A 144,179-nucleotide genomic window follows, 5' to 3' on the forward strand; every position below is an offset into this window, starting at 1 on the left:
TATTTTCGTAATAATAAAAAGTAAATTTTTATATATATTAAAATATTAAAAAGATTTCTATATAAAGCTACAGATTTTAAACATTATTAATTAATTAGACGCGAAATTATTAATTATCTTATAAATATTTTCTATTGAAAACGTGTTTATTTCCATATCCTCTTATGAAAATGTCGAAAACGATATAAAATGCTTTTAAAAATATCTGATAAATAAATGAGCACTTATTTGTTTATTTATAATATATTTTATAATATATTTTATTGTATCCTATTTTATTATTACGCATTTTTTATTATGCATAAAAGTCAATAATGCGTTTTTCTTGTTGAATGCAACTTTCTTTCTGCTGGAGCATTAAAAAAAATTAATCAATCAAGGGGAAAAGTCAGCTACGTTTCTCATCTCCTTATACTGAGGCATTCTGATCGATGCATGTACCTAACATCGTCTTAGACAATCATGATGTTAGATGATATCGAATTAATCAATCACAACACGCGTCACTCGCTATTCAGGCATTGATAAATGTTTAAATAAAAGCAGTCACCAAAAGAACTGATTTAATATATTATTACTAGATAGAGAAAGTGAAAAAAACATTTCTATCATGAATAAATAATACTCATAGAGCATGAATTTTAATAAAATTTATCTGATTTCTATTGCATTTGTGCAAACAATACTAATCATATGTAGATCCGAGTTTAAATAATGCAAGCTCTGCTGAACAATCGTTAAGATTAATTAATATCTTTCTTTGTTTCTTATATAACATTTAATAGAGTATAATTATAATTTAATATAATAAATGCGTGTTTTTTTGTCACGTATTGCTAAAGGTTTTACATTAACTCCGATATTAATATACAATAACCAAAATACTATATACATTTTTACTGGCTATTGTCCATCGCTATTTTTTCCTTGCTAAAGCATTTTGCACACGCGTTAAATATATGAACCAAATATCATACAGCATCGAAATTGCTCTTATTAAAATAAATTATTAAACTAAAGCAACCCCCCGACTATACATATATCCCGGCATTTCCTTCTCGCTGCTTTTCTAAAGTCCAAGTATGCGTTGGTCTTAATAGTCCATTCGACCAAAGCGAGCGAACAGGTGGACGCGTGTTCGTGCGTCAGAGCAACTACGGAGAATCAAGCAAGATAGAGAGAGAGTTGGAAAGTAGGCCTTTGCCGCGCAGTCAGTTGTCGGCTACGTGTCCGAACGATTGGTTGGCACAATGCTGAATGTAATGGTGAGTTTTCGTGCATCCATCAACCGTATGACGTGTTCGCCGTCGTCGGAAACATCGTTGTGGGAGTCAACTGCCAATTTTTGTGCGCGAATCTTGTTGCACGTTGCACGTCTTGCTTAAATGTACTGCGTGATACTCCCACCACGTGTGTTGGCACGCGCGCGAGGCTGTCAAAACTGTGACTTGTGAATTGTCGATATGAGAATTTGAAATTAAGATAGATTGCGGAATGTAAATTAAATAAATGAACGTAAGAAAACTATGATTTAATTAAATGATAATTCAAAAAATGGAACCTTTACCGCGCGCGCGTTCACAGATATACGTATTTTAATTTTGTGTTTCCTTGAAAATTGTATTTTGTATTTCATTGCAGCGATATTGTCGATCGAAGCTTTAAAGTTTTATTATCTCGCAAACAGAAGCTTGTAATAACCACAAAGACAAATTACAAAATAAAAATTAGAAAACATTTTAAAGCAACGATGACATCATACAAATTTTATTTTATATATTTTAAACGTTGTTTAAGTAATTACCAAATTATTAATACTAGTCTATTAACGCTAGAGTTTTATAAATTCACTTACAGATTATTAGTCTTCTAAATTTCATAGAAATATATAATGTTCAAAGAGAGTGTAATGTCATTAAATACACAATTAATGCTTAAAATATAATAGTTCATATATACACAGCAAGAGTACACGTGTGCGGTAGTCACGTGTTCGATAGATCGCGGATATATATTATCTATAAATCAGTAAATCGAGAATACCACTATCTTTTATGGATGCCGGCAAACTGTTTCCAAGGCGCTGCGCGTCACCGGATCGTGAAAGTTGATTCCTTCTTCGACGATGTTTTTGCTGTACGCTCGTTAAACGCATTTTTTATCTCCACGTCCATAATCGTGATTGTTTCTCAAGCGCATCTCGTTGCGGGCTCGTTGCGGCAAAAATCCAATTTTCCGTTACGGTGCTTTCACCGCATTCGCGGCCGTCGTTCGTCGTGCTTTGAAAATCGCGCGCAATAACGATCGCAATTTCCCGTTACGCCTATCAGGCGTTACATACCGCAATTACGAGCGGAAGTTACGTAATGCGTCATCGCCGCATGCGACATTGCGGTCAAACAAGTGCAAATTTAAAAAATTCAACTGAATTTTCCCGCCATGCTACCGTCGCGACCGTCGCCGGTCAGGAAGATGAAAGTGACTTTCATTCTCGGGGGTCTTACCGTCCGCTCGCTCGCATCGCATGCCTGACATGGCATAATTACGCGTCGCGTTTGATTTTTATTGTGCGATGCAAGCAACATTGTCTCTTCCGTGAAATTCTCGCTTGCTAGGGAAGAATGACTCCGGAACGCGAGCGTTTCATTCATTATTGTTCTTGATTATGATCTCTATATTTTCGGCGAAAATCTTGCTATGTTTGCAAATCTGTAATTCTAAAGAAAATCTACTTAAAATTATAAAATTGCTTATCTATTTAATTTAAATCTATTTAATTTATTTAAAATTATAAAATTGCTTCGCGACAAAATTTTTCTTAGAGGTAAATATATAACAAATATATGGAAGATATAAAAATATATTATAAAATATAAAAAGTAAGTAAATAAAGTGTTGGTTAACTTTGTGAAAGTACTGATAAACTTTAATGCACATTATGAATTAAAAAATGCCTAAGGAGATAAATGTCATAAAATCTAAATTATAGAGCTCCGTTTACATTTTCTGCTTCATCAATCACTTCGTTAATCGAATGCAAACCAACTCATTCGAATCCAACTCATACAGATATATCCTAGAATTTAACGTCTCTGATCTACGTAATTCTGCCCTTCGATCATTTATGTTGCTCTTTAATTCTTCCCTCTTTCATTAAAAGTTATAATTATGTCGTTAAGAGTTTACAGAAAACTCAGTCTCAGTCTGAGTCTTGAAAACTTTTCGTACATGAGCACATTTGCAAATGGAGGGAATTTGCCATTACATACATTCGAGCACAAGATGAACTGTATATGCATCGCGATGTACACATTACGAAAGGATCACAGCTACAAAACTCAGCCAAGCGTGCTCTTTGACATCAGTGATACAATCAAGGCTCCTTTTGCAACATTTGCTCATGAATATGAAATATACTGACATACATCTTCGACTCGTGTTCTTTGGCTTAATTGTGCAATATCGTTATTGCATCGCATGCGCGTTATTAGAATAAACGCATTGCATCTAGATTAGGTCAGCAAACGTGTGATTTCCTGACGAGACGATCATTTCGCACAATCAACTAGAGCATCTCATGTCTACGTTGTAATTTAGATCTAGCTGAACAAGAAAGCTAGACAAGAACGCGCGTTATTGTTGCGAGTGATCACTAGATCAGCTATATCGGTATACATATATTAGAGAAGTCATTCATACCACATACTTAATTGAGAGACAGCTGAAGGATTTGAAGTTTTGTAATACATACCTATCTTGTTATTTCTTTTATATATAATAATGCACTCTTTGTGCCATATTTAACAATTATTTAATAATTTCTTTTTAAACTTATCTGAACTAAAATATTCTTTTCATTTAAATTAATCGCTATTATTTTGTCACGTACACCAATGATGGTCAACCTAGAATTTTAATATCGTATTTATCTTTTTGATGCCGCTCGTCTCAATTTGAATAATTATCATTTCTATAGATTACGCTTTTCTGCGCGCTGACCATCCTCAGTCTGAATCACTGCCATGAACTGCCGTCAAAGATTGAAGTCGAGACCTCGATCAACCGAACGGTCGACGAAGTTGAGAAGCTGATGCGTCAGAACACGACGTTACCGCATCTCAGTAGAAACGAGATCGTTGATATCCTCTTCAACATCACGTCCAAAGACGTCGAAGCGTATCAGAATAAAGAGATGATGGAGGAGGCGAGGAAGATCTATCAAAGGGCGCTGATGGTCGTTTTGCCCTACAACGAGGAGGACGCGAAAGGAAACATCAGCGATCTGTATGCAAAGCCTCCGATAGTCCAAATAATCACTGATCCTTCTTCCAGTCCGGATCTCAAGGCGTGGAGAAACAAGAAGTTAGAGCCGTACACGCAGGAAACAGAACGCGAGAAGGAACCCCTCGGGAATCTCGTGGTAACGCACGCTTCCGAGAAGACCACGAAGACGCGCTACAAGAATCACAAGGAAACGTACTCAGAATTAGAAACGAAGATGCCATTGAAAGAGATAGCGAAGTTGGACTCAGCGCCCACAAAGTTTAGCTTTAATCTGGAGAATCTGCAGAAACAGTCGACCACCGAGGAACCAGAAACTACCAGACGACCAGTATATCAAAGACCATCGTCTTACTCCGTCAAGAATAAAAATGTCTCTGCAATATACAGCACGAGTACGACAACAGATCGAACGACAACGACGAGTTCCAAGGACACTTCGACGATTGGCTTAAAAAAACTGCGAACTTCCGCGTCCCCACCTTTAAACCATAACGGTAACGTCTTATCTATCGACCAGTGGCGTTATAATGCACCGACGAGTGCAACGCAAAATCCCACTACATCGCCCAAAACTGCGGATTCGCCTTCTCCTACAGTTTCCAAGAGGTTACCGTACCTTTCGATTATCAAGATGCCAAAGGATGTTATAGCTCCGACGGTGATCAGTAAAACTAAGGACGCTTCGCGGATCGTGAAAGTAACGTCTGGAAAAATGCAAGTGGCAAACACCGAGCAATCAGTTTCCATCTATGTGACCCCAACGTCCTCCTCCTTCTCCTCTTCTTCCTCTTCTTCTCCTTCTACTCCATCTCCTTCTGAAAAGCCTAAATACAGCTCGACTTACAACTTGAACTCTGGAGGATTCCGCACGATCACAACAACCACCATGCGTCCGGAAGTGATGGATCTACTCGCTTCCATTGGGCTTCGACCGGAAAATGCCACAAACGTGGAGGAGGTCTTCAAGAAGAGCAAGGTGGACCTGGAGATCAGTTCCCGGATTCCCGACAGTGGCGGCGTTAGCCATTCGACTTCCGGTCTGACGACCGCCGATTTACCATCAGTGACCGCTCAAAACGCCTTTGGGAATGTTCCGGAGATTGGAAAGGGGATGAGCAATCTAACGCCCGATGTGCGGTTGCTGTTCCAGCGGTTCGGTCTACAGACATCCGGCAACACGGTAGCTGCTTCTACAACCTCCACATCCGCGCCGCGATCGACCACGAACACGTACACCAACTTCAAACCTCTTCCAACATCGAAGATCAAAGATCGAGATATGAAGGAGTTCCTGGCACAGTTTGGGCTCGGTATCAATGAGGGCGTCAGACAAAAGAAATCCATGCCGGCGTCGACGGAACGTCCGTCCTTGATCGAGGCTGTTCCAAGTAACATGAGACGGATCCTCGAAAACATCGGTCTGATCTCGCGCACTACACCAAGAACAACGACGACAACGACGACGACAACGACGAAGACGCCAACGACGATAACGGCGCCGAAGACGGAGAACGTGAAACCGACGGAATTGACCAGTTCCATGTTTCACGTCTTCAAGCCGCACGAGGTCCGCGTGAAAGACGAGCGACAGAGGAAGAAGATCAACGAGCTCCTGGACACAATCCGACTGGTGCAGGAAGGCAAGGCAAACGCGACGGATGTGCGAAGGGTGGCCAACGAACTGCTCGCGACCACGAAGACCCTAAGGGAGGGGCCGGATCCGTTGAGTCTGGAGGAGATTATCAGGATTTACAACGAGGACGTAAAGAACGAGGTGAAGAGGGAGCAGAGTTCGCCGGAAACCACTCCGACCATCACCGACAGTGACCCGGATGTTGCCACGAACTCCACGTCGATGCTTACTGGTATAAAGAAATTCATGACATCCGTTTTGGGCACTTCGGAATTGTGGGTTGGCAGGATCATTCACAGTCTGGCAAGGATCAGGCGCATGCTAACCAATATGGGGAAATGAGAATGAGGCGGTCGCCTTCCGATTAAGACCGGAAACTTATTCTTTGGAACATCCTATTACTAAACACTCATTCTACTGTTCTCTCGTTCTCTCTCTCTCCTTCTCTCTTTCTACATATACGTATGTCTCTTTTTCTCAGCATGAATTCTCTGTGGGCTACATCTCTTCCCGCTTCTACTTCGATGTTTGCTTTGTATCTCATCTTTGAGAATCTGAGGTTTTCAAATCCGAAGCGAATAGAGATCTAAATTATAAAGGAGATCGATCGATTGGTACAACATCAAAAATGCATAGATATTAAAAAATGATACAGATGTTTTGATTATTTATCGTAGATGTATTGTTTACAGTAAAATCGGGACGTCATGGGCGATGTGAAATGGATGAATGATTTTGCATAGTCAAAGTTTATTAATTATTATATCGACTGATCAAATCGTTTCATTTTATCATTTATACTGACCAAACTGACCGAAGGATCTGTACAGTCACGGTGAACTTGGGATACACCGTATTTGCAATGATGCAATAAACTTTGATAATTGACCACATATTTTCTCAATGACGCGTAACCAGGACGTAAATTACACAGCTTTAAACGAGCCTTTTACGTGCTCCATTTTTATTAGATAGCAACGTACGATAGTAATAATAATAATAATAATAAAGCAAAAAGATCAGTGAAGTAAATATTAATTTACACATTAATGTAAAATAGTAAATTGAAAGATCTAATATTAATAATGATTATCCGTGAACGCGATCTAAGTCACGAGCTGTGAGCTCTCACGCCCTGTAGGTAGTTTCTAAAACCGCTGCAGAGATTAATGCAAAAAGGTAGTAAATTCCGCGTCGGCATTTATGCTGAGAACGATCTTCGAGGCGGTTCTTTTTGTACGCAGACTTTTTCTACGCGCATACATTACCATCGGTCAGATGTACAACTTTCATCCCACGTTCCTAAAGCCCCCCAACAGCAATGCGCGTCGTAATGCTGCATGAGAATGCCGGACTTACGTGCGTGGCCGCGCATGCGAACCGGTTCGCGGGCCAAGCGATCTCATCGGCGCCGATCGCGAATCGTGAATGAGACGAATCGTAACACGAAATAAACGAAATTTGTAATCTACTTTTTACAGACGCGCGAGCACGGTTCCTTCCGCCACCGTGCAATTACGCCGCGATAAATTACAATGTTACGTTTCACTCTTCGTGGCCTACTAACGCGTTATCCGCAACTTTTAGCCCCTTATTAACTCTCGAGCTATTACTTAAAACTGATACGTTCCCACCGTCATTATAGTCATTATCGTTATTGTCCTATCATTATTTTACGCTTGATGGTGAAATTTATTATCTTGATTGAAACTTACTCCTTGATGCTTTCCATAAGTGCGCAATGCGCTTTATCAATAATTATTGAATTATTATTAATTCACTCAGCTTCGTCAAAGTTCAATTTCTCGCAATGTCCGATTTCTTTCCTGACATTGGGATTTACGTCATCGTCTTCTAGATTTACCGTAATTTTCGACATTCTTTTCAATCGACAAATTTCCCCGCGTCGCACAAAACGGATTTGCTCGCGCGAGTGCGAGAAATCGCACAGATCGAGCAGCGATTCACCAGGAATCTTGTCGCAGAATCTATAGATGCTTCCTCGACGACGACCTCGACGACGACCACGACGGCCTCAGACTCCGCGAAGGACAGTTCGGACTTGTTTGGTACACTGACGCCGACGTCGTCGACGACCGCGGCTACGAATCTCGTGGCGTTGGAGGAGTCCTTCGGTGGTATCACCAGCGAGCCAGACCCCGTTGTGCCAACCAAGCGAAAAAACGGCCTGTACTTCCTAGTGGACTGGAACACCTTCCTGGAGGTCGGCGAGGAGAACAACGAGAAGGTGAATCTGAGGTTCCAGCCGAAAGTCGGCGACAGATCGAGATTTCTACCAGTCACTGTGCCGTAATCTCTCTATGAAAATTTATCCATTTCATAATATTATAATAAGACAGCGTGTCTTATATAAACGCTATTTCATGCACAAGAACCATAATATCCACGGTCGATTGGTTTAAAAAACTCTAAACTATTTAACATGATTTACTATATTGTCTATGTCACTATATGATTTCATGTTTAGTATAATTTCTCCAATAAAGAGAGAAAGAGAGGATATATGCACATGAAAATTGGAGAAAAGGAGAGGGAGAGAAAAAGAGAGAAAGAAAGAGAGATTTTAATATTTAATATACTTTACATTATTAAAAAGGAATATTAAGAATTACATGTATATATTGACACTGTTTTAATTTTCGCAATTTTCTCTTAAAAGTTTTTTAGTAAATGTTAAGATTAGGAACGACTTCATCGATTTCAATGACCATGACATGTATTATCAAGGACATGGCTCTGATTAACTGCAAACAATTTTAACTGTCGCTCATTGTATATTATAAAATTATGAACAAAAGATAGTAAGTATTTAAGTATTAAGTATTTAAAGATAATAAGATCGCCTCTAATCTTAACATTTATCCTTTTCTTAGTTAAATCACATTATTAATTGTTTAGATATAGCATTTCTGGCAGTTTGAATCGTTCAGCGATTTAGTTCGATTCTTACAAGTTAATCGATTATAGGACGAATGTACGTTGCACGAATGCATGAATGCTATAATTTTTAGAAAGTATGGCATCACTATAATAGGTTTATGCATGCTACTTGAGTTCTTTGTATAGGCGACATACATAAAGATCTTTCTATCGAGGAAATGTTAAGTCCAAAGTAAGATTGATTTTGTTGCAAGAAATGTTTAAGCTATTTACATATTATAATAGCAGAGGAAACTCAGTGAACAAAGAATGTTAAAGAACATAAGTAAATAAGATGCAAAAGGAATACAATTGTTACTTAATAATTTTATTTAATTTAAAGACAATTAAATACATTTAAGATTTTTATTGAAAATGTATATGAAGTCTAGAATGTATTAATATATGGAGAGATAATTGTGTTAATATGCTCTGTATAATAAAATTTAATATTTATACAAAGGAAAATAAAAATTCTTTCTTTTATATGGCTGCAAATTACTATTGATAATAATTACATCTGTAACACGTTACATTTTTTAAAAATATTAATTATTAATGATATTACTATATGTAAAGAAATTCCGATAAATAATATTGATATGTTTCATTCTCTGAATTGGAATGGTTGATCGTCACACTTACGATGAATGCTCAATTCGATCTCAACATTGGCTTAAATGAAAATCAAAATATTGTGAGTCGTAATACGTGATATTCACGAGTCGCGTCGTTCGTGGGAATCTGATAGCTAAACTCTCAGTCCGTATCCGAAATGTTACCGAATAAAGATCTCGTTGTGCGTTTCGTTCTTCTGTGGATCTTCATAAGTGACGCAAAATGCCAGAGTCTCGAGAAAATGTCGAAGACATTGGACGAAATGCTCGCCGATACAAGATCATTTCGGCGGCCACGGGATTACGAAGATACATCGTTAGTTTGGCAGGAGTATGAATTTGGCACCGGAGCTGGAAATCGAGAAGGTAATGACTGAGTGCTTTATTAAGTCACCATTAATCAATAAATGATTAGCTAAATTAATTATTAATAATCAAGCATTAATCAACTAGTTAAATCAGGTGGTTATTAGCATAAGAATTAGTGTATAACTTGCAGAAATTCTATAATAAATAAAAAGACATTTATTTAAATATGATTAAGAACTGTAAAAGATTTGTGTGTGTGTGACCAAAACAATTATTAAGCTTCTGTCTGTAGGAGATCAATCATGATTTATAAATTACTATCGTGTGCAAAAAACATAATTATGTTAAATACGTTTAAAATATGAAATCATGAAATTATATGCAAATAAAGCTGCAATTGTCCATTCACGATGAACTTTATTACTTACGTAAAAAATAATAAAAAACATTTCTTCCATTTTCAGAGGTTGTCGTGACCAATATTTCAACCCATGATTTCCTTAATATGCCCAATGCCGCTAATCAGCAATTTTTGCAAACAAAGGCTGCGTACTATTTTATTTACACAGAAAATTGGAACCTGCATATCTACGAGATTCATTGGGATGATTTAGGAATGATAAAGTTCCAATTTGTCACGAGTATAATGGCCACGGGACGCATATTACAATTTAAAGTTCTCGAGTTGAGCGCCGAGGAAATGGGGAACGACAATGGCATACGAAATCTATTGGCAGTTATAGTTATTGAAAACCACTACAACAAGGCTCTGCACTGGTATAGAATATTTGGGAATACGCATTTATTATATCTAAAGTGGCATGGAGTAAGGCGCTTTCAGGACATGGAATTCATCCAAAGAGAGAGTCAACATATGATATTGTTACTCGATGATATTGTTACTTCGGATTCGACAAAATCGTGGATCGATATTTACTTCTTCAAAGTGGACCCTGATAGGCACAGCATTGATATATGGTAAATATGGATTTGTTATTGAATTGCTATGTGTTTTATGCCTCCCCTTTCACATTTTTCTTTATTTTTTAATTTTTTACGTGATGCCTTGTTTAAATTGCAAAAATTGTAGAATTTTACAGAATTTCATGTGTTTCTTAATTAAAAAGTAATATTAATTGTTGTAACAACAGAAGCAAAAATTATTTGAATTAAATGATTATTAAATTACATATTTTTTGTCTAGATTTTAATGTTTTCTTCTGACGCAGGTTTTGCGAGAATCTGCAAGTTCCAAAGATAGTTGACATCCAAGTCTGCCCAATTTACGGGAGCATCATATTGGGTCTTCATCAACAATATGGCCATATCGACGTGTACAAATTTGAGGACGGACCTAGGTTGTGTCATCTCGAGAAGCACGATACTATCAACAATCTCAATCCCAACAATCTCACGAACTTCGTCTGCTTCGGGAGCGGTTACATCGAGTATTTGGCGATCAGCGGGCGGCAACCACGTTTGCTTCATAGTTTCGAGAACGAGTTTCAGATCAATACTGATCTGCGCCTGGGTAAGACAATTGATCCTTCTTGAACTCAAAAAATTGAGTTGTGCAATGAGGAAACAATGTCGGATTTTTCCGATAAAAATCCGAACCGGTTCGCGTAAGCAAGCTTCTCTAAACGTGCATGCAACGCTTTTACTGATGTCATCAGTATGTCATCAGTGTCTTTGTTGGTTCTTGTTACGAGATTGAATTGTTGTGCGTTGGTCATGTATTCTGGATCGATCCTTCGATTTTGCAAGTGGGAAGTATGGAAAATCAGAACATCTACCAGACAAAAATTGGAGATTATTTATTATTTATTCGGAAAGTCCGAAAAACTTTTATGTTAATTTTTAAGTACAAATTATATGCTATTAAGAATTAATACAAAGTGTTGCGTTTGAATTTTGCTAAAAAAATTCGCACAAATTTTTCGGTCGATTCGATATTTCACAAAGTGTCCTTTTGTACAAACGAGTGTATTCTTCGTTTCACAGAAGTCGCTCACGAAATTTCCTGGATCACCGCCCTGCCGTTGGACACGTATCGGGACGAGTCACTGCTGCTGATGCAGTTGACGAATCAGACGGTGGTCGCATTGACTTGGCAAGGTTCGAGATTCAAGCCAATCCCGTTACCCAATCAAATCCTGAACAACTTCGATCTGTCGAAAGTTATCATAATCCCGAAAATCGGATTTCTGTATAATGACGTGTACGTGCGTATAGAAACGACTTTGAAGGGATCGGCGCATCCTATACACGAAAAGACGGAGAGCATGTTGAAGACGCAGGCTTTGTTGGAGGTGCGTTTGAGTCGATTTATTACGCATAATATTTTTTATAATATTTATTTTATAATATTATTATATTTTACGAAGCTTTTTATAGATAAATGTTACACAAAATATTCATCAATTTATATGCGATATATTAAAATAAATAAACGTGTAGAATATTTTATCTTACGTATATTTTTTTATGAATACACTAATATACTTTATCTAATTTTTGTTTAATGCATTTATGATGTATTTAATGTGTTTAATCTCTGTAATATTTTATATAGTCTCTAATCTGATCTGATATAATTTTCTTAAAGTTGTTATCAAAGTATTTTACAATTTTATAACTCCTTTATACAATCATATATATTATAACTGAAATTTGAGTATAGTTACAATTGAATTTGACCTTCAGTTTGGATTTTGGTTCCACTTTAGGACCTAAAAATGAGAAACTCAAAATCGAAAACCAAATCAATTTTAAAGATAGATTTTTCATATTTAAAATGCAATATTGTACATTTTGCAAAATGTATTATACTATTTCTAGGAAGTCTTCCAAAAGCAGGAAGCCATTTTCGACGAGACCGAAGCGCGACTGAATCAGAGCCATTTAATCCCCACGACGACAGGCTCCTGGAATCTTTCAGAGGTGATCGTTTCGAACGCCACGTTCGACAAGGATGTGGATTACGGCCGTGTCAGGATAGGTTCGGTCGATCTGGGCGTGGAAGACATCACGGCGAATGTGACGTTAAGCTTGGAGAAATTGAAGGAACTCGAAGCGAAGCTTGATCGAGTCTTACCGAGTGTGTCGGACGCGTCGAACATCACCTTACCACCGGATGTCGAGTTGATCGGAGATTTTCTAGTGAATGGCACCCTCTATGCGAAGAAAGTCACCGCTGCTGCGATGAACGACGCGGCGGCGTCGATCACACTCGCGGACGACATCGTGAACAGCGCCGGCGATATCGTCATCCACGGCCGGAAGGCCTTCCCATCCATCGACATCGATCCATCGAATTTCACGGTGTTCTCTTTGAACGGCGTCCCCCTGGAAAAGATCATGTTTGATGCTTCTCTAAGGGATTACAAGGATGTGGACTTTAAGATGTTGAAGCGATTGGAGATTCATGGTCACCTGAACTTCTCCGAGATAAATAACATTAATTGGCAGGATCTGATGCAGAGCATAGTGTGGAAAGACAGGCGGACGGTCATTTTGGGAGAGACAACTGTGGATGAGGTAACGTGAGCGATATAATCGGCTACAGAAGAGGGTATTCAGTAAATTGCAATGGACTGATAAAAAGTTTGAAGTTTTATTGTATCTTCATTTAAAGAAGATATAATAATGTCAAAATGATGTATATTTATCTTGCAACTAAAAATTTATTTTACATCTTTTATGCGGATAATTAAATAATGTAATTATAATGTTAAGTAATGTAATTATTTAGACAATATAAATATAATACATGTTACATATAAAATACTAAATAATAATCATAATAATAAATGGAAACCAAAATTTATTTATGACATCTTTAATTCATATTAAGGTTTAATTTAAACGATTTAAATTTAGACTACTTTTGCATTTCTTTGTGAATAATTATAGATTGTAGTACAATTTATTGGATGCTCTGTTTGGCGGAATCTGCATATTTTATATTTTTTATATTTATCTTTCAAAAATTTCGTTTATAATAATCTTCTGTCTTTTCTAGATTGTCGCTGAGGACAAGAGCAGCGTTGTAAATTTGAATCATTTGCCATATCCACGAGATTACGTCGTAGAAGATTTTATTAATAACAGATTTGAAACTAACGTTACGGGTGCAAAATACTTCGACAATCTGTCTGTAAAAGATTTGGTGAACGTCAGCACGATAAATGACATCGACATCTCGGACTTCATCATACTTAGCAGACATGAAGTCGTTAATGAAGGAATCACTTTTGAGGATTTAGAAGTCGACGGAACTTTTTTGGTACGATTTGTCTCGACATTTTCGTATTTGAAATGAAAAAGTTCTAGCCGTTAAAAATATTTTCTTTTTCCGAGCAGTTCTGAGTTGTTGATATCATTATTTTTTATATTGCCTAGAGTTCTCTGCTATTGAAAATACCGTATACTCAGAAATGAAAATGTTCTAGCCCTTAGAAATTTTTTCTTTTTCCGAGCAGTTCTGAGTTGTTGATATCATTATTTTTTATATTGCCTAGAGTTCTCTGCTATTGAAAATACCGTATAGTTAGAAATAAAAAAGTTCTAGCCCTTAGAAATTTTTTCTTTTTCCAAGCAGTTCTGAGTTGTTGATATCATTATTTTTTATATTGCCTAGAGTTCTCTGCTATTGAAAATACCGTAAACTCAGAAATGAAAAAGATCTAGCCGTTAGAAATTGTTTCTTTTTCCAAGCAGTTCTGAGTTGTTGATATCATTATTTTTTATATTGCCTAGAGTTCTCTGCTATTGAAAATACCGTAAACTCAGAAATGAAAAAGTTCTAGCCCTTAGAAATTTTTTCTTTTTCCGAGCAGTTCTGAGTTGTTGATATCATTATTTTTTATATTGCCTAGAGTTCTCTGCTATTGAAAATACCGTATACTCAGAAATGAAAATGTTCTAGCCCTTAGAAATTTTTTCTTTTTCCGAGCAGTTCTGAGTTGTTGATATAATTATTTTTTATATTGCCTAGAGTTCTCTGCCATTGAAAATACCGTAAACTCAGAAATGAAAAAGATCTAGCCGTTAGAAATTGTTTCTTTTTCCGAGCAGTTCTGAGTTGTTGATATCATTATTTTTTATATTGCCTAGAGTTCTCTACCATTGAAAATACCGTAAACTCAGAAATGACTCAGACGCTACCGCGTTGCTTGATGTTGTATTAACATAATATTATATTATAATTTTAGCTTGACGGAAATATAACAGGCATCGATTTAAACAGGATAGAAGGTTTGCTTAACGAAACCAATAACATATCTTCGAATGTAATTTTCGAAAATCTTAATGTTACGGGAAACATTGTATTCGAAGATTCGATTAATACCAAGACATGGTCAGACTTTGATGATATTTTGCTGAAAAGTGAGAAAAGTGCGGTAATTACTGGAAACAAAGAGTTCTTGAATAATGTTAATATAAAATCTAACATAACGATCAAATTTGAAGAAATCAATGGTCACGCGATCTCGGAATTTGTGACATTAAACAGTGATCAACAGTTTCCTCGTAAGTACATTACCTAAATCAATTACTTGAATATTGTTATAATAAAAATTATTTAAATATTTTTCAAACTTATTTGGCATTGCGAACATATCAACTCCATTTATTTCAGACTTGAAGAAGATATCAGCAAACGTCACTTTCGGCAATGTAACTCTTGGCGCCATGCAAAAATTAAAGGATTACATAACTCGCGAAAACTCTGCTGCCTCCAATTGCCTTAACACGATTGTGGTACTCAACAGTAGTATCCCGCCTCTTGTCGACAACTTGTACTTCAATACGCTAACGCACAACATTTCGCGGGCTGCCTTCCTCGAAAAACTGAATCAATTCCTCGAAAATGTATATTGCGAGAATTTGTCACTCGCGGAATTAAGGGCCGATGAGATCTTGCCCAGTGTGGTCAACGGGATCAATTACACCGATCTGGTCCAACGCACGTTGACGAAATCCACGAAGCAGACTCTGACGGGCGACTTGATAGTCGACAATTTGGAAACTGAAGTCTTGGACGCGGAAATGATGAATGAGATGCCGTTGGACGACTTGCATCGAATATTGATGCGTACGATGTCGTTTCACGACAACGCTTCCGACGTGGATTCGCCAATCGAGATAGGATCGTTACGAGTGTTGGGAAGGATCAGTGCCTCTTTGATCAACGACATTTACGTCCATGACATTTACGAGGACAGCATGGGGACCGTGATTTTCCGTGGAGATGTGTCGATCGAGGATCTCACGGTGGCTGGCTTCGTGAACGGTTTAAATCTGTCGCAAATCGCCGACGACGCCGTTCGAAAAACCGACAGAAATGTCACGTTTGCAGGACACAAAGTATTTGAAAACTTCACGTGCGAATATCTAGACGCGCGATTTGTAAACGACCATTTTGTGGGTGATATTCTGAATGCCGATCAGGAGCAGACGTTGAAAGGACCAGTTACTGTGACCGGTATGTATAATATTTGCAGAAATATTCACGTTTTTTATATTTTCAGTAGTTTGTAATATCTCAATTCTCTATATTTTACACACTTTGGCCGCAGGCGTTTTAATCTTTTATTTTAATCTTGATATTTTTATTTTTAAAGCCACATGCTTCTATAATACCATACTCAACATAAGAACTGTTTACAAATGCAACAAATTAAAAATGACAAAATTTAGAATTACAGGTATTTAACAAGTATAATATTGTAAATATTACTTTGTATCGTACTAATTCACTGTGGAGACAATTCCACACAACACGAGATCGCTTATTTAGTAGATACTGCAAATAAGATTCGGATTCGATTCCACATAAATATTACAATATATTACATAAATTCATAATTGTAATATATCAAATATTACAATTATGAATTTATAAGATAGTTTCGTGTTACAAGATGATTTTGTGTCATATACTTTGAAAATTTGTATTCCCAGCATATTGGCGACATTTTGTGATATAAGTTGCGAAGTGCAAATTTGCAAAATGAGATTATTTTATACATACGTTAATAATAGATACGATATGTTTTTAATATTACTAAAGCTTCATCTCGGAACATTATGCAGTAGTTCAGTATTAAATAATTCCTCGTCACATAACTTATACGTGTATTATCTAATACACACATGCGTAAATAAATATATGTATTATTCAAGTAAATTTTCTATTTAATGTAAGTAAGGTTGTCTTTATCAACTCTTCCATTGGGTAAACGCGGTGTGATGTCATTGATGAAAATTGTATGTAGCTTGATATTCTCGGGAAAGAACGGATATCCTTGCAGATGATCAATCAAAACTTTTTTCTAAAATATATAGTAACGATATGAATATTTCATAAACGGATATGTACGATCTTAGTAATTTTGCAGTGTATTATATATTATTATGTTAGCTCTGAAAACCTGAAATTCTGCCGATGGTTTAATATACAGCAATTTTAAGGTATTACTACTACTGAGTATATAGGCCTCTTTCACACGCGGATGTTTTTCAATTTTAGCCTCGACTTGTGTATTCGAAATGTACTGCTCTTCAAAGTACATAACATTATTGATCTTGTCGATGACGTAAATGGCACCATCCGTGTCGAAGTAGCCCCAATCCCCGGTGTAATACCACCCTACAGGATATTATATCATTCCACTCACTGTCTTCTTGTTAGCAATTTGCGTAACGGCTTTCGTAATTTCAAGGTAGTCGCAGTAACATAAGATTAATTATAATAAATGAGAACAACTGTAAAACATACCCTTAGCCATACGTTTGAGGTCCTTGGATTTAAGTAAACGTGGAAATTCTTTGTTTCTTTCGTAAAATATTTCGCCATTGCTTAAAGTTATGTTCGGATATTTGCACCAGATCTCACCGTATGATTTTGGACCCAACTTTTTCCTGGTGATCATATCGATAATCTTCACTTTCATCATTTGCCCTACGTAGCCGCTACACCCGTCTTTTCTGCAGTTTTTCTGGCAAGCTATTACGCCTGTCTGCACCATACCTGGAACAATTCGGACATCTCGGATCTTCTCGATACTGAATCGTTGCCGTCGATCGTTGATTATCACGCTATACGGGAGTGCACGTTTATGTACTTCAATGTGCGTACTATATACTTTAACGATGGAAACATGCGGTAACAACTTCATCAGCTTTGTATAAGCCTTGTGCCTGACCTCCGAATCACACACGATTTCCCTCAACATAGAGGTATCGTACGTTCTAACATCGATGTTGAAGAACATCTTGTTGCACATTGTGCTCTCAAGCAACACCCAGTTCACCTAAAACAGATCTACTTGATACCTTTCATTCGTTCTCGGGAGCGCTTGGGTGTTTCAGTAGTATGATTCTCTCACCTTGTATTTCTGTATGGTTTCGTACATGTTCTCCTCGCTGAAGTTCTTGGGCTTGATCACCGTCACATACTCGAGTATAGCGTGCACGATGAGGAACGGACCGTGCAGCGAACAGAAGGGTGCGTACCACAGACCGACATCATTCTTCTGCATTCTGGGTATCTGCCTGGTCGTCGGGTACGAGAACATTACGTGAGGAAACTCAATGTTGCCATAAGAGGTAGTTGCGCTGGGAGAGTACATCACCACCGCACTCTCCATTTCGTTTACGCTTAAGCACGAAAATTCGTCGACTTTATTCTCCTCGACGCTGCTTATGACGTTATGGACAAAGTAATAGTTTCGTACATTGGTGGAACCATAAAAAGTCCACGGGTGGCATTCGTCAATGGTCACGATGTACGTAGACAATTTTCTCACGCGATTTGCGAAGAACTCAAATTTCGGGGCGAAGATACTGTTAATGAAAATCATCTTCGGCTTTCTTTGCCGCAGGTGACTTAGAATTTGTACGCCTCCTGCATCTGTCCGAACATATAGATGTACATATATTATACGTATCTAGCACGTACATACATACGCGTACGCGCGTATATGGTGCATGTGTCTATACCATGAAGATATAAGTCGACCAGAAGTTTGGAACGAAAATTTGTGGCATACCTACCTCTTATAAAATCTTCATGCCATAAGTCCGCGATAGCTCCGATGTACAGACAAGCCAGGTACGGTATGTAGGCGTCTATATGATTGGTGACACATATTGTCACCACCTCGCGCTGCTTAATACCTATTTCCTGCATAAATATTGCGCATTTTATGCTGTTCTCTCTCATCTCCTGGAACGTAGTTATTTTTCCGGTCTTCTCATCCACCTGTGAGACGTGTATCATTACAAGCCAATAGAATCTAGCGAGATCGCGCACTTTTGCAGCTATTTGTTAATGAATGATTCGTTTTTAGAATTCCGTGCGAACGATGCGCGAAAACCATTTTGCCACTAGGGAAACATATTATATTACCTGACCAATGAACAATGGCGCACGTTCGAATGTAGCCAAAATATAGTTCCCGATATTTCCGGGTTTCAAATCTAACGTATTCGAAATACCTGTCAATTCTTTCTTTGTTATCTTGAACAGATTAAGCGCATCCTGAAAAGCCGCACGATTAGTGTTTTATTATTAGTTATTATTATTTATTATTAGACCATTATTAGTATTTTGGCATTCCCTTGACTTCTTCAGACAAATTTTATCGTATCTTATTATATACAGATCTCTTACCGGACAATGATGTAATCCCGGGGTCAAGACTTCTTCCTCAGACGACATTATTAATTATTAACTAACGTTACAAGCGTTCTTATATCTTAAAGTTAATACTGATAACACCGCTTATATTCGACCGTTGCTATTCTGAAACTGAGTTTTAACGTCTGTCGACACTTGTGTATCGACGTATAGAGTGACCTGACGGAAAGTAGACAGAAATATTTTGTTTTGACTGACAATGAGCGAGGATGATGAACAGAATCATAATAAACCGGATTGATGCTTCTACCTCTAACTTTCGTTAATCTCTATTATTTCCGAAAATTTATCTTTTCGCCTCGAAATTTTACAATTTGAGGTACTTGCCCGATATTCGGCAGTTTCGATCGAATCCTTTTTAACATCCAAGGAAATCGTGTGTATCGCGGGAAAAATGCTTTTTAATGTTATTTCGTATCGCGTGATCACAGCTGGAGCCGATAAGTCGTTCTTCAAATTCTTCAACAAAAAAAAGAGAGAAAATTTATATTGACTCCTTGACGATTCGTCTCATGTGCGCACGCGAATTGTGTATCGAACAGATGACAAATCATCTGCGTCGAAACCAGAATGAATACCGCGCTCTCGTATGCATTTGATATTTCATAATCAACAAGGCAGCTCACGATGATCGAACTTTTCCTCTTTATTTCGTTCTTTTATCACAAATGTATCCAAAATTTATAACATGTCTATTTCGTGAATAAACATGTTCGAGTTGCTGGTGATCTGAGAAATCACTCCGAGTGCAAAGAGTTAATATCTATATTTTCCAGTTAGATATTTCTTTTAATTTATATTAATAATTGTTCTTATTGTTATTATTAACAATTTTTTTTCTTCATCATCTTTTCTCTTTAAATATTTAACTTCTTAATATAACATTATTAATATTTTATTCCCAATTAAAATAAAATTTTAATTTTTGCGTGTGAATATATTATAATAGAAAAAATTGATCTGTTTTAAGGTTCTGTAACCGTTTTGAGAGAGTTCAATACAACTGGCAGGATCGGTAATTTATTCTTACATGACTTTACAAACAGATTCCGATCACTTGGAAATAACTCTTACATTCTTCACGGTGACTTTTACTTCACTGAGAACACCTCCATTGGAAATCTAGACGTGAATGGATCGATACAACAATCGATGTTCGAGGATTACCTGAAAACGACGATCTCCAATAATGATGCGAATATTACGATATTCGGAAGGAAATTATTTAATAATTCGGTTACGTTTAATCGTGCATTTATCATCGATGGCAGTTTGAACGATATAGACCTGCACAGGTTTCACGAGAGCGCTATTTACATCGACAAACCTCTTTCGATCAATTCCCACGTCGTTTTCAAGGAAGATGTTCATGTGCACAAGGATATTGTAGTAAAAACGAAATTACAATCAAACACTATTTGGGGAGTTGACATGAAACAGCTGCAAGAATCTGTTATCGCTCTTGATGAAGTTAGATATTTTCCAGGTAATTATTAATTATATTTATATTAAGTAATTATTAGTTATATTTATATTGGAGACGACCAAAAAGTGCACGGTATGTGGTTGTTAATTTTATAACATTTAGATAAATATTTCATATTTACTTAGACTTGTATATTTATTATCTTTATTACACGCGCGGAATAATTAAAAATTATTTTACAAATAACGCGTCTGATATAAAAAAGATAAATTACAATTTGCCATACAATTAATTGTAAAACGCCGCTCGGAATACGGGATATATGATAAATCAACCCGGTTAGTAAACCGTGCATCTACGTAACACGAGCATTTGCGTGATACAGCACACAGGATGTTGATCATTACATCGAACGCGATTTCGCCGCGTAATAAAGAATATCTTGTCTTTCAGCGCGGATGACACTCGACAACGTGACTTTCCGGGAAAGCGTAGAAGTCGAACAAGTCAATGACTTGCAAATGGATCTGCTGATTACGTTGCACACGAAGCAGTTTATACCAGTTGACAGGCTACGTTGTACTAATATTACCACTAGGAATCTCCAAATTTCGAGACGAATTAATACTTATACCTTGGACGACATTTATGGAAACACTTTTATGGTAAACATTTATTTTTTGTATTAGACTTAGAAAAATATTTTTTTTAATATATAATAAATAAAACAGTTCACACGTACGGTAAAGTAAAATATAAAATTTCTACAGAATACATACTAAAATTTTAACATAGTAGCATACAAAAAAGCTTCTGATAATATGAATTTATAATAATAAAAATTGTCCTTACAGATATATGGCAACCAGAATATTACGGGAAACATGACAATTCACGAAAATGTCTACGCGCAGCACGATTTCAACGCTCATCTCATCAACAACTTTAATCCTAAGCACATCATTTCTTTGATCAGCAACGATACTCTAACTGGTACCGATCAGACAACTATGCATCATACAGAGCGTGAATCGAGCTTTGACTATATTCTGACAATCGAGCAATCGATATAAATAATATTTGCAAAATTCCCTTAGGAAACTTTATATTCAAAAGTCCAGTAGTCCTTGATAAAAGCCTCAGGATTCTGGGTTCTCTAAACGGGGTAGATCCGATTACTTGGCACGGGACGGCAGTGAAGAGAACCGGCGAAACAAAACAGATTATATCCGGGAAATGGAGAGTGCACGGAAACGTCCATTTCGAAGGGGATATTAGCGGAAATGAGCTTCTAAATGGAGTTAACGTCATGGAGGTGTCAGCCGCTCTTGCAAAAGAACGTGCAACTATAAACGACATCATCGTAGAAACATATGTAAGAGAAATGTCATGGAGAGATATAATACATTTATATTATTTAAAATCATTTTTTTAATGTTCAACGCATTGGCAGCAGAACAAAGGAAGATTATTCAGTTTGTCTTTGCGATTAAATGAGCCGTTCATTTGCCAAATCGATTAACTTCACAAAAAGTAGAGAAATTGATAAAATAATATACATTCCTTTTTAAATTTCCTTTTAAAATTTAAATTCAAATAAAATTTAATTTAAATTTTAAATTGATTAATATTTACCTTTTTATATTTAAAATTAATTTCCTTAATAATGTATTTTAAATATAAAAAGTTAAGGATCAAGTGCTTTGGTACCAAAATTTTTAAAAATTCAAAAAGTAAAGTTAATCACTTTGGCCTCAACGGCTCAAATATATTTCTTTTACTAATTTCGTTCTGCGTCCGCAGATGGCAATCCACCAAAGCAGATTTAATAAATATGCCACCCGTTTACCTTTCAGGGGAATTTGACCGATGTGTGCACGTCGTATTTAGAACCGCTTATGTGCGATGCGGCGCATCAGATATACAAATTCGATAAGTTCGATTATTTGAAAGTGCTGAATTTCGAGGGCGACGTTCACGATATTCGAAAAGTCGAATTGGACAATTTGGATTACGTGTTGGTGAATTACGACACTTGCCGCGTGAAGCTTCTGCTGTACACTGAAGCTGGCTTCGAAGAGGTTGATGAAGTATCCGATTTTGGATTAATTGATCAATGGATCTTTTTCAACTCTAATAATTCTTTGTATTTGCTCACCATTGCCAATCACACCTGCAGCAACAGCCTAAGTGACATATGGAAGTTGGAGAATAATAAATTGACGGTGAGGTTGTAATAATTAAAGAATGAAAGCAATTTTATCTATTAATTATTAATTTAATTGCTATATTGATTATTAGATATTTTTTAATTATTATAATTATAATGTTTATTATTAAATTTGATCATACTTTTATATTAATATATTTTTATTTATTAAAATTTCATGATAATTAATTCTGATAATTATATTAAAGTTTTCTTTTTATATATAATTAAAGAAAAATTTATATAATTAAGATACGAATAACGCGATATTACCTTAGGCTCAATGCTTAGACTAATGCAGCTAATTTTAATTTCTCATCTTCTTTATTCTCACAGCACGTATTAGAAATTGTCAACATCTCCGGTTTTACCAGTTCACATCAAGACGCGTTTGTTAGGATGATACGCAGGGATCTCGAAAACGCTTCCGAAAACGTGCAGTTTGACATATTGGAGGCTCTCGTCTCGTACGAGAATAAGACATTGAATTTAATATCAGATAATAAAGCAGTTGCTATTGAATCTTTAATCTACGAAATGCAAGGAAGGTCACATCATATATATCAGAAAGATTGTATTGCTTGTGCTGCTCAATTGGTCTTTAAAGTAGGTATTTATGGCAGAGAAGAGTACCTTTACTACAATGAAAACATCAGCCAAGAATACATATACGTAAGTCGGAAAGAATTTCTATTCAGTCCTGTTCTTTCATTATTATTCAGCAGCAAACAGCAAATGTCAAGCCAGAAAACTAAGAATGTATAATAATAACCATGCAATAATTATGCATTATTAGTTTTCTGGCTTGACATTCGTCGTTTACTGTGGAATAATAGTATCGTAAAGAATAGATTATTCTTCTACATGACATGTGAATTTATGCTACTGAATAAGTAAAATAATTATAACGGTTATATTTATTATAAAAGTTAATCAATTTATTCGTATGTAGATTAATTTTGCATTTAACAAAATAACATCAAACATTTCAGGTTTGAAGTAATTTTTTATTTATTTTATTAAGCAATTTATTTTAATATTATTAAGCTATTTATTTATTTATTTTATTATTTATTTTATTAAGCAATTTTAAAAAGAATAAAGACATAAATTTTGCATCTAAAAGATCATTTTTTTACGATCTTTTCTTATGTAATACGTTAACATTGAAAACATAATTGTCTTTTTTTAATAACTTTTATACATATTCGATATAACATCAAGATATATTAATTTGACATCATTTTATCCAGTTGTACAAAACACAAAACAATGACAGCTCGCATGCGAAGATCTTGCAAACCATAAAAACATGTCGGCCGAAATCATTTTTAGTTCTTAATTTCAATGGATTAATAGAGACGCTGCTTATCATCGCGGAAAACAACGACACCATCCAAATTTACGAATATCGAGGTAAGTCCTTATAAAACTACAAAAAAAGTTAAGACAGTTAAATTGAAAAAGAAAAACATTTATTGTTACTAAGAAACATGACTATCACGTTTCGTTAAATTTCTTTCAAGGTATCGAGGGCTTCGTGCATAAGGATAGCATCAAAATGAAAATCGATAAGTTGTACAACTTTAAAATAAGGAAGTACACTAATCTCGACGAAAGACACTGCCTGGCTGTAATTCACGAAAATCGACTAACAATTTTGGAAGCAAAAATGCATGGCGAGAAGTTGGACTTGGAAACGAACACCTCAAAATTCTGTAATCCGATGTGCAAAACGTTAAAATGAAAGGAATACGTCACACGTGTGTAATATATGATACTTTACGCATTCCTAATCGTAGGAATTTATTTAAAATTGATATAAAGTGATGCACAATAGCACAAGCTAATATATATAAATTAAGTTTTTGTTGTTGTAATTGCATAATGATCGTTCTGTTATATTTATAATTATCTTACATATACAATATATATGATATTATTATCCGCAAATTGTATAATTCAATGGTTTCGCGAAACTCCAAATTAATATATAAGGAAAGTAAAATGGTTTTAATTATTAATATGTGGCATGTTGTAAACTTTAATATATCCACTCTCAAAATTATAAAAGAGATTTAAAAAATATTTAAATTAAATAATTTTCAGAATTGGATAGATCTAAAGCGTAGAATAAATTTGCGGACATAATAAATAAATATAATATAATGATCCTTGTCCGGGATTCGAACATGTTAATGCTTAATTATTAATTAAGTATCAAATCATTAGAAAATGTTTCTTTGATCGAGATTGGAATATTATTTATTACTTCATTATTTCAAATGTACATATATATATATATATATATAAATATATGTATTTGATGAAAAAATAAATAAAAGCAATAAAGGAAGTTTTGAGCGACACGCTCGTAGCTCGTTCGAATTTATCGCCGAACGTTGGCAAAATCGGGCGTTATCATAAAATTATCATTCGTAATGCGACGTGCGCGCGGAAACGTTCGGTAAAGAGGGACTTACCGCACCTGTAAGGAATGTGACCCGCGACCTCCTGACCTAGAGACACTATGTGTGACTTGCTCCAGGTAATGTAGGCTTAGGTTAATGCGCTTCGCGTCTTGGTCAAAATGGTGTCAGTTATCGTACACTGGTACACCCGCTCGGACATTCGCAGGAATTCGCGACTTTCGCGTCGCGATCTCAACGGAATGCGTTAATGAGATTATAGAACACACACGCATACAGTTTCATATAATTACGATGTAACGTGCAATTATGCGTAATTAACAGATGTTTACACATTTACAATTATTTATAATTAAAGTAAGAATTTTCTGGTTGTTTGTTATACAGCTTTTCCCGAGAGATAGCGTGATCTTGGTGCAACTTTCAAATCTTTTATTAAAAAATATTATATAAACATTCGACGAAATATATCAAATATTTTATTAGATTGTTAGAAAGTCGAGGTTGCATTAATAAATAGTTTAATCGCCATCATTATCAATAATTTGATATCATTGGATATCATGCTTTTTTACCAATATTGCTACGTAGTTCTAGATGAACATATGAAGATATAGCAGTCGATTAAATATGGCGATTGCTGGAATCGATCGCTTGAAGATATTTATTGTTCTCTCGGGAGGTTTTATTTTCACGATGGACCAAATATTTTCGATGGAATTGGAGTCAAGGGATTATGACAGCCAATCAAATAGATCGAAAAGTGTTTTGTGTGTGTGTGTGTGTATAAGCTTGGCCCTTTTGAAACACCCTGTATATCATGATATTTATCTATTGATATATATCTTAAATTCCAACGCTGTTTCATTTCTACTTTTATTTCTCGATCGGCAACGAGTGAAAGGCAAATATTGGCCGGAAATTGCTGCACAGCAAGTTCCGCGAACAATGTTTCCCGCAGCTCTAGAAAACTCGAAAGATCACGCAGTCACATAAGATCACATAAATTGTGATTGACCGTACTTATCGATCGAAACAATCGCGCGATCTCCTCCAATCATCTTCAACGTAGCCAAAATGATCAATACATCAATCACATCAATATCAACATCAATATCAACATTCCTCGATTATCCAGTTCAGATAAGAATTCTCAGATCTCTTTCGAGGATAGAAAACCAGATTGGCGGATAATTTGCAAATTCAAACGACGTCCTACGCCATTTTGCAGAGAATGGCTCTCAAAATTCTCGCGCACCGTCCGCCATTGCGCTTCGAACCGCGACCCTCGATATCTCGCGCGGTCCCGGTCTCGATTCGAGGAATCGATGCACGCTGGCGCGCGCGCGCACGATAAAGAGAGAAGAAGAACAAGAGAGAAGAGATCCAACGCGCGCGCCGTCGCCTTGACGACGACGACGACGTCGACGACGTCGACGTCGCTGCGACGTCGGCGCAGTGCGTCGTTCGGCGCAATAAACGGAGTTGTCGCCGCCGCCGCCGGGTCGACGGTGCCTCCGATGGCAGGCCAGTGTCCCGACTTTCCTCGGCTTTCGCGCTGCGCGTCCCGCCTCCGTCCCGACGCCGACGTCGCCGTCGTCATCGCGACCCCGTCCGATCGTTAACATCCGGCGGGCTTTGACATCCGCGAGGCCGCGAGACAGTCGCGACGGTTGAATCGATGCGCTAGCTTCCGGACGGCAACCGGAAGTTGTCGTAAACCCGCCCAGCTCGCCGACGACGACGCCGTCGTCGTCGCCGTCGGCCGACGTTGATAACCGGGTGATGGTGACCTGTTCTGATCGCGCGAGCACCGCGCGAGCGAGCGTGAGAGGCCAGCGGGACATGTGCCTTTTCGCCTCCTATTGATCGCCGCTGCCACAAGGGATCCCCACGTTTCGCGGCCCACGGGACACCCGGTAAGGCACCGCATCCCCTCGCACGATCGCACGAGATCGTTCGTCCCGCGGATAAAGTGCCTGCTGCCTTATCTGTGCGAGTGCGACGAGATAATTGCGAGTCTTATGCGAAAGCTTCTGGCGTGACATTGCTCATGCTTTCGGATGGGTTCTGCATAAAGGGAGGATCTTGCTCTTAATCTTGCGGGATATTTATCTGAACAAAGGTCATGCGGGGTTTGGGGGCGGATGGTTTGAAGATAAGATGTGTATGAGATATTACGGATTAAATGCGCTCTTGAAGAAAAGTTGTTTTTTATATTGTATTGTAAGATTTAATTAAATAATTCATGCATCACGGTTTTGGGGATTGCATTTTGAAGAATATTGTTGTATATCAAGAATGTTTAAATCGCAATTATCTCCATAATTAATGAGGCAGTGCATTGCATTCGATGGGACAATAATTGTATTAGCATTTATTTATTTGAAGATGAATGTGAGACGCGTCAAATATGTATATGTATCACGCAGGGCTGATGGTTCCAACCTCTTGGTAAGCTAACAGTTAAAACAAGTGTTTGTCTTTGCTTCTTTTGAAGAGAAAACAGGCAAATATGTGATTTAACTGTTAGTTAGCTTACCAGGAAGTTGGAACAACTGGCCCGTAATTATGGTCATTAGCATCGATAATTAATGAAACTATCTCTTGCTGCACTCTTTTTTTTCAAGTAGTATTATATAGAAATATCGGGATAGAAAGAAGATTATCGAAAAAGAGTATTATAATATTTTGTGCCTTTTGTGTGTTTATATGTTTTGATACAAGACACAAAATATTGTCGTAAATTTATCTCTGTGCATAAAAAAATCGGTTTACATATAAAAGATACACTGTATCTTATTAAACACAAACAGATGCAATGACAAGATCTCAAAACTTGATTTAGAAGAAAGCATTTTGTTATTCCTAACATGCGTTTCTTCAAACCGAACGTTTTTCTTCTGAGATGCTTTTTCATCTCATTTTCGTAATGGAATCTGCAGATAAAGGAGGAAACACGCGAGGCAAGTTTAAAAATTAACTCTCTCACGTAGAACTTTCTCTCATGCCGTGCAGCATACCAGTGTCGCGGGCTCTTCATTATTATTACCGTTCATACATGTGTCACACATACGAAGCACGTTAATCTCCAGCTAAACGATCAAAGCGGGAATTGCACAGCATGCGCATACAGTTTTAAACAAACCTTTTTCGAATAAACGTTTTACGGCTGATACGAGAAGCGAGGGTGAATGCGAATCGATCGACCGATCGACTTCAGAGAAACCGGCGAAACCGCCGCGCCGGGGGTGGTCCGAGTCGTTAACGAAGTTAAATAACACAGTAACCGTCATGCCGGGCGACCCGCAAAGGAATTCAGCGTTTGTTTCCCTTCCGCGTTTCTGCAGTCTGCCGATCCGCGGAGGAGCGAGAGATCGTGCAGAGCCACGGTGGACACTTAAATCAGCCAGAGGGCGATTGAAAGTCCGCCGCCGATCTCGGGCGCGGCAGGAAATTAGCTGTCCGCTAATCGAGAAGCGTCTCACTCTCCTGGAATCGATTAATCTTCCGATCGTCCATCCCGCGTCGCGCGACTGATAAAATGTGGCTTTAATTGGTTCCGCGCGACCTCGCTTTTGAAAATTCATTTATTCCGGCGGTGTCAACTTTACTTTCCGGTTCTATCGGCTATTAAAAGAGAAACGTGCAACTTGACCACTCTATATGAAAAATCGTGCAACAGAGTGCTTCATATTTCAAGTTGGGCAATCGATCCCTTCAGACAGAAGTTTTATAGTACCGACTTTATATTCTGGGTCTATCAGCTATCAAAATATACAACTTGGGCACTTTATGTGAAAATATAGTCCGTCTATATTATTATTAATTTCTAAAACAATTAATTTCTTATATTTATTTTAATTATCCATTACTGTTTATTCTCTAATTTCTGTATGATGTAACAACAAAAAGAATATATTATAAAATCATAAAATTTTACATTTTTTTTAAATAATTGTAATTGTATGCAGTGATATTTATAACTGTCTATTCAAAGGAGTTGTTTGTCTGTCGGAGTTGTTGAAATTTCACATTGGCATGTAGCGATATACAAGATGAACATGTTGCATTAACATGAGAGTTCAATAGCAATCCCAAGATACCGAAGCAATTATAAGAATAGGTGGACAAGATACGCAGTTCCTCCGGCACTTTCGCCTTTCCCCGGCTTGTCTGGCTTAAAAGGAAATCGTCGTCTTCATTACGACCTAACGGGATTGCGTGGTGCTTTTTGTAGCGTTTGCGCTATAATTGATATTGCGATAGTGTAATACTTTATAGTAAAATCGCATGCAAACAAAATACTCCAAAAAAATCAAACTTTTTTTACCTATTTTTTATATCATTATACGTAATTTACGCATTATGCATAATTGTGAAGAATTTTCCGTTAAGTTTCGTGTTACCTTACTGCATGTGATAAGAAAATATTTTCCCGTATTCTTAATTCTTAATATTCAATATTAATTAATTAGTATTAATATAATTTAACAAAAGCATATTTATGAAAATATATAACGACACTGTGTATATCTGTATATATCTATATAGAAATACATGACGTCCAAAAATTATTTTTTTGACCTTATATAAATGACAGTATTAATTTAAATTAATAATATCAATTTTATAACAATTGTTATAAAATCCAAGTTGCTATTCTCAAACAATATATTATTATTGATATGTTAAATAATCACACGCGTTCAAGAAGATTAATATTACAACGTAAACCCGTCACAAACGTTTATTATGTTATTGCGAATGCTGCAGATTTAAGACTGTAATTTGTAAACATAGTGATGTTAACAGCCATGTTAATAGATTTGCCGTTAATTTAGCGGAGGACAGCTGATCCCACACTTTCGAGAGCCAAAAGAAACTTTCCCATGTAGCACTTAGCATTCGGTACAGATACTCTTATAGCTCGCTGCAACTAAATGATAAACAGCACATTGCGAGAGGGCCCGCTGACATTTGAAAATGTCAGTGACTACCTACATGGGTTCTACACTCGTGTAGGCTCATGCCCGTTGCCATTATATGTGATACCGGACTATTGTCGTTCAACTGATGCGTGCACGACATGCGACTCGTCTCCGCCTTTTCTTAACTTCTCGCTGGAAGAATAATAACGAGTGACTTATAAGATATCGCAATAATGCTATTAATTCTTTTGCTTTGCATCTCCCATTTCTAACTATAGATTCTTGAGTCAAGTGTTGAATTAATTCTGTAGATCTTTTCTAACAGATATTCTTTTGCAAGGGCTCTTCTTCTTAAGGGGGGAGCCTGCTTTAGAACGTTGAAAATAAGGTATAATTTTACGAATTTTTTTTGGAGAAACTATACAGCGGATCATTATAAAACTTTGATGCATTCATTAGTACATGTTTAAAGATAAAAAAAATTATTTTTTGATTTGAATATATCGCCTGTAGAGGTCGTCCTGGAGGCATCTTAATGCAGCCGGCATTGTAAATTGGTGAGCATTCTCCTGCCTCCAAATTTCATCCAAACTGAAAAATTGAAATATTTTCTCGTTATTTATGAATTCCCATCGTCGATGAACCTTTAACATTCATAAAAACATTAAGTTAAACAATTATTTTTGCATGAAAAAGTTCAAACACTTTGCCTAAAAATCGTACTTTTGTGTTCTAAGCTCCACCATTTTGGCACTTTTCAACTTTTTTCTTCTCTCTTTGGTTCATCGACGATGGGAATTCATAAATAACGAGAAGATATTTCAATTTTTCAGTTTAGACGAAATTTGGAGGCAGGAGAATGCTCACCAATTTGCAATGCCGGCGACGGGGCTGCATTAAGATTTCTCCAGGGCGACCTCTACAGGCGATATATTCAAATAAAAAAATAATTTTTTTTATCTTTAAACATGTACTAATAAATGCATCAAAGTTTTATAATGATCCGCTGTATAGTTTCTCCAAAAACAATTCGTAAAATATACCTTATTTTCAGCGTTCTAAAGCAGGCTCCCCCCTTAATATAACTAGTCTTCTAACTTCGGTCTTTGTATAATTAATCTAACGATTAATACATAATTTAAAAATTTTGACGATATCGCGTTATTGATTACTACTAGTGAATCTGGCTTCCTGGAGTCGCGTTTTTTGTTACTCTGCTTCTAACGTTTCAGTTCGTCAGGGAAAGGAGCAACCTGATATCGAATTGCTCCCTTCTCTAACGAAGTAGACTGAAATGTTCACGAAACAAAGTGACAAAACAAAGTTCGAAGACAAAGTGACGAAGCGGCTTCAATCCGAGAGAGAGAGAGAGAGAGAGAGAGAGGAAAAACTAAATTCTATTATAATATAATTAATAATCACACTTTATTCAATAGAACTTGACATAAAAATAACACAAACGTAACACCTTTGATATTTCTGTAACAAATGTGATCGCGTAATGATCCTCTCTTTTTAAGATAAAACAATTCAATGTCTTACATTAAAAATAAAATAACGTTACCACCTATAATATAATAATAATAATAATAATAATAAAATAAATAAAATAAATAATAAAAATAACATACATTGACAGCCACACATATCGCAAGAGAGAATACATGGGAACATTTAACGAAACAGTTTAATAAACAGTTGCGGCAAGCGTACAAGCCAGAGGTAGTACATGCTTTTGCGCGTTAATTATACAACATCCTCAGTGTCTTCAGCCTCCGCGTGACATCTTATACGTGTAATAAATCTGCCATCGTTGCCACGGCCGTCCGAAAGCTCAGCCGGGCATCGACCCGGAGTGCAAGAAATCTCCCTTGTAGCTTGGGAAATGACCGGGTACCTTGGCAGGCATTAATGCACGGTATTTCAGCGCGCGGCCGCTAACTTGCGTCGCAGAAAGAACCGCCGTAGACAGGCAGTGCCAGCGGCAGAAGCGCGCGCTTTCTTGCACTCCGGTGTGTGCACTTATTACGATTTTTACCGCACTTTATGATCACGTGCGCGCGCGCGCCCGCGCAGCCGAATGTGCTATCAAACGCATACCTAACTGTACCGGGACATTCGACACGCGCGCGCGCACGCGCGTATACCGTGCGCGCGGAAATAGCGTAACACGCAAAACGACGATGAAGCGTGGACCATAATCGTTTTTTTTTCGCGCGCACCGCTGTTTCCAGAGACCGAATAAAGTGCGAGAAATAAGCGTGAAGATTACCGAACGCTTTGGGCTACATTATAACCCTTTAACAGCCAACGCGGTCTATTTCTGTTTGCGACAGAAATGCTTTAAGTTAAGACAGAAAATGAAGAAAAAATAAATTAAATAAACAAACAAAATAAATAATGTTTGCTTAACATTTGCGAATCTATTAGGTGTGCAAATTAATTCGGTCCTTTTTTTAAAGAAATTGACCCTTTATTTATTTTCTCTTTTTCAAGAAGGAATTCCCAAGTTGTCTGATAGATAGAGAAAAGTATTAGAAAATAATGGCGAATAATTCGAAAATTGACGTTTATTATTTTTTGTAATAAAGGTTCAATTTAAATTTGTAATGAAGGTTCAAGTTAAAATGTTTATTATTTTTTTTCAATAAAGATTCAATTTCTTCAATAAAAACACCGAATTAATTTGTACATCTAATAATTCCCCAAACCGTTTAAAGTGTTGTCGACGATGATAGTTTCATACTGCTGATACGAAAATTAGAAATAAACACGATCTGATTTTACAAAACATCCTCAATGTAATTATAGTTTCAATCATAATTTTAATTATGATCCTAACGGGTGTGTGTAAGGGAATAGAAGATGGTACAGCCATTACGCGTAATTAACTTGACTTAATTGCTGCTATCGTGTATTGCAGCTGCAACGTGTTGAACATCTTGCGTCTCCTACGCAAGGCATAGTTCTCTCATCTCGCGACGATGTGTATTCGTGATGAGGAGCTTTACAGCCGTCTTTATGGGAAGAAGCGCACGTTATACTGCGCGGACATTCCAAATATTTAGAAACCGCGTTTGTGCGGGATGCCGTATAAACTTTCCTCTGGAAACCTCGTGTATGCGTGTGTGTCTAAGCCCCTTCTTGCTCTTTAACGACTATTTTCGGCATCGCGAGATCGTGTACCGATTCGTCGCAAGGCCGAACTCGCGTTTTATCACGCCTTATCTTACAATTCGGACCACCCCTTCCTTTTCCAGGTAAAGACCTTTGTTTAATCTGATTTTGACATAACTACATAGGCAATAGTTGCATAATGTCTCGATATATAGATATAATTGTATATGTATTATACAATTCGTAAGCAGGAAATGTTATTTCAGTACGTTCTAAAGTCCTAATTTCCAGGAAATCGTATTTAAATTGGATTGATGGAAATATTTAAAATATTTGCAGTAAATAGTTAAATTAAATTATTTGTAAAATAGATAAAAAAAGATACAAGAATTAGTCATGTTTTAGTAGTGTAAGTGCTTTAGTAAAAGAAGTCACATACATAAAATGGTATACAAAAATATTATATTATATATAATAGTATTATATTTTCTTTTAATTTATAAACTCATTCAGTTCGAAATATGATAGATATAAATAACCAGAAAAAAGCAATCGAATGTATTTTTTTTCTTATTGTCAGACTAATGACCCAAAACGTATTAAAGTATTCACAATAAACACGATGTCTCAAATTGCCGGCAGACAGTAAGAAATGCAGGCAAGAAAAAAAGAATAATTCAAGCGAAGGGCATTTTAAGTCAAAGGAGACACCGTTTGGCTGGCCACCGAAGTGGCCGATCGAGAGAGAAAGCAGTCTTGTTTTTCCCACTCGGGAGTTCTCCGAGGTAGCTTACACGGCGTTCCGGAGCTGATCGTAATCCTCGACGCCGCGGTGTTCTTGCCGCTATGAGATAATGACGTGGCCGCGTGGACGCGGGACTGACGAGCGTCCAGTTATTTAACAGACGATGGCTTAACTATCTTCCGGCGAAGAGAAGCCGGGCGAGTTTTCTCGGGTGGGCCGCCGTTAGCCAGGAACAGGACGAGACAACTACCGGGGAGCGATAAAGCCCTGCCTTCTAATCAATGCCTGTCCGTCCGTCAGCCCGTGCGTACGTCCATCCGTTCGTTAGCGAAACGGCGCGATAAAATCGATAGTCCCGCATCCCAAACGAGAGCAAAGAGCGCGCCATGTGGACTATCGACCACAGCTGTCGGCTCCCCCGTGCGTGCGTGTGCACTGTGCGCCCTTAAAGCTCCCCTCACAGAGAGAGAAACATCTCGACGTCGCGGGGAGCGATTGGTACGGTCGTCGGGAGAGTGATGAAAGCGGAAAGGATCGCCCGCGGGGCGTTGCTCTTGAAGTTTTGTAATTTCCGCGCAAGCTCTCCCAAGTTTTTTAATTTTGTGTTAATTAATGGAAATAGTAGTAAATGCATTTTGAATACATTCCCCAATCGAAAAGCTAAGGACAATCACGACGTGCGATAGAGATTCATTTGTTTTTTATGACCATGAGTCAATTAAGGGGATGCTGGAGTTGCTAGTGAACTATTTTTTCACTATAGCGATGGTAATTGCAGTTTCGAAAATTCTCTTTATTGCGCTTGTGCAGAATAAAAAATCCTTTTCCACAAATGAAGTATAGATAGAAAAAAAGTCCGCTCTACAGGACTTTATATTCAAAATGGAAAAAAGTTAGAAAAGACAAATGCAAGTTTTTAACTTTTTTCCATTTTGAATATAAAGTCCTGTAGAGCGGACTTTCTTTCTATCTATACTTCATTTGTGGACAAGGATTTTTTATTCTGCACAAGCAATAAAGAGAATTTTCGAAACTGCAATTACCATCGCTATAGTGAAAAAATAGTTCACTAGCAACTCCAGGATCACCTTAAGTTTAATAAGTTTTTAATAGTTTTAATGGACACAGAATGCAATTAAATTATTTCTAGACACAATAGATATATTTTACGATAATGTACAATTACCATAATAATACACACAAGTTGGCCTTGATGCCTCATCAAAAGGTTAAGGTCGATGTAAATAGGAGGATCGTGATTCATTCATGCTGGATATCGATTGCAGCCCGTCGCGTGCCCGCAGCGCCCTATGACTCTTCCCCATAATGTCGTAATGTGTACGCCCTAAGGACAAATCTTAACGCGATGCACCTATAAGTGTTTCGCTTTCGTGTGAGTCAGAGAGCAGTAGACACGTCTGCACGTCAGAATATTGCATGCGCGCATACGAACGTGCGCGACTGAAAAATTTAGATGTTATAATCATAAAGACGGAACAATAACGTCATTTATTCCAAAAGAGTTGGCAGAACATTCCAAAGCGTATCCAGAAACAGATGCAACGTGAGAAGAATGCATGTGCATTCAGCGATATCGTGGGTTAGCGAGAAAGAAAAATAGAATGCAATGTAATGTTTGAGAATAAGAGATTTCGATGTTTCGTGTAATATGTATACATACATAAAATACATTTACAGAATAAGAATAAGAAGCCGAATAGGCGAATCAGGTTCCAAAATATAATTATTATTCTTGAACTTTATTTGGGATCTTAATCAAGAAAACTTTAAATGTTTTAATATTTGAAGAGAACTATATAATAATTGATATTTATAATATGTGAAAATATAATATTTGATATATAATATGATATTTGAAAAGAATACTAATATAAGATTCTCTTTTAGGTTTACTTGAAATGGTATTCTTAGTCCGAGTTAAAAAAGTATGGATAAATTATGTTTTATGTTTTTAATAAAAATATTCAAATATGTGTGTGTTCTCTTAATATTTAAAAACAATATATCTCAGAGCGAGAATCTCATACTCTAGTTTTGTTTGAAGTGAAACTCTTAAAACAGAGAAAACAGAACAGACAAATCATAGCTGATATTTCTAAATATAACCGAAGAATATTTTAATGCTCTCTTATTTAAAGATAAACAAACGTCTCCTTTTTCAGAGACGATGATAAAATTGCCTTTCACTTTAGATAAGTTTCCTTCCGAAATGACGTTCTTAATTTGGATCGGTGAAAATCACAAGTGCATAAAAAATTACAGCAACCACATAATTCGTCATCTCTTTTCTGGCTTGACGAATAATCATTATACGATCGCGTCGAGGAGAAAGGAAAGCACCGCGCGATCGAGGTAGATCACAGCTGTCGAGCACTACGCACGATCATCGCATCACGTTAGATACGTGACAGTAAAATGATTTGAGATGTGATTCGTTTCAGTGACATTTCATTCACGACGCAATTACTGGAGAAATTCACAGGATCGCGTTGGACAGCACCGATTTAGACTCATTGATACCGTTTGCCATGACTTACAATGCACGCGCATCTTACGGAGATTGAGAATGAAGATTGATTACGATCAACTAATCGTGCTCGCTCGTGGAATTGCCGCGGAAAGGCGGGACCGACTATTTCGCGCCAGTGTACTCGTAACGCGCGAGTATCATCGCGAGTCCGCAAATTACAGCGCCGCGAGGACGGCAGAATCGCCGCGCCAATTGACAGCAATTGGCAGCAATTAAGACGGCGAAACGAGATGGTCGTGATTTTGCGTCACGATTCTAACGCAGAACGACGACGGCGTCTGCGAAGTTTGTCTTGAAGTTTCGAGCAACTCGCGACGTCCGCGACGCGATCTTGAAACTTTCTCGTAACGGTACATGTATATAAATATGTTGACGTTTGATGCGTGTATATGTCTGAAAGATCCTTGATGAGGATGAGGAATAGACATTATTATTGTATGAACGAGGATATTCTTTCAGATGGAAAGTTGGTAACAATGATTTCTTATCACTGTTAAATTGTGCTAATTATGTGAAATTTTTAATCGCCCACGTTTATGATATTTAATAAGAACACATTATTGTTGATAATAACTTATAATAAACTGGGATCTTGTATCAATTATTTCCATTACTAATATCACTACTAATCATTACTAATACATGGAATCGTGCATCGCCCACATTTCCATAGAATCGTTATTATAAAAATTCTCTCGATTTTTTAAATTTAAATTTTTCTTGAAGAATTTTAAGAATTTTTATCTACAAAGAGTATAAAAGAGTATTTTGGCGATTTTAGTAAGCATATTTTTCAATCGAGTAAATTAACTTGCCAGCAATATCTCGTGTTCAAATCTTGTGGTTGAATGAAATTTAATAAGAGGACACTCGGACATTTCTGTAACGAGCATCATCGCGTAAACCAGTTTATACACTTTTTCTGTACACAATGTGCAATCGCGTACAGAACGGAGACGCTCAGCGGGCGGCACATATTTTAATAATGCGCTTTTGTTATGACTTAAAATTTATCCGTAACTAGACGCCACATATCGCTCCCTTGAATTGCACGTGCATTGTGTCACATTGTGATGTAAATCGACACGCGGAGTTAAAAGAGCGCAGGGTAAAAGCGTCGTCGTCGCGCGTTGTGTACATGTCGGATGTACATCGGAAATACAATGCTAATTCAATGCTTCACCACACCCCGTGTTGTAACTTAGCTGCGACTACAAGCGCATACAACGTACAGCGTCTTGTAATTAGAATTGTTTCACGGTTTATTAAGAGAGATTCAACGATAGGCGCGCCACTACGTGCCAAGAAGTCAATCGCTGCAATTTCAATAACGCAATCGCAAATTAGAACATTCTTAGAATATTTTCTAATCGTGCATCAAATAGCGTTTCTCGAAATTCAGTCTGAAGGTTTTATAAACGCTCGCAAATTTTTTGTGATCTTTTACTTTACATTTAATTTTATTATCAGGATTAATTGTGATGTTTGAATAATAAAAAAAATTTTAATTTAAAAAATGATTAGAAGATGTTAATACTATAAAATTTATAATTATAAAATTGTTCCACAAAGTAGAAAACCGAATAAAAATTGAAGAAAAACATAAATTTCCTATTCAAAATAAAAAATCAAAAGAGTTCTATGCAACAATATGAGTGTTTGCTTGAACTATAGTTAAAATATGAGAATAAATATATAAATTTTCATTCAAGAAATGCATCTGGGTTACAAATGACACTATATTTGGGCTACAAAAATATATATGAATTCCCTTCAATCCTTGCTCCAAAATATCATTCAATAGGAAGCTACAAATCAAACGAATCCAGGATAACAAAGGCGAATCCCAAGGCCTTTGCAAACATTATTAACAGAAATATGAATCTGCTGTATTAAATATACATCCAACCAGACTTCACAAGGTACAAAAAAAAAGAAATATAACCCATCTCCGAATAGGCAATGGGGTGGGTGACGACATGCATTGTGGTGGGGGATACTTGGACAGATGTTTAGCCACAGTGCGAGGGTCTAGCCTCCCCCCTCTGCCGTGTCGGGAACTACCCTTCGTCGACGATTACTGTGCACGAGCGCAGCATCGGCAGTACCGACGACAATGGTCCCGCTATCGCTTCCGACCCTTCTGAGCCGGGCTCAAAAGACCACGTGACACGTGCTCAGGAAGCAGAGGCAAGCGCGAGTGCGCATACGCATGTATACAATACGTGCGTGACGCAGGCAAAATTTCCTCGCTCGAGGACTTCGTTCCGTTTCGACTCGCCACGTGGGTCCGTGAAATGGTCGAGAAAAATCTGCGGAAACACGCGGAGCATCAGTTGCGATACTAGCATCCGCAAACGAACGTCCGCATCCGAACATGTAAACGTTCTGACCATTAATCGCGAATTGTTCGTCGAAAGTGATCGTTCAGTTCCGCCGCGCCACGTTGAGCGAGTAAGATGTGCAGTGATAAGTGTGCTTGGGATGGAAGGTAAATATTGGAATGGAAAAGGTGTTATACTGTGTTTGTGATGCGGAATGTGTTGGGGTCTTCACTGAGAACTCCTGAATCGAGTCTTACTCGATGAACATTGAGTTACTAACTTTTAATGAATGTCCTTAATTAAGGAATGCCATTGTTCATATGTAACAGGTGTCGATCAAATCAATGAATATTAGTACGAATAACGTCGTTGTCATATATCTAATTAAAGTATTAATGACATAAATTAATATTAATTTTTAGAGTAAATATTAAATAACTTTAACCAAAAGTCAAATAACTCTTCAATCCAGCTCGAGCACTATTAATCGTTTACGAAAAGTGTTTGGTCAAACTTTAGTGTGTTAAAAAGGAAAGTTGCACTGTGGAAAAGAAAGTGATTTAAAACGCGCGATCGCGTTTCTGACAATCTGGAGCACATGATGTTCGGCGGCTCAAAATCTGCAACTGGGGTTCGAGCATGGTTTAAAGTGACACATGGAGCAGGCGTAAATCTGATGTGTTGACGTAATTATAGCAAACGTGCAGTGCTAAGAGAATTTCTCGCATCGGGATCTGGATGCTGTCTGGCAAGAGGACGTTGCATCTCCCCGCGAGTTCGTCGAAGGGCGACGTTTGATGCGTAAGTGCGCGAACAGTTTAACGCGGCTATTTTCTAATATAAACGAATATTACGCGCTGGGCAGTCGGCAATTGTCAGACGGAAATAACCAATCCTTTCATCGCCGTCGTTGGATTTGCCATTAATGATACAGTTAACCATCATATTTTATCTTGTAATATCTAACTACGTTTATATGCCACGCACACATACATGATCAAAGAAAAGTACGATATAGATTTTAATTTCTATTTTTATAATCACCAACTAATTTTTATTGATTTAATTTTTATTTATTTTTATAATCACTAATTAATTTTATCAGCTATTTTATTAAAAGTTGGATGCCCGGAAGTTGTAATCATTACCGTTTCACGACTGCTATTAACTTTCTAGGTACTAAAACTTTTATAATTTGTTAACTTAATACATATTAACTATTAATTAGAACACACACATACACAAGTTTATGCTACACTTGAATCTTTTCTCTATCTACTACCATTACACGAGTTGTATAATTAGCGATTATATAACCATCATATTTCCTAATTGCAAAAGACGGCCTTCTGCGGACAGGCGCGTTTTTCGCGTCAAGGAATATTTACCATGGCGGAAACTTATTTCCGCGAGATGTGTAATTATCAGCGCGCACTAATAGCGCCAACGAGCGCGAGCTGCATAATGCAGCGCGTCGCTATCTGTTAATTAAAAAGAGCTTTCGTTTTCTAGACACCAAGCATACAATATATACTTTTCTGCTCCTTTCAACGCGATCATAAATTGGACAGACCAAACAACGATGTAATTGAAATTTCCCGTGATTCTGCTTCCTTTTTTGTCATACTTTCGACCGACCTCGATCTTGGAAAATCTTGAGTACAACCGCAGGCGGGCGCGCAAATGTCGCGAAGAACGAGACGGTCGCGAATCATGCAACGAATACTGAATGCTTGAACACTTGCCAAGACTCTCGTGCTGCTTTGTCGGAGGGAATAGAATCTGTTTGAGAAACTTGAAGGGTCTCCGGACTTCAGCTTGTAAACGAGAGAGCAAGCAGTTTTAAATTTACTAATTGTAAATACTTAAAATTATTATGAGAAATAAATACTTTTAAAATGGTAATTAGTAGTAATTAAATGGAAAGGCGTATATTTTGTAAATAAAATATTAAAAATATCTTATATGACTATTTGATCTTATTTGAGATTTGTATTATAATCATATTGGTGGTAAATGTAATATAATAAGTTAATAATTACGTTTATTCATAATTAGTGCAACTTTCTGACATCATTCTGGTAGAAAAAGTTTTTTTATGGTTAAGTGTACTTAGCGTCTTATGTTAGCTTTTTGGGAGAGGTAAAGTAATACTAATATTCTCGAAGCGATGGTGCAGAAGCGTAATCGTACACCGGATATCGGCCCTTGATACCGGGACGCTGTTAATTAAATCATCAGTCGAGGCGGATCAAGTGACAGGTGGGAGCTTCACGCGATCAATGATCGTTGACTTTTTCGAGATGCTCTTGACTCAATTTAGATTAAAAGATAAAAAGCGACTGTTTATGAATATAGATATATCATATTTTACGAAAACGTTTACATTTTTATTACTATCTGAACAGAATATTTATATAATTAATAAATAAATTAATTTTTTCATTTAATAAATAATCAAAGAATAAATATAATTTAAAATGTATAATGTAATTGTACTTGTTGTTGTGATATAATAACTATTGTATATAATATTTAAATAATAATAATGTAAATTAAAAAATAAGTATATTTTATACAAATTATTTTATGCATTTAACTACATAGAATTTCAAATACACTGAATTTCCTTGAAAGCTTGTTATTGCTCCATAACTGCATGAATTATTATGTCAGAGCTGCACTAAACAGGACGTATCCTATATATAAGGATTTGTGCTTACGATATCGACAATATCATAAATCAGTAACATTAACTGTGGTGCACGCAACATGCATGCAAATGGGACACGCCTAGTAATTACAGACGAGTGAACAAATAAAAATCGAAGCACCGGCTATTTTTCTATGGTGCAATGATTTTGGTGATCCCGCGAGTCCGAGCAGTCCTCTTATCGTAATCAATCTTCATGAAGTGTCATATGTCTGCTACGGAGTAATCACTATCAATTAAATCTAAATCGACCGTAATATGCCTAATCCTATAAATTTCTCCGACAGCATGTCATTAAAATGGACTACATTAAGTTTCATGATGCGTGTCAAGTATGAAACAGCGATCGAGTTAAATAAATTGTGTTTCACACGCGGCTAACTCTCAACCTCGGCGAGAAATTTTGCAGTTTGATAAATTTTAATCCGTTAAGGGACACAGTTATCATGAAGATTATTATAAAGATCTTTCGTAAAACTTGATTAATTTTATTTTTTATTCTTAAACATGAGTATAATATAATGTTATTTTTATCTATTATTTTTTCTTTTAATATTTATAGCATTGTTTATTATTATTTATAGCAGTTTTATTAAGTTTTACTAAAAATATTAAAACATATTCGTAGGTATAATACTTTATCGTCTTTTCGAACAAATGTTTATCCTCTAATTTGTCTTAATCTTTTCAATGTAATTTCAATCATCAATACTACCGAAATTTTAATGCAAAGAATAAAGAAAGAAAGAATGAATGATACAGATTTAATATTTTATAAAAAATTGATGATATGAGATATGTAGTAAAATACTGACTGTTATGAAACCGTTTTTAGCTTCAATAAAATCTATTTTTAAATTATTTCTACTCGCTAGGAAGTTTTTAAGTAATGCGGAAGGCTTAAGTTACATAAAATCTAATATATACGGCTGTGACTTTGAAAAGTTGATAAGAACAAATTTACGGTCGGCATAAATAGAGTAATCAAAGTATTAATCCGGTTAATGGCAATTGCGCCATCAGATTAGCTCTGGATGCATAATCTAAACAAGAAAAGTCTGCGGAAGATCTCTAGGCGTGGCACTAACGCGCTTTGCGGATTCGCATAAATCGCAAAAGAAAATGATAGGTTTAACATTTTATAAGAAACCTTATAAGAAAAAGATGCAGGGAGAATATACAATGAAATTCTAATTAAATCTAATTAAATCTGTCTTCCCAATAAAATTCACTTCGAAGGTATTTCTATCCGGTCAAAATTATTTTGAGAAGTGCGAAAGCATCAAATCACATAAGTCGCGACGCAAGTATGAATGTTCTGAAAACGTTGATAAGAACAAACTTACTTTGGCCAGCATAAATAGATAATTAGATAATATTATTCCAGCAATAATTATATGACACTATTATTATAACATTATGATACAATATTACGATATTACTATAACTACACATACCCAATAGCCAAATCTGTTGAAAATAGATTTCGTCAGAGCTGCTACAAATTCTGTTAGCAGAAACGCCACAAATTTGACGCTGGTTTTGTCTGTCCTGAACACCGTTAGCAAAATAGTAACAGAAATGCAACCCAATTAGTGGACATAATCTGATAGCAGATTGGCGGCAAAAGCTAAACAGATTTGCTAGCCATAATGTGTCTGTGAATCGCGGGCCTGGTAGTGAGTGGTAGTGTGAGCTCACGCACACTACCAGGCGCGCGACTCAGCGTATACGTGTACTTCTAAAGGACGGATGCTGCACTGAGAAAAATATCTAATCAAGTACCAAGTAACAAACGGATATGGTAATTATTTAGTTTAACGGAGCAACCTCGGATGACCTTGACCTTGACATATATTATAGAGGTCACCCTCCTGAGTGACCTTCAAAAGATTTTAGCCGTCGCTCATTGTTTAGTAAAAAGTTATTAACAAAAGAAGTTTAATGATTTTGCACGAATTTTCACCTGTTCACGCGAAGCAAGGACTTGAGTTTGACATATATTACAAAAGTCACCTTCCCGAATAACCCGCACTAGGTTTCACCCGTCGCTCGTTGTTTGTTAAAAAGTTATTAACAAAAAAGTTTAATGAATAGAGCATAATTTTACGATATCATATACGTTTACGAAAGAGTATATTTGATGGAATTTTACCTTTAAATCAGAAATAGGTTTGGGTTAGGTTATATTTTCCGAAACTGGAGCCCCGGACACATACGCTCGTTTTCAGCCCGCTTCGCGGGAGGGCGGGGGGGAGGGGCTTTGCCCCTCCCCCCGCTGGAGCCGGTGTTACAGATTTCACCGTATAGATTTTGATCACCTGGTACACGGCACGGATTCTGGCGGGCTGAAAAACGAGCGTATATGTGTCCGGGCTCCAGTTTCGGAAAATATAACCTAACCTAACCTAACCAGGCTAGATTAGATTAGGTTAGGTTAAATCACTTTCCTTCCTTCGGTCATATTCGTCGTTTATGTCTTTCAATATTCAAAATAACTACTATATTTTCGAAACTTCTTTTGTTAATAACTTTTTAATAAACAATGAGCGACGGCTAAAACCTTTTGAAAGTCACTCAGGAGGGTGACCGTGACAACATATGTCAAGGTCAAGGTCATTCGAGGTTGTTCCGTTAATCTAAATAATTACCACGGATATATCCGATTAAGGCCCGTTTCTACCAATGTCGCTTATCTTTAACTGTAGTTTAACTCACTCTTCGTCTCTTTCTAACTACCTGCCTTATATGCAAAGCGCTAATCGGGTCGATGGCATACGCATGAATTAACTGTTAAGTTACTCGATGCAGATGAAGAGGAAGAGTCCGCGGCAGACCTCTAGGTGTGGTTCGTACAAATGCGCTTCTTCGCGCTTCTTATTCGCGGTACTGGGTCAGTGGGACCGCCCGGCATTTCTGCCGCTCGTTGTGTATTGCATTAAGTAAGCCTCGATCGGATCCGATCCCAAGTATGCCGAGTTTTTCGGCGCTCTTGTTGCATTCTGGATTGTGTTCGGACCACTCGTTGCAGATTTCATGCATGAGAGCACACTCGCTGCTCTCTCGAGCGCGCCTGTTTTTTTTTCTTCTCCGCTTTTTGCACCGGCGACGATGGCGGGAGACGATAGATAGGCCGTCGAACGCGGCCGATTAGAGCGGACGTCGATGATAAGAGAGCGAACGGCCGCGAATTCGCCGCGATCACGCGAGTTAGCGATCGCCGTGTTATCCTCATTGGCGGACTCGCCCCGCGATATAGCGTTCCTCGCCCGCGGGAGCCGCCAATAGCCGGAGCTGGTTCGTTGCACCTACGCTCTTTCGGCATACTTCATACTTCGCCGATAAGGAGATTGCACGTGCGCGAGCGTGGTTGGTTCGATACGCAAACGCGCGGAAGAAACGAGTCTACACGCACACGATCGAGTTGCGCAATCCCTGATCTAGGCAATGGGAGAAGTGTTACGAGAGGCTGGTATCGTTGGTTCACTTTTGCGAGAAAAATTTTGATATCGATGATAAAACGGGTCTCGCAATCGCGATAGCGCCGAAGACCTCGCGCTCGCGGGAAGAACTTGTTAGAACGCGCGTTTGGTAGATAAATTGGTGGTAATCTATGAATGTCTGCCTTGATGTCAGTGGCATTCTTGCTATACATATAGATTTATTTTAAATAATTTTACCCCTTAAGTAGGCGCACTGACAAAATCGCACAAGTGGGCGTATTGTTATTTATTACTTATACAGTTTATTAACAAAAAATAAACATTTTTCTATACATATTGAGAAACTAATTAAAGTCAATCTTTTCTGACGTCTAGTTTCATGCGTCTAGTTAAGGGCTAAAACAATTTTTTATATTTTGACATCAATTATCTTACAATTCTCGAAAAGTGTAATGGATAAAAATTAGAGCAAGTATGAAAATTGTCGAAAGTGCGAAAATGTAAAAAGAAAATGTGGAAAATATGAATAATGTAGTGCGAATTTCATCGCACTACATTATTCATATTTTCCACATTTTCTTTTTACATTTTCGCACTTTCGACAATTTTCATACTTGCTCTAATTTTTATCCATTACACTTTTCGAGAATTGTAAGATAATTGATGTCAAAATATAAAAAATTGTTTTAGCCCTTAACTAGACGCATGAAACTAGACGTCAGAAAAGATTGACTTTAATTAGTTTCTCAATATGTATAGAAAAATGTTTATTTTTTGTTAATTTATAATAGATTTTTGTTAATTTATAATAGAAAGATACAAAAATAACATATAAGACTTGTCTGTTACGTGTGAAACGTATACACACGTCACATATCTTGACAAATTTTGAGGAAAACATATAGCCGATAAGATCGAACCGAATCGAACCGATAGATCGTTGTGAGGCGGCGCTGTTATTCATGACAAACGTCCGTCCATTTACGTGCCAGGAAGCCACAATTAGCCGCCTTCTTTATGCTCGGTCGCCTCCACTCCGCACCTAGCGAATTAAAATGCGTCTCCCATATCAGACCACAGCACCGTTAACACGTGTGTGCGTGCGGCACTGTCGGCCACTAAATTTATTCTAAACACACGTCGGGTCAGTGTGCCACGATTTGTGCCGAGCAGCAGGTGTACGCGAGGCGTGTCGATTTCTGAGAAGGTCGCTCATTCGTAGCACATTCGATAGATCTTTCTAGCCTTTTCTCGTGACATTAATGAACGTCGACTATCTAATGTGTTCTAAAAAAGGCATATATAGACAGTATTTCTGTCTGTCTTTTTAGGGAATCATAGAGATTTTAGATATCATAATTTGAGAATTTTTGAGCATGAAATTTTATGGCTTAATTTAATAACCGAAAAGGAAGGTATTTCTAAGACCGCGGTAAATAGAAAACTAAATTAAATTAGAAATTTGTAACTAAATGTTATTAAAATATGTAAGTTTTTTAATATATAAATATTATCAAATATATATGATATTTTTTAATAAAGATAATAATAGATAATTATTACATTTTTTAATATAGTACTTAATATGTTAAAACTCATGTTTGATATATAAATTTATATTAATATTGCTTAATATATAAATTATCTAGTTATTTACCGGAAAATGGCATGACTTATTGGATTTATAAACTACTTTATGTTCACTACGTACGGTGTAAAGTTGTCAGGATTTGTATGAAAATATTTTATTCTTTATACTTTCGTTAGAATCCACTTTAAACTTATGTTTGCATATAGAATCTAGTTCTATCATTACATATAATTATAATGGACTTTATACATATAATTTCAAGCTAATATTCAACGCTCTGCTGATCCGCTGATGATGATCACACCTGTTACTGAAACTGAAAAAGCCTCTCTTTAAAAGAGGAATAAAGGAAACCCGTGTCTAACAGCATATACTACACCCGTGTATTGCAAGCTCTGACAATTGCTGACATACTTGTTTGAGAACGCCAGTATTCATTCCGAACTCGTTGGATCTCGGATATGGCCGCAGTTAAGAAGCGCGAAAAATACGCCAAGAGCACGCGCGTAAAGCGTGAAGAGGCCTCCGAGGACGCTTGGATGCGTCGTGAAATTAGGAACCGGTACGCCACGGACGAACGAGAACGGAATGGCAAAATAATCCATGAATGAGCTTACGCAGCTGCGAGCGCATCCACGCTGAATACTAGACGAGCCGGCGTACCATAGTGTGGGTTCTATCTATAGCGGAGCTTACGTTAGAGAGTAGACGCAATGACACTTAACGGGACGTGTAATATGGACGACCGATACTCTAGAAACGACATGTGAATATTTAAATGGTTGACCCCAACGCGGGTATATAAATAGGAACGAGTTAGGCTCTTTAGAAAATTTATATTTTAGAAGTTGATAGGTATACGAATGTTGCTCTTATAAATAATGTAAAATAATATAAAACGACCTCAAGATTTGAAAACTTGTCAAGTAAAATTACATTTAAGTACATACATTTCCGTGAAAAGAAAATAGCAATTCTTAAATTATTTATTATAAAAATTGGTGACATTGAATATATGATATAAAAATTATACGAGTAGAATAAGTAATAAATGTAATTACATATATAATATGTGAATATAATAATTACACGATATGAATATAATAATATAATAATGCAGCCGTGAATGATGATACGCAAGTTGAATTGTTTAATCAATAATCATTAATAAACCATTAGTAAAGTATTAATTATTAATTATTTCGACAAAACCTAACATCTAACTCTTGCCAGAAATAAGACAATAGTCAACAATGTAAGGACAGCAACAATACAAAGACAGCGTTATCACAAACTACTTTCAGATCTCGTGACATTCATGGATTAATGAGATTCTTTAACAATAAGATTTTCAAGAAGGAACAAAAATCATACCGGTCGCGTTCCTTCTTGACAGACTGTAATTTACTGACAGAAAGTAATTTACCGTACTCAAACGTGAAAATGGAACAAAGTTACCCGGAGCGCCCGGAGAGCTTGCTGCACTTTCACGACCTGCGTCTTGCGTCCAGCTGTGCGATAATATCAATCTGTCTTAACGTTCCATCTACTCAGACACACGACAATGTTAAATCGTCCGCCGGCTACCACGCCGGACGTCGTCAGCGTACCAAAAGTCGAAAGCGAGACGGGGAGGATGATATCGGCCGCGGCGGAAAGGAGACGAAGATATCGCGTAACGGGTCTTCCTCAGTAGGTCGATACGTGCAGCAATAGTTGACACCGATTAGGACGATGTGGAAAATGCACTTATGTGTATTCGTCGCGTTCTTCCACGGCGCTGTTGTCCGTTGTCATTTTCCAATTTTCTAGTATTTCGCGCGTTGCAGGGATAGGCATGACAAACGGGCGGCGAGCTCGACGAGAAAATTGATCAAAGAGTTTTTATGCTTTTACAAGTGCATTTATCGTGACCAACGTCTCTTTAGTAAACTGTTTTGTTAATAATTTTTTTAATAAAGACGTCCTAAAAGCTTTCATGCATTTCATTTTTATAATAATTTTGTTGACTGCTATCAAAAACTTTAAGTTTTCGTCTGAGTAACATCTCTATATATTTACCCTTCAATTTCTAATTCTAATTATTAAATTAATTCATATATACTTCAATTAATTTAAAATTCCATTTAATTCTTTTTAATTAATTTGTCTTAACTGTAAAATCTCTGTCGCACGTAACAGCAGTCTAAAGAGATTAGAAAGTTTCACGTGTGTTTATACATTTACCCAGAAAATTTGAAGCATCCATTTTAAACTTTCATTTCGTTATTACTTGCGATGTTTTTTCATAAACATGCATGATACACAAGATTGAATTACATGCATTCCACACGCGATGTCGTAAGTAGTGTCCTGCGTTTTCACCGGGATTGACGAGGATCATCATCGCACGCCAATGGCGATGACACGATACGGACATTAAACTTGCAAATCATCGGTGAGACGACTATCACGAACAAGCAAATTCATGACAATCACTGTCAAACGAACGAATTATGGATAAGAATAGAGAATAAGCATTGCGCATCATTTAAATTCTTTCTCTATATGTATTATATTGCGTGTATGAACATATCTAGTATGAACAATTTTATTTTATGTTCTTAGGTTCCTATAATATGTTTACTATATTATTATTTATGAAAGAGAAATATTCAGCGCAATAAAATACAATTTATTACGTTTGCATGCGTTTTGCTATTGCTGAAGGCTAAAACGGCATGAAATGAAATTCGATTACTCGATCGCAGGATTACGGTGAGCTATCGCTAATTTCCTTGCAACGCACTCAGTGTTTTCATAAATATTTGTGTAAAATTTCTCTCTAAAATGTTTAATTAATTTCAACTAAGACTTTGCGATGCATACGATGTCGATCAAATATTTCCCCGCCATTTTCTGTGACTTTCAGGTAATTCTGTTAAAAGATGGCTCGTCTTTTGAGCCAAAGAAGTTAATTGCGATGCTCTCGCAATTCATTAACAGAAAATTAATTATATTTGATTTATAATTAAAATTAAAACAAAATATTCTTTCAATTTTCATAAAAAATTCGTTCGGTTGCTTTGAGCAGAGACGCACCGGATGGCATTTTACGCGTTTAAGTTACGCATTTGAATTGATCCTTCCTGGAGACGCACTCAGAAGAAACTCGCGACTCATCGTTCGTTTCATCGGGTCAATGCGGAAACGCGATAAGAAAAAAGAATGACGGTCCCCCGCGGAAGCGCGGAAAGTTTCTCTCGCTCGTTTTCACCGGCGATGAACATCAACGCCGGGTGTCCCGCACCTTTCAAGCGCTACGCGCATTCCTGCGATAAAGCGAGCAAACGACTCGGCGCGATCGATTAGCTTCGACGCCATTAGCGAGCCGCGCTCGTTAGAGTGGCTTTACTCCTGTCGCGAGTGGGAGGCGAAGGAATGTCGAATGTCAAAGAGATGAAGAAGCGAATGTCAGCGAACCGGGAATCCAATCTTGTGTATCACGCGTTATGGAAAAAATACATTAAGTAATAATAAAATGAAAGTCTCTCTTCCAGTTTTTGAATAAATGTACGGTATAGACGCGCGAAATGCGTTGCAATGTATCCAAGCTGTTTATATTTGATAAATCTATAATAGAAACGGATACAAAGAGTTTATAAAACTAGCAAGGAATTTATAAATAAGTAAAAATTAAATATAAATAACAGTTTTAAATCTAAAAACTTAGCAATTTTGGGAATTTCGAAAGTTTAATTAATAATTGAACAAATTAATTAGGAACTATTAAAAATCAGATGAATAAATCAGACACCATTAAGAATTATATGAATAATTGTGAATAATTGAAAATTACATGAATGAAATGAAATTAAATGAATAAGTTACAATAAATGTGATTTAAGTTCAGTATAAATATAAGTTAAGATCAGAAGTAATTAAATATTGAATAAATAAATTAGGAATGATGAAAAATTAAATGAGTAAATTTTGATTCAACGTGCAGGTTTGCATATCATTATCAATTAATTAAATATCAGATATTGGTTTGACTGGAAAATCCGTGCGGAAGTTTTAGCAAACTTTAAACTGTATCTTAATTCTTAATGTTTTTATTTGCTAATGTTTGCTAACAAAAACTTTACTTTCCTGTTAACCCAACACTTTTTAAATTAGCGCGAACAGAGACGCGTCGAGGACGAGCTGGTTGAATCAAGCGGGAGGAATGTTTGATGTCCAATGAAAGCAAATAAAACTGCGTAGAGATTTCTGAATTAATGGGCAGCCAGAAGCTTCACACTATATCGTAAATACCGGAAATATCGTAGAACCTAATATGGTTGTTGGGTCAGCGAAGCAATCGCATGGGTCGAATGAGTTCACTCGAATAATAAAGGCATTTTTGACGAAGTTGGCATCTCGAGTCATCCATGAAAGGCACTCGAGGTCGAATTCTCCAAATACCGCGGGGAATGACGTACCTTATTGAACGAAATACAGAAGGCTCTAATAATGTTTTGCGCGGATGACATCAGGCTGATGCCATACGGATTGCAAATGGATTGCATTTCTTCTGCGAAACGTATAAAGAGACAGAGAGGAAGAGAAAAACGCTTATATTTCTATAATAACGAAGATGACAAATAATGATAAATAATAATAGCAATTCGATTTTCGTCGGTCGGCCTAACTATTATTTCGAGTACTCCGACATTTTCCGGTATACTGAAGCTTTTGACTGCTGGTTCATTTAAACAGCGTTTCTATTGCGCTTCCGGAACTGCGCGGTTCCGGGATTTACCGGCAGCCAGCGGTACTTCGACTTTTAACGGCAGTACTTCTTGCCGTTATACTCAATGTCCATTGCGTAATGTCAATTGCAGCATTTTAATGTCGCGTCGTGATGTCTTTCAGTCACGTGACAAATTAGAAACGCAAATAATTTCATAAATTGCGTCTTTGACGTTGGTGCATTAGATCCGTCAAGAAAGAAATGTTATATTTTTATAATACATGTAATTTTTAATATACATATAATTATTATGTGTTATAATTGGAACTTTAAGGAACAGTTTATAAATTAAATAAGTACTAAATAATGTTAAATTAGCGTATAAAATTTTTTAATCTATATAATCTAATGATATGTGTAATTTCAGATCTTTAGAAAATAAAACTCAAGATTTATAAGAAATCTTTATAATATTTTACATAATTATTGTCTTTTTGAAGTGTTAAGAATACCGGTCCGACGAAAGATCCGACAAAGAAAGATATTATTATTTATTATATTATATTATTATTTCTATAATCATAACGCACGTATAATGCACACGATAATTAAAGCTTTAAGATACTCGGCTCAAAGAGCATACATTTCCGACCACTATCATAATTAACTGCTAATGCGCTCGGTTAAACGAGGGTAAACGTCAGGGTAAACCTCTCTAACTACTCCCGCGCACGCGCACAACTCAACGCTACGTTTCCCTTAGCAAACACCATTCGCGTTATTTGCGAACCTGTGAAGGCCGCCCATTATCAATTCTGGCTCGGCTTCGTATGTTCCCAACCGACTCAATCCAATCGGATCGCACAAGGAGTCGTCGTCGTCGTCGTTAACGATCTCGGGAAAGAAGCAACCGTCACAATGACGTCCTCTAGGTAGGCAGTCCGGTAAAAGGGACGGCAATAAACCTCCTCTTCCCTCCGTTCGTTCGTTCATCGCGTAGAACGGAACGGCGCGCTTCTCCGGGAAGATGAGGACATAAGGAGGCGGAGGGAGGGGGAGGAAAAAATATTCTGACGGTCGTGCGCGCTTTATTTTTCCCCCCTGAAAAACCAGTCGTCGCGCATCGGCGAGAAGAGAGACAAGAGTGCATTCCGCGCGGCGTAGCGAGGCAAGGCATGGCAAGGCATGGCAAGGCATGGCAAGGCATAGTAAGGCTGCCGCCGGGCGACGAACAAGGACGATCGCTTTCCATCGCGTGTGCATCATGAAGACACCGACGACGATGTGGATAATGACGCGAACGAGGAACGCGATTTCGGGTCCGACGACCCAGGGAGAGAGAGAATTCTCTCGTCCGATACGAATCCTCTCGGCGCGCGCGCCAGCGGCACGCGCGTTCGACATCGGGCGAGCCAGCTGCGCGGCTGAAGACGCTCTTTTTATTCTTCTACAGGCCCGGTGCGCCTGAGCCCGAGCATGTGATCGACAATGAGCTACCCTTGATATTTAGAATATTTGGATAAAATACAAATGGATTAGGTTTGATTCCTAGTGAGACATGAAACGCGGTTCCGACGAGGAAGCCAAATCCAGGAAATATCTAGATTGCAAAAATGTTAAATTAAAAATTTCGATGATTAGTTATGATGAAAATGATGACAAAAAGCCTTATAATTCGTCTTATAACTCTGTTTCCTCGGCTCTCTAAACAATTCTTTCTTTCTCTTTGAGATGTATTAAAATTTCAGTCTTTCTTTCTTCAGCCCAGCAACACAAAAGGTCGATAGAATAAAACATTAACCCTTTCGTTACGGCAGAGTTGGCCGTATGCTCCCGCTATATATTATAGGACAGTTGAGCCACGAGTCTACGCTTTGTCGCAAACAATGTGATTCTGTTACTGATTTTCATATTGTTATTGACGTTAAGATAAAGACAAAACAGTATCGCTTAATAACTAAGAGTATCAAGCTCTGTTGCTAGGCCCAACCAGAATTCTTAAGTAATGCAAAATTGTCATGGGTGACCGTAGTCACCTTCAGTAGGATTAAAAAAATAATACACTGGAAAGTGATTACTTTCGTTTCTCCTCCTTCCGAAATAAAAATATACTTGCCGTGAAATTTTTCGAGATCTTTTGCCGAACATTTCTCGCCTTTTCCGCGCGTTTATTCGGCTTTCCAGTTAATGACTCCCGTCTATCTCGACAGCAAATTAACATTTCGATTTTTACGCGGTGAAGATCGCAGGCGATATTCTCGGATCTCGAGAGTCCGCGCCGATCGAAGTATTCGTGGCGAACAGATCCTAGCGCGCAAGTAGGCCCCCCTTCTTTCCAGGGCCCAGTCGGGAGACCCCTATGTGCACCTGTGCAGGTTGAGAGGTGTTGTGTTTTCACCTGGCAGTTCAACCTACAATCGCGAGCAAGAACGTACCGCGGCCGAGATCGTCCGCCGAGTCTCTTGATCGAGGAGAGAGAAGTCGACTCGCAAGATATTCGTGATTGAATTTTTTTGTCGCCATTGTGCTTTAATCGCCGGGAACTCGTCGGTAATTACGTGAGCGCGAGACGCTTTCACGAGTGTGACACTTCGAACAATGTTGTGTCGTTAATATACGCGTTCTCCTCGATGAGACCGAAATCAAATTTTATTTTGTGAAATAATAATAAGACAAACAAATTCCATAAGAGACTTCAATGTAGATTTTTTTACGGAAACAAACACTACAAAGTGCTAAGCGGGAAGAAAATCATTTCTCTCTCTGGCAACTATTGATAAAAATAAATTATGCAAATCAATATCAAAGTTTAAAAGACTGATTGAGAAGAATAAAAGAGAGAAGGCAGAATGACAGATATCGTCGCGACCAACTGAAGTTTGTGGAAAAGTCACTCTCCATCACAAGACAATGAGTATTATGAAATTTTCCAAAATAATCTAGGAAACATTTGAAATGTATAGTGAAAAGACTTTGTAGAAGAATCAATATTTAATCACGTTTAAGAAAACGATTTGCGTAACATTTAACAAAGTGATCCAACTGAAGCTTGCACACGACAAATATTAAACAAAACCTCAGACAGAATTTTGTTAAGTGATTCAATAACATAACGGAAGTACATTCTCAAACATCCTTCCTGAAAGCAACAAAAAAGACTGTCCTCTACATCCAAGATTTGAAGATGAGCAACTCGAAAGAATTATAATCAAACGCCTCGACTCCACTTTTGAACAAATATAATAATAGAAACTTCAAAGTGCGAGAAGAATAACGATTGGTGAAGCTAACTCGATGCTTCAGGAGCAATTTGAATTTCGCGTGAGCGCAAAATCAAGGTGAGGCGCAACGTGTCGGTCGCGAGTGTTAAAGGCGAACCACAAATATCTCATCCGCTCGCGAGAACTATTCCAAAAGGAAGGTAGCTTCAGCGTGGCGCAAGTAACTTCCGCGAGAGAGTGCCCGAGCGAAGTCCAGCGAGGCGATCGGACTTCGTCCTTCGTTGTCCGCGCGAGATTGAACATTGGGATGCCCTGGACCACCGAGTCTTGTTCCGGGACACGATGTTGTGACCTAGCGATGCCCGCCTACGGAAATTGATCCTCGCGTAACCGAACAATTTGCGAATACCTACGAGACGTTTCGGGTTCGAGAGGACGAATCAGTTTATCTCCCGGAGACAAGAGGCCGACGAGATTCAGGATGGACACCGTGTTGGAGAAAATGGGAAAGCTGAATCTGGTAACGTGTTTAGTTAAACCGCTTTTGTTAAATATTTGACAAATAAACTATTTGTTAAATATCGGGCGCGTTATCAGCGGACTTTGCCATGAGCGACATCATCGTGTGCAATGCTTGAGAATCGCAATTGCGATTAAAAATAAGGGAGCGTCGTATGGTTGGAAAAAGTTATAGTCGGAGTGTTATGTGCTTTGCAGTTGCAATACATATATATGCTTGCTTCTTGTATATTTTATATCTCATCTTGTGTATATTTATATTATTACATATTTATATTTTATATATTATATATTTATATATTATCTTATACTTCTCACACCTGCAACTAATTACTCTTTCCATCTTTTGTTTTTTTCAGCGGCATTCGCCGCTGTTTTAAAATAAAAAGATTCTTGTAAATTGAAAATTTCGGAAATTGAAATATTATAGATCAAGGGACTATTTATTTAATTCCAAATAAATTTTGTTTCTTAAGAAAGTATGAATTTGAATCGAAATGTTTTATTTCAAATCTTTAAGAGACAAATAATTATTTTTCTTAAGAAGCTCTATGTTGAGTAAAAAATCCATGGATAATAGATCCAATGATAATAATTTTAATTAAATTAACTTTACTGTAATATATCAAGTCCATACACTTTTTAATTTATGAACCAACGCGTTGCGCAATGTGAAAACGCTACGTGACAAAAAACGTATTATACATTGGCACATTAGTGTCATATCGACTTTCTAATACGTGATTGTTCATATATAGTGAGCATAATAAGTATGACGAAACGTAATACTTATTTGATAAATGTAATGCTTTCATACTTTTTAAAGGCAACGCATTACTCATCCTTACGTGAACACACAAATTAAAATTGTTATTAATACTGTCTCTAATCGCAGCAAGTATTTTCTTATTATACGTATTAAAAAAGGAGAACGGGTATATAAAGTCTTACTCTTTTTCTTTAAATATCCAAATGAATTTGTGTAATATCTTGGTAAATATATCTAACGAGTTTTGCTTAATTTAATATATTTACATACAATATATTTAATTTGCAGAAATGTTTTAATAGCATATATTAAAATTGGACAGATATGTGTATCTAATTAATAGGCATAAATATGTGCCAACAATAAAAATTCTTCTAAAAATATTTAAAAACATGTATAAAAGACAAACATACATAGACAAGTAAATGGATAAAAATTTCTCTAAATATATTTTAAAAGAGAGTAACAAAAACTCTCCCAAAACTAATTTTATCTTTTGTTTCCCCCTTACACTTTCTTCTACTCCTAACTACCTGAACTAATCATTATCAATCATTATCTAAACTCGACATCACCCATTAGTTGATCAATCATAATCACCGAGACGAAACAGCCGCAGAATGATAACTCATTAATCGATACGCGCATATGCCTTAGCCCAGTGAGTCACGAAAGGGACCGTCATTAATTAAGAAGCAGTACGTCACTAATGAGCTCAGTTATTCAATCAAGAGTCTCGTTATAAATTCGAAAGTTATTTACTGGCATTCCGCGTGTCGATCGGACGATGCCCGAGTAATCCGCGCAGGGATCACTCGCGAACTCGCATGTAACGTACCTTGCGCACATGCGGCTGGAAATTCCAGCGACTCCGTCGGCGCGGTTTTTTGCGAGTTCTACTCTCGTTTAGGCGCAACAACGGCGACGTATGCGGCGTATGCGCCGTTACGTCTCCGGCCTCCGACCGACTGGTTTACCTGGCACGTCCGTTTTTACGCACTCGCGCCGCGCGAGTGACCACCGCGAGTACCCGAGTACTCGAGCGAACAACCGCGTCCGCGAGTTCGCGGAACAGGCGCGGGCGCGCGGGTGTTCCGCGCGTTCCACGCATGCGCGGCTCAAATTTGAGCGCGGCTGGAAAAGCGCGCCGGTATCGCTCGATCGCGACGATGTCGCGTGAATTAACAGTTTCGCTAACGATGACGTCGTTACCGCGATCGGAGATCACCCGCACGCTTTCTGAGCCCGTCGCTCGTTTCACGGACGCCACGTCGGATAATACGCCGCTGTTTTCGGCATGAAAGTCGCGTTACCTTAGAGGAGAATAGCGATCACGCGCCGCGGCGATCGTTCCGTTATTTCACCTGTGACTGTGTTTTTTTCACGGTTAACGAGCGCGTTTCATCAGATCGGTAATTAGGAAATTAGTGTGTGAGTCAGCATTATCGTTAATATCTGTAATTAGGGGATAAATAAAAACGGTTCATTTCGCTCATTTTTTTCTAAATGAAGATAATAGTATTGCGGAAGGGAAAAATAATTAATTAAGCAAGTTATTTAGCACGTTGTTCATGTACACAGTCCGCTTGACTATTACGACAGCTATAATAAATAGCAACATTGTGGGCGCGATTTTTTTAAGCTATTAATAATTTTTTCTGTCGACAATTATGTCTTTCTAGTCTACGATCTCCACATTAACGATGAATGTTTTGGACATAATTGTTATGCTAAATAATGAATTTAATTCTGTTAATAAAATTAATCGATAAATATTATCAATATCCAGTTAAAATTTTTATTTAAATCTAACTTCCAAACCAATTAAGACGTACGGCGGTAAAAGTAATTTTGTTCATGAAACCAAGAAAAAACAAAACTAAGATTCATAAGCAACCTTTACAATATAATTAATGGGCTTAAAATGCGTTAATATCGTGACTCGGTCATTAATCATCGGACACACGCTGCAAGAAGCTCCAATAGAGTGAACGAGGGAAGGACGGTAGCTAATGAGAAAGTTATTCTCATCGGAGAGATAGAAGGTTCAATCTCAATTCAACGATAGATCGATCGATCAATGGTCCAGCTGATGCCGATAAGGGAAGGGCACACCAAAGTTTCACTCGAATATTTCTGGTGAGAGTACTCATAAAGAAGAAAGAAAGAGAGACAGAAAGAGAGTGAGAGAGAAAGGAAAAGACAAGAGACCCCAAAGCACACAAGAAGGAAGACATAGGCAGCGCGCGCGCGCGCGCGAAAGAGAGAAGAGAGTGGAGTAATTCAGCTATTTTTCATTGTCCATTGTTACAAGCGTTTCGCTATGCACGAATATGTCGACCCGCGGGCATCGACGAACACATGCGCGTAATCGTGCGTGCGTGTGCTCAATACATACGCGGCGCCTCTTGCTGCGTCCTCGATGTATGTACGTACATTTCGCGTATTAATATAACGTCTGAGAAACTAGGTGAATCTCAGAGCGGAAGGTGATATCGTGGAATTTCATCTGTTATTTTCAAGTATCTGGGCGAATTTGCAACATCTCCGCAAATATGTATCCGATACTACTTTTACACCGTGCGGCTGTCCTCGATGTATTGGGTTGGCCAAAAAGTAATTGCGTTTTTTTCAAATAGATGGACATACATGTCTTGAAATGTAACTAACTTCATTCTAAACCGCAAATTCATTATGTAGGTTAACAACTCACGGTTCAAGCTTGTTTTAGAAAAAGAAAGTACACGATTTCGTTAACAATTGTTTGTTTGCCGTCGATTTCAAAATGGAAAATCAAAAAGAACATTTTCGTCATATTTCGTTTTATTACTTCCGAAAAGGGAAAAACGCTGTGCAAGCTCATAAAAAGTTATGTCATGTATATGGCGAAGATGCTTCAAAACTGCGGCAGTGTCAAAATTGGTTTACTAAATTTCGATCTGGAGATTTTAATGTGAAAGATGCACCACGCTCAGGAAGGCCAATCGAAATTGATGATGACAAAATAAAGGCACTGATCGATTCGAATCGGCGTTTAACGACACGAGAGATTGCTGAGAATCTTAACATATCGAAATCGAGTTTTGAAAACCATTTAAAACGACTTGGATACATTAGTAAGCTCGATATTTCGGTACCACATGAGCTCAAAGAAATTCATCTCACTAAGCGTATTGACATCTGCGATTCTCTTTTGAAACGTGAGGAAAATGATCCAGTTTTGAAACGTATGATAACAGGCGACGAAAAATGGATCGTCTACAACAACGTCAAACGAAAAAGATGGTGGAGCAAGTGTGATGAACCTGCTCAAAGCACTTGAAAAGCAGATATTCACCAAAGAAAGATTATGCTGTCAGTCTGGTGGGACTGTGTATTTTGAGCTGCTTGCAAGGAATCAAACCATTAATTCAGACGTATACTGTCGTCAACTGGATAAATTAAATGATGCCATCAAACAGAAACGTCGAGAATTGGTGAATCGCAAAGGTGTTGTGTTTCACCATGATAACGCTAGACCACGTACAAGTTTGGTCACTCGTGAAAAATTGTTGCAGCTTGGATGGGATGTGTTACCATGATGTTACCACATCCACCATATTCGCCAGACCTGGCACCATCAGATTACCATTTGTTTCGTTCTTTGCAAAACGCCTTGAATGGTAAAACCTTGACTGCTGATGAGGATATCAAATCGTTCTTGGAATTGTTTTTTACTGAAAAAGATAAGAACTTTTTTGAGCGCGGAATCATGAAGTTGCCTGAAAAATGGCAAAAGATAATCAAACAAAATGGACAATATATTGTTTAATAAAGTTTTTGTTTCCCATGAAAAATTCGCCTTTTATTTACATTAAAAAAACGCAATTACTTTTTGGCCAACCCAATATAATATACACATTTCGCGTATACACGTTTGATAAATTAGGTTGAATATTATCAAAAAAGACGATATTTTCAAAATCTTCGAACGCAAATATGACAATAAAAAATTCTTCCTATATGTTTTTTTGCGACGAAGACAACACAATATAAAGCCAAACGAAGAGTCACACAAAGAGAGAAATGTGTCCCCATTTTTCCAACGCGCACAATTTTCAATATTAATCTCTCAATTAGACAGCATCCGCAGACACCACCCAACAGAGAAAAGCAAAATGTCCGCCGTGTCTGGATGCTTAATCGACGAGGATTGCCTAGTGCCGTCTAACGAGCTTAGTTCGTAAATCAAGATGACATTATCCCACGAGAAGCGTGGAAGTCGCGGGGCGGCAGGCGCGTTTTCCAGGGAGGTCTCGGCTTTTCACCGTCGTTCCTCAGCTTCATTTTGCGGCTCGCAAAATGCCCGGCGGGGAAAAGGAAAGGAAGGGGAGAAAAATGATTCCGGGTGCGGCGCCAACGCTCCGCTCGGCGCGAGAACGAGCGGCGACACGCTCGAGAGAGTCGGCCTGTACTCGGCGAAGCGTTCCCAGCCGCGAGATCGATCCAAGACGGATTGCCATGCCTGGAGGCTCTTATAGTTATCCACAAGCGGATATTGCTACTGAACGGCGATAACAGCTGGTATCGTCACGGTCGATTGGCGCACCGCCTCGCCACGATATATCACGACCCCATCGGCACGTTCTACAAATAAGAGGGATCCTCGCGGTGATTTTCGTTTATCGAGGATATTTGTGCATTCCACCGGTGCTGCGCTCAAATTGCCGTGCAAATGTTTAGTCGTTGCTTGTGCAATCTGAGGAATAAATCTTCGTTAAGAGCGAGAGACTGTCTCCTTGCAAGATCGAGGAGAGAATTTCCGCGAATTGATATATTTGTCTTGAATAAATGTATGCTATGATAATAAATATATATTTATTTAAAATTAATAGAACATATTAATTATATAATATAATAATATATATATAATAACATGAGGATTAGTTAAATAAATTATATGTATTTGAATAAATATTTTAATGATCAACTATAATAATTATTGTTATTATATATTAATACTTGGCATACTAAGACAATTAATCTTGCTTAAATTGCCGTTTTCAATCATTCTAATTAATTTAAATTATTTGTTTATCTCTTTATAAATTATTAAAATCAGTTGCCTATCTAAATAAAAATAAATCAATTTCAATCTTTCGCGGAATTACATGAGCAATATCGCGTGGAGACTGTGCGGAAATTGCAGGTCCATTAGCGGAATTATTCATATCTGAAATTGACTTCTATTGAAAATTGAGAATGTGAAAATTGAAGCAGGCTTTCAACTGAATTGGCGCGTCGAATATCAGCTTTCGATTATTCGCGAGAGAAACGAGCATTCGAGATACCTGAGGGAGCGCGCCCGCGCGTCAAGCAGTCTTCCGCTTTGTGTTTTATATTATACTTTGCGCCTAGTGTTTTACATTTTGAGCTCCTGGGAAAAGTTTCAGTCTCAAATTAACAAGCATCGTGCAGTTGCAGTGTGTGTATGGATAAGATAAGGTACATGCTTCTCGTAGAAAGACGTAACGGTACGACGTATTAAAATAATGATTATGGTACATGAACCTCCTCTCTCTCTCTCTCTCTCTCTCTCGCAAAGACGATCGAGTAGCTGCTCGATCTTCTGATTTAATTATTCGATTATGCCGTGTTGCGCTCATAATAACCGCGCGGCGCACTAATGGTTACGCTCGTGTGGAGTTAATTATTATTGTTACCGCCGGCGGGAAAAGTGTCTTAATAGATTTTTACGCCGAATTTTTATGTCGAAAGCAGACGCTTGAACGCAATCGCGTGGGAAATTTTCACCTTTCAAATGCATGCACTGCCGAAGTTTGTAAATATATGAGCGTAACACTGTGGTGTTGAATCTAAAAATGTAGGACTTTAAACCGCTTTTACTTATCGTTAATTCATCAGAAGCAATAATTTTATTATAAAGATCTTTTACAAAACTCGATTGTGGCGGCTATAATCTCCTTAATAAAATTCTCAGATGACTGCTTATACTGTTCTACCAATCACTGATTAATTAATCTCATACCATCAAAAGGTCCCGACGATTTTACATAAACATCATATTATATATTACTTATTTAATCTCATTCACGTGGTAAAAGTCGTGTCCCAGAAACCAGAAACGCCAGCCGGTAATGAATTGATCGGCATGCGGGTTTAGCAAGCTCGTGAACTTTAAACGGCGGATCGTTGAAGGGTACGATTTGTGGGGCACTGTCGCGTTCGCGCGTTCATGTTCGGCATAATTGGACTTTTCATGACGCGGGAAAGCCGCGCGGAACCTCACACGGGTAACAAGCGACGGAATGAACCTCGCCGCACATGTGGCTTCCGAGGATTTGGCACGCCACGAAGTGGCCGTAAACGAATGATTGCCCTGCCCGTGACTGACGCGCGGAATTATTCTTCCGTTCGAATGACGCGCCTGTCATTAAAGCAAGATTCCGCGAGATCAAATGACCCGCACGCGCCGCGCGCAATAATTACGGCGCGTAATTATATTGCAACGCTGAGTAATGGGTTTATTACTCCCGAACGTATCGTTTAATTATTCCCCGCGCCGTGCAAATGTATCTAACAATGTAATGTAACATCCGTGAGAGCTGCTGCACTACGTCTTCCTATAACGAGATCCGTTAGCGATGTGTCATTGTCACTGGCTGAGTTGTAAGTTTGCGAAACACTTGTTCGTCGTTTGTCAACACTTTGCGGATAACATAATAATTAATTGTCCAACGCGTAAATCTTAAATCGTGAAACATTATAATAATATCGTGTAATAAATCTCCAATTATCATATAATAATTATAAAATATTTATATATATAATAATAAAATAGCATATGAAATATGTGTACATATAACATAAATATAAAATAATATGTAAATAAATAAATATAAGTATATATATATAATATATGGGGATTAGTTATATAAATTGTATGTATTTTATATTATAATTAATAATTATTTTATTAAATCTAGCCATTGAGAAAATCGTCGAAAATGAACAAAATCATACTAAGTTTACGATACTTTATTGAAATATAAGACGACAAATTAAGACATTCCTGACTATCAGAATATTTCTCTTACTCTTTCTCACATACCCACACGCGTGCGCGCGCATTTTGTATGTAATATAACAACATTATATAATTCTGAAATCAGTTTTTCCAAATACCAAAACCTGCATTTTATTTTCCTCGATTATTTCATCTTAATTTCTTCGATAATAACATACCATTCTAAAATATCAATTTTAAATATACTTCCGCATTTCTTAATGAACACATACGCATTTTGATCATTTACATTCTTCACCTTTTTATCATCAATGAATTCTTCCGGTTATTTTGTCGAAAGCTAATATAAAAAAATAGAGATGCAATAGTTCATATGCGATAGCAATTGGATGCAGGAGAAAGAAACTCAAGATAAACGAGATATCCTCTTACCGATAGCTCTGCATTCCAGTTGAGAATTCGAAACTTTCATTCGGGAATTCCAGAATCCACCATTTTTAAAGAAAGTTAAATATATCAATCTTCGAAATATTCGCCATCATTTTCTAATGCTTTTTGTCCATTTATTGGACAGCTAACAAATCCCTTCAAACAAAAAAGTAGATAAAGGCTCAATTCCTTCAAAAAAAAAAACACCGAATTAATTTTAGAACACTTAATACCTATTTCTCAATTTCTTTAATTTCCGCATACAATTCTCTCGGAAGCAAACCAAACTGAGCACCCGGTACACATGTTCGCTCTGCACGGAGGTTGAACAACGCTCTCCCCGGAAATTCTCTGCTCCCGGCGGCGGTGCGGTGATGGCGGCGGCTGTTCGATCAGCTGTTCGCTGAGCCGAGGACGTCGCGATGATATGCATAGCCGTGCGATAATGACTAGCGATAATTGACGCGCTCGCGTTCTGTTTTTTCCGGCGCGATAAGAATTTCAACGTGCGAGATAACGCGGAGTCTTGACCGACTACGCGCGTAGTCGATTTCAGTTCCCGTGTTCCCGCCCGCTTACGTGCTCGCGTGCGAGCGGTTTCCTCGCCGCGGCGCGCAAAAGTGAAAATCGCTAATTGCGAGGACGATTACGATCGAAATCGCGTCGGCGCCTCGGGCGACCCCTTTCACTCCTCGATTTTGGTGGGCGAAGCAGAAGCAAAAAAAAGAAGCGCGGCCGATACGGACCGGCGACATGTCCACGAACGATCAGGATCAGGATATCATGCCCTGCCCGGAACCCCCCCGAGCTGAAAGGCGGCGGTTTGTTCTTGTAGGTGATCGAATCGTACAGGAATTTTGATTGTTTGGTAAAACAGACGGCCTTCTCGCTGTCGATTTAAAACTGATCGCCATTGCGTACACGACGTCGTAGTTCTCGACAACGGAAATTTTTGGCGCTCTCTGCGCGCATGCGCGTTTCTGCGGAAGACATACGAGATTTAAATCTGGATTCGATTTGAAATTATTTTAATTGGATTTAAATAAATGAAGTATTGGTATAATTATGCTATACATTATTATTAATTATTAATCATCGAACCTTTCGTTGTTGTTACATCATTATTAACCACATTTTTCAATCCACATTGTTCCTTGTACAATTATTGTTATTATCAGGGACAGACTGAAGAAAATTCTTGAGAGTACGCGCTAGTTTTTTTAATATTGGCTACCATAAGTAAAGAGGAAACAATCTTACAACATATAATACTAATGTTCTATTTTTGGGAGAGGAGGGAGAGCACGTATACCATAAGTTATCTACCATACAAAGATGACATTTATTTTTTATTTAAAAAAAATTATTAATCTAAGAAGAAGTATTTTAATACCTATACATTTTACAAAAAACATACGCAAATCTTTGAAAATGAAAAGAAATCACTTGAATAAGTTTTGAAGAAAAAAAGCCCACTTATCTTTTTCTGGCTCCGATTTAATTATTATTAAATCCCCGCCGCTCATCATTAGAATTTCGATATTTTGAATCACAGCTGTAGGTAAGTGCTTAATGAGAGGGAATTTCGTCATTCTTTGATTTATTTTTCTAAAACGTAGAGAATTCCTGCATGATTTAATTTTGTTTACTTTGATTTCTACGCGGCGCATACTCGGTATTTTTTAAACATTTCTTGATAGTATGCGGCGTCTACAGTGCTTACTCTTTCAGTCTGCCCCTGGTTATTATTATGCATAAACATCATGTACTGGTGTGCGAAGCAGAGAACATTTCGCTCGCTCGTAACGGAAGACGAAGCGACGAATGCATTACGAAACTGGCGTGCAATGCGCGCGATGTTATTATCATCCCCGTATAATCGCCCACTCCCGTTTTCTAAAGGTGCTTTAATGTGTTGCATTACGCGTCATTGTGATGCGTTACATCGCATTACAAAGAAAAGTGAAATTTCTACGACGCGATTCCTGAGGCCCGCCTCCCGTTCAATCGCTTTCGCCGACTGTCTTCCACGACGTGGAAACGTTGAACGCCTAATTCCAGGTCTCCTCGTTGAATTTCATTGAATTTCATTGAATTTCAAAGAAATCGATATCGACAATGTTATCGATAATGCGCTTCGAGCCTTAACTCGATAGCATAGCAACTTCAGCGAGAATGTCGCGTCGTTCTTCGACTTCGCTTCCGGAATTAGCGTTCGGTCACGGCAGATCCGGAAGTCGTATTTTACCGGTAATGACGCCGTCGAAACGCCACGCGGATGCATTTTTACGAGCGCGTGCGGCGCGCCGAGATTCCGCCGTTCGTTACGCGCATTGCGTAACCACAAAGCAAATAAGCAAATGTTAATAATATGATCTTTATGATTTCCAGAGGATTCCAAGCTGTCCTGTAAAGAGTTCGCAGCCTCTCAAGGAATTTGTCGGTCGCTGCCAGACTATGCCGTCGCGAGTGAAGAAATCGTTCTGCGGCTGCCTCCAGGTGAGTCTCCAAAAATCAATTTTAACGTGTAACAATCTTTATAAAGGTCCAGTTAAATTAATTGTGGAATCAGGATTAATTGAAACGCAAGAGTACAAATAACTTACACGGAAAGGTTACATAGGAAAGGAGGTTAAAATAAAGAAAGAAATAATAAATAATTATATAATTATATTTCTTATATAAGTATATAATTAAAATTATGTACTCGACTATATTTTCATGCGATTTATGTATGCAAAGTGTGTTATTCAATTTTTTTTCTTCATTATAATACGCATAATTTGCAAGGATGATCTAATCTTCTACTCCCCCTCCCCCCTTCTCTCTCTCTTCTCGTGAAGCATAGTAAGCGTATACTCCAGCTTTTGCAAAAGAATACATCATTTACGTGAACCATGTGAATTATGTAAATCTAATTACGCGATTTGTACGAGACCAGATTTACGTTTCGCGAGAAGAAAGAGAGGAAGGAGCAGAGGAGAGACGAAGAATGTAATCGAAAAGTATGCGCGTTTGGATGAAGACTAATCGAAAGGTATCGATCGAACTTCGCATTTTGATAAACCCCATCGCATCGATGCACCTCGGCGAAGCCCTTCAAATTCTTTCGGTCGCTCATCCGCGCGTTCTTCTCTGAGATCGCATCGGTGTGCGGCGTGCTGCAATTCGCGTTGCTTGAACCCTCACAAAGCAAATTGCTAGGAAGTCCTCTTACGTAAGCCGAAGCAAAACGCACTCTTGTAAAGAGGAACGCATGAAATTGACGGTAACTTCTAGATGAAACGAGCCGAAACGGGGCGTCAGCGGGCCAGATAGGATCGGCCGCGTTGTTTCGCATCGCGATTCGCGATCTGCGATCTAAATTATTGCGCGCTCGTCGCCGGCGACATTCCTGTCTTCGTTATGTCAGGAGTCGTTATGGCACATGGATGGCATCTGTGATATAAGGAGATAAGAAATGTATCTGCGTGAATGATCTGATAAAAAGTCAATCAGATCTTCTCACGTGATTACGTGCCTCGCCGAATAATATTTGCCGAGTATGATTGTCGTGTACTGGATGAGTGAGAAAAGTGTCACAGTCTTTCATTGTAAAAGTTAATTTGTTTGCATCGATTAATTAGTAGTATAATATTTAAATAATATTTAAATAACTGTATTCGAAATAAGCGATTAATTTAATCACGTAATAATGATAATAGCGTTGAAAAAAAAAGAAAATAAAGGAAGTTTGGTTGAATAAATGGATAGTTTAGAATATATATTTTTTTAATAATTAATTAATTTTTATGAAAATTGATTTATATGTATAAGAAAATCGCTATCACTTTCTCACTCATCCAAAATATTAATTTTCTCTTTTGAACTGAACATCTGAATTAAACAATTGAATATCTTTTTTCAAATTCTCCACATTCAAATTCATATTTAAAAATAGAAATTTCCTCGGAATATTAATGTAAGAAATTGTAAGATCATTTGTGATTTCTTTCAGAATTGTGTACGTCATTGCTCTTTATGAGTGCAATTTCCATCTCCCAATTGGAAATCATAAATATGTCCATCCATATTTCTCGCGTGAAATAGACGGGAATTTAATCATTTCGTGAAAAGTTTCTCGCGCAAATTGCTTCGAACCATTGTGCATCGCACGTCGTGTGCAAACGCGAAGTACTTCGTGACCAACATCAGACAACTTCATTGCAACTACGAAGTAGTTTCTCCATAATTCTGACCAATTATCTTCACTTATCCGAAACCTAGCAAGATGCATCACACATCGAGAAATCCTTTCCGCATGCCACGCAAGGCACTAGTCGCGCCTTTGGCACATCGCATCGATCTCTGTAAAGTCGCACACTTATTCCAGTTTTCGAATTGCAGCTTTCTTTCTCCTCTCGTTGACATTCCGGCCGGCATTTTTTGTTATCATTTATCGATATTAAAATTAGACAGTGAAAAATCTCTAGTTATCCTTAAAAATTTAATGGCTTTTATTTAACTTTTGGAGGTCACAGTTGAAGTTAATGCGACAATCGATAGTTAATCGATATCTGTACCTACAATTTCATTATTTCGCTTCCAAAACTCTTCTTAAGACCTTCGGTGAAGAGCCAGTCAAGGTTTATTGAAAAAAACCGAAATTATTACTCGATGCAGTAGTCAAAGCGTGCAACCGGCTCTGATCAAATCAGCGCAGCTGGTTCGATCAACTGATTCAAGCTTCTCAAGCGCGAAAAGCGGACACGCGAGGGACATCGACATGCGACATCTACGACACTTTGTGGCGCGGACACGAACATGCGAGGTCTTTGACATCCCGACCGCGATTGGAACAAGAAAATCGGCGTGTCGCTTCTTCCAGAAACCCGGCATAATCCGCAAGCGGTTGTCCTTCTGCAGATCCCATCGTCCCGATCCATCGACCTTCACGTGCTTCGGGGGTCGACTATGTTCCACGCGCAAATATAATCGTATATCCAGTATCTTTAGTAGTTTCACGCTCCTTTTTCTCGGTGGAATTCGTTAAGGGGACAAAGGCGGTAAGACGTTCGAGACTAGGACAGGTAGGAGAAGAGAAAGGCAAGGATCGGCAAGGATAAGGATAAGTTTCTTTTTTGGGCTCGCCGGATTCGGCCATGGTAGACTCGGAAGTCGTATTTCACCGACGATATCCCTTTTAAAAGGGCATACGTGGCGTTTTTATGAGCCCACTTTTGCGCGCGATCCTGGAAAACGAACGCGCTGGGGAGATAACAGTTTTCGTGTATGGAATTCCATTTGCCTCCGATAAACTTTCTTGACTGATCGTTTATTGTTGACTGATATCTGATAGGATGTATCCGACATTTTTAATAGATTCTTCTTTCGTTTGTTCTCGTCTAATATGAGGAATCTAATACGACGAAGAATATTCTAAAAAATGTGTACGTATAGAAAAATTTTTATTTATTAATATATTAAATATATATTAATTAATACTAGTTAATATTTTTCAGTAATTTAATTAGTATCTTAAATAAAATTCTAATTGAATACTTTCATAAAAAATTAATAATTGGTATTAAAATTTATATCGAATATTACTTAATCAGTATTAATTAGCTATTTAATTACTACTTAATGATAATTAATTCATTTGCTCAGATATATCTTCCTATCATGATGATGCAAGAATTTATTACGCGTGGAAGAAATTTCACATTTTACCTTCCTGGAAAGTTCGTTCAACATCACAAGTAGATCTTACCCGACCTAGATTATTTTTTCAGTTTAGGCGAATATCTTCCAGAAAAATTCTCTTCATGTATCGCTGATTTAGATGAAAAATTTTGATTCCGAGAAAAATAAGAGGAACGAAAATAATATAATTGTGCAGCTGTGGCGCGCATTATGGCTGACGTTGTTCAGTCAGCAACATCGGACGTCCGCGCTATTCCGTACGTATCGCCCATCTGTTTCGTTTGCCGGCGTGACAGCGTAATTCTCGCGGGACGACAATAAAGGATTTCTAGCAACTAGATCCGCACCTGCGGATGTGTCAATAAAAAAGATGGGAAGCGATGCGATACGATAAATTTAACGGAGGCGATTGTAAAGTACGGATGAATTGACTGCAACTATTGAATGAGTGAAAAGCCATGACAGTTTTCCAATTCAGACGGAGTATTTCGAAGCTGCATTATTTGCATTCATCCAAAATAATTCTGCAATTATTGTTTATAAAAGTATGAAGGGAAGAGACTATTACAAAAACATAATAAAATACAAAGAATGATTGATTCATGATCTTTTATATGCATACATATGGAATAATTATTTTCATTATTAATTATTTTTATTATTCAATTATTGTTAGTAATGATACGAAGCAGTTCGCAACAACATATACAATGCAATACAGAGGACAATCGAGTTTTAATGGTCTCATGATTATTGAATGAATGAAAAAAATCACAGCGATTTTCCCGTTTGAAAAATAATTTTAAAATCAGTTTATTTGTATTTTAAATAATTCAGTTTCTCAATCAAACAATTCGTCCGCATTTTCGACGATGCTTCGCCAGACAATGCACTGACATTTGAGACAGCATTGCCATTTGACAATACTTGCATAATGTCATTCGCTGAGACATGATCATAACATTTCTCACTCGTTACCCAATAATCGGTTTATTTCCGCGTTATCGCGATTCAAGCATCTCGCATTGTTCCACGATGATAAGACTTTTCTCGTAGCGTGGCATGTTTGTGCAACAACTATCGGCCATCGGTCAATTCCACGAGTAATCGTCATCCAGCGGCCGCTCAACCCCTCAAGCCGGTTCCGCCTCTCCCCCTTTATACATTCACCCCCTTCTCCCTGAGACCGACCGCACTCACGTGCGCGCCGGTCGCGTGTCACCGTCTGACGTTGCCCGGCAGTCACGTGGGCGTGTGACGCAGCTCTCCCGCGCGACATCTCGAGGACGCGACGCGACACGCACAAATCTCCGACAGAGCCAGCGTCGCGGCAGATGCGCCCGAGCGTTCCACCGTGCTGGGCAGTCCCCTTTCCCCTTCTTGGGAGGCGCGCGACGACCATCGCGCGAGGATGACGTTCGCGAGGGGTAAATCGGCGCGCGGTACGTGAATAGGTAATTTCCTGGTCACGTGTGAAAGTACCTTAGGAATCCAGCGGCCGAGCCGGTCCCCTGACCTTTGCTGCCGTTGCTGCCGACGCTGCTGGTTCTCGGGCGGCCTGGCTGGCTGCACGACCGCGAGCAGAGCGAAGCGAGCGAGAACGAGCGTACAATGATGGAAATAGATTGACACGGCGATTGAAAAGCTGGTGTAATTTCGAGGCCACGTAGATTCGATGATGTAGGACGGTCTACGCGATAAAGTGGAGGAATATAAGTACGACATTATCGCGATTTCATTATCGTTTCGCTACGCTTACATCGTGGCGACAAAAAGTCTTATTTATTTTAAATTGTATCCGTTTCTGTGAATTAAGATAATTATATGTATGATGTTGTATTGTAGTTCCGCGTTCTTCATAGTTTCTGCATTTTTTGCGATGTTTGCATACCTTGCGAAATTTGTAGAAATTTTATAGATGCGTATGTATATGTAGAGAAAAATGTATTTTAATAGTTTACTACTTTGTGGAATATTTTATATAAGTGGAATTAAACGTGAATCTGGAATTTTAATTTCATTATATAAAATATCGTAGTGATGTTAACATTTCTTGTGTAATTTAGAATTTAAATTGCAATCTTGATTTTGTACAAAGTCTCATTAGATCTGTTGCTATTAATAAGCAGCTCACAACACTTTCCGAATCAAAATAGTTTGTTAGAGAATATTTTTGAATTATTAGAGAATAATAAAACACACACACGCACGAATTACCAATAATTATTTCTATTATACTGTATCATTCAGTATCCCTACACTCATCTATTTTTAATTTTTAATTTTGTTGTACTTTGATTTTTTATTTTTAATTGCGTCAGTATTCATGCATAATAATTAAACAATATAATTTCTAATTTATATTATATAATTAAATGAATTTCGTAAACGTATACTTCGCGTACTGTACGTCGTGACTTTCTCACTGACGGCGTACTTTCGAGACTCGGCGATTCAGTGCTCAAACTCGTATTCAATAAGGTCAAGAACTGGCTGCATACCCTTGATTGCCGTAACTCTTTCTCATCTCTCTAAGAAATTCGATCAAGTTGCGACATCGATACAATATGCCAAGAGAAAAGTGCGTAAGAGTCTGACGAATTTTATTAACCGAAAGCGGAATCTAACTCAAAGATAACGATAGCGAAGCCATTGACTTATTAGTCGCAATGCTATCTGTTTCTTTGAATGTATACATGATAATATTCCAGTCTCTGGTACAATTGTACTGAAAAAAATACAAGAGAGTTGTCTATTATCTTTTATTTTGTTTAAATTTTTTATTCAAAATACTTTCTTTCTGGGCTCCGTCTTTCGGAAGAAACGTTAAGCCGTTGGTCCACGCACAGCCGATAAATCGCTGTGTTGTTACCCACCTTGAATAGTCTTCGCCGAAGAGCCAAGGCAAGTTGTAATCTTCCCAACACCATCCGATTTGATGACATTGATATTCCGCAAAAAATGTTTCATACGACTCATCAACAAAAATTATGAAAAAATACCAATATATAATTACATTGATGTTCTTGTAATTATATATTGGTATTCCATTCTTTTATAATTTTTGTTGATGAGTCGTATGAAAAACGGAATGGATCGCGCGACGATTGGACACACTCCGCCAAAATTGTAGGCTTTTCTTTTTATCAGGGAAAAAAGCCAGCTGACATTGCAGTAGCGTTCCGAAATTTTTGATTTACTCAAGTGTTTTTCCGCTCCGCGTAGGACGAGCTTGTTTAATCTTATATTGTTCGCGCTATCAGATGTCGAACGATATACACATATTCCGCAAAATACGGAAATCTTACGTCAATAATTTTTACACGACAGCCTCGAGCAAGGAAACGTGTATCGAACTGTATCTGCTACTTCCCATCTCTCTTTTTCTCATCGATACCAGTCTCGCTGGGTGTGATTTGCGACGTCACGCGCGACAGGATGCTGAACTGAAAATCCAATTGCTCCTTTTCGCAGGATGACGAGCCACCGGAAATTACGTATTGCGTCGTGGAGCACACGGGCACGCTCACGCTACAAGCGATGACGCCGACCCTGCCGATGCCGGCTGAGGAGGAGCTGAACAAGATGTTTCTCGAGCTCGTCGACGAGCTGGACCTGACCCAGGCCAATCGGCAGGCGGTTTTGGCACTTCCGGCGAACAAAAAGTGGCAGATATACTGCTCCAGGAAGGGTAACGGCACGCTGGACAACGGCGGCTTACGAACCACCGACCTGAGCGGCGATCCTGAAGACTACATTAACAGATTGAAGACTATAGCGAGCGTGAGTGAATCACATCTTATTTGATCGATAGATAAGACAGATATCGATACGATCCGGTTTTCCTGCTTTCCTGTGTGAAATATATTTAATATTTATTTAACGTTCCAAAAACCGGACTTTGGTTTAACTTAATATTTTTGCGAGCGGTTTTGGAGTGATATTGAGGCTGAAAGCTGTCAGGCTGTATGATAAAAAACGTGAAACTCAAAATAAATATATAACAAATAAATATATCGAGATAACTAGCGATTTCAAAAATGTTAAAGGTTTTAAAGTTCACGCGCACAAGAACTATTTTTGAATTTCTTCTGCTTTTTAACGTTTCGCTATAGTGTCACGTAATCTTGCGATAATAGATTGTTTAAAAGATTACTCCAAATTATTTTTTAATTTATTTTTAACACGTATGATGAGCATATGGCATGTTGTGCACAGAGTCCTTTCCCGGAGGAAGGCGAGGAGGTGTCAAATCAAATGCGCCAGGCTGAAGCTCTAAAGACTGCCCTGAGGACGCAGCCGCACAGCTTCGTCCTGAGATTTATAGAGCTAAATGGCCTGAACGCTTTATTGCAAGTACTGGGAACGATGGATGCTGAAGCAGCTAATAGCAATCTCCACACCAGTGTCATAGGATGTCTCAAAGCTTTAATGAACAATTCGGTAAGCTCCATTACATGTATATACAGCGCCGTGTACAGTAAGACACAAAAAGTGTCTTAACAACATTTCATGTTTCATGAAAATTAATGTTTTTATATTATTGCACGTACAGAAATACTCGAGTCAAAGACAGTTTTCCATTATAAAAATTAACTAGTTTATTCGTATCAAAAAATATCTATTTATTACATAAATTATAGTTATAAATATATTATAATTCCTCCGTTGCTTCTTCTAATCAAAATTTTTCTTTTTCTAGAATGGCAGAGCGCATGTGCTGGCACATCCAACAGCGATCAACACGATATCGCAGTCGCTGGCGACTGAGAATATAAAGACGAAGATCTCCGTGCTGGAGATCCTCGGCGCGGTATGCCTGGTGCCAGGCGGCCACCGCAAGGTCCTCGAGGCCATGTTGCACTTCCAGCAGTATCATTCCGAGAGAACGCGCTTCCAGTCTATAATCAACGACCTCGACAAGAATTTCGGCATCTACAAGGACAATCTGTCGCTGAAGACGGCGATCATGTCGTTCATCAACGCCGTACTCAACTACGGGCCCGGTCAGGTGACGCTGGAGTTCCGGCTGCACCTGAGATACGAGCTGCTGATGCTCGGTATTCAGCCTATCATCGAGAAGCTGAGGAAGTATGAGAACGAGACGCTCGACAGGCATCTCGACTTCTTCGAGATGGTGCGGAACGAGGATGAGAAGGAGCTCGCCAGGAAGTTCGAGAAGGAGCACGTGGACACCAAGAGCGCCAGCGCTATGTTCGATCTTTTGCGACGAAAGCTCAGTCACACCGCCGCTTATCCGCATCTCCTCAGCCTGCTCGAGCATTGCCTGTTGTTGCCGTGTGAGTGACTTTTAGCTCACGATAAATCTCGCATTCAGGAAAAAAGTTATTCAATTGACAAAATCGCGGCTTGATCGTGATTGAACAAATTATATAATTAATTCAAATGATTTAACACATGCTTGAGAAAATTCTGCTTATCTAAGCTTATCTATTTTGTTGATCTTACAAGGAAAGGTTTTTGGATGTTACACTCGGATTTCAAAAATTTTTTGCATGCAGGTAGGGAGGTCCCCAAATAGAAGAAAAATTATAAAAGTAGCGGCCCAAATGCATATTTGCGCGCTACGTGCGCAATTTTCGATGTTAGGTTAATTACTCAAAAATGCTATTTCCAATCGAATTCTTTACATTTTTTATTTCACCTAATGCACAACGCTTTAAAAAGAAATCAAAACCAAAATTAAAACTGAAAGAATTAAAAACCTCCCTTGACCAGATCTTTTATGTCCTCGTTATGGATTCTGATCAAATCTATTTAAAGTCGCATACAATAAATCACGCAGAAAGAGCAAACTACGATTTGCGCAATGTACAATTATTCCAAATTGTGTGCATTGGCAGTTGCAGTAAAAAATTAAAAAAGTTACGATGCAAATACCGTTTTTGAGCAATGGGCCTTTTATACTCACTGTGCTCGCGCGGCACGAGATTACATTAGACGCTCGTATTTTCTAAACACACACACGCGCGCACACACACAAGTACACACACGCACACAGAAGCACATACGCGCGCGCACACACATACACACACACATAAAATTATTCAAAGCAATATAAATGTGCATTAGGTGAAATAAAAAATGTAAAGAATTCGATTGGAAATAGCATTTCTGAGTAATTAACCTAATATCGAAAATTGCGCACGTAGTGCGCAAATATGCATTTGGGCCGCTACTTTTATTTTTTTTTCTATTTGGGGACCTCCCTACCTGCATGCAAAAAATTTTTGAAATCCGAGTGTAACACCTAAAAACCTTCCCTTGTTAGTGTATTATTTTCTCAATGCCATCGATGTAATGATGATTGTTTTCTTGTAGTGGATTATGGCTCGCATCCTCAGCACTGGCTACTGTTTGATCGAATCGTTCAGCAGATAGTTCTGCAGTCGGAAAGTAACGAGACGGGATTGATGAGAAACCCCGATGTGGCTCCGATTGAGATAAACGTGAAGGAGATCGTCTATCTTCTCGCGAAAGAGGAGGAACTGGTGGCGGCGAGAAAGAAGGCCGAGGAGCTGGAGCGCGAGAATTCGGACATGTCCACGAGACTAGCCAAGAAGGAGCAAGAGTTAGATCTGAGAACTCAGGAGAAGGTACGAGCAAAAATCAGTATCTCTTTTATCAGGAATCACAATTGGTGTCTTATCATCTTCGATAACAAAATCGAACTTTGTGTATGAAAGAAAGCTATATGTATAAACTTGATTAATCTAAGATTATACTTTTAAAGAAGTTGGTAAACAATTTAAATGACTAAATATGGATTTAATATGTGTGTATTAGGTTGTTCATTAAGTTCTGCGGTTTTTTTGCCCTAAATTAAAACATAAATCTATTGTACTTACACATTTATTCAATCTAGAATGTATTGTCCATCTTGATCGACCACCTTCTGCCAACGTTCTGGAAGGGACATAATGCCGCGTTTGTAGAAGTCGCGCGACTTCTGCGCGAAAAAGTCCTTCAAGTACGTTTGAATATCGTCCACTGAATTAAAGCGCTGCCCGTCGAGATTGTTTTGGAGTGACCGGAACAGATGGTAATCCGACGGCGCAAGGTCTGGGGAGCACGGTGGGTGCTGCATGACTTCCCAGCCAAAGCGCTTCAACTTCTTCTTGGTCACCAAAGCAGTGTGTGGTTTGGCGTTGTCGTGGTGGAAGACAACGCCCTTCCTGTTCGCCAATTCCGGCCGCTTCTCCGCCACTGCCTACTTCAATTTTTCTAACTGAGCGCAATGCTTCTCGGCGTCGATGGTCCGACCGCGCGGAAGCAGCTCGAAGTACAGGACGCCTCGCCAATCCCATCACACACTCAGCATCACTTTCTTCGGATGCAAATCCGCTTTGGCAACCGATTGTGACGACTCACCCGGACCGCACCATGACCGCTTGCGTCGAATGTTGTTACATACCACCCATTTTTCATCTCCCGTGACCACCCGTTTGAGAAAGGCCTCCAGCGAGTTCCATTTCAGCAGGGATTCACAGATCATGACGCGGTCCAAAATGTTCTTTTCGGTGAGCTCGTGAGGGACCCAAACATCTGCTTTTTTCGACATCCCAAGCCGTTTTAATCGCTGCGCAACCGTTGTATGGGCGATGTCGAAGCGCTCCGCGATCTCCCGCGTCGTCAGGTGTCGGTCTGCTTTGATTGCGGCCACGATTTGGTCGTCGTCAGCGGTGGATGGACGACCGGAGCGAGCAGCATCGGAGACGTTCACATCTCCGGAACGAAAGCGCGCAAACCAACGCTGACAAGTGTCAGCGCTTATGGCCGAGTCCCCGTACACGCCACATATCTCACGTTGTGCGTCCGTCGCTTTTACTCCTTTGCGGAAGAAAAATAGCAAAATGTGCCGAAAATGCACCTTTTGATCCTCCATTTTCAATGAATAGCGCGTACACACAACACGTCAAAACACAACAAAGACTCTGGCGAAATGTCAAGCGTTGTCTAACCTGTCACGGAGTATTCGGCAATCCGCGGTTCAGGCGATGCATGCTATCTTTTTCAATGGACAAACGCTATCTATCAAGAAAACCGCAGAACTTAATGAACAACCTAATACATACAGATATACATGATTGATAAATTTAATAATTATGTAAAATAAAAAGGATGTAATTTTTTTTTATATTTTGGAATGAGTTCAATGTGTATATGTAATACATATAAATTGTATAAATATTTCTTATTTCCATATACCATTATAGTTTTCTACTTTAGTAACATTGCTACTCAAGATAATTTTTATTTCTATTAATCTTGAATATTACCAACATTATTAAATTATTAAATGTTGCATTGGTGTTCATTTTGCAGGAGGATATGGATGCGAGCTTAGCGAGGATCAAGGAACGTCTCGAGAAAGAGACGTCAATGCACATAGAGACAAAACAGAGAATCTCCGAGCTACAAGATAATCTCGAAACATTATCACGACAAATTAACAACGAAAAATCCGAAAGAAAGCGTCTAGAACAATTGGTAGCCTCGGGCAGTTTGCCGGATGATGCGAAAGCTACCCTGAAAATTGTGGAGGACGAAGTACTCGAAAAGGTCGAGACCAAACCTACTCCGCCACCACCGCCGCCCCCTCCGTTGGCACCTCCGCCACCTCCTTGTTTGATGCCGGCTGCTCCTCCACCTATGAAGGTATTATTATATTATGCTTTTATGATAATAACAATATTAGCAAAATATGGAGAATGTAAAATAAATATTTTCTCTAAAATAAGAATAACCTGCAAAAAAACATTATTCATAAATTAAAGTTTGTAATATTAACAAATTTCGAAAATATGAAATGTTAATTCTTTGAATTAATTTAATATTGAATATATATTATAGATATGAAGTAACTTTAATATATTAAATATACTTCGTAATATTTCAAACTAAATTAATAAACATTATATAATTTTTTTGAATATCGTAGGTGGAGATAATAAAGAACGTCCCACAGCCGAGCAATCCATTGAAGTCGTTCAACTGGTCCAAGATACCCGAGCAGAAGTTGCAGGGTACCATCTGGTCCGAGTTGGACGACACGAAGCTGTACAACGTGATGGACCTCGAGTCCATTGACAAAATCTTCTGCGCCTATCAGAAGAACGGTGTCTCCACGGAGGGTTCGATAGAGGATCTAAGGACACTGGGCAAGAACAAGAAGACGTCGGTGATCGACTCGAGGAGAGCGCAGAACTGCACGATATTATTGTCGAAATTGAAAATGTCCGACAACGAGATCACGAGGACGATACTGTCGATGGATCAGCAAAATATCTTGCACATTGACATGGTGGAGCAGCTGCTGAAGTACATACCGTCGTCGGAGGAGGCTGCCTTGTTAGACATGCATCAGAAGGACTTGCAGAACAGGGCCGATTGCTTCTTGTATCAGATATCAAAGTGCGTTGTGCTCCCGATTTAATTATTATTATATTGAATCGTTATACATGTATATTATTAATCGATATAGTATTCATATCGATTAAATTATCGATTACATATATTTTCAATTAATTTAATCGTTATGAGGCAGAAAGTCGTTTCAATGGCCGATTTTAATAAGTATTACAAAATTTACCATTTGCCACGCTGTTTTAAATCGTGGATCAAACAAATTAAATACAAATGATGCAAATAAACTGATAAATTAATCAACTAATTTACAAAGGGTGACTGCTGCAAATTTTTTATTTTTCCAAACATTGTTTAGACTAAAATTGCAATTATTATTTTAAACGATGTAATAGCTAGTTTTTAATTTGTACATAAAATTCGATTTTTCTTTGTTCATAAAATTTTTGATCGACCATAAACAAAAGTAAACTGTAAATTTTCGTCTCCAGAGTGCCGCATTACGAGCAGAGATTGCGCTCTCTGCATTACAAGAAGAAGTTCGCGGCCAGCATCGCGGAATTAACGCCGCGGATGCGAGCGGTTCTGGAAGCGAGCCGGCAAGTGGCCAGATCGAGGAGGCTCAGGAAGCTTCTGGAGCTGGTCCTGGCATTAGGAAACTACGTGAACCGCGGAAACGCGCGTGGCAACGCGTGCGGTTTCCGCCTGGCTTCCCTAAATCGTCTAGTCGATACGAAATCTTCTTGCTCGAAGGGCACGACACTGCTGCATTACCTCGTGCAGATTCTCGAAGCCAGATTCAGGGAGGTCTTAGAGATCGAAGAGGACATGCCGCACGTCAGAACGGCTGCCAGGGTCAGCATGGCCGATTTGCAGAAGGAAGTAGCCAACTTGAAGAACGGGCTACAGGATGTTCAGAGGGAGATAGGTAAGACTTTAGAAGGCAGTCATGTAATAGCTATGGTTAACAGCGCAATATAAAAGAACTAATAAGAGCTTAGGACATGGTTGAGACAAATTTACAAGTAACATCAACATTAATTTCTTTCCTTTTTTATTTCAGAGTTTCATCGAGGTCAAGCTCAAGTACTTCAGGGTGATATGTTCTTACCGGCGATGAGGGACTTCCAGGCGCAGGCCACATGTAGATTAGCAGAGGCGGAGGACTTATTCCAAGACATGAAGACGAGGGTAAAATTTAATAATAATTCAACAATAATTGCATTTCTGAGAGATTTTCGATCGTAACACTTTTGTTGTCGAAACAGTTTGACCGAGCAGTGAGACTATTTGGCGAGGATTCAGCGGGCGTGCAACCGGACGAGTTCTTCGGCATTTTCGAGAATTTCCTGCAAGCCTTAGCTGAAGCGAGACAAGACGTTGAAAATATGAGAAAGAAAGTCGAAGAAGAGGAGCGTAGAGCAAAGCAGGAACAGGAAGTAAGCGATCATATCTCGTTAATCAATAAACTACACGCGCGCGCGTTATATAAAATCACGTGGCTGCTTGTGGACTTTAATTTACTCCAAATTATTCACGATGAATTTAGGAATTTCAATCAAATAAGACACTCTTTCAGTTATCTTTAAATGAACATCTCGGCCAATTATTATTTTATCCTCCAAACTTACAAAAGGAAATGTTATAAATTTGTCAAAATTACAGCTCCGAAAGAGAACGATAGAAAGGAAGAATTCACGGGAGGGCATACTGAACAGCATATCATTGAGCAAGAAAAATGAAGCGAACAGTAACGGGCAAAGTGACAACAAGGGCGAATTCGACGATCTGATATCCGCTCTCCGAACTGGCGACGTGTTTGGCGAAGACATCGCCAAGTTCAAGAGGTCGAAACGGCGACCCGTCACACCCAGCGGTCAGGAATCGCGCAGACACAGCGCTCACAAGGAGGATTCTCGCGAACGCCATTAAGGCTTGACTCTGATTACCGGCAATCTCGATAGATAGATCGTGTTCTTAGCATTCTTGAAAGATTCATTCGTGAAAAGTTCGTCATATTTATAGATAAATTATAGACAATTTAATTTCGAGTACTGAGATAACGTTCCTTAAGATCGTTTAGGAGTATGAATGAGTCAGAGAGTCGTGGCGACCTTTCGCTATAAAATCAAACAATTTTCTTCGCAAAAATCATTTAAAATGATTTTTTATTTAACCAATCGATTTTCTTTGCTTCGTGATCTTTGTGTCACGATGATGTTCGAAACAACGCTTGAAACAATTTGGCACTTGTGCAATGTCATTACTATTAATTACTATTAATCAAAAATACATTACTATTAATACAAAAATTATTAATTAAATCAGTATTGATTAAATATTATTATTTAAAGATTATAATTTTAAAATATCGCTATGACTCTCTGACTCATGTAACATTACTACACTAACTTGACGTCTTACATCGATTTGACAGCGCAATGTATCTGCAATATTTCTACAACACACGAGATGTATATCTAGAAGAATTTAGTTGCATAGAAGTTTGTTGTATCTAAACGATTTATACAGAGAAATTTATACGGAAATTTTATATACGAAGTTCTTGACGCATTTATACATCAATAAGGACGTAATACCTAGCAAGAATTGTTTTAGAAATTTTTTGTAGGAGTTTTTCTATACATATTTCCATAACGAATTGAACCGTTGTTGAACGTGCCGACAGGAATTTAACATGGCATTATTTTTATTTCACCGAATATTTAATTTTCAGGAGATTTTCTGTTCATTGTCAGAATCTTACCATACGCGCATTACAGATTTTATTGACATTCGCACGTTTTTTAAAAATTTGAGTACTTTCTTGCTACGAGAAACTTTTAATCTGGCGAATGTGGCGTTAATATCATTTCTGCAGCAATTTTACGGGAATTGTTTTCAATTCTTCGAGTTTTATTCATAGTAGTAAAAAGATTCTCATATCGCAATTTGATGTAAGTGTAATTTGATGCTTTCTTGAATAGGCTTAAATTCAATCTTGTTTAAAAGTAAGCGAATGTAACGAAGTAGGATACTTTCCGTAAATTTTGTGACGCATTTTGATGAGTCAAGTCTGTAACAAACTATGATTTGGAAAAGATGCGACTGGATGTATGTACTATACTTCGTAAATCTAACAGCGGACGTGCGCGTATTATTAGCATAGTTTGTTATAATAAATGCCTAGCAACGATTAGACGTCGCGATTCCTTTAGGGAGGAATTTAAGCGTGAGGGGCAAAAATAATGTTCTCGTGGAACAGTATAACAAAATCATTTTAAAACAATAACCGTTGTTCTTCGATCAAAAAGCAGCTCGGAAAGTTTTGTGAAACGAATGGAATGTAATTATACAGGGTGTCCGACGTAAGGCGAAAAACCTCTCGCCCACAGGTAGATCTCGTCAAACCGAATTAAAAAGTCCTGTATCATTTTGCAAACAACCACGTAAAATTTCGAGTAATTAAGTAAAGAAAGTTCGCTAATTCAGCGGACGCGAGAGAAGTATGAATGAATAACGTAAAAAACGACTAGCCGCGCGCGCGGCGCGGTAGCAGCGAGTATCGGATTACAGCGGCAGGCGAGGCGACGCTTCTAAGAAATACGACAACACTTTCTCGGCAACGCGAGCGCTTGAATGAGACGCTGAGAAATGATTGTCCACGCGCCGTCTCGCCTGCCGCTGTAATCCGATACTCGCTGCTCTCGCGTTCTTCTAAGAAATACGCTCGCGTCGCGCGCGCGGCTAGCCGTTTTTTACGTTATTCATTCATTCTTCTCCGCTGAATTAGCGAACTTTCTTTACTTAATTACTCGAAATTTTACGTGGTTGTTTGCAAAATGCTACAGGACTTTTTAATTCGGTTTGACGAGATCTACCTGTGGAGCGAGAGGTTTTTCGCCTTATGTCAGACACCCTGTATATTAGCAATAATAGTGCAACAGAAATGCATATTGAATACGTTTAAACGCGAAGTATGATAATAAGTTTTTGTTATTTCTTGCGCAAGTCATATCTCAAGTTTTCGACATTTGCGGAGTACCACGCTATACGAATTGCCGAGCGAGAGAATTTTAAGAATTTGCGAGGAAGGTATTTTTACGTGAAATTGTACATTGACAATTGATCAATATCGCAACATCCGGTAGCTTACGTGCGACATATCTTACTTTGTATAAAGTTATTTATTGCGTTAATTAAAAAGTCGACTGCATTTAAGCACAATTCTATAGATACATATATTTTATTGCGACTTGGTGAAGATTCCACAGAGTGATTAGCAGCATCAAACGTAAGCAGAGCGAGACAAGGCGTCCATAAAGTTCCTGTCCGAAATCTGTCTCGAAATCAAAGCAATGCAACGTAGATAATCTATCTAAACATATGAAGATACACTTGATGATTCTATTTATTATTTATATAGAAGTTAACGACAGCTCCGCTTCAGCACCTTATCAAACACTCTGCCTTGGGCAAATCCGATGAGAATTGTATGGACACCTCGTATGTTATGCAGGATCGGTTGGGCCGATTGAACGGTAAACATCGAACGAAAGAGAACAATTTTCAAGATAAGTTCTTGCTAATAAAGAAATAAAAAAGAAAAAGGCCTAGACAAGCAGTGACCACGGCGAGCAGCTGACTGCTTCCGAAGACACAGAGGAATACCTAAAAGTCTGATATTTTAATTTAGCGAAATCGGTTCGAGTGCAGCTTAGAGGATTGGGGAATACATTTGTGGCCGTCGTTAAGGCTAGTTTCCGGTGTGCAGGGAGAAAGGGAGAAGAAAGCTGTACGAAAGAGAAACAAATTAGAAGAGTTCGCTGTATAGTAGTCGATGTTTTATATAAGCTTTTGTACTTTTGTAAATATATTGATGTTCTCGAAGCATAGTCATTCCGCCGGGGCGGGTAAGGCAGGGAGGGGGGGAGATCAGTGTCCAGTTAATATTATTATATATCATCGATATCACACACATACATATGCAAACACACACAACACACACTCACCCACAGACACACACATGTATTAAATATATGAAGAAATATATCAAGTGAATGTAAGATCTTAATTCGATCCCAAGCAGTCTCTTGTTTATTTTATTCCTTTCTTGCCGGGAGAAGGGGGAGTAGCAGAATGTATTAACAAATTAACACAATGAACTACAATATATAGAAAACATTGCTCAAATCTTATGGCTCTATGAATTTTATACTGATTCTGTGTTAGAACTTCTGGCACATTAATTTGTTTCTGTAATAAGATTTGTGCAATATTTTCTATATGTTGTATTTCATTGTGTAGATAAGCGATATTGTAGATAATCAAGTAATGCGAAGGTAAATACACAAGGAATGCACGTGCTTGAAAGGTATATTTCCAACAACTGATAAGTTATCTGATAAGGTATTTTTACCTCCAAGCGATAAGTCGATCATCGAGCATGACATCTGTTGAGAAAAAAAATATCAGCGCAATCACAATATATAAACAGTTTTATTGTTCCCTCCGTAAGTACTTTTTATGTTATCACAATGTTGTAATCTTAATATTCCTCTTTATTATTTGTTCTTAATTAAGTTAATTAAGATTTTATATTACTCCAAATTTATTAGATATGTTCTACTAATTTGTTGTCACTAATGTCGATCGAAAGCAGCAGAAAAAGTGTAATAATCCCGATTTATGATATCAATAACGGCAAATTATAGTATCCAATAATTATAAATTATTTATAAGCTCCTATTTCAATCACTACCCAGATAGCAGAGAGTGTGTTATGTGCATTAAAAAGTCCTTCGCGTGTAGATTCATCGATGAATAAAATACGGGTGCAAAATCCATTATCTCTATTTTGTTGACTCAACAATTACTAAGATAAAATTCAATACGATGTTCAGCATCGCCTTCCTTAAACTGTTGCGCTATTGAAAAATGATAAGAATGCATACACTCATCCGTCAAGACATGATGATGAATCGTAGAACGTGGTACGTATTATTGGACTGTGCATTCTTCTTTTTGAATGTATTTTTCATCAACATTATTTCATCTATAAGTATGAACAAAATTACTTTGCAAATATCATAATTATTACATTTTTTTGTACAATAAAATATGTTTTACGAAAATAAAAAAAGATTTGCAAAGTAACATTGTTTCGTCGTTGCTGGGAAGATATAATGAACGTCAATGCGTATATTTGTTCAGAAACTTTATTTATTACGTATACTAGCCGACTACTATGCATGCGTTGGGGGCATTCGGATACAGAGAATTCGCTGCAGATCCGAAGCGCGCCGTTAAGTGCGTTTTCGTGATAACAGCGATATCACTTTCATTATGACTCTTGATTTGCTCTTTTTCTTCTTTTCTTCTTCTAAAGAACGTGTGGTTATTTCGTCGTTTTCCATGTGATCGAGTCTGTTAAATTATAACATGTTACGTTACGTGTAATAACTTGGTGGCCCTAAGCCAGACGAAACGTTTCGCTCGATCGAAGATTCGCGCGAAAATATCATTCGAGGGAAAGCCAAAATTCGACGATCCACATCGTCGCTCTTACGGAAAATCATATAAAAGTATCATATTCGCGTATCACATGTGCAATTATCATTGCAAAAACAACTATCTTAATCATTTTTCATGTTGTTTTATTTTAACAATTGTAATAACTTCAATACTATTTTGTTTATCATATTACACGATCCAAAATGCAACGTACTGCGTGCGGATAGTAGAGTTAAAAAATTCTCAGTAAATGAGTAAATAAAAAGAAGAGTAGTACAGCAAATAGTCGAAAAAATAAGTTAAAATCGCATTGTCATATTATTTGATTTACAATTCCACAAAGATTTAATAATATTAAGCTTAAATATTTATACCTCTTAATTATACTTCCTCTCTCTAAAGCTCTCGCAAACCCTCAAACTCGCAAGCTCGCGAAAAGAGCTTCGTCCGGCTTAGCGTATCTCGCAACCACATTTAATTTTATTTCATCTTTTTATATTTTGTATATATATATATATATATTTATATTTATATAGTTTTTTTATTTATATTTTTATATACAGAGCGGGCGGGCGTCCCGGGACGACAGGGTGCAAGACGCGCGGACGAGTTTGCTCGCAGAAGAGACGCGCGGAAAGCAAGAAGAAGGCCGACATCCTCCATGAACTCCTAGTTCGCGCGGTCGTCGATGAACGCAAGTATAATATATTGCAAAAATTCGTTTGTTCATTTAATCGCCCGACGAGACGCCGGCGCCGTCACGATCGCCTCGCGTACAGACGTGTCCGTGTTACTAAAGTATAATGTTCTTACCAAACTAAAACTTATACCGATATATTGCACATTTGACAACAGTTACGTTTCTCTCTTAAGTACTTGGATATAGGAAGTCTTTGCTAATAAATCTTTGACTTGTATGTTTTCTTCTCGCTCTCTCCCTCTTTTCTTTCTCTCTCTCGTTCTGTTGCTCTCTCTCTCCTTTGCTCTTTTATCCCTCCCCTCTCTCTCTCGTACACACATATACGCACACACATGCTACCTTTCTCATATACACGCGAGTTTAGTGATTATATTCGCTTTCGATGATTTGCAGGTGTCTTAAATACGTAAGTTTTTTTCGGGACGTTCTTTACGTACGTACTGTAAAATTCTTCGGGATTGTTTTCTTTCCGTTTTTTGTTCTTTCGATGTATGCGTATGTATAATCTGTTATTATCTTGCTCTAAGTGTCCCACGAGCTCCGTTCTCTCCTCGTTCTATTTCTTTAACCGTTCGTTTAGCGTTGCTCGACATTCGTTGCAGGTTGACGTAATCTCCGACGTTTCATATATTCGCTCAGTCTCTCTTTCTCTTCCTCGCACGCATCCATACTCACGCACACGCACACACACGCTGCGCTATTAAAAGCGATTATAGTCGCTAATTAGGTAGTTTTCCAATTTGCTCACGATCTGCTGATTAATCGGAGAAGAAATTTACGCTCGCTCCTTCGTCGGCGACCTTCATTGGAACAATTCCCTTCCCTTTGCTGGAAGAATTCGTCCTTGCGATCGTCGACGGCGGGATCCTCTCAATCGATAATTCTTCATTGTACCGGTCATCAGTAGGCTACTATTTCGTTGATGAGAATTAAGCTTACAGTTAGTGTCATCATTCGTTCCGGCGCTATCGACGGCGTGCCGTCCAATCTTGTCCTCCTCCCGACCTTTTCTTCCCAGCGCCTTTAAAGCATCATTGTACGTCAAGTCGTTGCGGAGAATTTACTCAGGTGCCAATCTGCGTAACGCATAGGCCTGCCCGATTATCGCGCGAGACACGCGGAAACGTCTCAAGTTTCCGGAAAACGTGCTCGCGCGAATCGGTCTACTCAACCGACTACTAGTCCCGCCATGTTTGTTTCGTTGTGCTCGGTACGTATCTACGTCCTTTTGCCTTCACTCCGCTCATCGTGCATTCATTCACGATCACCGTGAATAAATCGCGCACGCGGCAACGGCGGCGGAGGAACGTTTCTCAGTTTGCGTTCAGCGATCTCGCCGAGACTCGCTAATCACTCGGGACCTCTTTCTCGTCACAAGAACTTTTCGCGAGAGTCATCTCGAACCTCTTGAGCGGGTCCTAGCCATAAGATACTCATTAAAAAAATATCACTCGTATCGAAGATCGGATCGCCATCGATCTTTGTCTGTCTGCGACACGCGCCGAGCGGGATTCCGCGCCGGCAGCAAAAATATATATCGGACGCGGAACTAATTCAGAGGAGAGTGTCCATGCGGTTGGCGCGATTAAACCGAGGCAGCGTGCAGCGCACTGGACTGTGGCGCCGGCGGATACGATCCGTTAGACGGTGCCGACGTCGGTTGCAGGCTCAGTTGTAGCTGATGTTGCTGCGCCTTCGCCCTTAAGCAAGCGATACTTTCGTTTCTGAGTTGCTCCGTATCTTGTTGTTGCACAACGCCTGCAAACGCAACAACGCGTGATTAATCAAACGTCAGCAATACCTGGTTACATAGCTTTTTTATTTTCTACAATTTATCAATTTTCTCATTTAGTTTTATTTTTTTATCAGAATTATTCCATTTTTCATCGCTTTATTATATGTTTCTGCCTTTATTTTTGTCTTACTATATTTACTCTAATAGATTTATTTGGAAAAAATTTATGTAATATAATCAATATTAATTATAAAAGAAATATTATAACGAAACTATTGATCTAATAGTAATTTAATTTCACAATCATATTGCTTTATCAAGCGACGCGATAGCGTCGCGACGCCAAGTACGTAACAAATTTGATTTTTATAATAAATATTTTGTTAAACTTTTTGTTGTATACAAGTTGGGACTTTTTATGTACTTGGCGTATTTCTTCACCTTTGTGAAGTTTTTTTTAGTGGGTATTTCTGTCTTGAATTCGACGTATAGTATTTAGCCACGGCAAGACTTACTGGTGGATGATGAAGGTCCCATACCGTCTTGACTCTCCTGTCCGCTCTCCGAACTGGTTGGTCCTCCTTGATGATGATTATGATGGGGACTGCTTCCGCTTCCGTTCTGATCGTTGCCACTGTCCTCGCCACCAGATTTCAGATGCTCCGCTGCCTCGATCGATTTCCGATGCATCCCTACAGGTCCACAGTCAATGAGTTCTTGATTATATTCGAAATCTTGCTTAAAGCTGCTTGTCTTAGATGATTGAGCTGATAGAAACCAACAGAAAAAAATATTCGAAATTTGTCGGACCGTTTTAAGTTGGATGATCTTATTGAAACAGGAAAATAGGAAAGAAGTTACGTTTTCAATTTTCAATAATAATAATGTTTTATGCTCTTTACATGTTTATTTTTATTTTAATAATAAATTATATTTCTGGTTAGTTACATCGCGCGCGCAAGTTGGAGAAAATAGCAAAACTGCACTAATTAAAAAGATTTTTAATATGCTACGTACATCTTTATTAATAAAAAAATTGATAAAATTATTTGCTTTATTAACAAATTAATAAAGCAAATAATTTGGATCTCGAAAATATTACATCATGCTTATATTCATAAACATATTTTCTTCGAATGACGAATGATTTGTTAGCTTTTTTCGTTAAGCGAAGTTATAAATATTAGTGCAATCTTTTTACTCAGTTTTACAAAACTAAGATTGGATTATAATTTGGAATAAAACTAAGTCTCAGCCCAAATTTAAGAAAAGACACGAGCTTGTATGCATTCGAAATTAGTTTAATAATTGTTTCAATAAAATATGTGTTAACCCTTACCTAGCAGCCACGGTGCAACGGATTCGTTCTCCTTGGCGCTTCTCAAAATCGTTTCCGGAAGTGGTAAGGAATGTCGGACCATTGCTCCATACAAACCATACTCTGCCATAATGGTACTTCTGCCCCAACATTTCTCCGTCTTACGCCATTTCGCTCTCCGATTTTGAAACCATACCTAAAAGAAATTAAAGGATATTTAGAAAGAATAATTTAGTTACACGTCGAAGAATCTGATAATTGAAGTTCAATTCGCAGAACAAAAACTTTACTTTTATATCTTACAGGTATAATTAATTAACAATTAATTGAAAATATTACACGTGGTTTGTATTTATTAGATATTTTACAATTACTATATAGTTATTTGTATTTTATATTACGTTTATTTTATATTATGGATTCCATAGTTATGCTATTATTTCAAATCCCAATTTCGTTAACTATAAGAATATCAATATTAAAACTGTATAAAGATGCAAACTTTAGCGGCAAAAGAGTGGCCAATTTATCGCAGCGTTAAAAAAATATTTATATATCAGTTATCTCGGTCGCATTATTCCCTAATTGGAGGACTATGATCGTGCCGGACGATCGGTTACTTTATCCAATTAGTACTCGCATGACACGCGCCACATACTGTTGTATGGTTAATTATCATGCTCGCAAACGGCCACCTCGAGAGCTGCCATCCTATTTTTCATGCCCGTTAGGCTACTTGTTAGCAATCTTGATGATCCGACCTCCTACGGCGAAGACGCGTGCCGCTTTCTCGATGCACACTTGCACGTAATAAACCACGTTTCCGAGGAATAACAAGCGTCACTCTGTTCAACAAATTAGACGTACTTGTTTACGACTCGTTGATCCGTTAATTGTGAAGGGAAATAGTTTTACTAAATATGCACGCAGAGCGTATAAACAACTATCCTTTCGACAAAAATTTTACACTGTTATAGTATTGATTTTTTTAAGAAAAATTTTATATATTTACATATATGTGTATATAATATGTAAAATTCATCCACACATATTTATATATTTCATGTGTATATATATATAGTAATTATGTATTATTAGAAAAATATTATGTAAAACAGTATCTCGATTTATTTTAATACAATACAGAGTTAACATGATTATGACGTTTATAAATCAAATAAATAGAAATTTAGTATGTAAATGATAAGTTTCTATTTAAGAGTTATTTATTTTCTGACATATATATATATATACATACATATATGTATATGTAAAGGCACACACAAAGGAAGGTGCGTGACAATTTTAGAATGTTATTTAAAAAGCTGGACCCACGCACCAATTCGTTCTGCGAACGCATGTTACGCCCGGTGGAAAAGGGACGTCAGAGGCTAGGGCGTGGACCAATTTGCAGCAACAATGCCAAAGTCACTGGCAGAATCGGTACGTAATTTGAATGAATGGAACGCGTCGCCCTGTCAATTTGCACTGCCACCCAGAAATTATCTTTCGTTTAGATTTTAACAGATACGCGCGCGCGGTTTTTCGCGCGATCGATTTACACGCAAAAACGCATGATAACGGGAACCATTAAACTTTCGGAAAACATCAGATAATCGACATCTTGTGTTCTTACAATTAATTGTGCTCTGTATCTAAAGTAAAAGTGTATCCCTTGTTTCTGACGCACGTAAATTGTTAATGGTCTTTTCTTGAAAAAGATTAAATTATTTTACACATTGTATTTTGTAATATTGCATGCCGTAACTTCATTTTATATGTTATATATTATTTTATAATATAATGTAATATAATACTTTCTAACATACTGTATAGTATTGATATCGTTTTTTTTCATAAATTCTTAACAATTTTTGATACTTTTACAATAGTAACAATTTTTTCAATCTCCTAACTTCTTACACAGTGAAAAGAATGATCATATATTAATTATGATACATTAGTCATATCAAAAGAAAGCGTGAACGAACGGACAGATCGTACAATTTCTCATTTCTTCATTGTGAAACATGATAACATTGAGACCGTCATGCTGAGAAAAGGAACGGAGTATTTAATAAGTGTCTAAGAGACACCAAATATGCCATCGCCGTTGTCTGAACGTAAACCGAGAAAGCTGTGAGATATCGGCTAAGACGCCAGAGTGAGGAAAGGAGAGGGGAAAGAAGGAAGAGGGAAAAGGAAGAGATCAAGGATAGAGGAGGAGGATTCGATATCTCATTATCGGTCGATCGCAAATTGAAGTTACCGGTGGGAAGTAACGAGATCTCCAATTATCCTTGGAACATTGTGTCACCCAGCCTTATCATGCATATACACCAGCCTTATTATACATATACATGTCCCTTACGGATCTCGAAGAAGGGAAACAAGGGACGCGCCGAGCGATTCTTAATCTCGGTCTTCTGCCACCGTCGCTCCATTCTGTGTAACGCGATTAGCGAGATCGATTCTCTCGAGATTCCTTCCGAGATTCGGCTGTGGCAAAGCTTTGTCCAAGACACTCATTGTAATACTAATGGATAATGCCTGTTAGCGACGATATAATAATTGTGTGGTTCATTTCAATGATGAAATAAGAAGTTTATACCAGCCATTTATAACAGGTGACTTTTGTCACCAAATTTAAGTTTGGAATTATCTACTACTGTAAGCACACCGAACACATTTGAATTAGTCATTTTGTCTCTTGAGAAAAATTTCTTCCACGATTAGAAAACATTTTTCTTTCTTTATAGTAATTCCTATATTATTGTTAATGATTTTTTAAAATTATTGTTAGTGATAATTCTATTTCTTTATTATATTAATACGTGATAAATTATTCTCAATAACGTAACGTTTTTTTTTGTTTTTTTTTTCGAAAAATGAGTGGTGTTGTTAAATAGAGCTATTTTTTCTACAAAACTTTTGTATAAAACATTTTTTGATATTTTATTTGGTTTACGAGATATATTGAAAAAAATTGAAAGCCTCTATATCTTTGAAGGGTAGTTACACCACTTCAAACCGTTTTTTAGTCGCAGCGGAAAATTTCTAAATTCATCTATTTACCTAATATCTATGCAAAGTGTCACTAAAATCGCAATTTTCGGGTTCGAGAGGTTCTCTTGTTAGATACATAAATATCTATATTTTATATACATATTTCAAAAATTATGAAATATCTTAGAATGGAAATCTTTCATACAGATTTGATAAATTTATTAATAAAGATACATCTGAATTCTTTCCCAGAATCGTCGTCGCGTAGTGCTTCGTAACATTTGACGACAATTCTTCAATTTCGTTTCCATTTCGATATGTTTCAATACAACGGCATCTAACTCGAGTGTGTCGCAGCAAGAAGTGAGCAAGCGGAGATCTTATCTTCTCCCTATTCTCCTTTTATGCGCATCTTATATTGTCGACGTCTCTTTCCCGCTTGTTCTCTCCCGTCGTCTTTTTCTCCCGTGTTATCCCGACTTTACGGAATTCTCTCCATTTGCTTGTCTAACTCTAGCCAGGAATCACCCTCCGTTCCTCCCCGCGAGACGGTCCTCTCCCATTCCACCAGTGTCCCGCCCTCCCCGCTTTTTCCGCCGCTGTCCTCGTTGTGCTTTCTGCCCGAGCCAGCTCAGAGAGAGGTACCCCTCTCTTTATTCCCATTTCCATTCTCGTCCTCTTGTTTTGGTCCAATAGTCAGTCGCCGGTCTGATCGATGATACGCCAACAGGCAGTACTGCGCATGGCCGACTAAATACGCTCCTTATTATACCGGGTGTGCCAATAAAGGGAGCATAGAAGAGGAGAAGGAGGAGGAGGAAAAGCAGAAGCAGTACAAGAGGAAGGGAGCAGAAAAGGGGGAGGATGAAAGGGGAAAAGGATCGCGACGGCCGGGGGGAGAGGGAGGGAGGATGGTGGATTCTGTCGGGGTTCCTCGGTCTCCTTCGAGCCAAGGCGATGATAAAGGATCTTCCTCCACTGCCGTCTTGCTGCTACCGCTGCTTCGGCAGCAACGCGGCCTCGGTGCGCCCCTTCTTTGCCACCCCCTCTCTCCTTTCCTCCCTCTGCTCGGCTGTCCCGCCTTAACTCGGCACTGCGTTCCCGTGATATACCGGGAGATGCCAAAGGATAATCCGGATACCCGATTTCCAATCCCCGATGCTCCGCGAAATGACACCTCCGTTCTCGCTTCCCGCGCTCACCGCCATCACATCGATCCTCTCCTCCTTTAAGACGGACTCTATCGCTGCGGATGCCTTTCAATGCGACTTTTCTCCTCCGCTTCCCCCGAGTGTCGGTGTATTCCCGTGCGTTCACTGTTACGCCGCTTGTCGATACCTTCGGCGTATCGTGCCGTGGGTACGCCCGCCCGCCGCATTTTGGATGTTCAGCTGCGTTGCGTGCACGCGCGCGCGCCACGCAAAAGGCACAGTACGACATGTATGAGTCCTTAAAGTCGGATTGCCCTCTGTTTTATAATGAGCTTGCAGTTTGTAATGAAGGATATGAGATCGGAAGAATATCCGATAAAGATAAAAGCTGAGAAATACTCCAAGAAGTGTTATAAATTTATATAACGTAAAACAATTTATATTATTATAGTCGTGTATTGTAATCAGGAGAATGTTAACGAATGTGCTCTGGCTTATACACAACAGAACTCGCGCGCGTGTTAGTTCATATTATCATAGAATTACATAAACGCAACGGGTTAATTATTCTACATGAAAAGTGGATGATTGTCTTTCTAGTTTTTCTAAAAAATAAAGGAAATAAATGCGTTGATTCAAAACTAATACTTGCATGATACAAAACTTGAGATCATTATGTTATATATGTTAATAGATATTTTCATTACCGTCATTAATATTTTTTCAAGAAAAGGCTCTTATCTTTCAAATAAAAGAGTTATTATTTTTGTAATAATAAATCTAAACAAGACTGTAAATAATGCACAGAAAAGAAACGTTGTGCGCACGTGCACATCTAGTTACTAATAGAATGGTAATGGCGATATGCAGTGAAATCTCATTACTTGTGGTAACGCGATATTATGCGCGGGAAAGATGACTCCGATGCGGCGGCTGATGCATAAGCGCGGTTGTATCGGAATATAACGAAACTACCTAAATAATTTACAGCTATATAATTTTCGTGCTATTATTAGCGCCGGTCGAGCTGCAGCGCCCAAATATATGCATATATAAATGGTCGTTATATATATAGTTTCGCAAAATTATCACCGATTCCTGGTATATTGTAACATCAAATGGAAGGAATTTCTCTATGCAAATGTGCGGAACGGCACAGCGCAAATAAGTCGCGAATATCATGACTCATTGATCAAAACGATTAAAACGTGAACAATTAACATGTATTAAACGGGCTCGTTATACAGGGTGTCCAGTAATGCAAATAAATGTAAATATATAAAACATATACTGCATATACATATAAAATACATAGACGATAATTCTCGATTTTCGTATGCATTCAGCGGCACATCGAAAAGAGAGAAATATCGATTGCTAGAATGTAAGCTTTGACCTCTCATCTTGACGTTGACTAATTCTATGTTGAAAATTAGTCTGCCTGATTTTGGCGAAAGAAGTAACCGGATATAGTAGTGTGATTGTTCAAGTAAAAATAAAAGTATCATTAATCTAGCATGCAACTATTGCACCTTTAATTTTATTAAACTAATCTTTTCTAGATTGATTTATTTGCACGGTTCAATTTTCTGTTTGACCATTCAATTATTATACTTTCTATTTTCCTGTTGCGCTTTCCAGATTAATTTATCTGCGTGGCTCAAAATTTCAATTCGCTGTGCGACCAGTAAACACTATTAACGGTACACACTGTATGAAGCGCGAGGTTGATATCATCATCCACATGCATATTGGACGACATTCCGCATGCGAATTACTCTAAATTTGAAGCACAAGGATTACAAGAGTTGAGGGGATACGCCGTAGTTGCATTCGCGTCACGCGAATTCCCACAATCCCGTTCGCCATTACCCATAAACCAATTAATCTTAAGCAAATAAGCGAGGAATAGGAGAGGGGGAGATAGAGACGCGCGCCCGCGCGCAATACACGTCCCTCGGGAACGCATGACTTATTTGCCACAAATAATACGCGCACAGAGAGACAAGCGGCCTAGTCACGCCGGTGCCTCCCTTGGTCATCGGCTGGTAAATAGTTAAGACGGATCGCACCGGGGAAAGGCCCCATGCTGCGAAACGGCACGCGTCAGGACATCATTACGTGGGACACTTGCCGAGCGACGGGGGTGGCCCTGGGGAGGGAGAGACGTGCGCGTTAGCGATCACTCGACGTCGATAAGCAGGAAATAATTCAGACGAACCGACGCATTAACAAGTGAATTCAATAGTGCGTCAAAGTAATGAAGCGCGATAAATTAATGGCGCCGACTGGCCGGCCGACCAACCGTGGCCAACCGTGAATTAAGACGCGGGATATGGTCGATACGTTTGGACAGCGAGAAAATAATACCACTTTGGTTAATTAATTTTGTTAAGTATTAATCTGTTCGTGTGTGGAAGAAGTGGACGAGAAGGGGCTGAATAATTTTTAATTTGTGGAGAAAGAATGTGGCACGGAACAAAGAAGTATGTTTTATACTGGAAATTTGGGATAAAAAGATTTTTCTTATAAGAATACCTACTAATAGTGATAGATATTAAATGTTATTGTATGTTTTCATAAAAAAATATTTTTATTAAATCATATCATTATTAAATAATAAAAAATAATTTATTTAAAATAAAGAGAAGAATTTGTGTATTTTCGTAACTGTAATATAATTTGTATAAATATAATTAAAACCGTACGTATATTTATAATTATTATGCGTATTTATAATTATCATCCACGTATAACTCCACGCATATTTTCAATCATATTCTTTTACGTAGATAATTATTTAAATAAATGTATGTAACATATACAATTTCTTCCGCATGCATTTTTAATTTCATAATTAAAATAAAAATAGCCTCTCCTCAATGTTGCAAAAAATTGATGTATTATTATTAGATATCAGAAATTAGAAACCATCAAGTTATTATCTGAAGACCAAGAATTTTTGGGACATCTAACATATTATTACTCGACATTTTTATATATAATAATATACACGCATATTTGCAACACATTTTCTCTTATTAAACTGCCTTTTTGGCGTACATCGGGTGCCCACTCTGTACTTTCTCATTTCTCTCCGCCGCGTTCACGATTTTCACCACGCAGACTCGGTTTCGATAGCGTTTCATCGGCGGCGTGGGCGTGGCGAAACTTCGGCCCATGCTTCTAACTTAATTCGGTTAGGCGAGATTTATATCTGCTGCCGGCAGTATTCCCCTTGTTCGGAGTTGTCGTCGTCGTCGTCGTCGTCGACGGCGTGCCCTTCCATCTCCCCCCTGTCCAATCCCCCCAATTTCCCGGCGATTCGCCGTGTTTTCCTGCGACCGCGAGCGGGCTTTATTAGAATTTATAAGCGGTTCCGCGCGCCGACAGCGCCGCAACGCCCAAAACGCCAAGGATACGCGCCACGTCCCCGATTTTCGTGCCGGGTGCCTTTATTTATTCGCCACCCGTTACGCCGCATCCGAGAGCCCGACCCGAATGGATACTCCGTGCGCGATGTGCATTATTGGTCAATTTTTGGGGTGGAACGCGCCCATCCGGAAATCATCGCTTTGTTTGTCGGTGGTTTTTACGAGCGGCAAGAGCAGCGCGTCGCGGTGGCGAGTTGCCTTCGTCCCGAAAATCACCGAGAAATCCCTCCTCGCGATATACGGATTCCACGAGAATAATTTAAGGGAAAGGGAGAGAGAGAAAGAAAAAGATCGTCGTCTCATGTGACTAATCGGTCATAAAAGTTAACCCCGAGCGGTCGAACTAGGTTTAGTCATACGACTACGTACGAAGCAGAGAGAGATTGATTGCATAATCGTCGATTTCTCATTTCACTTGTCAGTGAAACTTCGCAGAGAGAAACTTCTCTACCAACACTTACGCTGTTCCTCTTTTTTTATCTTCTTTTAAAGCCGTGTTAACTAGTAAGGGTTATTAACGATTACGCAGAGGTAATTTACAGTAATTTCCAGTAATAGTGCAAATATAGAATAATGTAACTTATACTAATAAAATAATGTACATTATAATTACATATTATTATTATGTAATGTATTGAATACAACATGTAATTGTATAATTATATAAATTAAATTAAATTACATTAAAGTAGATCAATTTATGTATTCTCTTGCTCGAATTTATGTTATTGTATTTCATTATTACAAGAATTAATCAATTTGTACTGTGTGCTATATAGGACGTGATTGGACATAATTATTAGGGGTACGTTCCACTTAGCGCTCGCAATGAAGCGAGCGTCATTCTATCTTTGTTCAATATTCAACGAGCAATAAAGACAGAATGACGTCGCAAGTACCAAGTGGAACATACCCTATATATGCGAAATTTAGGTCTTTTTTCAAGCATTCTTTAAATATTATTATTTAAAATTTAAATAAATTCCCTTTTACTTTACAAATATTACTGGAAATTACCGTAAATTATCAGTTTAAAAAACCGATGGTGGTTCTCATAACTTGAGAAAAAAATATTTTTTACATGTGCTTTGTGTTGCGAATTAAACCCATATCTCTTATTAAACTTTCTTGTAACTTCAATCTTTCTTTAAACTTCAGTTACAAAATATTTGTCCAGACATTTATGGACAGACATCCTGTATATGTCTTATATAAATTTTGATAATTGGACTTTGCATCAAAATATCTCCACTTGTAGAGCACGTAAAGCAAAAATAAAAACAGTTTACTAACGTAAATGACCCTCAGCTGGCAATTAAGCCTATTACGAACTTGGTCCGTTCAACCGTTATTGAGATCTGATAATCGATGGTGCGCAGCTAGCTACTTCGCGTACATCACGGGGCGATCTCGCCGCTCACGCGTCGCTTCGCGTGTGCGCTACCGTGTCTCTTGATTCTTACTTGCGACAATAAATCTAATAAACTTTATTTTGTAACACAAATAATATTTCATTATTAAAATCTTTTATTAACAAATTGAATATATAAATTTCAGGTTTTTCTATCGTCTATAAGTTATAATGTTATAATGATGCATTCTTTAAATAACTTCTCACTCAACTTTCCACTCAAGATCTACAGAACATCTAAAACAATATGCAGAGAATTTTTTTCTCTCCTATCAGAATAATTATACGTGGATATAAAACTTAATACAAGAGTACGAATATAATTATTTATGCATAACTACCACACTCCACTCTTCCTACTGTGAAGAAAATGTTTCCTTGCTTTGCACATCATCGAAAAATTCCACATTACGTACAATTGTCATAATAAATGACATGATTTACACAAAATTCTTGTTGCCATTTATTTAACTATATTTTTCTATTCAGCGCAAACAGACGGCGTTGGACACAGAAAATTAGCGACGAGGTTTCCCTAGAAATGGAACGAACGATGCGTTTAATGCTCGATCGGACGACGTGAGAGACCGCGCGGTGCATCCGGTGCTCGAAGCTTTCCGCTCACCACACAACGCGCGAGAGAACGCGCGGGCGCCCCTTCGTCATCCCCGGATTGTCAGGGGAGATCGCCTATTAATATAAATAATAGATGATCGCGTTCTTCTCGAGAGGGGGTGGGCTGCGCGTGCCACTTGTCGCCGTCGCGCTAAACACGCAGAAGTCGAAAGGGCGCCTTCCACGAGAAGCATTTAATCATTTCGACAACGAACGATAGAAAATTCATGAGGCCGATGCCACCACCATCACCAACGGTCGTCGCAACCCTATTACGGGCTTGCTTGGCCCGCCGTATTGGACGCGCGAGGGTGACGACGGCTCCGGCAGCGTGCGCGAATGATAGCTGCCAAGTTAGGGTACATGGTGCCGTTCGAGGAGATTATGGCTCGTTTCGTTCGTGAGAATGCTCGCGTGGTGAATCACACGCGCGCCGCGTTCTCTAATTCGCTTTTAATTTGATTCCCCCGGGCTGCCTCTCTCTCTTTCTTCCTTTCTCTTTCTCTTTCCGTTTTGCTCGTCTCTTCTTCTCGCGGCATCATAATAAAGTCTCGACCTACTTTCCTGTGCTGGGCGAGCGGAATCGCAATTTAGCCTCCGGTCCGCGCGATCCAGGGGTCGAAATAAGCCCATGCGGCGTATAATTTTCTTTTATCGCGTACGTGACTTCGTGGATGTCGACTTGACGCGTGGTGTCGTGCGTGACGCTCCGGTCGTTACGAGATTCTTGTTTTATTTTACATATGTGTAGTAGAGCGGAATAGTTATACAACTATTAGGTATACATGAAGAATTGAAACGAGATATAAGAGAATTACGTTAATAATTTTTATTGAAACGAAATTGTGTTTTTATTAAAGCACACTTAAAAGTATAAATTAAACGCGTAACGCGTGTCGAAACTTTAAGCGACTCGCTCAACTAGCAAGAAGAAAAGAAAGTTAAAAGAAGTAAAACAATACAAAGGCGAAGAAATCTAAGGCAAAAAGTATACGTATGAAGCGTAATACGTTAAAAAAGGACGCATAAAAGTACAGGTAACGAAAATTAAAACTCAAAAGGCCACTCTCTCTTTTGCGTCTACGTTTTTGAACGCAGCGGCCGTTCGCGGCAGCGCGATCGCTGCGCGCGTCACATAAAAGACAAGGGGAAGGCTTTTCTCTCGGATTTTCGACACAATCAATTTGGCGGCGGCACACCGTATACACTATACGTGTGTACGCACATTAGCGCGCACGGTTGTCCTCATCAGGACACTGTGCCCTCAAGTATTTAATGCGTTCGTAGCTTTGTCACCCCTCGTACATCACCCCGTATCACGCACATCCACGCACACACGCGTGAGACGAGACTCACGCACTTGCGCACGCACGCACGCATGCATGCGGATACGTAAACGCGCGCACCCGTCACCTCGCTGGTTGCAGACATCCAAAGGATAAAATCAATAATCGGTCAGTGGCGCCGGAAACTGGCTCTCTGGATATCTCGTTATGCGTGAACACGTGGTTTCGGTTCGTCGGGATGTACAACGTGCATTTTGGGATGCCCGTGGTGCACGTGTCAGCCCGTATGCGGTCGACTTTTCTCGCGGAATTAAAAAAAGAAAGAGAGCTAATCCGCATTTCGAAATAGATAAAAGTAAATAAAATAAAAGTAATAAAATCTGACGTTAAATAAAAGTCTTGAATGGAGGACTGTGTGGTGCCCGCTTTCATCCATTAAACGTGCTCAAAACTTTATTTCGTCGCCCCCTCTCTCTTTTTCTTTCTCCGTTTCTGTTGGTCTCATGAATAATTAAAAACACTGCTTTTTCAAGTTTAGTATAATGGCATCTCCATAATTTTTAGTATGAAATTATATGATCTTTTATGAGAACATTTTAATTACATGACGCATTTTATTTCACATTCTTGCGTTTACTTCTTATTACTCGCTCTATTATTAACACATATAAAATATATAATTATACGAAAATTTCTAAACAAAAACCGAGCATAAATCTTAACACCGCCTTTTAACCAATTTTTTTAATAAAGTGAGAAAAGCGATGTTACATCTATTTGATGTGCACATGAAGCATGCGCATAATTCCTCGCGATCACAAGGCGACTGTGATATCACGATTAAAAATAAGACAGATAGCATATGAGAGAAATAACAAGGAAGAAAAAAGGAACCGGTACTCGCCGCAAACGGTTTCGATGTGCTCGATGTAGTCATGCCGCCCGATCATCGAGCCGTCGTGTATATTCAGCTTCGAAGATTTTCATAATCCTTTAACAACGGGTCGACGTAAAAATATTTATTTTACCCGGTCGGGAATAGCTAATTTCAGGTCTCGGCGTTATTTACTTAGCGTTAGCCCCACCTTTGGAGATGTTGACGTCTTCTCTAGATACTCGGGTTCGAATCCTCACGAGGTTCTTAACCCACGATATCCACCTGTCACTCGCTAGCTCGTGGAAAGAAGTAATTTTTCGACGACGAGACTTCCGGCGTGCGTCCATTTGCCTTAAAATAGCGAGTTGCGCGGTCGATCGTTTCCGGCGATCATGAACATGTTCTCGCAATGATCTCTATTTCAAAACGGAGCTCCGATGGAGAATCGAACCAGCGCACAGTGGGCCAGAAAGCATGCAAAAGCGGACAAAACTCAAGATTTCTTTAGACTTTTCTGAAATTCGAGGTACTTGAGGTTTTGAGGTTGCTGATAACGAATCTGACATGGAAAATTCAATATTCAAATTAGTGGATCCAATATGGCGGTCAATATCTATTAATTTTGATCGGATTTGTATGGAACTTGATATTTAATGGTTTTCAAGGTTGCTGATAACGAATCTGACATCAAAAATTCCTACTCTCTACTCGGAGCGTACAAGCGCCGCGAGAGACAGTGCCGGCACGGTAGAGCGGCCTATCAGCAGATGGGGCACCGTTGCGTAGGACAAAATATTTTCTATTTGTTACATTTAGAACAATGAGAAATAAACTAGTGAGATAAATTGTCGAACTTAAAACTTTGGTGTCTATGCGTCAAACTAGCTTTATATCGTGAAAAAATGCATTCTATATATTAACATATATATATTAATATTATATATATACCTATATATTATACATACAGGGTGTCCCGGGTTTTAACCGACAAACTGCGGGAGCATATTCTACTAGTGGAAATAAGAAAAAATTCTTATATCGAGTTTGCTTAGAAATGCTTTATTACAAAGTTATAAACCAATATTGAAAAGAAATATCAGATAAGTAACAACGGATTTTTTCACAAAAATATAAATTATCTACGCAATGAGTTAGTGACGCATTTCAAAATGTTGTCCTTGCACATCGATACAAGCTAGACATCGACGTAGTACAGAATTTGTTACAGTACGACGTTCCTGAAAATTTTGTTGCATCTCAGTAACTGAATTAGTAATTCGTTGCTTTAAATCTATCTTGTACTCTCCTGTTAGGAAATCTACGTTGATACTCTCGTACGGCAGCTCGTGCATTTCCCTCACAGAATCCGTACACGAAATGAATATCAGTGTATTCCTCATTTGAAAACACTTTTGGCATTCTGATAGTAATTGCTAGTTGACACGACGATTGAAATCTAACGGCTACTGTTGTGAAAGTAACAATCATACTGAATCGTTTCAACATAGTGAACATGAATACATGTGAATACACGTAACATAAACATCTTCGACCTTCCAAATTCTACACTATGTTCCGTTGTTACTTATCTCATATTTCTTTTCAATATTGGTTTATAACTTTGTAATAAAGCATTTCTAAGCAAACTCGATATAAGAATTTTTTCTTATTTCCACTAGTAGAATATGCTCTCGCAGTTTGTCGGTTAAAACCCGGGACACCCTGTATATATAATATTAATATATATATTAACATTAATAAATATATTACTATTAATAAATATTCGCTATCACGTGAATTAATGCACCTTATTGTACGTATCTAGTCGCGTAATCGTAGCAAATCTATGCGATTTAAAACTCATGTACACGTAGCAAATTACAGTATTCGCAAAATATCGCCGAATAAGTTTAAAGTAGACATTATAATGAAGATCCTGACACCTTCAATTTTTGATTAGAAAGTGGAGTCTCGGGGAGCAGGAAAACAATAACCCGTACAAAAGCGAAATGAATAAAATTGATTTCACAAGAAGTCATGATACTCAAATCAGGTTAACGTCCACAGATCTTTACTAGCTTTTTCAAATTCAAATACCCGTAATACTGATATTACATAAAAGAAAAACCTTTAAAAGTGATAAGCTAAATTTTTCATATGAGAAAAAGAAATTATAAATACGTTAGGAAACAAATAACATTTTTCTTGTTCATGATGCCCCTATATGAACAAATATTGAATAACCTGTAAAAACATTTCGCTACGGCCACTTCAACTACTCTATTTTAAGATATCGTGATAATTGAGTAAAAATTTGAGTGTTGGTTTTTTGCCACTTTTGTGAGTTTTCTGGCCCACTGTGAAGCGCATTGGAAAACAGTCGATAATTTGCAAATATCTTCTTTCTTTTTATTAATGCTATTTTCGCAACTGGAATTGTAAATATTGCGATGGAGATCGGAATCTTGAATAAAGGACGATGGAGTTGATTAACTAAACTAAAGAATTTTTAATTTAGAATCCATTTCTTTGTTACTTCTTTATTTTATTAATCCTTTGCAGGCGTGACTCGTGATACAAAAACGAAATTTTCAACGAAGAACAGAAATTGATTAATGATTTAAAATAATTTGCGGTCTGTGATTGATATCGTTTGTATTATTTAGCGGAAATTTTAAATTGTAATACCAAACGAAGTTTTTTACGAATACACGAATACGAAAGTAAATAATGTTTAACATAAGATGTCAACAGAAAATGCAAAGCATGCTAACAAGTCAACAATGATAACAGCAAATTCCTTCATTTTCCGAAAATTCGCAGCGGCGATTCGCTTTATCAAGGAACCGTATGGTGAATATATTGTTCCTGCGACGATGTCACGCGACGTCGACGACGTAAAAAGGAGGATCGCGGTTCCGATTGCGCGCAAATTACCATAAATTCGCCGTGCGGATGGTAATACCCCGGCATAATTCTCCGCGACTTACGACGATGAGTGCCTACTAAACATAAACACGAGGAACAGGAGGAAGTCTCGTCCACCCGCTGAAAATTCGCGGCTCATTTGAGCCGTTTCCGCGCCATTACCCTTTCTTAGCGCGAGACTATCTCTCCCTCTCCCTCTCTCTCCTCGAGAGAGACTCGCTCTCACCGTGAAGTTCACGAGGAGGCGGGAAATCGTAGGACGTTGTAGGTGGAGATCGAAGAGATCGAGATAAAGGACTTCCATAGAGGAAGACGAGGCGCGGGCGGAGGTCGAAGAGGATAGAGGAGGAGGAAGAGAAGAGGACTTAGTCATAGTGGCGTGGACGTGACTCGATTCCTCGTTATGTCATTCCGGGGAATTATACCCTCCAACGAGTTTTCTTCCCGCCGCTCTGCCGTTCTCTAATTGTCGGCGAAACCGACCAGGCTCATTTCTCGCGCGCGATGCGCGCGAAATCCGAATGTCGGACATCGTGTTATTTCGTACTAAATATTTATGTTAACCAACTATAATACCTTATAATACCAACCCATTATAGACACCCACAGTTCGGGAAAGATGACACTTTCGTCGACTCGAACGCCTTTATTGTATCTTGAATCAACAAAAATATCTCTGTTTAAATCAGTCACACATAACTTATGGGAATCCAAGCCAATGATTTTCACTAAATTCCTGAGAGTCTAAATGAGCTTCATTAATCTTCTTTAAAACCCGAGGTTTAGCGATGCCTATTTGTTTCGGTGTCTTCTCTCAGTATCATCCTTTTCTGTTCCGCTTTCGCGTTCAGAGATCAAATAAGTTTTGTCCGTCAATTTTACTGAACAATTACTACAGCACAATACTTAACTGTAACCACGTAATTCTATTGTTCCCTTTCAGTAAAGACGACACACACCGATTCCGTTAAAGAGAATGCGATTGGGAATTTTATTATCGTTCGCAGAAATTCACGAACGCTCGCCGGGTGTTCACATCCCCAACTACGTACGTCACTTCTTCACGTGCGGCTATTATACTAAAAAGCGTGGAGCGGCGCAACCGTACGACGGGTTCCTCGGGGTGGGCTCGCGGGTTCGATCCCGCGAATAATACAGTAGCTGCTGCCACAACGAACGCGTTCGACAGAGAGACTACGTGCTAAAGGAGCGTTTTCCTCGACGATGAGGCCGAATTCGAACAAGAAGCCGCTCCCAGCCGTTTTACGAGCGGTGCTCTTTCTCTCTCTCTCTTTCTCTCTCGCGCATTACCGCGCACGAGTGCCAGCCAGCGCGAGGCCGCCATTTTGTAGATTGCACCCGTAGGTTGTTTTTCCGCGGTGCTCGTGAGACGCGTGACATTAACTTTTAATGCGAGCCACGGGAGAGCTCGAGAGACTCGACGAAACGTCGTTTTAACTTATTCAACATCCGCAACGATGCTCGTGAAACGGAAATCTGTTTTTGCCCAATCGGATCGCCCTGTTACAAACTGCTATTACAGCGACGTTGAATTATGCGTGCTGTATATATTAGGCGCGCACATTCATTCGGTGCTGTTTTTCTTTTTAAGAAATTGAGCCTTTATTTAGTTTCTTTTTTTTCGAGAGAGTCCATTAATAAGATAAACCCCTTTCTATCCCAATTTCCCGCAAATCTCCTTATAATCAATCATTGTTAAAAAAGCCTCAAAATACACGGAATAAAATTTTTGCTCATTGATAAAATGACGAGTCCAATTTGCCAATTGCCAATTTGCGCACTACCAATTTCGCTTTGGACTCTTATTTGCTACTATTTGTGTCACTGTTTGAAAATTCTTTATCGACAGTCTTTATCTAGCAGCAATAAATACTTTATTTTTAGTATTTCACTTTTGAGATGATCTGAAGATAAATATCACATATATTTGATATATTCTACTTAAAAAAAGCCAGTTAAAAACTCTACAATTTCATTTCCTGGTTCATTTGACAAACACGATATGAACCTTTCACAAGAATTTAATATTCTGTACTACCGTTAAACAATTATTACTCTCGAAATTGATACTTCGCATAAAAAGAAAAATACGAGTAATTGCATGAAGTCCTATTTAAAAATTTCTATCGACGTGCGGTCTTTCCGAAGAGAGACTGAAAAAACACAACCACCAGAACGCATCGGGCGGAACCGTTAATTATCAAAGGGCGATACGGAGTATATCGTGAAACGTGACAGGGTGATCTTGCAGAATGAGAAGGAAATGTCGAACGCCCTGTCGGGGAAGAGCGACTCGCGCCTCCTACCTGGCAGGCCTTTTTAACGAATCCTCAATGGCGCCCGAGCGTAAAACGGGGCCTTGACAATGGGGGCCTTGTTGTCAGGAAGGGGGATTCCTTCAGAGGGACTTTTGTCAGGGAACTCACGTGGAACCCGGGTGAGAACTCTCGAGAGCCCCGTGGATGACTTGCGTATCGCGAGCCGCTCGCTGCTACTTGAAGTGAATTTTTTCTCCTTCAACACGAGAAGAGACGAGGCTTTCCATCCTTTCTGCTTTCTTCGGCCGGACGGACGCATGTGAATCGCGTCAAAATTCCTCGCTAATGGGCCGTTTACGGCGGTCCCGCGTTGCGCACCGCTTCTCTTTCGACGGACTTACCATTTCACTGCGATGCGTTGCGATAAAACATTCCGGAGTAATCGTAACGCTATCATAATCCGCTTTGCGAGAATATCGCAAAAATGTCGCGAAAACATTGCAATTTTCGAAGGCTTCTCAATTTATCGTAACATCGCGATTATAATCACATATACAGATTTATTGATTAATCTTCGTCACCATTTTGTAATATTTTTTTCCATCTATCGAGCACAAAACGCTTCTCGAAAAAAGAAAGACTTAATAAGATAAGATTAAGCTAAAGATAAAGACTCAATTTCTTCGAAAAAAAGTACCGAATTAATTTACACACCTAATATACTGAATCATATTTGCGTTCACGGAAGCTTCATTCTTCGCGCGGTGTCCGTAGATTAGTGCAACTGTACTTTCAACGTGCAAATATTGAGGAAACAATATCGGAACGCGCGAATCATTCGTAGTTGCGAAATATTAGCCGACTCGTTTTCTCGTTTGCTGTACTGCTCGACTCGTGCAGCTCTAATCGCGTAATATTACTCAATACTCATCGCTGTCATAATTTACTTCAAATCACTCCGCAATAACGGCGCACCCCTTCTGCGTATATCGATCGTGCCGGAAGGGCCGGCGGAAAGACAGGGTGCAATTTTCGCGCGGCGCTCCCCCACCTGCGCGCCCCCATAAGAAACCATAACCCTCCGAAATTATGTCCGTTTGTGCGCGATTCTACCCGCCAATCAGACGCAGCCGAGTCGCGGACGCGATCGCTATAACGAGTCGCCTCCCTCGTGTCATTTACAGGGAAGCCGATTGTATGGCAGACGGTTCGAACACTTCATCTTCTTCAATAATATAATAATATAATAATACTCTGTAACACGTACGCACTATTATTAAGTTATATATTATAATTAAAATTCATCAATTGCTATCGTCATTGCTTTTTATTTCAGAATTTAAGTATGCAAATGGGTTGTGTGTGTATCATATGTATCTTTTATTTTCTTTAACTATTGATCGTTTAAAAATAAAAAAACGGTTCTTTTAGTATATTAAATATTTATTAAGGAATTTTACATTTGCAAAATTCTACTCAGTTGAAACTTTTAAATCGCTAATACACACACTTATAATAAAATCGATGATAAAATTGACTATAAGTTATGGTAAAAAAATTATATTCATTTTTATAGTAAATAATTCTATTATAATACTAATAATATAGTACCATTATACTATTCCATTATATCATTAGCAGTATTCTATATGCTTGGCGCCTCAGGATAAATTATAGTAAAATTATAGTAATTTTAACTATTTTTTTTATCAATGTATGAATTATTTCATAAGAATTATAAACGTATTTGTGAGTATCCGTTAAATTTTCCTAACTTAAAACTACAATTTTAACCGCGCGCGAAATCACAGTTGCAGTTACTGTCCATCTACTCCTCCCACCCTCTCCCAAAATTCCCGCAAACCTGTCTCGTTACATGGCAGTATTTCGTGCATAAAGTTCTTCTTCGCCGAATACAAAGAGCCAATGCGGCAGTCTGTCGAGGACATTTCGATTAACTTCGCTGCAGGAGGTTTTCAGTTCGACTGCTTTTTCTTCGGTACTGTAGCTTCAGCGTGGAAGTAACATTGACGAAAGCGGCGCACACGCGGACAAGGCTATTAAACCCCATTGTAATTATGGTGAATAGAAACGATGGTCGACACGCTCCTCGCGGAATTTAACAACGACATGAAAAAGGACACCTGCTGCTGCGATTACGCGGAGCGAATTCCGAATCGCGTGATTGATTAAGGGACACGGGATACTTTGTCTATACATCATCTTCGTTTGCAATGATGTTACATAAATCTGGATTCGAAAACGCGCGGTAATTGGCAGAAACATCGCATAAAGACGCCACGAAGCAAACATGACAAATATGCGCATTCATATTTATTAATTCCACAAGCATATCTGTGGTTTGGTTTTTATTTATTCTTATTCTGACTGAAATAAAATTTCGATTTTTGTTGTTAACATAGATCCTATTTTTTATACTTCGTACAAGAAATTTGTGGGCGGTGAAAGTTTCTTAAAATGACTTCCATACAATAATATCGACGTACACCTGCACGTGGGCTAAATAGCGATGACTAGCAATTTGAAGTTCGATAAGCATGACTAATTAATTTGTCCAGGCAGCAGATTGTGATGTATTCGAAACCATTAATTTCATTAAGTAATAATACTTCAGCGTATTCGTTCCGACAGGTAATTCACCGTCGAATAATTGATTGAACATCGTAATTTCGTTAACGGACGTCCCATCACGCATTTCGATCATTTCTTGAGACACTAATTGTTACATTATACAAATGTTATAATAAAACGGAAATTCTGAAAGGCTCTAAAATACGAAGAATATTTCAATAAGTCAAACAATGTATTGCTATACCAGCAACTGTATTAATTTTTTACTATTTGAAACGTATGCGAGGCACTAAAAATTGTTATTGAAAAATTTTTAATCTGACTATATCGATTAAGTGTTACTTAGAACATTATAGTATTTAAAAGCTCCAAGTGTACATAAAAATTTGAAATTTGAGATGTAACAATGCTTTATAAATCACAAAAAATAAAACAGTGTAAATTACATAGTAAATGTAATTTAATAGTTCAATAAATTTACACCAGGTATGATTACAATTTTATAAACATAAAAGAGTTAAGCGAATAAATGTTAGTCCAAAGGTAAATTTTAGTATCAGAACTAATAAATCAAAATACACGTAAATAGTAGTAACATAAGCAGAAAAAGATATCGCAACGTTTCAATTTAATATTACTCAACGTTGAAAAATATAGACAAACAAAAATATAAGACACAATGCGAGACAGGAAGATAAGGTTGAATGCTCAGAGAATAATCTGCGCGGGTTTCGGGATGATTAATAGCACTTTGACAGCCGTATGAAATCCGAAAATTGCGGAATTCGGATAATCTACGAAGACGTCGCCTAAGTGATTCGCAAATTTCAACCAGAAGAGAGATAAAGACGGATTCGGGAATAAAGAGCAACGTGCGCGCGAGACGGAGGGAACCGAACACGGGGAGTGGGTGACAGAGGGCGGGGGAGGCCGTGCGCCGCACCCCGCGCGCAAAAATATCCCCGTTAACGATTATCAGCTCCTCTTTCCGTCTCGCGCCTCGTTATATTGTGTCTCCGTCGCGCGCGCAAATTTAGAAACAAAAGACGGGTGGAAGGCGCGTCCTGATTGGCCGACCGGTCCCTGGCTCCTCTCTCTGATTGGCCCGTGGGACCGCACCCATCCTGTAATGGCCGCTTTGTCGTTCCACGGCACACTCTGTGTGTACGCCGCGCTTGCACGCTTCAGGCAGCCTCGACAACCCCGTGCCGTCACGATTCTCCAACCCTCCCTCCCTCCCACCCTTCCTCCCTCTCTAGCCTCCCTCCTACCTTGGCCCACACCAAACCACCCCCGCTGCTCGCGGCGGCCGCCCTCGTGTACCTCGAATTATATCAAAATATAATCACCGGCTGCCGCGTACAGGCTCCCGACGTGTGTGTGTGCACGTGCGCGCGCGCGCGGCGTGTATACGTACGTGCATACACACACTCTGTACGACGCAGGAACACCATTCACGTATGCACAGAGGTGTCCGAGTCGTGGTCCGCGCGGGCCATTTTCTCTCGCGCTACATATCTCCCCCACTCCTCCGCGGAGTCCCCCGGGCTACGATGCGAATCGACAAGCGTGATAAGTTAGCGGCGGTGGTGGGAGCGTACAAACGGCGCGAAGGGATTCCCGGCTGCGAGACCACTTGGGCACCTCTGATGTACGATACGCACGTGTGCAGGCGCGCGATAGCGAATAAAGCGACGCTACGGACGAGCAGCGCACGCCGTGACACTCGGAGATTCTCTTTTGATCTGCCCCTCCCTCCCTCCCTCCCTCTTCTCGCTCTCTCTGGCTGGAAAAGAGGGATACGAGCTGGAGCTGCTTCCTGGATTTTTAACGAATGTTTCAAGCGCGCGCGTCGAGTCAATTTGCGATAACGCGTTCTTCAAAGATGAATTACGAAGATCAAGTTTTTGCGCGAGAGAGTTACATGTAACGACTTGTTACTCGTAACGAGAAATCACTTGTGCTAAGGATTGCGATACGACCAACCGCTCATAATAATAAGCTTCTCGTTGGGCGAAAGTGAGCGCGGCTTCTGCGCGGAGCGGTTTGCCTTTATGAAAAAGTTATGCCTAATCGCGCAGATGACTCTAACGGTCGGCCGCCAACACGTTCAGTGCGTGATGATACTGAGGACACTTGCCCGGCCATGTTTCCTCGCGGTGATGCCTGCTTACGTGCCATTTGCTCGTCGAAATTGTCCCGGGGAACCCCACATAATGGCCGAACGAAAGGCATCGCATCTCATACATCTTTCATATCTCGCATGCGTTGGACACACCCGCAAATGTTCCTTCGTGAGTCTATGGAGGATAATGGATGGGAAAACGCGCGCGGACGCGGAAGAGAAACGATTGGGAGAAAGAGACAGGAATAACGAGGAAGAGCAGAGAAAGAGAGAGGGGATGTAAATAGGGGATGCTGCGGAAGAATCAGACAGAGAAGGCAGAAGGGAAAGGGAACCTTGTTCCAGGTTCGCCATGAGGAAACTGATGTCAGTGCCTGCCGCCCTGTGGTTAACCGTTAGCCCTGGAAAATTCTTCCGTTCATGATTGCGATTTATGTAGCTGTGGGGGATGTTTCATCTTTGATGATAAACCGCCGACCAACGTGAAACCACCCCGGCCAAGCCCGTGACTATCGCGTCAACGATCAGGAGCGAACAAGAAACATTGTTGGAGAATGTGGATTGATTTTGTCTTTATCAAAATTAATAATAATTTGATGATTTATCTGTATCATAAATATTGTAAATCACGAATAAACTTGGAAATTAGAAATGATGATATAAAGAAGTAATAATCTTGATCGTTTGTACGATAGTTTGTTGAAGTTCGGTTTGTAGAATTGCAGTTTGATTTTGCAGAGGATGATTAATACCGATACATGCTGAAGTGATGGTAATCGGAAGATTAAGTTACCAATTAGAAACTACTTGTCTGATGTAATTTGGAGTTACGATCTTCTAAATGTTGAATGTAAAGTTACATTAGAAAGAACGGAGCAGTAATCGATATGAAATGCTGCGATATGAAAACTGAATTATATTAAACGATAATAATATAAAAATATAAATTAATTTATCAATTGACATGATACAATTTCATAGAATATTTTGTCACAGACACAACATAAAGTAAATAAAATATAATAACAAATTTTGTACATAATGTATAACATTACTTATAAACTACGAACTAATAAATTGCAAAACTATTAGACTGATATGTGGATTTGCGATTTAAGATCCTTAATTATGACCTTTTTCACTTAAACATCTGGAAGAATTATGCTCCAGATATTCCATTTATCTCCATAAATAATAATTTTACATAACAAAATTTTCTTTCTAATAGCGTTCCGAACAAGAGAGACAGACAGGAAAAGAGAGGGAACGTGTCGCTACTTTACTGGAATGAATAAAACTGTTGGAGTTCACATGTACAGATAAACGTTCTCGTTTTCGCTCACCTGTATCCTGTCCTCGGGCAGATCGGTTCTCAGGCTCAGCATCTCGCGGGCATAGACGTCAGGATAATGGGCCTCCTTGAAGGCTGCCTCCAGCGCCTCCAGCTGCTGTGACGTGAAGATCGTCCTGGAGCAACAACCACATGAACCTAGTTATATGCCATTACAGTTTCTATCTTAAATCTATCCTACCCCCGCGAAGGAGCATGTCACGTGACGTGCCCCGCAACTGCCAGGCGAATCAGTTCGATGCATCGATCTTCATTAATTATCTCTACTTATATTACTAAAAGATCACGTATTAAAATAATATAGTATATTACCTACTAAAACAATTACACATTTCTTTTATTGTGACATATCAATACAACAAGGGTAAATCTGAATTAAACTTTAGAAATTCACAAGAATCGTTGATGCATGATAAAGGTTACATTAAATTACAAATTTATCGCATATTATTGGTCTTCTTTTAAGCATTTTGAACATCGAGGGGCATTAAGATACATGTATATTTTTATCGTCTATTGGCTAATTATTATTATTACACTTAATATAAACATCGAGAACACCTAACATAAAAACATCGATATTCACAATCACGATAATTACGAAAACAACTCTCCGAAGCTTATACTTAATAAATCTAGCGCCGGAAAAGAAGTTATGCGCGAACGAGAAAGATGCATTTGATTTCTGCAGATAAAAACATCCCTTACATTATTTACACGTAATGCCAGTATCAGCGTTCGCGTAAGAGTGACAGAACAGACACGCAGTTTCGCGTCGACGGTATGCCTACCGATTAAAACGTTAATGTAATCTCCATGACGTCCTCTCGAATTCTCCCCCTCCCCCTTCCCCTCCCCACCCCTTTCGCCATTCTCGTTAACGTTATGTCGATACAAATACGACGAGAGACGCAACGAATGTCGGTAACCAATGATTACTTTGTTTCTTTGTTCTCCTCCCCCCCTTACTCTTTTTTTCTCTCTCATGAGAACAGACGCGTAACTCCACTGCAATTCAACGCGATGCGATGCGTTGCGAACGGAGCATAAGGAAGGCGCATACGCCTTCGTGATACGACAGAAACCGGAGAAGCGAATTTGACGGCAAGACGTCCAATTAGTCTTGCGATTCGACAAATTGTAGGTTGCGCGGGCGAGCGAGCTGGCATCTGCCTTTGTGGGCCGAACGAAAGCCTCGAAACTGAAAGTCATTTCCCGGACGATCATCGGCTCGTTAAGCGCGGACACGCGAAAATCGTCGACGACTTTGCTCCTCGGTTTTGTACGCTCGTTTAAAGACTGCCGTGTAATCGCCTCGGATCCCGCTGGATTGATTTCGGATCTTTGAATGGCGATCGCGCCGGGCTGTCGGCCGCGCTCGAATAAACGCCGCCTCGAAATTCGAAATGTTAAATCGGACGTTTCCGTGAATCGCGCGGTGTTTTTAATTATAGCCGCGTTGTAAAACGCAGCGAAATAGCGAAAGACTATTCGCTTGTTAGATACATGTAATTGCAAAACTGCTTCCGTTTGTAAATTTTTATGTAGTCTTTTCGTTAATGCGATTTTTTATTTATCTGTCTGTTAAGCGTGAAAGAATGCGCGATATTCACTCGCCATATTTTTACTCCTAGCGAGGTGGATTTTTATTTTGCATTACGATTTACGCGTTTATAGATTTCCACGTTTATAGGTTTACAACGTTTAAATTATCTGATATTATTTTTACAAATAAAAATTATTCACGTGGGTTTAAGCGCGTAAATAAATTTGTACAACTGCGCGCGCGCGTGCGACGTCCCGAAGATTAATTTGCCACTGCGGATGTTTATCGAAAATTGAGATCAAGCTTGAATTTTTGGCGTAAGTGTTCGTACAAAAGATTTGCCCAAGTACATTACATGGCAAAAATCATATTTATGCCGTTCAATTCCGGAAACACAATCGAATTGAATTCACCGTGCGCCAAAGGGCCGCGCAATTATTTCCCGCAAAATCGGCGATTGCATTTGCACGGACGTTGATTTCGCACCGATAGTTGATTCAAATATTCAATAACATTTACCGCGCGACGTAATGATGGAACGCAACGAACGAAGGGTTTGCGACGCTTTCATTTTTTCGTTCCTCTCGTTGCAAGTTCCATCGAAACGCGCTCGTTTCGACTTCAAGTTCACCGCGTGCTTTTTCCGGCGTTTTCCGATTTTTCTCAGGGTTGCATGCTAATTGGAACGTCGAGTAATCTCCCGAACAATACGCGATCCGGACTGAAATGCCGCGGAAAACGCGCAGTGACACTACGTAAAGTTTCTATCAGAGCCTCACCTATGACGGCGTTTCTTCTTCTTCTTCTTGTTGAAACCCGAGAGGCCGTCTACCGTGAAGTCCTTCCCCGATTCTATATTGTGTCCGACACCTGTAACAACAGAAAAACAGGCGTGAACTGTTGCAGAACGTCAAACTGCGCAGCGGATATCTATACCGTCGTGTAACTTTTCCAACGGATAACAGAAATACAAAAATAATCGTTTGTATTGTTATTCGTTGTATTATTATTCGCCATTATTATCGCGCACGGGATTTTCTGCCGTAATGAATATGTTTTAATAAAAATGTAAGCATAATTGCGAAACACGACGCGCGGCGAATTAATGGAATTAATTCGTTTTCGCGCTAGAAAAATCGGCGGGTGTCGGTATTAATATTTTACTGAATTTTACCGAATTACACTGGCCTCATTATTTGGTAGCATTATCTGTAATTGATAATTATACGGCTCTCTGTGTGTTGGAGAGCCGCGTAATGCATCACGTATCAAATTACCTATTATACCAGACCTGCAATGATTCGGGCTCCGAATACCGACCAGCTGTGTGCCTAAAAACAAGCGAGTTTTGCATTTCCGCGATGGCTTTCCATCGATTTACCCTTTCCCGCTTTACTTCGCTGTAAAAATGTTGAGCGGGCTAGGTTAATATCTTTTTTTTTTTAATTAATCCGTTTAGTCAAAATTACTGCCCGTTGCTTAACAGAGCGATAAATATAAAGCTCTCTGGTGCATTTGCTTTTGTCCTTTTTCAACAGACAGTATTTAACATTGTAAGAATAAAATAAAATATTTTATATATTTACATAATGGATATTATCTTGATGAATATTATTTTTATGGGTCTTTTTAGGAGAGATACACAAAATACAAATATCTCTTAAAGATTTTTTATACGCATCCATATGTATTTGTATAATTATATTCTTCTATTTTAGTAGCTTGCTAAAGCTACTAATAGCTAAAGTTCATAAGATTTTTATTTCTTTTTGTATATCAATCCCCTATTCCTTCATTCATCAAGAAACGATTTTATAAAATCTTCGTAAACTCGAAAAAATCGCTGAATAAAATTATATCATTTTATCACTGTGCATTTAAGCGCACTTTTTCATCCGATAATTTCGAACATTGCAATTAGGAAAATTCACATGGCGGTTGAAAACTTTCCGAGTCGCTCACGCATAAACGGTAATTTTTTTAACACGGCAAATTGGTACACGCGTCAATGTGTGTGTGTGTGAGCGAGGGGGGGGGGGGCGAGAAACATAGACAGATAGAGAAAGAACGAGAAAAAGGGAAGGAATAAGGGAGCGCAAGGCCTCCGTAAGTGCTCGCCAAAACGTGAACGGCTGCGAGGAGAGAATATCCGCTGGCCGAAAATAATGATCAATTGTAAATTAATGTGGAATTAACGAGCGAAAAGCAACTCTCGGGGCGGCGCCTGCCTGCCTGCCTGCCTGCGCACAATGAAGCTCTTGCCTAAGGGTAACTCTCGTTACTACTGTTCCCCGCCGCCGTTGGTACCACCGCCGGCGGCTAATTAACTAGTAATTAAGAGCTTAATTCCAATTATGCGTGTCCCACGACTAATTGGAGTCTGAAACGTTTGCTGATGTCACCATTAGTGCGCGGCCGGCTGGCTGGCTGGTCGGCAGCTTTCCTCGTTCAGTCGGCATTCTGATAACGTTTTTACGTGCGAGTCGGGCTATATCGCTCTAGGTGCATCACGCGCAAAATTTTTTAGTTACATACTGTTAATATTATTGTATTGTAATAGTTTACCCTTCTCTCTTTATTGTGATAAAATATATATGCGTAATAATAATAATATTAGATTAACTATGTAATCTGGGTCTAGATCGTGATACAACTCAATGGAACGATTTTTATTGCTTATCCTGCTATACAATTAATATGACAAGCTATGTTGTGCTGTCATGCGTACGTGTTTAGTTTGATTCATCACCATCTAGAAATGACCCGAATTAATGAATGATCTAATAATAGCGCATTAATTATTAACAGATTTATCACGATTGTCAATTAATATTTCACCGCGCGATTATGACAACTCTTGTTAATTTGTAATAAACAATGTTAGTTTCTTGACTAAAGTCCTGATGAAGATTACAATGTGACACACGGATTTTACTGAGCAATCTTCTAATTATTTTCGTCACAATTCGATACAACAAATATTCGCGGTTAACGATATTAATATTAATATTAATTTTACTTTGTGCTAGCGCGTTTTTCTGTAAGACATGTACAAATTATTGAAAGAACTTCCGATTGCATTGGATAGTCTTTTTTCCTTTCCCCTTCTTCTCTCTCTTCTTAGATGACAAGTAGCTTCTAAATTTGTGTTTTGCAAGCGGTCATGACGAAATATTCTGATAAATATTGTGATGACTGCTAAAGTCGAGAATTCGTGATTGTGAATCGTTATTGCGAATAAAAAAATGGCGCCGGCACTGCTTTGTATAAATTATTGGAGTCGCAAGAACGAACTTCTGACTAATGCGGCGACCAAGCGTACGTGTTACAATCAAAGTTAAATAAGTTGCGTTTAGCAATAAAGCAATAGCAGGAGGAAGGAAAAATAAATATTTCAAGCTCGGAGCACGGCGACGCTTGCGTTTCGCGCGCGATGCATTGTTTTCAGTGCTGTAAAGAGGCCTCTTTATGCCCCTGGTTTCACGTTGCCTTCTTGTTCCGGGTTTTCAAGTGAGCTCATTACCTCAAGACGCTGGATCAATCGCTGCTCGCGTAATGTCGCGCTAACGCGCATAAATATCTTCGTTTGAGCTCGAGATTTCGCTCCTTGCGTCGAGAAAGCGACAATCAAAAGAAAAGAACAAAGAGATTTCATCCGATTGACTACTTGACTCTTTTTCTACGAAGGGTAGCATACTTGTTTTCGAAAAATGTGACGCTGTTTCCGAACATCGAGTTTGAGGAAACCGTTTGTTCAGCAAACGCATTTATTCTGGAGTAACAAAAGTTTCATTTATTCAATAATATAAAATTGTGCGTAAATTATATCTATTAAAAAATCTATTAAATCTTTTAAAGTACGCACGAAAAGATTTTCTGTAAAAGCTGCGATTCTACAAAATGGCGTCAGCTAAGTAAACAGAATTTTTAATTGAACAAATTTGGCAACAGAAGACACAATAATGTATTAATTACTATAATAATAACTAGTTCTATATTTTATATACATGGTCCGTCTTCACATAAGCTTGACGCAAAACACGACCGTGGTTTTGATTAACTAAGCTTAAAATATTCTTTTTTAATATTTTCGAACATACGCGTGTAAAAGCAATGCGGAGATTATTAATCTAAAAAAATTAATTTATTTATTATTAATTATTAATTTGACACGGCATAAATGTTATCGATTTCGTATTTAATCCGCGCGGAATGAATAGGAATGGAACTCTTTCCAAACCTAAAAAAAAACATTGTATATAAAGTGACGAAAACATTAATCAATCATAACTGCGTGCATTAACTGCGTGCATATCGCGAGGATCATGATAAATCGATTATGTTCTCAAAGCAAGGGAAAGAGTGAGAGAGAAAGAGACAGAGGAAGAGATCCAATTTGAGAGAAATCGGAAAATATCGTATTTCATCCTGCGTTGTTTCCGTTACCATGGCGAGTGCTCGACAGCGTGAAAGTGATCGATATCGCGCGCAGGAGGAAATGCGACGCTCCTAAGTAGGAGTCCGCAACCAAATCGATTAATCAAATCTAGTTAGCCATTACGCGAAACGTTAGCCGGACCGTCTAATTCGGCCTGGACTTAATCCCGTTGTAGGGTACCCTCGACAACGTGTATCGCGCGATCTCCCTCCCACAATTTCCCAAAGGGTACAGAACTCTCGAAAAATAATTACTTGCTCGGTGTCGTGGCTCGGTGCGCCGAATATCGGACGCTGCAGCTCCGCTCGTATATTCTCGGCTTGTTAGAAAATTTATAATGTAGCTAATTTATTAATAAATATATATGTGCATAAAATAATCAAATATTTAAATTGCATTACTAATGCAAGTTTCAAATATTCTCAGAAAGTCCATATTCTTTGATTTTCTTGATTAATTCTTACTTGGGTGTAAAAAGCTTTAAAGTGTGCTCGTTTGGAAGTTCCGTGATCATGGAATGATCCGCGGATATCAGATGTTACATTCGTTACAGAAGTCAGAATTCTGTAGTAAATTCTGCAGCTTTACTCATCCATCCATCCATCAAAAGTACGATCAAAACCGAAATATCATTCACGTGAGATTTTTGAAATATTCTTTGCCGGAATAAAACCCAGAATATCCTTTTCGCGAGTGTAATAATCCAGAATAAAATCCAACTACTCATGCAAGATCTTCGGAATAAAACGCAGCGTATTCTTGAAACGGCGCGCGAATATCGGCCACAACATCCGTCGCAAAAGTCAGTACTTCGAAAAATCCGGAGAGCGGATTTCCCGACTCTATTCATCCACGTCCCATCAGTAGTATTACAATCTGGCATGAAGTAGGACTCGCGCACGAGGTCCTCGGAGTGTCCCTTTTCCGCGCAGGGTACAAAGTATTCTCGAACGATATCGCGGATATCGGACGTCCATCATCGCGCACATCGCGGGACGTAACGACGATTCTCCCTCTGTGAGAGTGCCGCGAGTCCTCTCGTGCGTCGTCGAAACGCCGGAATAGTCGCATCCCTTCAGCGCGGCGCGTATTCACGCGCGCTTTACACGCGCTGGAAACCCCGAAGTGTATGTACACGTAGGCGCGACGATCGGGACGAGAAAGGGTGAGAAGGGCGGTAGCGGAGGTGGGATGGGGAGGGGACGTGACGTGACGAGCGCGCGGGAGAGGGGGGAAGTAGGTGCGAGCGTTGGAAAGCCCCGACACGCGCGCGCGGGGAGAGGGTGCCGTCACCGGTGGTGGTGTGTGATGCGGTAGGTTACGCTCGTCCGGCCGTGATGGTGTGCGTCAGCAGGCACACGCGGGAGGGGAGGAGGGGCGAGGGACGGAGAAGGGTGGGAGGGGATCACGGCCGGGGGGGGTGAGCGCGGGATGGTGGTTGCCGTCGGGTGGATGAGCGCGTGTGTTGCGCTGGCTGGCTGGCAGGCCGGTTACCAGGCAACCGGGCGATAAGGAGCGTTGGATGGCCAATGGCGGCCTTCAAAATACCCCCTTCGTCTAACACGGCTTGTTTCGCCCGCTTTCGTGCAAGCGGCTTTCGTAGAGCGAGACAGAGGCGAGCTTTCGCGCTTTAGTAGCTGTTAAGGCCTTAAGCATCGCGTCTTTGGACCGTTCGCTCCTTCTTCCCTCCCTCCTCGCCCCTTTGCCGTCCCCATCCGAGGTCGCCAGGGGGTCTCGGAGGAAGGCTCTCCCTCGCCCTCCCTCGTGCTTCTACTGATCTTCCGGTTAATTGATATTCTGATCTAATGCGTTGATGATGATGTTTCTTACCCAGAGGTGGAGCAGGCATAGAGGGAGGAACGTTCTTCGACGATTTGATAGGTACCTCGAGCGTCAGAAGAAAGATAAAGAGGATCCACGTCTCCTAGTAGAGGAAATAGTTAACGCAGGGTTCTCGGGATGTTGAGTTTAAGATAACATGTCCAGCGTGTCTGGCTTGCTGATTCATGATGCTTGAATAACATACTGATATCCAAACTGTTTGGATTGTAGGATTATGTAATGCATTTCGCGTTTACTGTGTCTGATATTTACGATGTAGGATCGGATAGGAGTAAAAAGAGTTTACATGCATTAAGACAGTTAACGATAATAACGATAGTTATTTGATCTAGCAATGACAGGAGTTTTCTTATTAAGCTTTCTTTCTTCTCTCGTTATATTTTAAGAATATGTCTTTTAGGAACTTAGCATATTAATTGTCTCTTGTTACATCCAAAATTATTATAGTTCATGCAAGAAGGTATCACAATTTTTACAAACCATTTTTTCGTGCAAACTTCAAGTTTACTTTTACCTCTTTTGTTTGGAAAAAGATAATTTTTAATAAATTTCTGTTGTATACAGGATCATTCAAAACTCGTTCAAGATTTTTCAAGTCACGCAACAATAACAAGATAGCAATAAATAACGAGGATAGAACGGCTTACATTTTACAGATCGCGCCGTTAACTGTTTTCAACTTGGTGGCACACTCACAGTTGTTTACACGATACGAGCGCTGTACGAGTGTCGCAGTACGCGTCTACTATCAGCTCAGAATAATAGGATTGCAGCTCGTGCGACCCGCGTCGCGCACGTTTTTGACGATTCCATAGCACTAAGGATCGAACCCGACATTCCGCGCGACGAGAATCGACATCCCAAAAGGAAAAAGGGGGAAACAGAGAGTGAGTTTACATCCAGCAAATGGAAACGCGTGAAGTGTTACGAGCGAAAGGGGGAGGCGACACGACGCTGTCGTCGTCGTCGTCGTCGTCCTCGTCCTCGTCGTGTCGTTACGTTGTCGGTGGGCCGTGTGCATGATGGTCCCGCGGGAACGGTAGGAGGACCGTGGTAGCGCGTAGCACACCCCCGGGACTTCTTCTGCTACCACTTGTCCGCATTAAACCCCGGACACTAATCCCGAAATTTAATTTGGAAATCTTTTCAGGCGCGACTCGCCGTGCCGCGCCGCGCGCTGTGTACGCGCGGCGAAGACATTTTAAACCCGGGAATTACCCGCCCTTTTGTACGTGGTAATTGAAAATTCGTTTCCGCCCTTCCCTCCCTCCCGCCCGCCCAGCCTTCCTCTGTCTCTTTCTCTCTTTTTCTCTCTCCGTTCTGCCCTTCCTTCGCAGCCCGAAGAAGGGATAAATGGCCCTTTGTAAGGTGAACGAGCCAACACGATCGAGCGAGCGTCCTCGCGTTTCTCCCTCGCTTCTACTTTGTATCGATCGCGAAATATGACTTGACAAACGTAACGGGAAACAAATCGGCATTGGCTCGCAATTTATTTCGGGCTGGTTTCCTATTGACGATATGCTGTTCTTGTGTGATTTTCTTTTAAGAACAGATGACGTTAGCATGCCTCGTGATGTGCGACAACTGCACTTTGCCTTGTATTATAAAAGGGAGGCATTATAATGCTTGCAATAATATAATTTCTGACGATATTGTAAAAGATGTATAATAAATAAAATAAAAAATACACACGTATACGAATAATGAAGAAACATTATTGGTGTATAAGAGTTAATTTAACAACGTACAAGTGTCATTGCGTGATGCATTGAGGTGAAAAGTATATCTTCTCTTTGCCAGAATTAAATTTAGAAAATGTTATGATATATACATACGACGATAATATAACATGTAGACACATAAAATTCACGAAAAGATTATTGTAAGTTATTCGCAAATTTTATAAATCATGAATTAGCCATTTGTGATAAATTTATCGCGCTAACAGATCCTGTCCGGACAAAATCGCATTACTCGCCGATTTTGCACGCTGCCGCTGACTTTAGTCACGCCTCACTGTCAACCCCTTACTTTTCCTGCTCGTACATAAAATCGGTGCAAATTCATTTCAATCCTGTATCCTTGCAACATGTAATTTTTTAGACAAATATTTTATATTTATATCGTACACATGTAATATATTTCAACGTACTTTACGTTTAAAAACTGAAAAATTGTTAAAATATCTATTTATCACATCAGCGAATATTTCGCAACGTGATGAAATATTTTTATCCAAAAGCATCTATCAAACATAACAGATTTGCGAGAAGATTTATTATCAAACGATAGAGAAAAAGAGATATCAAAGAATGCTTTATATATTTATACCGTGAATATCATCAAAATCGAAAGAGAGAAGTTTGAATTAGTCTTCAAGCAATAAATGTCGCATCGATGGGCAGTCCGAGTCCATCATTGGCGCCAATCGCTGAGGCACGCCTTAAAAATGCATCGAGCCGGGAATTATTTATAGGGCGCATGAAACGTGTAACGCGGTCGTTTACATAGTCGGCGGGGCGAATGGAGCGTATTCGAGCGTAGTCGAAGTCTAGATACATCCCGAGGGATGTTTCGGTAGATTAGGGGTCCTCCACCCTGCCGGTTCCACTGCACCACGCTACGGCGTGTACGACACTTGTAACGGACCAGCCGGCGGCTCTGAGGGTAAACTGCTAATGCTTTCGCGATGTTTTTGGGGTCGAATTAATTTGGTCGGCTCGATCGTCGGGTTCTCTGGAGAGTCACACGCCGGGGCCCTGCGATTTTTTTCTTTCGCGTCCGATTAATCCGGCGTTAAGTACGTCACGACAGGGGTAAGCTTCGCGCGGTGATGTATGTCCCGTCGAGACAAGTAGAAGATAATGAATCGATTTTAACATTTGTCTCGAACGTTCCCGAGGCTCTAATACAACCCCCTAAAACGTTGGAAATTGTCTTCTATTTTTTATGAGCTTTGCGATAAGTGATTCTGTTACTTGGAAGATTGGTATTGATGATCGTTGTGACAAGAAATTGAGTCTCTGGTAAAATTCGAGTAGTTATTACTTGTGTTTTCACATTTGTATTTTAGATATGAGATTAATATTATTTGTATTCAAAACTATCTGTTCGAAATAAGTTTCTTCGTTTTCGATGATCTCTTGCTCTTTTTATATTATTTATTAATATTAAAATAATAATTATAATATATTTATAATTTTTATAATATTTATAATATTTTACTATAATGTTTGTTATAACAGTGTTATACATTGTAATACTAGTCGGTAACATTTACAACATCATCATTGAAACACTATCACTTTTGGATTCATATACGTATATCATGACAATCTTTCTATTAATTATCGGAAAACTAGATAAATGCTTTTTATTTATTTCTTATCGCGAAATATTACTCGATTCACGTTCCAGTATAGGGTAGATTTAATGAATACGATGATTAATGAATACCAAACCGAGTAATAATAAATTCCAGGTTCCAACAAGCGATTCTCAGAATCTTCGACCTTTCTTAATCTCCAACATTTCATCTTAATTCTTCTCTTTTTTCTCTTAACGCAAAGTTCACACCTCACGTGCTTTCACGTGCGCAGCTCAGTTTATTCTTACTCTCGTGATGGTCATGCTTGAAATTCGAATCCTCAAGAACAGTGTGAATATTGTGATGTCCGCGCATTCAAATGCCAAGCAGGGACAAAGAACGAAGTGTTGATTGCCCGAAAGCAAGGCATTTTTTAGCGATGTTCTTGAAGCTCGTGCTCTCGAGTGGTGAGTGAGAATGCAAGTGCAAGAGGATTCTTATTCGTTGTTTGTCATCCGCGACGTTACGTTATCTCGTACAATAAACTTGAATGAGACAAGATTATTATTATATTAATTAAAAGCAAGAGAGTCACAAGTGCAGTCAAATAATTAGTTCGTTCATCTTGACGTCTAAAGTTATATACAATATGTATATATAAAGTTTTTTTCACAAATTACTACTTTTATTAAAGTTTCCATCGTGCGATCTTCAATTATGTCATATAATTTGAGACAAATTTAAAAACACGCAGTAATAATTATTCTAGTCGGGCAAGGAAAATATCACAATTTTACAAGAGATCTATATAATATTCTAGAAGAGAAATTCAGTTTCAGTTGAAGTAAACCACACTTTATGAGTAAATTGTATCCGGTTGTAAATTTTCCAATAGATTTTTCAAATTAAGGTATTAATCCAAAATAATTGACGCGGTACAGCTCAAGAGATCACAGAGGTATTGCAGATATCAAATAAAATTGTTACATTGCATTTAGAGAAATTTGGTAATGTGATTCGGTTCGATTTTGCTCCCGCAAAAATCAGAAATTATACTTATTATACAACTCTTTATTCTTTCCGAAAACGTCAAGGTCAAATAAAGTATTTTAGGACATCCTCAGCATCGCGCATCTGGAGTTCTTACTGAAGGGAATCTCCCACACATGCCTTTCTCTTAATCTTGCATTGGAAAACGGAGAGAAGCAAAAGGGACAATCGATCCAACTCGCACTGTCTTCTCGCTGGCAGGGGAATCAAATGGAGAAGATGAGATGCGGTTTTTAGCGAATCGCCTAACGGGGGAAACGAGAGAGGGAGGCTCCGGACGGCCGCGCGCTGACGCCTCGGCAATCCCCGAAATAAATTCACTTCCAGCACGTGTGCGGCTACCATAGGGCGCCCTTTATGTAATATACCAGCGGGGCGAGAGGAAAAGAGATACAGAGGGAAGACACAGGACTAGAGACAGCGAGCGGGAGAAAGAACTGCCGCGCTAGTCGGAAAAGGAAGGAGAAACTAGCTGGGAACGAGGGAGAAGGCAAGGAGGAGGAAGAGAGCGAACAAGAGGGGAAGAGACGAGGAGACTGAAAGAGAAAGAGAGAGAGAGGTGGGGGGAAGGGGAAAGAGAGAGACAGGGCAACGCGGCTACCCCTTTCGACTGGGCAGTACCGGCATAAGTCAGGAATTCCTGGCACGCAGTATATTGCGCGGGGATGTGGAGGCGCGCGGCGGTTATAAGCTATAGTCCCAGGCGTGGCATGGCATGCACAGCCATTTACTTCATTATGTCATTAAGCTTAATGGCCCTGGCCCTAACACGACTCTAGGCTATAGCCACTTCTACAGTTCGTCCCCATTAATTCCTCTCACTCTCCCCGTCTCCTTCCGCCGCCGTCGCCACCACCACCGCCGCGACCATCTCCAGGGCCACCTCCTGTCCACCCACCGCGCCCACCGGCGGCTCTGTCGGGAGCTATCCTCGCGTCGGTCTCGCAATGAGCATCGACTTTACACCGATGACCGGGGAAATTGTCCAGCTGTCCTGGAAAATTTAGTATCCCGCTGGAGTCGCGGCGACGCCAACGTGACGCTTGACGGTACTTATCGTGGACTTTTGTCGGAAAGCTTGCAGAAGTGAGCGGAAGCGGAAATGAGCTTCCGTGCAGAATGCATTACCGTTTGAGTTTTGCTGCACGAATTTTGTAGGAGGTGCATTCGTAGGAGGCTAGCTTCCATATTGATTGGAGGAGACTCAGTGGGAGGAAGTTCAAGTGGACCTAATATTGCGGGAGAAAAGGAGAATGCATAACGCGTCCATGGATCGAACCGATTATCTTTATGTTAATAATATTGTGCTATATAATTGCAAGTACAGGATAGGTCCTCCTAAAACAAATGCGAATTGTTAGGAGACTGTATCTATTATAACATAGCTTTAGAGAAATTTGGAAATAAAAATGTGTCACTGTGCGTGGCCGTGCTGTGTATTCACTGGTTGGTTAGACAGCCCTTCTTCCGTTCGGATGACCACTTATATACACTTATATACACTAGATGTCTTTCAAATTATCCCTGCTCCGATGAATCGAGACAATACCTATTAGATATTTGAATTCTATTTATCACGACTAAATGGCAGGGGCATGTGTATGATAATTTATGTACATATGTATGAACATTATGTTCTCAGTTTAATGGAAAGGTCTAGATTCTTAACAGTTGTACGATATTTATATGTTATATATCAACGTTATATTTTCTAATTGAAGTGATTCTAATTGAAATAATTGAATAATGCTGAATATGGAATAATCATCTGTTGAATAATAGGTCTTTTACAAATAACGTCATTAAATGCCGAACACCGAATGAACAGTCAATATACAAATTGAAATATTTTATGACTCAATAAACACGTGATTGTTTGGATAGTGTACATTTGTATTTATTGTACCGTTAATATCATCATTTGGCTAATTGCTAAAATTAATCGTTCTATTAACAGGAGTGAATTTCTTGTAAAATACATTACCAGCCTTTACTTATTAAAAAGTTGAATTTTATAAAATAATCTGTAGTAGGGTGAATGCACCGTTTGTGGCCATTGCGCCTATTTTGGCCATCTTCGTCTTTATTAAGATTTTCTAAGTTAGGGTTGGCTGTAGTGCGCAGCAATTTATATAAAATTGTGTAAGATATATTTATATATTCATTTCGCGATTGCTGCGCACTACAGCCAACCCTATGACTTAGAAAATCTTAATAAATGACGAAGATGGCCAAAATAGGCGCAATGGCCACAAACGGTGCATTCACCCTATGTCTGCATTTAGAAGAATGCTTCGCAATTCACTTATTTTCATCTTTTGGAAGCAGTTTTAAATACGCAATTTAATACGCAAATAGATTTTAAGTACAATTAATTAAATAAAAAATGCTATGCTTGTTAAGTATCATAATGAGCGCTAATCGCAAGCATGCTTAACGTCATATTTTAACGCACGTGATGAAAATAATTGTAATATAATATAATAATATATCACAATTATTATCAATTTACCCGTTTCAATATCTTACACGATCTCTTTTGAATTTTAATTTTATTTCTTCCATTCCTCCAGTTAATAAGGAATGGATACTTGTAAAACTCAATCATCATCTGCTACTCAATTTAACTAAACGAGCTTGTCGGCGAAGTCTCGTCGCGAGAAACTCCGAAAGTAGTTTGTCTCAACACGGCAGCACAGCGTCTAAAGGCATATGTAACGTTTCAGGAAAGTGTTGACTGCCGGCTGTTTTCGATGTAACTTTATATTTCTGAACTTGTCCTGCATATTTTGTTCGTTGGCGCCAGACAAAGTTACGCTTGCATATGTTGATCTAAACATAGTCCGCAGAGCCGTTGGGCACCGGCTGGAGTACAGGAGAAGGTAATATCATGGAATTCCATTTTGTTCTCACTGTTCTACGTCTTCCAATATTGGCAGAAACATGCAGCACGATGCATTAATTCGTAGAAAATTTAATGGTTTATATAACGCGGTGCAATTAAAGTAAGAATAATGATTTTTATGAAGTTGATATTTAAGTACATGGTGATAAAGCACGTTTAAAAAAGAAATAATTATTATTTTATAATATGATAATTTTGATTATTACTTTAGTATTTGCTAATATTTTATAATTCGATTAAACTAAAAACACATTTTAATTGTGTTTTCAGTTTTCATTATACACACATTAATATTTTAATATTTCTTCGAAAGTTTTATTTCAGAAACGCTGAACGCTTGTCGCTACATAATTCGCGTTTAGCTCCTGATCACGACAAGCACAATTCTTACGAGCGTGAAGAATAATCCTGAAATATTTGGTACGTGTACAATACTTGCTTCGCGTACAATTTATGCCGACTGTCGTGATACTTTATTTGAGGCAAGGCACGAAAGTTCTCTAATTTTGATAAGAGCCGCCCAACATAAGTACTACGGAAGAAATTTAACGATCGGTCTCGGACGAACTCCTCAACAACGTCTCGTTGACTCCCCTCAAGATCAGTAAGAAGAGAGTCTAATTGTCCCTTCAAAGAGAGAGAACGAGCAGACCTGGTAAGCTTTAAAAATTCATGAAGCATCGAAGGAAGAATACATCTTCTATCGGAAACTCGGCAAAATTAGTACAATTAAATACGGGACTTAAATATGAAATCTTAGAAGAAGAAAATAGGAAAAAGTAAGACGGCACAGTAATAATTCGTATCGAATAATATCGAGATCGGTGATGTTGAGTCGAATTGTATCATAATACAGAAACGAGTCATGTGCAATAAATGTAAAAGAATGTAAAAAACATTAATAATTATACGCCATTTAATCGTTGTCAAGTGATATCGTCTCTATTAAATAGGTCAATAAAACCTCAGAGAGAGCATTATCGCAGATTTTTTATGAAAATTATACTCATCAACTAATTTATTTGTATTCGAAACGATTATTGATTCTCAACTAGATAATTCTTCCGATTTCCGACGACCAATAGTCATTTAACGCTTCAATATTTAAAGCAATCAATGGCGGCATTACGAGTATTGCCATTTGGTAGCACTTGTAACGTCACTTATCGAGACATCGCTACAACTCACTGAACTTTCATCCAATAGAAACAGATACATAGTCTCACTACACGCTTTTCTCACAAAGCAAAGTAGGTTAATACAAGATAACCGTCTCTCGCATGTACAGAAATTTTCACTCTTTCTTTATCTCTCCTAATTGAAAAGCATCCACGCACACGAAGGGTAACAGGTGTGCGAAGACGTGTGCCACCCTCGCGCGGCTTATTCGTACACGACAAACGTTCCACGCGGTGCATCCCACGAGGAAAAGCGAAAATATTACCATAATTTTTCCCGCGCCGTTACACGTATCATCGCGCGCGCGAAAAATAAAGTTACCCGCGGACAGAGAGAGAGAGAGAGAAGGAGAGATCGTATAAATTTCTCGGAAATGCGTCTAGGGTAGATCCGCGTTCCCCATCCGTCCTTCTCACGGATCTGCCTCTCTCGTGCCCTCCGCGGTCCCTTCCCTCGCCGTTCCTCGCGCTCTTTCGCTCAATGGAAACGCGCCCATCGTGGAAAATCGCGCCCGTGAAAAGGTGTGAATCTCCGGCCCTCGAAAGAGACGCGACAATGCCCATGGTGTGCCGGACGCACAATGAACCCTAAACCCACAATGTAGTCACTGTATCCTGACGCGGGAGGGGGCGGCGGGGCAGAGAGGGGAGAGGAAGGGGGTAAAGTGGAGGGTCTTCCCTTCCTGCCTTGCTACCTTCGCCCGTAGTCCATACCCTCGTACCTTTCTTCGCGATTCCGCTTCGAAAAGTCGAGGATGCCACGGACGTGCTCTTGACGGCGCATTTTCAGGCGCGCGATATTTATACGAGTCGCGTATCGCCTTTAAAGTGCTCCTCCGGCCCATGCAATGTAACCCAAAACTCACCGCGTGAAAAAATTTACCCCGACGCGCCCGTGCACAATGCCCGTGCGTCGCCCTACGATGCTCGTGCACGTCAAAATATTTCCCAAAGTGAGAACTCGTTACTTCCTCTCGTGTCTCCTTCCGCTGTGCTTCTTCATTTCGCCCTTGCCCGTCGCTCTTTAACGGATAAGTGTTGCATTGTAGGCAACATGCTGTTCAAATGCTCATGTGCGGATAAGAGTTTCGGGAAAAGAGGCACACGTTGTCGTGCCTTGAGAGACTGTGATGGATTAATAATTTCAAGAAGATGCATTAATTAATTTTGATGCATTAATTAACAGAGAAAGAATCTTGTATTAAGTAGCATTTACATGACGTATATCGACGTTAAATAATATTTAAATAATATTATGGAATGTAAACATTTTTCTTGTGAGTATCGCGCATACTTGCGTGTATGAAAACGCGTGTTTGAAAATTATATATTCTTTATACACATTGTATTGGGTTGGCCAAAAAGTAATTGCGTTTTTTTCCAATAGATGGACATACATATCTTGAAATGTAACTAACTTCATTCTAAACCGCACATTCATTATGTAGGTTAACAACTCACGGTTCAAGCTTGTTTTAGAAAAAGAAAGTACACGATTTCGTTAACAATTGTTTGTTTGCCGTCGATTTCAAAATGGAAAATCAAAAAGAACATTTTCGTCATATTTTGTTTTATTACTTCCGAAAAGGGAAAAACGCTGTGCAAGCTCATAAAAAGTTATGTCATGTATATGGCAAAGATGCTTTAAAACTGCGGCAGTGTCAAAATTGGTTTACTAAATTTCGATCTGGAGATTTTTATGTGAAAGATGCACCACGCTCAGGAAAGCCAATCGAAATTGATGATGACAAAATAAAGGCACTGATCGATTCGAATCGGCGTTTAACGACACGAGAGATTGCCGAAAATCTTAACATATCGAAATCGAGTGTTGAAAACCATTTAAAACGACTTGGATACATTAGTAAGCTCGATATTTGGGTACCACGTGAGCTCAAAGAAATTCATCTCACTAAGCGTATTGACATCTGCGATTCTCTTTTGAAACGTGAGGAAACTGATCGATTTTTGAAACGTATGATAACAGGCGACGAAAAATGGATCGTCTACAACAGCGTCAAACGAAAAAGATGGTGGAGCAAGCGTGATGAACCTGCTGAAAGCACTTGAAAAGCAGATATTCACCAAAGAAAGATTATGCTGTCAGTCTGGTGGGACTGTGTATTTTGAGCTGCTTGCAAGGAATCAAACCATTAATTCAGACGTATACTGTCGTCAACTGGATAAATTAAATGATGCCATCAAACAGAAACGTCGAGAATTGGTGAATCGCAAAGGTGTTGCGTTTCACCATGATAACGCTAGACCACGTACAAGTTTGGTCACTCGTGAAAAATTGTTGCAGCTTGGATGGGATGTGTTACCATGATGTTACCACATCCACCATATTCGCCAGACCTGGCACCATCAGATTACCATTTGTTTCGTTCTTTGCAAAACGCCTTGAATGGTAAAACCTTGACTGCTGATGAGGATATCAAATCGTTCTTGGAATTGTTTTTTGCTGAAAAAGATAAGAACTTTTTTGAGCGCGGAATCATGAAGTTGCCTGAAAAATGGCAAAAGATAATCAAACAAAATGGACAATATATTGTTTAATAAAGTTTTTGTTTCCCATGAAAAATTCGCCTTTTATTTATATAAAAAAAAACGCAATTACTTTTTGGCCAACCCAATATATTTTACATATTATTTTTATATACTATAGACAAACAAATAATACATATGCATAGCTTCTTAACACATACTTAACACTGATATACACATACAAATGTTGTCTCTATTGTACGACAAACACGGGACAGGACACGGCATCCTGCTATTCGAAGTGCCTTTTGTCGCGACCAGCTGAGCCAAAATGGCCTCCACAGGTGACGTCACAATCTCGCATACTCCACGTATTGCGTACACAAATCCTGCCTGTAACAAGCCAGCCGATAGAGTCACCGGAAATGTCGTGCGAGCGCGAGCAACGACGTCCCGTTGACAACACCATTCTTAAATATTTTGGGCCTTCTCAAATCTCCCAGATCTTAAAGACAACGCCCATATCGTGCCAATTTCGTGTTCATCACATCATCCCCCCCCCCCCAAACCGATTTATCTTCTCACGCACATTTGGATACGTGAATTGCATTGATTGCCTGGATTACGCTGATATTTCCAGGAACCACAGTGACGCACGATGACGGGAAGAGTGTCAGTCGACTCGGCTTCGCTGTCGCTCGTTTCTCTTATATCGCATCTTGTTTACCATATTTATCCAACAAGGTGTATGAAGTACCTCGTGTCCCCCGACATTCAGCGGTACTGTAGGTGCGCGGCGGCGCTCAGTGTTACTAATTAAGGGTAGTTTCAGCACACGCGGGCATGTTAATTCTTAATTAATATCTTTGTCGCTTCTGTGTCGAGATTTTCATACACTCCGCTGCTGTTCCAACTCCCTTCCCCCTCCCTCCTTATCTTCTCCCCCGGCTATGTTTCTCCCTTTTCCACTTTCCTATCCTGCCTCCCTCCCCCTTCTCCTTCTCTGTGCTTATTTCCGTCTCTGGTACGACACCCTCGCGCCATCGTGTATCCCTCTTCCTTTCCCCTCTCCCTCCACCCCTCCCCTTCTCTTTTTACGAGTGTGAAGTTTGTCGAATGAAAAGAAGCGGCTGCGAGAACGAGCGCGCGCGCTTCCCGCTCGCTCACTCGCTCGTTGTGTATCCCCGAATCGTTATCGTCGTTACAGTCAGCCACCAGATGACCAAGAAGAAAGCGAACAAGAGAACAAAAGGGTACGACACTCGCGCGGCGAATCCGAAAGATTTCACTTCTATAGGGGGACGAGAGCAGTCATCTCTCTCCACGAGTTTAACCCGTCCTGTTACCTTGACCGAAGGGCGCTCATTCTGCCGCATTAACTTCAACGCACCGAGGTGCACCAAAGTACCCAAGAGAACACTCATTCTTGGACTCATTGCTGGGATTCAGTCCCTTTGTGAATCGCTTTGCGTTCGCTCAATCTTGATCTCAAACCTTTTGATTTCTTGAGTTTTCGAAAACTTATATTTCGAAAGATTATATTTATTGTCTTGATAAGCATTATCCATCCACTGTGTAGTCATTCTCCGTTGCTCCACATTTGTGCTCCTGTTTCTGGGTCACCGTTAGTTTGCCTTTTTTGTTTCTCCACATTTTAATCGTTATTTGTGTATTATTTTGATATATCGTTGATACGCGGTGGTTTATTAGTTCATTGGGCTGCAAAGATTTGCACAAAGTTTTCATAATTCTCAAATGTCAGTATATATGTTATTCTATTTGTTTATAAAGGATGATTTAACAAAAAAACGATCCAACAGAAAGCCACAAATAATACAGTCCTACTAAATTTGAAGATACGCGAATAGAAAATGTAGAGAACATTTATATAGTTCGTATCAGCATTTTAATTTAAAGGCATACGAGAAAATATTAAAGACACTCATATAATTTGTATGAATTCAAGAAACTACAAAAGTAGATGGAGATATTCCAATGTCAAGAAACATTTTCTGGGCATTTTCCGATAAATTATCTTACACCCGTTCTTTGAGAAATGGCAAGCAGTATGTTGTGCAAGCAGATAATGGCCCAATCAGTCTTGTGAATCATGTGATCCGTATACAATTCTATTGGTGAAGTTTGTAAGATTTTCAGTAGGTGCCTAACCCATAACGCATAATAACGCGTAACTTCGAACAGGCCTTTTACGGCAAGTCTTCGCACGTCGCACACGATCGAAAACGCGTTGGCAGAGTTCCCTGTACTCGAGCGCGGCGTTAGTAATCAAGCGCGAACTCTTTCACGGCTGAACGCACTTAATTTTTCATGGAAGAAAAATACGAGCCACCCCCATGCCCTCCTGCCCCTCACCATCTTTCCCCCCCCCCCTCTCCCCCCGTGTCCCGTGCCCGAGTCCTAGCTTCGATTTTCGCCGTTCCCGCCCTTCCCTTGGCCGTTCCCGCGTGTTTCCGCCTCCTTTTTGTCCCGTCCCGAGGCTGCTTCTGGTCGTGCCTCGAGACGCACACAATTTCAAAATCGTTTATAGAAACTCAGCGTTCTGGTGGGGGGAAGAACGGGAAGAGGAGAGAGGGAGTATTTTCTCCTCATCGTGCGCCGCGCGAGTTACCGCCGTAATCCCCTGGCTCTTTCACCCCCGCCGGTCTTGCTTGTCTCCCGCTGCTCCCCTCCCTCCCCCTCGTCCCCCGCCGCCTTTTCTCCCGCTCCATGGTCGCCCCGTGCGTTTCTTTTCACGAAGGAAATTTCTAGCGGACGGTGAAATCGATACGACGGGGAGGAAACGAGATGATTGGATTGGAGTAGTACGGGAATGCTCCTGGCGCTCCTCTAAACGCTCCGCGTACCACCGCCGGTCCCTTTCGACAGGACAATCGGTCGAAAGTAGAGATCAGTGGGGTCCCCCGGCAATTGCTCGTTTCGGATACGGTAAAGCGCTAATGACATACGTCAAGTCGCGTGTAACACATAATACCGTGATATTTTATTTTGGATCGCGCGTGGTGTATTTATTTGATTAATATATTTCGTTTATAATTCAATGTGTTTGTTATATATATTATCAATAACAGAATTCTTTGACAATTTATGAAAATGTATGAGCAATAGGAGCAAATTCGGCGAACGAAATATTATATGCAACATATTAATATGCCAAAGTTTGTGTTTGCAGAGAAATATTTAATAATCCGGTGCGTTCAAGTGTTCATTGTCAAAAAGTTAAACGAATTCGAGTTAAACGAATTAACATTTCTTAATTTACATCATATAAATGTATACGAATACCGTACATAGAGAATACGTTATATTTAAAGTGTATACAAGGAAAACTTCCTAATGACGCTTTCTGGTAATTTCATTCGTTATATATACATATAAACGCGACAAGCAAATGTTATAATTCCGTATATTTCCTGAGGAATACTATTTGACGAAATAATTAGTGAAATCATGATCGTTTTGACGCACGATACATAATGTACATAATATTTTCGCGTTATCCCGTCTGAACGCGGGAATCTATGGAATGGAAATTTAATGCAGTGTTACGGTAGCATCTATCGATCGTCACGATAACGTCACGAATAATTCGAGAACCATTCTCGCTGATTTCGTAATTGGAAATATGCGGTAGCATTTGTGATGCTAGCTATTCACGTGACACACATTACGCAGATAAAACGTATACGCATCTCTGTCGGCAATGTACGTATTTAGCCTTTTTTAGATGGAAATTAACGTCCAATCGAAGACTTATTAACTTGACATCGCTTTAGTATATCAAATATTTATTCAAGTTAGTGTGCTACAAAATTTCTTCCATCTATTCTTTTTCTTCAATTTATTTTATTCCATTTCTTCTAATTTTCTTCTAATCTAGTGCTCTAGACTACTAAAGTGTTGAAATATTTAAACAGTGCTTTTGCGAAATTCTGAAATTCGAAAATGAAGATACGTATAGTATATGTTTTATTTCATATAACCAAATTTCAAAATTATAAACTATTAGTAACGACATCCCTCATATAGCCTTCTGTAGAAACGTTGCAACTCGTGATTCGTTTAAGGCAAAATTGCCATTGCGTAGGCCACGAACAATTTCAAGGATCAATATTTATCGGGCGAAGTGATCGTCGCACGTCTTTGTGACCGCGTGCGGCATCTTCTTTTGTAGATTTCGAAATATCTTCCAGCAGAATTACGGAAGTTGCCCGCGGCTACGACAGATACCCGGTAACAAGGAGCTTTCCGTCGGAATTGGTTGTTTTAACAACTGCGCAGTACTTTGAGACACGGAAAAGTGTATGAGAGAAATACGTATATAAAAATCAGAAAGAGAGAGAGAGAGAGAGGGAGGAAAGAGCGAAAGAGAGAAGAAAAGAAAGGGCCAGAGAGAGGGAGAGAGGCGGAGGACAGAAATGGGCGGGAGCGGAACGTAATGCGACGAAGGATCTCCCAAATAGGGAAAATGGGCGAGAAAATATGTGGTTCTCGCGAGAGAACGCGCTTCTGAGGTACGAGCTGCGAGCGTAATAGTCCAATTTGCCGGCAAAGGAAAATACCGCCGCGGAGGAGATACGCGGAGTAAAAGGAGACTCGCGCGCGCCGGCAACCCGCGCGCCCCCGGCGATGGCTGCGACGCCGCTCGAAAAGGACCGCCTGGAAAATTGAAGACGCGCGGAAACACGGACGTGGATGAAGGGAGGAATCCCTTTCTCCCGCGCCGGTCCGTCCGGCGTGGATTCCGTACGAGAAACGCTACCAGATTTCCTTCGGCACCTATATAGAGACCAGCATCGATTACGTAATGTTACACGAGGGAGTGGTCTCGTATCTTGAACATTATCGAGAAGACTGAAACCTTTTCCTTCTTCTAAAAGATTATGCCATGTTAGTAATATTTATCTAATTGAAGGACTCAAACTGCTCGTGAAAATTGGGAGCATCGTGATGTTTACGTTAATCATCGTACTCGATCATCTGATATAACGAAAAAATATAATAAGTCATTAATTAATTAAAGAAAATTATTGGATTGCAAAGTCCGCACGGACCTCAAGACGGCTTCACTTTAGAAACTTCAAATGCAAAACTATATTAATTAATTTTTAAAACACATTTTTGCTTTTAAATTGTGCTAAAATAATCCGCACGTTCTTTTCGCTTAACCTAATATAAAAATGAAGTAATATTTACGATGCATTCATATGTAAAAATAATCCTCCACTATTTGATTCTATAATTTAATGTGGTTTCTCGTAATCGCTACGTAGCTTACATAGCCGTATTGTGTTTCATGTCAAAACATTTTGGGAATTCGTAGTGCTGGGCACGCCTTGCCACATTGAAACGCTATTGGTAATGGGAGACGTTCTTTACTTGAAATTCGAGTACGTTTTCACGCCCGCTGTCAAATCTTAAATTGCCCCCTCGAGGGTGTCCGCCTGCTTTCGGATGCCGTTACCTCGTCTGATATATATTTCCCATGTATAATAAAATTAGAGGGAATCGAAAAATATTGAGGTTGTAAATTTGGGCGCAAACAGATCTTTTAATCGTTATATTTGATAATAATATTGGAACCACTTATCCGTTTTCATTGTATCTTTTATATTAGTTACCCGATAGCTGAAAAAGATGAATTTAAAAACAGAGCAACTCTCAATTATAATCTGCATCGAAAAATCAGTTATATTCCTCTTATAAACAGTTATGAATAATTATAACTACTAAATAGTTGACAAACAATACCTCTCTGTATGACAAATGTATCTGTTAAGGTGGATATTTAAATGTAACATAAATTTAGCAGAAATACAGAAGCAGTGTCCATTAATTTATTAATATTATTATTAATTTTAAAACTATATCTTTATATCTTGATTTAAGCTGCTAATTATAAAATAGCTAACCTTCCTCTCCTTCTCTCTCTTTCTCTTTGTCATACAAAAATATTAGTTACATTATATCAGCAAAATATTGATGAATTAATTAATACAATTCGCCAGAAAAACTTCAAAAAAATATTAACATAAACCAGTATTAGAAAATTAACAGGATTTGTCTCACGGACCCTCGAAAATGATCGCTAGCAATAATTAATCGATCGTCTACACGACGTTACGACGTGACAATGAATATTCGTAGCACACGATGCTGGGGCTCGTTCCCATTAGACGCGCAGCTCATCCACAGTAATCATTTTCAACTTGTCGTCTCTCGTTTCGAGCGACATCGCTTTGCGGGCCAAACGGGTCGCGCTTAATGGCTCGGAAAAATCGAAATCATCGCGCGCATGAATACGTAAGCAGTTTTTTTCTTCCTTTCCTCGTCCACCCGTGTGCGCGTGATGTCATCATCATATGGCGATAATAGTTACGTCATCTGTAGAATTCATTGTCGAAGCATCACGAGGCATGATGAGAGCCACTATCGCTCCATTGCATTGATCATTATCGCCATTCCGACTGTATTCCTCGCGAAAATCTTTCCTGTTTGCTAACCGGTTATTTAACTGAATAAATATTTTTTATGATCTAGGAAATATATAAGATCTCACAGAGAAACGTAGGAATTTGTTACGGTTTTAATGCAATTTGAATTATTACGCAACAGAGTCATCTTTCATGATTAATATAAGCGATATAAGCTTTCTCATCATTTATTCGGTATTTTTATGTAATTGTTGTACGCCAAAGAACGTAACTTGAAAATTCTGCCACTTTTATTGCACAGTGAGGAAACTGGGAGAACAAATGCGCTGAATTTTCGACGATGCTCGCATTCGAGAATCATAAATTCGATGCGACGACGTAAACGCGTTCATGATTTCGGCAGTCGCTTGCTGGGTCGAGAAGAGACTGCTGAATTTACGTGCGCACCGCGAATTCGCGTGAGTTTCGTTATTGCGAATAAAAATGTTATGTCGCCACGTCTTTTCGCTGTTACCTTGTCAAATTCGAAGCGAGTTACGTTCCTCCGAGAATAATGTACGTCTTGTCTCAATAAAGTCAGTTATTCTCTTGTTAAATCATGTATTTTATGAAATTTTACCAATTGTAGAAAACTGGAATGACAATTTAAGAGAAATCAGAATTGATTCCGTTTATTATTTTCTTAGCGCATATACTTTACACAAATTATTTAACTTGTTCTGACTAAGAAGTAAACTCGTATCACTCGTATCACATTTCGAATTATTGCAATTTTGTTAATATATGATACTGTAAATGTTATATTTTTATGAAAATCTTACCTGGACTCGCATTCGGGAATGATCCTTTTGACTGCGAAAATCCTAAAACAGAAGAAAAAGTTATTAATTTAATATAGTAACAATCAACATTGATAATTATCATTTCACACAAGATTCGAAACATCATATACATTGTGTTTTTATTATTAACATAAAAATTACGATAGTATTTTTATATAGCTAACCAATTAAAAATAATAACAATAATTTTAATAACTGTATATCTCCGTTATATCTTTGCCTTAAGAGATAATTGTAAAATAGTAAGTTGTCCAGAGATATTGATTATATCCAAGAAATTGTTGTCAAATAGCATATCACGTTTCTGGAAGCTCAAGACTGCGATTACTGCAACGTGTGGATAATGTTTATTCAAAATTGCCAAGCAAGATCTATTAATAGTTTAATATAAATTTTATATTCCTTCAACGTGACTCGCCACCAAATGGGCGAGTGCAGCGCGCGTTAACGCGCGTTCTGATTAACGCCCCTGCGAAATTAACTCGACAATTATTTCATTAATGCCTGCTAAGATATTTCAGATTTCAGTGCTCTTTGTCCTCCTGCAGAAACACACACTACAGCGCGCGCTCGAACGCGCCGCTCTTAATTACTCCGCGCGAAAGAATGAACTGTAATTTAATTAATTAAAATTTTACAAAAAAAAAGGTTTGTCTCTGTCCGAAAGAAAAGCCAGCCCATGACCCAGGTCATCTCATTAAAATAATTAATAAAAATCTCTTTTTTCCGCTTCCGTCATCCCGATGTCGAATCGACCGATGCGAAATTTAAATCGGCTCGAGTCGCTCGATCATCATCATTAGTTGTCCAAAAGAACAATCTCTCTCTCTCTTTCTCTCTTGAATAATTCTCGCTTGATTTAGAACTTATTACTTTTGATAACCTTCATTAATGAATGACGAGCGCAATTGCGACGTGTGTGAGTCGCGTTCATAAACGCAGCAATTAATTCAAAACAGAATTTAATTATGAATTATAAAATTCAAAGCACTCGTCGCGCAATTGTACGAGTTAATTTTATTAGAGCCTCTCTCGATCGGTTAACAATTAATAAACGAGAACACTCGCGCGTATTAATTGATCCAACATACCCTAAAATACATTCTAAACTTTACACGTCTGCTTTAATTCTTATAGCATAAATGTACGACAAACATAATTCTTCTCCGCTTATTGTTTAGACGTCAATTTGTAGCTATATTGATTATTACTCTCAATTTCTTTTCGCAGAAGCGAACACTGAGAAAGTGGAAACTGGAAAGTCGTTGGAAAGAAAATAAACACCGCGTATATTAAGACGTTTCAGGATGCAGCCATTTTCTAATAAAGTCATCCCGCGGCGCGCGCGATGTAGACGTAGGGTTGGGGCGGCGGAAAACAGGGGTTGAAAAAGATTTGCCCGCTTCCTAAGAAAATTGGGGGCTCGTCGGCGACTGCGAGATAGACTTTACGTTTCACGAAGGGGAAGTTCCGCGCGATGATGGTGGCGGAGCTGGCTTCCCTCAAATGACTTTAACGAGCCAGCATCTTAAAATGGGGATGCCAAGCTTGACCCGGGTTTGCGCGTTTGTTTGATAAATTAACCCAGAAAAGTACGGGGCCCGCCGCTACTCCCCGCCAACCCCGTTGGCAGCTTTAACAAGCCTAACTCACCGCGTCCTTTCTGCGAAAAACGGTATGTTCCTTTGGGGGTAAATCCCTTTGAACAGAGACGTCAAGCGTAACGATATTTACATAAAAATGATTACTTCGTGTTTATTAAAATATTCTCGTTACGTCAGAATTTTTCGTATTACATTTAGAAATGTAACGTTGAATTTCAAAATATTTTCTCCTTTTGTTCTTATTATCATATTTAGGGTACGTAATACTTCGCAGCTCAAAATGGCATAAAAAATTATATTTGATGATGATAGTACCTCAAATATAGGTTACAAAATGGAAAATATGAACCCATCGCATACTGTCACCGAAGAGGCCACCGAACGCACAAGGGAAAACGCCGAGCTATGTAAAAGCAAGAGAAACCCGTCATCGGGGAATCGAGCTCACGTTTCGGCAAATTGCACGCACGTAATCTCCTCACCGGCTTCCGCGGATACGCGGAAGCTGTTCACTTCACTGAAATTCGAACGGCGCGCGCGCGTCAGCCGTTGATATGGCATTCTTTCCCCAATTTTTCTTTACACGAGCGTTTCCTCCCTTCGCGGTTGGATCGCGGCGGTCGCGTGGTGAAACTTAAACCTCAATCGCGCGTGGAAGGTTCCGGATTTTTTCCTTTTTTTTAAAACCCCCTAATGCGCATCGTTTCTCGTACCACCAGTCGATGCGGGGGGAGGGAGGAGAGGGACGACCAGGAGAAGGAGGGTGCGGAGGGGGGCTGGAGGGACAGGCAGCGAGAGGGACCCCCATTGAGAAAAATCCGCTTCCTAGGCTCGTGTTACTCGGCGTATTTTGACAAGATCTTATTGTCGTCGCGCGGCTAAGCCCTATTGACCCTATTATGGCCCTATTAGTATTATACTAGGATTTGTGCGGTTACTCTCTTTTCCTCTCTTTCTCCTTCCCCTTTTGAAAATCCGTCTTCTCGACGGATCTCTTTTGCGGTCGGAGGCGTGTACGGCGGACGGCTGCGGAACACGTCGGCTTATTCAACACGTTGCTCGAGCGTGTCTTCTTGATAGCCTGACATGCGATTTCCCTCGGAGGAATCGAGTTGCCTCGGCTAGCCCGTAAATTTATGTTTGCTCCGCGTATGCAAGATATGAACACATATTAGTTTTGAGAGAGTATATATAGGTATATTAAAAAATATGACTAGGGAGAAAAAGTACAAAGTGCGAAAATATAAAAATGGGGGAAAGAAAGGGAAAAAGCAGGGTTAAACGACAAAGAATCGATGTACGACTAATTTGAATGAGACACAGGAGCGAGGAGGGCTGAGAGCGGGAATATCTCGTCAGAAAGAGGAGAGATGCGCGCATGTTAAGAGACAAAAACCAGGGAACCATCTGGAAAAGGGGGACTTACGCGATAAAGGATAATAGAGAAGAGAGATAAGCACGTAAAAGGGGTAAGAAAAAGAGAGCAACAGAGGGAAATGGATAAGTGTAAGAGTACGATACGCGCGATAGACTGGTGTACGAGAAATCAAGAGAGACCGACAGAGAAAAAGAGAAGTGGCTGAGAGGAGCGAGGAGGATCAAGATGCATGAGTAACGAAGGGATGAACGAAGGGAAAGGGTGATGGATACGTGAGCGAGACGGAGATCAGCGAAGGGATTCGGACTGGAAAAGGAGATAAATATACAACGAAGCAAGAGAGAGAGAGAGAGAGAGAGAGAGTGTGTGTGTGTGTGTACGTTTGCGTGTGTGTGATCGGGGAAAAGAAACGAAGAGGAAGCACGCTGCGGTAAAGGGAGACGCGAAAGGGGTGAGGGGGACACAACGACGCGCGCGCGTGTGTTCGAGGCGTGAATTCGCGTATGCCTCGCGAAGCACTCTCTAGCGAGGACAATCGAGGTGTTGGGCTGGAAATCCGTGCCAATTTGAGCGACTTACGCTCGGCAACGACAACGCGTTACATGCGCGGCGTGTGTATGCGAAATGTGCGTGCGTATGCACGCGGTGCCGCTTGCGAGTGCCGCGAGTAACGTCGCGCCACGTCGCGCAATGGATGTGGATGGTCTTGCACATTCGGCAGTGCGGTTATGCACGCGGGTACACACAAAATTAATTATATAAAATATCACATAAAATATTAAACTGTTTTACTAAATTAGCTTTCATGCTCGTGCATTTATGAATTTTATATAGGAGGATATAAATTGTGCATAATAAAGCGTATTATAAATTTTATTATTACATTTTACATCGTATCGATAAAAAGCGCAATATATAAAATTTATCATCTCTAAAAGGCCTCCGCTTTTTGTCAGCAAATCGATTATCTTGTGTACTGAATTTTTCCCTTTCTACCCCTCAATTTTGTTCGAACTGACACCGAAGAAAATATAATAAATCGAGTTTAAATTATAGCGAGTCGAATTGAGCTAAGCAGAATTAAGCCACTAGTGTTATAAATCACGAACGAGGAGCTTAGACTTCACATGACGGAGCAAAGTGAAGTAGAAGTGTGCGAACGTGGCGCGATTAAATGCGAGGGGTGAGAGGGCGGCGTCAAGATTTAAGTTCCATAAGTCAGCGGAATGAAGTCACCGCGATGAGGCGGCACTTCCAAGTGCGAGCGAGTCGCTCTAGCTTTTACAACGCGATAGATTACACCGACATTGTCTCGATAGCATAACTGCCGAAGTAGAACATGTCCATTTCAACTAACACGTGATATAATGGACATAAATCAACAATACACTAGTAATCCATACAACTAAGTGTATTATAAATACTCCTTTGGAAGGGAGTAATCCCTTCAGGAAGTCCGTTCAACTAACAATCATGAGAATTTTATGCGTACGTAATTCCACCCACGCCATGAACGGGGGAACAGAATTATTCTATTTACACACCCTGATCTTTTTTTCTTGTTTTTTTTTTATTTATTTTAATCTCCACCCCGATTCGTTTCGCGTGGCAGCGGCCCTCGTGAGCAGAGGTTCGGCCTTCGCGGTGCTCTGTACTTCCGCGGGGCAGAGTGCAAGAGGGGACCGGGGAACGCGGTAATGGACATAGTTTGCCAGTAATGTCCGAGACTAATTCCCGTGTTATTTCATTAACGTCCCGCAGGTCCCGAGGGGGTTAAGCTCCTGCGCCAACCGGGGGCTGCCACTGTCGCGCCGACGCGCACCGCCATAGCTGCCGGCCGTGTCCCCGGGTCTCCTCTCTCGCTGGTGGATGGGGGGTGAAGAGGGGGGTTGGGGGAGAGCGGGAAGGGGGGCGCACTCGCATCGGGCGCGTGTCAAAGGGTGAAAATTTACGAGGTGAGTGCCCCGCGCGAAAAGGCCGATTGATAGCCCGGCCGTATGTACGCGCCGCCTTGAAACAATGCCGACAAGTTTATAGTGCGACGTGCCATGGTTACGTGGCCCGTTAGCACGCATGACTTTGCCGCAGGGTGGATAGGGGAGGAGGAGGCCACGGGGCGGTAGATCGATATCCCTTGCACGTCGATATCGCAGACTGATGATTCACAATCGAATGCGGCTTCTGCTCGCGTGACATTAAGCAGCTAGCAGAGATTATTTTCTCTTTATTATTACTTTTATTATATATCGCGATGTGCCGATTAAGAAGTCCGTGAGATTACAAGTGCGATTACGTTACAAGTGTAAATTATTATAGTTCACAGCTAATTTCTTGGAGATGTGTAACAAATAGTTTTCGCTTCGCGCTATATCGCGTCCCACATTTAATAGAGCGTTCATTTTCGTTGCGGATAAATTCGTTGCTAATCAGTCAATCGATCAAACATCCAGTGGAATATTCCGCGACCAATTAAATATTAGCGGCATTTAGTATATAATACATCTACATATTCGTACATGTTACGTTTGATTTAATTATCTTGTGTTATTATCCAATACGTCGCTGTGTGCGAAAAATGCTCTGAACTCATGACTAATCGAGAATTAATATTTGACAAATACTATATGTATACATGGATACGTATACGTGCGCGCGCGTGAAATTATCGTATCAGATAAATTCGGAATCGCGTCTCGCATCAAAATGTGCACGTTATGCCGAATGATTCCAGCAAAATTCTGTATCCCGGTAATCGCGGTATAGTTACCAGGCAGGAGCTATAGAGCGTGAAGTGGCGCTTTTGGTCGGGGACCCGAATTGATTTGTTGGAGCGGATTATACGATTAGGCGATTAGGCGAGCTACTGCGGCAACGAGGGTCAAATGATTGACATCGCGACGAGAGAGTGTGTAATGAGAGAAAATCATTTCTCCACCCAAGCCGGGAAAATTCGTGGCAATCAGTCGGTGGGAAAATACAAATTAGATCGCGCGAACGTGTGTGTGGGTGCGTGTATATGAAATGTAACGGCCTCTTACATCGCGAGGGATACGTGCATTAAGATGACTACCCGCTCGAGGATGCATATCGAGCGATGTGATATGTTT

The 144,179-nt window shown here is 39.1% G+C and overlaps 5 protein-coding genes across 11 annotated transcripts in view; 3 read left to right on the plus strand and 2 right to left on the minus strand.

Moving 5' to 3' along the window:
- The first annotated feature begins 1,250 nt into the window (after positions 1 to 1,250).
- LOC105283348 (mucin-5AC) lies at positions 1,251 to 9,343 on the plus strand. The gene is made up of 3 exons (XM_011346037.3): positions 1,251 to 1,265; positions 3,977 to 6,149; positions 7,903 to 9,343. Exons 1-3 carry the CDS (start codon positions 1,251 to 1,253, stop codon positions 8,229 to 8,231), a joined length of 2,517 nt encoding a protein of 838 aa, XP_011344339.2. The 3' UTR covers positions 8,232 to 9,343.
- Positions 9,344 to 9,624: 281 nt separating this feature from the next.
- LOC105283347 lies at positions 9,625 to 25,215 on the plus strand. The gene is made up of 16 exons (XM_026970756.1): positions 9,625 to 9,840; positions 10,248 to 10,761; positions 11,013 to 11,314; positions 11,788 to 12,095; positions 12,625 to 13,323; positions 13,808 to 14,071; positions 15,000 to 15,318; positions 15,428 to 16,273; positions 20,463 to 20,978; positions 21,372 to 21,583; positions 21,773 to 21,911; positions 22,016 to 22,293; positions 22,775 to 23,143; positions 23,464 to 23,799; positions 24,381 to 24,543; positions 24,654 to 25,215. Exons 1-16 carry the CDS (start codon positions 9,633 to 9,635, stop codon positions 24,872 to 24,874), a joined length of 5,694 nt encoding a protein of 1,897 aa, XP_026826557.1. The 5' UTR covers positions 9,625 to 9,632; the 3' UTR covers positions 24,875 to 25,215.
- On the minus strand, positions 16,284 to 20,316 carry LOC105283322 (luciferin 4-monooxygenase). Of its 3 annotated transcripts, XM_011345973.1 has the most exons (8): positions 19,466 to 20,316; positions 19,202 to 19,333; positions 18,847 to 19,054; positions 18,180 to 18,703; positions 17,930 to 18,104; positions 17,570 to 17,821; positions 17,223 to 17,440; positions 16,284 to 17,123 (listed from the first exon to the last, which is right to left on the minus strand). In XM_011345973.1, the coding sequence occupies exons 1-8, from the start codon at positions 19,511 to 19,513 to the stop codon at positions 16,983 to 16,985; spliced, it is 1,698 nt and encodes a 565-aa protein (XP_011344275.1). In that variant the 5' UTR covers positions 19,514 to 20,316; the 3' UTR covers positions 16,284 to 16,982. The 3 variants fall into 3 exon arrangements, with proteins under 3 accessions (XP_011344275.1, XP_011344274.1, XP_011344276.1); XM_011345972.1 differs by having other exon boundaries at positions 17,570 to 18,104; XM_011345974.2 differs by lacking the exon at positions 17,223 to 17,440 and having other exon boundaries at positions 17,010 to 17,123; positions 17,570 to 18,104.
- A 1,777-nt stretch (positions 25,216 to 26,992) lies between the features above and the next one.
- LOC105283321 (disheveled-associated activator of morphogenesis 1) lies at positions 26,993 to 81,657 on the plus strand. Of its 2 annotated transcripts, XM_011345971.3 has the most exons (13): positions 35,459 to 39,391; positions 39,647 to 40,025; positions 66,042 to 66,149; positions 72,810 to 73,118; positions 73,554 to 73,778; positions 74,038 to 74,635; positions 75,678 to 75,952; positions 77,682 to 78,014; positions 78,298 to 78,770; positions 79,214 to 79,650; positions 79,786 to 79,913; positions 79,991 to 80,161; positions 80,388 to 81,657. In XM_011345971.3, exons 3-13 carry the CDS (start codon positions 66,108 to 66,110, stop codon positions 80,652 to 80,654), a joined length of 3,258 nt encoding a protein of 1,085 aa, XP_011344273.1. In that variant the 5' UTR covers positions 35,459 to 39,391; positions 39,647 to 40,025; positions 66,042 to 66,107; the 3' UTR covers positions 80,655 to 81,657. The 2 variants fall into 2 exon arrangements, with proteins under 2 accessions (XP_011344271.1, XP_011344273.1); XM_011345969.3 differs by lacking the exons at positions 35,459 to 39,391; positions 39,647 to 40,025 and adding an exon at positions 26,993 to 27,475.
- Positions 81,658 to 84,924: 3,267 nt separating this feature from the next.
- LOC105283320 (dorsal root ganglia homeobox protein) overlaps positions 84,925 to 144,179 on the minus strand; it is a 68,068-nt gene continuing 8,813 nt past the window's right edge. The window contains exons 2-7 of one of the 4 annotated variants that reach the window (XM_011345966.3): positions 138,070 to 138,111; positions 114,369 to 114,459; positions 112,036 to 112,165; positions 89,010 to 89,184; positions 88,186 to 88,362; positions 84,925 to 87,693 (exon numbers count right to left, since the gene is read on the minus strand). In XM_011345966.3, coding sequence (XP_011344268.1) covers positions 87,521 to 87,693; positions 88,186 to 88,362; positions 89,010 to 89,184; positions 112,036 to 112,165; positions 114,369 to 114,459; positions 138,070 to 138,111 — 788 coding nt within the window. In that variant the 3' untranslated portion in view covers positions 84,925 to 87,520. Of the gene's footprint in view, positions 87,694 to 88,185; positions 88,438 to 89,009; positions 89,185 to 112,035; positions 112,166 to 114,368; positions 114,460 to 138,069; positions 138,112 to 144,179 lie in introns of all 4 variants that reach the window. The other 3 variants (XM_011345968.3, XM_011345965.3, XM_011345964.3) reach the window with 3 other exon arrangements.

This window comes from Ooceraea biroi, chromosome 1 (assembly GCF_003672135.1).
Source record: "Ooceraea biroi isolate clonal line C1 chromosome 1, Obir_v5.4, whole genome shotgun sequence".
Lineage (NCBI taxonomy): Eukaryota > Metazoa > Arthropoda > Insecta > Hymenoptera > Formicidae > Ooceraea > Ooceraea biroi.

What these genes read in the sequence shown, in the direction of transcription:
- LOC105283347 (XM_026970756.1), top strand. Translation starts at nt 9,633, where the DNA reads ATGTTACCGAATAAAGATCTCGTTGTGCGTTTCGTTCTTCTGTGGATC. An exon ending in AGGCACAGCATTGATATATG is followed by an intron (nt 10,762 to 11,012) that starts GTAAATATGGAT and finishes CTTCTGACGCAG; the next exon opens with GTTTTGCGAGAATCTGCAAG. An exon ending in TGGAGAATAATAAATTGACG is followed by an intron (nt 23,144 to 23,463) that starts GTGAGGTTGTAA and finishes TTATTCTCACAG; the next exon opens with CACGTATTAGAAATTGTCAA.
- LOC105283321 (XM_011345969.3), top strand. Translation starts at nt 66,108, where the DNA reads ATGCCGTCGCGAGTGAAGAAATCGTTCTGCGGCTGCCTCCAG. An exon ending in CGTTCTGCGGCTGCCTCCAG is followed by an intron (nt 66,150 to 72,809) that starts GTGAGTCTCCAA and finishes TCCTTTTCGCAG; the next exon opens with GATGACGAGCCACCGGAAAT. An exon ending in GATTGAAGACTATAGCGAGC is followed by an intron (nt 73,119 to 73,553) that starts GTGAGTGAATCA and finishes TGTTGTGCACAG; the next exon opens with AGTCCTTTCCCGGAGGAAGG.
- LOC105283322 (XM_011345972.1), bottom strand. Translation starts at nt 19,513, where the DNA reads ATGTCGTCTGAGGAAGAAGTCTTGACCCCGGGATTACATCATTGTCCG. An exon ending in AAACCATACAGAAATACAAG is followed by an intron (nt 18,105 to 18,179) that starts GTGAGAGAATCA and finishes GATCTGTTTTAG; the next exon opens with GTGAACTGGGTGTTGCTTGA. An exon ending in CCTCAAACGTATGGCTAAGG is followed by an intron (nt 17,441 to 17,569) that starts GTATGTTTTACA and finishes AATATCCTGTAG; the next exon opens with GGTGGTATTACACCGGGGAT.
- LOC105283348 (XM_011346037.3), top strand. An exon ending in CTCCACGTCGATGCTTACTG is followed by an intron (nt 6,150 to 7,902) that starts GTATAAAGAAAT and finishes ATCTTGTCGCAG; the next exon opens with AATCTATAGATGCTTCCTCG.